The sequence below is a fragment of the Hypanus sabinus genome (assembly GCF_030144855.1).
Source record: "Hypanus sabinus isolate sHypSab1 chromosome 1 unlocalized genomic scaffold, sHypSab1.hap1 SUPER_1_unloc_1, whole genome shotgun sequence".
NCBI lineage: Eukaryota > Metazoa > Chordata > Chondrichthyes > Myliobatiformes > Dasyatidae > Hypanus > Hypanus sabinus.
In genome coordinates this window covers 905,557-1,049,735 of record NW_026778903.1, presented here as the reverse complement: position 1 = coordinate 1,049,735, position 144,179 = coordinate 905,557, and the positions used below count along the sequence as shown (strand labels likewise).

The window sequence follows — 144,179 nt, the reverse complement described above, 5'->3', positions numbered from 1 at the left end:
TCCCAATACTGAGCCCTGTAGCACCCCACTAGTCACCACCTGCCATTCCGAGAAACACCCATTCACCGCTACCCTTTGCTTTCTATCTGCCAACCAGTTTTCTATCCATGTCAATGCCTTCCCCCCGATGCCCTGAGCTTTGATTTTACCCATCAGTCTTCTATGTGGGACCTTATCAAATGCCTTCTGAAAATCGTGGTACACTACATCCACTGGATCTCCCCTGTCTAACTTCCTGGTTACATTTTCGAAAAACTCCAACAGATTAGTCAAGCATGATTTATCCTCGGTAAATCCATCTTGGCTCAGCCCAATCCTATCACTGCTATCTAGATATGCCACTATTTCATCTTTAATAATGGACTCTAGCATCTTTCCCACCACCGATGTCAGGCTGACAGGTCGATAGTTCTCTGTTTTCTCCCTCCCTCCTTTCGTAAAAAGTGGGATAACATTAGCCATTCTCCAATCCTCAGGAACTGATCCTGAATCCAAGGAACATTGGAAAATGATTACCAATGCATCCACAATTTCCAGGGCCACCTCCTTTAGTACCCTAGGGTGCAGACCATCTGGTCCTGGGGATTTGTCAGCCTTCAGTCCCATCAGTCTTCCTTCCGAATGTCAATCTGTTTCATTTCCTCTGTCCTTGGCCCATCCATACATCTGGGAGATTGCTTGTGTCTTCCTTAGTGAAAACAGATCTAAAGTACTCATTAAATTCTTCTGCCATTTCTCCATTTCCCATAACAATTTCACCCAATTCATTCTTCAAGGGCCCAACATTGTTCTTAACTATCTTTTTTCTCTTCACATACTAAAAAGCTTTTGCTATCTTCCTTTATATTCCTGGCTAGCTTGCGTTCGTACTCATTTTTTCTCCCCGTATTGTCTTTTTAGTTAAGTTCTGTTGTTCCTTAAAAACTTCCCAATCATCTGTCCTCTCACTCACCTTATATTTCCTTTTATTTTAATGCTATGCAATCTCTGACTTCCTTTGTCAACTACTGTGGCCCCTTTCCCCCCTTTGAATCCTTCTACAAACAAGTAGAATTGAGTTAAACCGCGGACAGGCTAAACTCACGGCACACTCGTTCCCGTTCCCTGGGCTCGGGACACGGTAACGCTGAACATACCCGCTCCTCCTCCAGTGAACAGCATCGTCTCACTGCCCCGTGGTAGCCGGCAGAGTGGGGAAGATTTCAATCCAAATCCCACTGGTCGGAGGGAAAGGTACGAGGGAGGAGTGAGCTGGAAAGTCGGGAGAAGAACAGTTGCAAGAAGCAGAACCAGTTCTCATCCGCTTCCGAACCCGGAAGTGGCTCGGGTTATGCAGTATTGAGTCACGTGGCCCGTGATGCAAACGACAAAACGGAGCGATTTCGCAGGAGATATCTTGGAATTAAACCCTGCCTTTTCGAGTTCACGGGATCATTCCTTTGGTGAATGTGCTCACTCGGAGTATCAGATCAGATGGAGGACGTGACTACCAAGGGAAGGTATGTAGTGTCCGGGACGGGAATGCATTATGTTGGCGATGGAGGAGTAGCGGTTTCAACCTGAGGAGGAACAGTGACTACCGTTTGGAACGGGGGTCGGTGGCAACTCGGGATCCCAGCGAGGGAAACGTGGGCATATATTGCCTGTTGCGATGCGAAACTGGAGATGGGAAATGGTACAGAGAACAAAACAGGGTTAAAGGGGGCTGAACTAATTAAACCCCCAACTAATTAAATCCCCGCCTGACTAAACCTGTGACTATCCCGGCCGCCTCCCCCCTCACCCCACCTGTTTATTCCTCTTGTTCTCCTAATTCCCTTTTCCCCCTGTTTCTCGAGCTCCCCTGTCTGAGTGTCGGCGCGGCTGGCAGAGAGCGTTTCCTTTGGTTCTCCCGGGCTTCCACGTGACTCTCATATAAACGGCAGCATAAATATACCGGCTTTCCATCCACTCATCACCATTTCGTTGCTTCAGCCAGTGTGACTCCGATTTCTGCGGCTTCTTCTCTATGCGCTTCTTATCTCTGCGGTTTCTTCTCTGTGTGTTTCTTATTTCTGCGGCTCTTTTCCTGTGCCTTTTCCTACACGCCCCCCCCCCCCCCACCCGACAGCTCCTGTGGCTCCTCCCACAGACCCCTGTATAAAGGCGATTGGAGGTACTGAGTCTCCAGGATGTTGCATGTTTGCTGCTGACGGTGCTTTCTTCCAACCAATAAAAGTCTACCTTAGCTCACGTCTACGAGAGTTATTGATGGTGCATCACCCTGTGCCTCTTTTGCCCCTCTTGCTCATCCCCTCTGCCCGCCCCTCCCACCTCTCTCGCTCCCATAAACATAATCAGGGTCCCCTCAGCTTGCACCAACGCGACTTCTCCCTGTAACTCGTGCCCCTGTTCTCCCACGCGATCCACATCGCGAATCCACCCACCCACATTTTTATTCAGGTCATTTGGAGATCCCAGTATTAATCCCTGCAGAACACCTCAAGTCGAAGACCTCCGGAGACAATCAACCACTCCCTGCTCTCTTCTGTGGGGCAACACCATACTGAATCCAAGTGGTAAATTCTTGCATCCTAATCTTCTGGATGACCCTCCCACGAGGGGTTTGCCAAATGGCTTACTGAAATCCAGGTAGAGATCTTACACACTCCAACTTTGTCAATCATCTTCATCGCCTCCTTCAAAAATACAGTAACCTCAGTGAGACTCAATTTCCCCGACACAGTACCAGGCTGACTGTCCCTAATTAGGCCACGGTTACACAGAAACATTTCAGATCAGTGGGAGCATTGGGAGGGATTAGAAAACTGGCTAGACTGGTTCCGAACTCAAACTCTGGGTGCCGTTGACAGTTCCTGTCTGAGGTGGGATCAGATTATCAAAGTTCACTCCTCACCTCAACCTTTCTTCCACCTCAGGTCCATCGCAGTCTGTGTGTGGTTGGTCATGGTCGGAATTGCTGCTGGTAAGTAGGGTAGAGTCACACAGTGTGGAGGGAGATTCTCCTTTTGTCCAGGGTGGAGGGAGCTTTACTGTGTGTACGTTCACTGTCCCATCACACACTTCCAGGGTAGAGGGAGCTCCGCTCTGTGTCTGACCCCGGGAGTGTGTGATGGGACAGTGTGGATGGAGCTCCACTCTGTGTCTGACCCTGGGAGTGTGTGATGGGACAGTTTGGAGGGAGCTTCGCTGTGTGTCTGACCCCGGTGGTGTGTAGAGGGAGCGTCACACTGTATCTAACCCTGGGAGTGTGTGATGGGACACTGCAGAGGGAGATTCACTCTTGTGTCTGACCCTGGGAGTGTGTGGGGGGAGCTTCACTCTGTCTAACCCCAGGGGTACATGATGGGATGCTGTAGAGGGAACTATGTCTAACCCTGGGAATGTCGATGGAGATTCACTCTGTATCTGAGCCTGGAGGTGTGTGAGGGGATGGTGTGTGGGGAGCTTCGCTCTGTGCCTGACCCCGGGAGTGTGTGATGGGACGGTGTGGAGGGAGATTCACTCTATGTCTGACCCTGGGAGCGTGTGATGGACGGTGTAGATGGAGATTCACTCTGTGTCTGACCCCGGGAGTGTGTGATGGGACGGTGTGGAGGGAGATTCGCTCTATGTCTGACCCTGGGAGTGTGTGATGGAACAGTGTCGATGGAGATTCATTCTGTGTCTGAGCCTGGGGGTGTGTGATGGGACGGTGTGGAGGGAGCTTCACTCTATGTCTGACCCTGGGAGTGTGTGATGGAACATGTCGATGGAGATTCATTCTGTGTCTGACCCTGGGAGTGTGTGATGGAACAGTGTCGATGGAGATTCATTCTGTGTCTGAGCCTGGGGGTGTGTGAGGGGACGGTGTGGAGGGAGCTTCACTCTGTGTCTGACCCCGGGAGTGTGTGATGGAACAGTGTCGATGGAGATTCATTCTGTGTCTGACCCTGGGAGTGTGTGATGGAACAGTGTCGATGGAGATTCATTCTGTGTCTGAGCCTGGGGGTGTGTGATGGGACAGTGTGGAGGGAGTTTCACTCTATGTCTGACCCTGGGAGTGTGTGATGGAACAGTGTCGATGGAGATTCATTCTGTGTCTGAGCCTGGGGGTGTGTGATGGGACGGTGTGGAGGGAGCTTCACTCTATGTCTGACCCTGGGAGTGTGTGATGGAACAGTGTCGATGGAGATTCATTCTGTGTCTGACCCTGGGAGTGTGTGATGGAACAGTGTCGATGGAGATTCATTCTGTGTCTGACCCTGGGAGTGTGTGATGGAACAGTGTCGATGGAGATTCATTCTGTGTCTGAGCCTGGGGGTGTGTGAGGGGACGGTGTGGAGGGAGCTTCACTCTGTGTCTGACCCCGGGAGTGTGTGATGGAACAGTGTCGATGGAGATTCATTCTGTGTCTGACCCTGGGAGTGTGTGATGGAACAGTGTCGATGGAGATTCATTCTGTGTCTGAGCCTGGGGGTGTGTGATGGGACAGTGTGGAGGGAGCTTCACTCTATGTCTGACTCTGGGAGTGTGTGATGGAACAGTGTCGATGGAGATTCATTCTGTGTGTGATGGGATGGTGTGGAGGGAGTTTCACTCTTTGTCTGACCCCGGGAGTGTGCGATGGGACAGTGTAGAGGGAGCTTCACTCTGTGTCTGACCCTGGGAGTGTGTGATGGAACAGTGTCGATGGAGATTCATTCTGTGTCTGAGCCTGGGGGTGTGTGAGGGGACGGTGTGGAGGGAGCTTCACTCTGTGTCTGACCCCGGGAGCGTGTGATGGAACAGTGTCGATGGAGATTCATTCTGTGTCTGAGCCTGGGAGTGTGTGATGGGATGGTGTGGAGGGAGTTTCACTCTTTTTCTGACCCCGGGAGTGTGCGATGAGCCAGTGTAGAGGGAGCTTCACTCTATGTCTGACCCTGGGAGTGTGTGATGGAACAGTGTCGATGGAGATTCATTCTGTGTCTGAGCACGGGAGTGTGTGATGGGACGGTGTGGAGGGAGCTTCACTCTATGTCTGACCCTGGGAGTGTGTGATGGAACAGTGTCGATGGAGATTCACTCTGTGTCTGACCCCGGGACTGTGTCATGGGACGGTGTGGAGGGAGATTCACTCTGTGTCTGACCCCGGGAGTGTGTGATGGAACAGTGTCGATGGAGATTCATTCTGTGTCTGAGCCTGGGGGTGTGTGATGGGACAGTGTGGAGGGAGCTTCACTCTATGTCTGACCCTGGGAGTGTGTGATGGAACAGTGTCGATGGAGATTCATTCTGTGTCTGAGCCTGGGGGTGTGTGATGGGACAGTGTGGAGGGAGCTTCACTCTATGTCTGACCCTGGGAGTGTGTGATGGAACAGTGTCGATGGAGATTCATTCTGTGTGTGATGGGATGGTGTGGAGGGAGTTTCACTCTTTGTCTGACCCCGGGAGTGTGCGATGGGACAGTGTAGAGGGAGCTTCACTCTGTGTCTGACCCTGGGAGTGTGTGATGGAACAGTGTCGATGGAGATTCATTCTGTGTCTGAGCCTGGGGGTGTGTGAGGGGACGGTGTGGAGGGAGCTTCACTCTGTGTCTGACCCCGGGAGCGTGTGATGGAACAGTGTCGATGGAGATTCATTCTGTGTCTGAGCCTGGGAGTGTGTGATGGGATGGTGTGGAGGGAGTTTCACTCTTTTTCTGACCCCGGGAGTGTGCGATGGGACAGTGTAGAGGGAGCTTCACTCTATGTCTGACCCTGGGAGTGTGTGATGGAACAGTGTCGATGGAGATTCATTCTGTGTCTGAGCCTGGGAGTGTGTGATGGGACGGTGTGGAGGGAGCTTCACTCTATGTCTGACCCCGGGAGTGTGTGATGGAACAGTGTCGATGGAGATTCATTCTGTGTCTGAGCCTGGGGGTGTGTGAGGGGATGGTGTGGAGGGAGATTCACTCTGTGTCTGACCCCGGGAGTGTGTGATGGGACGGTGTGGAGGGAGCTTCACTCTATGTCTGACCCCGGGAGTGTGTGATGGAACAGTGTCGATGGAGATTCACTCTGTGTCTGACCCCGGGACTGTGTCATGGGACAGTGTGGAGGGAGATTCACTCTGTGTCTGACCCTGGGAGTGTGTGATGGGACGGTGTGGAGGGAGATTCACTCTGTGTCTGACCCCGGGAGTGTGTGATGGAACAGTGTCGATGGAGATTCACTCTGTGTCTGACCCCGGGACTGTGTGATGGAACAGTGTCGATGGAGATTCACTCTGTGTCTGAGCCTGGGAGTGTGTGATGGAACAGTGTCGATGGAGATTCATTCTGTGTCTGAGCCTGGGGGTGTGTGAGGGGATGGTACGGAGGTGAAGGTGGGGAAGTGAGGATGACTCCCCACAACCCCAGTGACCAGGGGCGCTCTTCTACCGACAGGTCAGCGTGGCATCTGCCGTTTCACTCCGGATACCAGCTCTCTCAGCTGCTCCTGCGTCCCGAACGTTGGTCAAAGCCTGCACCTTCACAGCCTCCGAAGACCTATAGACGTTTGCCTCAAAGGCAACGGAGACAGACTGTGCTGTCGGAACAGCAGCCAGGCCTGGGTAGATGCCAGCCATGTTAAACTGATCTACAGCTGGGCTATGAACCACACGGTCTACTGTGAATTTGGCTTCGGCTTCGGCTTGTCAGGTAAGTGGCAGGGAGAGGTGAGTTGTGTCCAGTGAGAACCCAGTACTCTAGGATCCCACCATTCTGAGGATTTTTCATCTGGAAATGTTTCTTTTGCCTCCCACCACATCACGAGAGCCTGTAGTTTCCTGTGCTGCACTCAGACTTGGAACTGTTCGTTAAACACCCAACCACCCCAATCCTTTCTGTCCATATCAGTCCTTTCCCAGCACGTTAATGTGTCTACCTAAGAACTTCCAAAATGGCTCTATGACGTCCATCTCCACCACAACCCTGGCAGCTCATTGCAGGCACACAGCACTTGCCAGTCTTGGATAAACGTGTGCATACAAGTGTTGGACATTTAGATACGGTGGAAGAGACAATGCACCTCTGATCCTCATAAACTCATCAGTTTCTATCTCAGTTGTTCCAGAGAAAACAATCCAAGTTTATCCATTCTTCCTCCCCACGCCCCGCCCCCCAGCAGGTTGAGACTCGCTTCCTTGGTGTGTAGGGGGCTGGGGTTTGACCTTGCAAAGTTCAGTGGAAATTTATTACCAAGGTACACGTGTACCACCAAATACCACTTTGAACTTATTTTCTTACAGGCATTAACAGAAATACAATAGAATCACTGAGAAACTATACACAGATACTGATAAAACAACCAATATACAAAAGACAAACTGCAAGTAGGAAAGAAATACGATGAGTAAATAATTCTGAGCAATTTGCACAAAATGCCGAAGGAACTCAGCTGGCCAGGCAGCGTCTGTGGAAAAGCATGAACAGTGGACATTTCTCCCGGTATACAGAAGGCCACATCAGGAGCACCGGATAGACTCGCAGGGAATGTTTACCCATGTGTGGGTGCACACATTTATGCCACTAGCGCACAAAGGAATCTAAACTGCACACAAGAGGTTGTCACTCTCAACCTCATTGGCAAGTTAATTATGTTTCACAGATCTACACAATTACATTTCCTTTTCCGGTTTCTGTTGCGGACGGCGTTGATGACGTGGAGTTTACGATGGTTTTACTGCAGATTTTTAGAGCTGGCTTATTTGTACTGTTTTTATTGAAATTATTCAGAAGACAAGTGGACAAGGGAGTCACATTTCACTGGAGAGAAAATGCACTTGGTGGTGCTATCCTGTTGGAGATGGCAAATATTGGAGTATTATGTGCTGGATACAGACCCTTGTGGTTGGTGGGGACGAGAAACCCTAACCCTGGTGTGGTGGAGGGAGGGCAGGTGTGCACAATGTGGAAGAGATTTTGGGGAGGGCAGAGTTGATGTCATGAATGGAAGACCCTTTCTTTGAAGGAGGAGGACATCTCACTGTCTTGGAATGAAAAAGCCTCATCCTGAGAACAGATATGGCGGAGTCAGAGGAACTGGGAAAAGTGGACGGCATTTTTTCAAGTGACAGGTTGGGAAGAAGTAGAGTTCCAATAGCTGTGAGAGTCAGTGGGTTTATAAAAGATAGCAGTAGATACAAAGCAGTAGATTCCAAAGATCGGGAACAGGGAGGGAGGTGTCAGAAATGAACCAAGTAAATTTGAGGGCAGAGTGGGAGTTGGAGGCAAAGTTGGTGAAATTGATGAACTCAGCGTGGGTGCAGGAAGCCGCACCGATGCCGTTGTCAGTGCAGGGTAAGAAGAGTGGGGGAGCGATGTCGGCATGGAACATGAATTGTACCACATAACTGACTTCTTGTCGGCTATGGCTGGGATCCGTGTGAGTGCCCCGGCTACACTGTGGGTTTGAAGGAAGGAGCCAAAGCAGAAGTTGTTGAGGGTGAGGACCAGTTCCGCCTGATTGAGGAGTGGTGTTGGAGGGGATCTGCTTGGGTCTGGTGTCCAAGAAGAAATGGAGAATTTAAGGCCCTTCTGATGGGGAGGACAGAAGTGTACAGGGACCGGATATCCACAGAGGAAATGAGACGATCAGGACGAGAGATCTTAAAGTCATTGTAAAGATCGAAACTGTGTGAAGCATTACAGATGTAGGTAGGAAGAGACTGAACCAAGGGGGATAAAACAGAATCGAGGTATGCAGACGTGAGTTCAGACCAGCATTCCTCGTGATGTGTTCAGCAGGTAGATTAAATAAGTAGGGTGACAGTGTTCAGCCTTGTCGTACTCCTTTCCCTGTCTTGAAACAGTCTGTTGTTCCGTGTTCAGTTCTGACTGCCGTGATCTTCGTACAAGTTTCTCATAAGGCAGATCAAGTAGATAACAAACTCTGGCAAGAAGGCATTAGGGGGCACTCTTTCATGACCGCTGATCACAGTACACAGTTCTTTCAATGCCTGCCTGACAATGGCCAACGGTGAAATGTTCATCACCAGGACGATGGTGGAAAACTCCATCGGTAGATAAAATGGACGTCACTTGACTGTTTCATGTTCCAGCTTGTCTGAGCAGGACTGAGACGGAACTGTCATGTCTGTGCAGCACAATGATTTAATCAGGAAATAACACAATCTGACTCCTCTTCCTTTTGGAGACTCCATTGTCCTGTCCTTGCAGTAGACGGTGAAATCCTCGGGAGTCGGCCTCCACTGAAATCACAGGGTGGTCGGTGTTTTGGGGGTATGTGAAAGTGCCTCGGATGTTCCCTCTGAGGTGTGCACGCGCACGCATCATTTGCTACTAGCGCACAGGAATTTCAACTGCGCACAAAAGGTTGTCACCCTCTACCACATTAGCATGTTAAGTATGTTTCACCATTGTATTTCCTTTTCTGGTTTCTGAAGTGGACAGTGTTGACAGTGTGGAGTTTGCGATGATTTGCCTGCAGATTTTACAACTGGCTTATTTATACTGTTTTTATTGAAGAAATTATTCAGTATCCACAAATTGTTGTCACTGGGCAAAAAAGATTGTACAGCATATGATTTTTACACACACTGGTCTTTACGAATTAATGAGGACATTGGGAACTTCCATGTCTTTCTTCAGTCAAAGTGACCATAAGAGCCATTGTTCTCATGAAACCATGTCACACATGTTGCTTGGTTTTGCTTTGCAAGTGTTTCAAATTGTGAGGGGCATAGATAGACTAAATGTCCTCAGTTGTCTTCCCAGCAGTAAGGAATAAACAGCTGGGACAGAAGTCGGGAACCTGCTGAGAGACAGGTCAGGTGTATTCATGTCTGGAGCTCAAGGATGCTACTAGAAGTGCAGATATCATCTCCGGAAAGCCATCTCTTGGGTGAAATGGAGATTCCAGAGTAGACTGGAATCAACGAAGGACACTTAACAGGTGTGGCAAGGTTTGAATACTGTAACCTCCTACAAAGTTAAATCTTGCAACATACAGGACAGAGCTTCGCTTCCAGATGAGCTCAATGCCTTCTGTATTCGCTTTCTCCACGAGAGCAAGGAGGAACCATTGTGCACCCCCATGTCTCCCGATGACCCTTTGCTCTCAGTACCATCGGGAGAGTGCATCCAAGAAAAGCATCCAAGATCTGGACTGAGTACTGAAGGTGCTGGGCCATCTGAAAGCTGAAGAGTTAAAACTTTCCCTCGACGTGCCAGTTCTGAAAGATGTCTGTTAGCTATGTTGAACATGTGCTGTCATGGGATGGAGTAGCTACAGATCTGGCTAAGGTAGAGGTGGTGACCACCTGGCCGTGGCACCGGACCGTGAGCGCTCTGCACTCGTTCCTCGGGTTCTGTGGTTACAATCGGAGGTTTGTGAGGGGCTACATGAAAGTGAGTCACCTGTTGAATCAGCTTCTGTGTGGTTACCCTCCTTTGGGGAAGAAAGGGGGGAGGACACAAGGAGAGGAGTGTAAAGTGTATCTTGGCCCATCAGAGCCTTTTGGACTGAGGTGGGATGTGAAATGTGAGGAGGCCTTTCAGTCTCTGAAGGAGATGCCGATCCAGGCCCCTGTTCTGGCTTTTACAGACCCCTGATTGCGGTATGTACTACAATGGATGTTAGCCAAGAGGGCTTAGGGGGTGTCCTGTATCAGGACCAAGGCACCTGGTTGAGACCTGTTGCATTTGCCAGTTGGAGTCTGTCACCCTCTGAGAAGAACTATTCCACGAATAAGTTGGAGTTTCTGGCGTTGAAGTGGGTGGAGGTGGATAAGCTGAGTGACTACCTCAACAGTAACAAGTTTGAGGTGAGGACGGACATCAATCCCCTAACTTGTATCCTGACCTCGGCAAAACTGGATGCCGTAGGCCGTCGGTGGTTGGCGGCATTACCAACCGGGAAGCCGGAACATTGATGCTGACGCTTTGACCCGATGTGCACAGGAAAGGCTGGGCAGGGACGGAGGGTGGGAGAGTGTTCCTGACCCGGGAGTGAAAGCCGTGTGCCAGTTTGCTATCACAGTGAATGCGGATGAAAAGCAAGGGCAGGATCGAGCGGTAGATCCACTGGGAGCTTCTGATGACTTCATTCCCCAGGTTTACTGTAACCTGACTGCTCTGAAGAAAAATCATCTGCCAGAATTGATTTCTGGGGAAGTGGCTGCTGCTCAGCAAGATGTCCTGGGTGTCAGTGCCATTTGGCAAGCAGTTGAAAAGGGAAACATGACTCAAGCAGAGAAGAGGAAACATTCTGTGGTTCCTCCATTACTGAGAGAATGGCCTTGGTTGGAGTTGAGGAACCAGATCACTCAGTATACTGGGTCACGTCACCTCCAGACCGACCTCGGCATTCCCAGCACTGGTTCTGCCTGAGAAGTTTGGGAGGGTTGTATTACGCTCACTTCATGATGATTCTGGACATTTGGGGGTTGAAAAGACCAATGGATTGTTCAGAGACCAGTTCTGCTGGCCCCGAATGAAGTCGGAGGTCGAAGAATTCTGCAAGTCGTGCATTCGATGCATACGGAGGAAGACGCTGCCTAACGGGCAGCTCCCTTGTCCCACTTGCAGAGTGTGGGGCCCCTGGACCTGGTGTGTATGGATTTCCTGTCAATAGAGTCAGATGTCAGCAATGTGTCATCAGGGATAACTGCACCAGATATGCGAAAGCTTTCCCTACCAAGGAGCAGAGGGTATCCACGGTGGCCAAGGTGTTATGGGAGAAGTATTTCATTTATTATAGTCCCCTGGCGAATACATAGATCAGGGATGAGATTTCAAAAGTGGGCTCATACATGAGTTACTAGCCATGCTTGGAGTTGGAGTTGAGAGGTTGAGGACTATACCAGGTGATCCCCAACACAAGCGGTTCAGTGGGACCTTGTTAGACATGCTCAGAACTTTGGAGATCAGCAGGAAGAACAAGTGGAGTCAACATTTTGGACATCAAAAGAGATGGTGGTTAATTTCAGGAGGGCAGAGAGCGACCACTCCCCGCTGAACATCAACGGCTCCTCGGTAGAGATTGTAAAGAGCACCAAATTTCTTGGTGCTCACCTGGTCCCTCAACACCAGCTCCATAGCAAAGAAAGCCCAGCAGTGTCTCTATTTTCTGCAATGGCTGAGGAAAGTCCATCTCCCACCTCCCATCCTCATCACATTCTACAGGGGTTGTATTGAGAGCATCCTGAGCAGCTGCATCACTGCCTGGTTCGGAAAGTGCACCATCTCGGTTTGCAAGACCCTGCAGCGGATAGTGAGGTCAGCTGAGAAGATCATCGGGGTCTCTCTTCCCGCCATCACGGACACTTACGCTACAAGCTGCATCAGCAAAGGAAACAGCATTTTAAAGGACTCCATGCACCCCCTCATACAATCTCTTCTCTCTCCTGTCGTCTGGGAAAAGGCTCCAAAGCATTTGGGCTCTCACGGCCAGGCTATGTAACAGTTTCTTCTCCCACGCTATCAGACTCCTCAATAGCCAGAGTCTGGACTGACACCTTGCCCTATTGTCCTGTTTATTATTTGTTGCAATGCCTGCACTGTTTTAGTGCAAGTTATGTAGTCCTGTGTAGGACTGTAGTCTAGTGTAGTTTTCTGTGTTTTTTTACGTAGTTCAGTCTAGTTTTTGTACTATGTCATGTAACACCATGGTCCTGAAAAGCGTCTCATTTTTACTTTGTACTGTACCAGCAGTTATGGTCGAAATGACAATAAAAGTGACTTGACTTGATCTGGTCCACTGCTACAACTGTACCCAAAATGAAGCTACCGGGTACTCACCATATTACCTGATGTTTGGTTGAGAGGTTGCCCATTGACCTTTGTTTTGCGACTGACAAAGGTGACTTACCACCAAAGACTTATCTGAAGTATGTGTCTGATATGAGAAGGGAGCTGATGTTATGGCTGCCAAGCAGAATCAAAAAAAAGTAAGAGGATGTATCATCAAAAGGTGAGGTTCTCAAAACTCATGCCAGGAGACCGTGTAAAGAATTTGGAGCTACCTGGAAAGCATAATTTGGCCAACCACTAGACGGCTATGCCCTGTGTGGTGGAGAGTCAGATGCCAAGCATACCAGTTTTCTGGGTGAAACCAGAGGATAGGAATAGGCCTGTCAACATTCTCCATCAGAACCACCTGGGGGACAAGAGGTTCAGGTTGACCCAGAGCCTACAGCTAGTAAGAGGACTCTGAAGCAACGCGGAGCGACTACAGGACCGACTGAAGGAGAGATTAGGCAAGACCCCACCCCTGAGTTGGATACTGATTCAGAGGATGAGGGACTGGGGGTGTGCTATATGCTGCCTTTTGCTAACTCCCCACTGATTGAGGAAGAGACTCCCAACTTTGCTCATGCTGAGTCCAGTGAAATGGTTTCTCTGTAACAGCAGTGTTTCAGTTATGATAAGAGATAACGGGGCCTTTGAAATGGGGTCGGGAGTTGACGATGTCCGGGGAAAATCGATGGAGAATGGACGGGAAAATCATGAGCTCCAACGTGCGCACTAGACTGTTTCATTAAAATGGACCCTTTTCCTTTTTGTTCTCTTTACTAACCCTAAAGTCAAATCACAAATTATAAAGCTCTAATTGCATATGGTGTACTGTTTGTAATTTCATGGTACTGATTTGTAACATCATGCAGCATCCGCACAAATGAGATTTCACAAGTTTGGCGGGCCGGAGAGAGTCTTCCCCTAGAGTAACGCCGTTTGCCGCACCCGAGGGTTCCACTTGTATGTACTCTGATAATAAATTTACTTTGAACTTTGTTTTACAGATGTGGAGTGTTCTGGGCAGGGGACCATGGCAACCCAGATGTCGAACTCGCCACTGATGAATTCTAGGAAGCCAGTCTCCAGCAGAATGGGGGGATGGGATGGAAGGAAGATGCTGAACTCCACGAATGCGGCTGGGCGGTCAGTAGCTCAAGGTGAGGCTTCACTTTCTGTGCAAGGGGATTGAAGTTGAGTTGCCGGCGTCCATTTCAGAGTTGGGGGGGAGGGGTTGAATGGCCCTCAGGAATCTCCCATCTTCCACCCCTGGATCTCAGCCCTTCTCCCACCCCATTCTCCTATAGCTGTACTGTAGGGGGCAGTTTTATCGACTGGGTCACTGATTAGCCCATCAGATCTGCTGCTCTATTCAGTCATGGCTGCTTTTTCCTCAACCCCATTCTCCCGCCTTCCTCCAGTAATCCTTAACATCCTCACAAACCCCTATCAATGTCTGCTTTGAATATTTAAATGTCTTGGCCTCCTCAGGCAATAAATTCAGCTTTGCCACACCCTGGCTTTAGAAATTCCTTCTTGTCTCAGTTCCATAGTGAGTTCCCTTTACCCTGAGGGCGTGCTGTCAGCTCCTGGACTCCTGCAGGAGAGGCTGGAGACATTTCCACTCTACCCAGGCACTATCCAGCAGGTTTCAATGAGATCCAACCACTTTCCACCATCCTCCTGAACTCCATCCTCCCTAATGGCACCCTTCCTTACTGACCAAAACTAACACAGTATTGCAAGCACATGCAAAATCCTGGAGTCACGCACTGCCAAACTCCAAATGCAGCCTCACCAATGCCTTTTTACAAATACAATGCAATGGCCCAGTCTCTATCTCAGTGACCCAGTCGATAAAGGCCAGTGTCGACCACCTTCACCATGCTGTCCAGCTGTGGACGGCGGATCAGGCAGCAGGGGGAGGGATGATTAACACACTGTTCCACAGGCTATATTGTACTGAATGTCTCTGATTATGACATTTCCATTCTCCAGTGACGATGGCAGTTGGTGTTCCTATCGTTCTGTGGTAAGTGACCTCGTCTCTTCCTGGGGATGCCTATTGTGTGCTCTCCCAGCTTCTCAACAGTGGCTTGTCCACACCCCTCCCCATCTTCGTGACATTCTCCATCTCTGTAAACTTGTAAGGTCTCTGCACCACTTCCCATTTATGTGACCCCATACGTCTTCCCCCTCTCCGTGACCCCTTCCAGACCATACACCCCTCCCTGTCTCCCCACAGTGATCAGACTATGAGTGCCCTTCCCCTCCATTCTTCCCAGGTGCTTGTGGGTCGGACGTTTGAAAACTCAAATATTGGCCTGGATGGAGATGCACAGTGAGATCCCACTATCAGCAGTGTTACTGCCTGCTCTGGCAGCACCCCCAAGACTCCAGAGGAATCCAGCCCAGTCTGTGCAATCTCTCCCCAGGACTAACACCCCACCCAGACAAAGTCCTGGTGAATCTCCCCTTCACACAGGGGATCCCTCCCTTGGGTCCACGGACCCCTTGGTTAATGGTATTGGTCCTCTGCATAAAATAAAGTTGAGAACCCCTGTCTTGTTGGTAAACACCTACTTGGGTTTGTCACAATCATTTCTCCCACATTCACATCACATCAGTTGTTATCACATCATGCCTGAAGTACCCTGTGGTTAACCACAAGTCACAGACTTCAATTGGAAAAGCATCCTCCCAGCACTCCCCTCTTTGTCTCCAATCATCTGCCAATTATCCAATTCAACTTGGACACCAAGTGCCTTCTGGACTTGCTCTCCACCAACACCACCCCCTCCCCGCCCACAAACCAATCAAAGACCTTCCCAAAGTGTTTCTGAGTAAAATATACGTCATGGCCCTGGTCAACTTATCCGAGTCACCACCTCATTAAATCTCAGGCAAATTAGGGGGAGAGTGTGATAGGAAATGCTCTGTTACCAACTCTGTTATAAGAATTAACCTTAATTAATAATAATAATAATAATAATAATAATAATGACGAGTTGGGTACAGAAAAACATGTATTTCCTCACAATTAACTTTATTGGTTTGACTAACAAACACATGGGTTGCTAACCCCATTTCCAACCCTCCTGCTCTCGGGGCTGGGTTAGGGATCATCATGGTAGATGTGTTGGCTTTACGACAGTTATTTAGTTTATAATATTTTCGCTTAGTAATTCATTTGTTAGTATTTTCTAGTTAGAATTAGAAGTGTTTAAAGTATATTCATTGCATGTAAAAAATATCGGCATGCGATGACGTCACATCCGGTTTCGCCACGTCTTGTGGGAAAATACCGGTTTGAGATCAACACGAGGGTGGGGGGCTCACCACGAGGCACACCTGAGCAGGGTTGTTTGTATGCATTAGAAATCACAGTGAGAGCAACGCTGTAAGTTAATAGATAATCGATATATTGAACTAAGATGTTAACGCCGATCCTGTTAAAAGTAACGACGGTCGATAATGTTTATGTTTTCGTTAGTTAAAGAGTTGCGGATAGTTTGCATTGAAGTGTATTTAAAGTAGTCAATGGCATAGGTAAACTCTGCCTGTATACTTCACCTTAATGTAATGTAGTTATAGTCACTTTTACAAGTATTTACAATGGAAATGTGATATTAAGAAAGGAACAAATACTGTATCAATCTTGTATTGTTTTATCAACAGTTTTCACCATATGTTAATGTGAAGAGTGAACAGTAAATGGTTAATCTTACTGCAAACTGGTTTTCATTGACTGTGGTTTATCTCGACGTTTAATTCGGCGTTCGTTACACCAGAAGGAGAACGTTACAGGATCATCATGGTAGAGTTACATTCATCTGTTCTATATTTCTGTTCCTGGCCTGGCGTGCAGTAATCCAGAGATCGCTACCTTCAAGGTCCTGGTTTCCAGCCTCTTTCCAAACTCCCTAAGCTCACCGTGTGGATCCTCTTCCCCTCTTTCTCCCGAGATCATTTCCCTGCTCCTCGGGAATATTCTGCAGCCACCCTAAGACGTCCTCGACCCTGGCACCTGGGCAGCAACACCATCCCACTGTCCCTTTCTCAGCCCCAGAATCTCCTGTCCGTCCCCAGTAACTAGTGAGTCTCCTATCCCTGTCTCACTTTGCCCTTCAGATTAACATACAGATAAAGGTTAAAGATTACCTTTATTTGTCATGGGTACATCCAAACAAGCAGTGAAATGCTTCGTTTGCATAAAACGACCAACGTAGCCCAAGGACGTGCTGAGGACAGCCCGTAACTGCCACCGTGCTTCTGGCACCAACACAGCCTGCCGACTCCTCACGGACACCAGCTCATTGGGCTCTGGAATGTGGGAGGAAACTGGTTCCTTGTCCCGACCATCAAGAGCTGCGCCTGGCCGTGAGGTTCCCTGACTTTCTACATCTCGCAGGAGGGTCTCCGTTCTAGTTGGATCCAGTCATATTGTGACCCAGAGGCTCTTCAAAAGTCAACAATGAGGCCACAAGGCCAGAGAACATGAGAGCAGAATTGGACCACTCAGCCCATCGAGTCTTCCCTACCTTTCCATCAAGGGTGATTTATTATCCCACTCAACTCCGCTTTCCTGCCTTATCCCTGTAACCACTGACTAATCAAAAACCTGTCAACCTTTGCTTTTAAACATAACTCGTTACTGTCCCACTATTGAAAACATCCTCTCCACACCCACTCTATGCAGGCCTTTCAATATTCAAAAAGATTCCTCCTTCATTTTAACCTCCAGTGGGTACAGATTCAGAACCATCAAACGCTCCTCATACCTTAACTTTTATTTCCAGGATCATTTTCGTGAACCTCTGGACCTTCTCTTGACTGTAGCAGTTGATTAGATGTCCATAACAAAAATTCGAGCAAAGTATAGAAACAGCTGTACTACAGTTGCTGAAAATTCAATGAACAATTACTCATACAGGTAATTATATACAGTAAGCATTATAAGCAAGTGCAGGAACGTCAAACTACAGGAAAAAGAACAATGTTTCACTCTAACCCGGCACTACCATGTGCCTGTACTGGAACATCGTCTGAGGCTCATCAATAAAATAAAACATTATAAAACTGTTCTTACCCGCACCTTCTCACTGCTCTCACTCCCCACAGCTGGGCCACTTACTCAGCTTCGTCACGCCAAAGCCTCCAGAGCCGAACCTTCAGCTCCCCACTCCTACAATGGCCACTTCCGAACAGCCGGTCTGCTCGACCCAAACTTTTTTCTATTAGCTGTTGTTTCATTACGTTATAACGCAATCACCACTAACAACCAGTTTGCAAATGTGTCTCCTGTATGTTCACTTGAGGTAAAATCCGCCAGCAAGTCCACTTGCTCATCGCACCCTCTTCTCGTTCCTGCCACCATGGAGGAGGTACAGGAGCCTGAGGGTGCACACTCAACATTTTCAGATTGACTTCTTCCATTCCACCATCAGATTTCTAATTTGTACAGTAACCCTATCTCCCAAGTTTGATAGATATATATATATTTTGCTCCATTGGTTTATTTTTATATATTGCTTATTTGTAACTCTCTGTATTCCATTGTACTTCTGATTCAAAATGACAAATTTCATAATATATATATATTTATAATTATTTATAATAAATAATTATATATATATATTTATAATTACTTATAATAAATCTGATTCTGAACTACAAAGATGTCATTATGTTCATTTTGTTGTGAGTTATCTATAGGTCTGTCTGATTTACAAAGATTGTGAGGACCAAAGTAGGTCAGGTTTATTGTTCCTTATATCCATCATCACTTTGAATGAGTGTGCAACATTTACAAAAGTTTGCACCGCTGAAGGTCTATTCTGTTCCAATTGTATTCCTGCACTATTTGCCCACACATCTTCAAAACAGAAAATTAAATCTGTTGGGGCTCACCCTTTTTCTGTTGGCATTTCTTGACCTCCCCAAAATCACAATGCTGACTGGCCTCTGCTAGGATGATCTCTTTGGCTTGTTCTAGCCATTTCTGCACCCAGGGGTTGCCTTCACCCCTCCGTCTTCTCGCAGGACTCAATCTCCATCTATTCCTGGGGTTCCTGTGAATCGTTGTGTGGGAGTGCACCAGGCGATACCATAGGCAGCCAGTAGGAGTCGCTGCGCAGTTCCGGGTAAAGAGTTAATGTTTCAAGTTTGTATTCACCAAATGTGGAACTCGAAAGGTTTCCTAATAGGCTAGGGGTGTCACTAATAATACCCCTAATCTCTGCAGGGGTCCTGGGTTTGAGGATCAGTATCTCTCCTACCATTATTTGGGACACCAGTGTGTGGGTTGGACTATCAGGTAGCTCACTCTCCCTGTGGCAATCGCTAGGTCCTGCTACTAGTTCCCTGGACTGAAATCTCCTGTCCGATAATCGCGTTGGCATCGGTTGTGACTGTTCCCTTTCCACGGGGGCAGAAGGATCCCATGTGCTGGATGGGGAAATCTGTTCATATGAGGGAAGCTGGTTCCCGCAATGGGACTGCGACTTTTGTACTTGTCGTTCCAATTACTGGGCTCCGTGTTGTGCAGCGGTCTTAGCAAACATTACTATTTCCATAACTGTGTTTTCCGGCAGCCCGACATCTAGGATTTTAGAATAGAGTCCCACAGGGGGAGAAAGAGTGGGAGGGGAGGAGGGTTTACTTCCAGTTTTTGTATGTTTGCCTCCTCCATCTTAGGTTTAGGTTTTGGTAGCTGATGCCTTTTGGCCACTTCTCCCCACATCAGTATTGTAAATCCCAGTCTGGGTCCCGTCCCCTCCAATGGTCTCACCTTCCCAGTAACGAATGTTCTTTAAATGAAAAGACCATCAATATGGCCGTTCTCCCAAGCTGCATCTGTCTACATCACTAGAAAAGTAATCACATCCCTCCTATCTCCAGTGACCAGCCATACCTTGTTCACCGAGGAGCCCGGAGCCACTGGGGCTGACCCAGAAGTTGCGTAGTCTTATTCTTCCTTGCCCCTTTCTCAGTACATTTATTCATCAGAGCCTTTGTGGGTGGATCGGCAGGCCTCAAGGCTGTGTCTCTTCTCTTTGGAACAGCGCCGGTGGCTTTGGTGAATTTGCTCTCATTACTATCCATTTCCTGTTAGTTTTTGGTCAACCTGTAATCCAATTTAGTTAGTTGTCTGTCACAGTACAACTCCCCTACCCTTTTCTGGACAGAACTTATCTCAATTTTCAAAGTCCCTGTTGTCCTTTAATTTGATTATTCAGTGACCCCGTGGGTCTCGGACCCTGTTTTTCATCTACTGTCTTGCTCCTCTCCGGGAACTCAGGGATGGTCACTGGCCGGGCGAGCCCTTCATCTGCACCAGTCTTGCCCTACTGGTCTTTTCTGCCCTGGAGACTCACAGCAGCTCATGGTCAAACGGTCCCCATGAATGCTTCCCAAGCGTAACTCGCAATTTAATGGTTTGTTGAACTCAGTATAAAAGGGATCCCATCCTCATCGCCAAATAGTTAGGGAAGTGAATTTGCTAAGTAAATTCAATTAAAGTTGCTAGCCACTATATTGGACACAGATTTCGAAGTGACTAGAGAATACCTTTATTTATGAATAAGGGAAGAATGACTCGTCAAGTCTTCCAAAAAATATATTCACAGCCTTTTTTATACTGTACAATCACACAAAGTCAATTACAACAAAGTTAAGCAAACTCAGCTCTGTGTGTCTTATCAATTCCCATAAAAATGCCAGAGCCTGTCTCTTTCCCGCCCACAACACACTGAGATAAGTTGTCAGAACACCATTGAAACTAGGAGGTTTCAATGTACTGGTGAGTTTTTATTATGGAAAATAGAAGTTCATTAAATCCTTAGATCCAGTAAGTCATTAAATTCCAAAAGTATAATGTATCATGTTTTGTATTTTGTACCAGATGGGTGAAGAGCCAGACATACTTTTTAATTGTCTGAAACATGACAGCCCACATGGTCATCTCAGAGGTGTGTGCTCAGCCCACTGCTCTACTCTCTCTAAACCCATGACTGTGTGGCTAGGCACAGCTCAAAGACCATCTATAAATTTGCTGATAACCCAACCATTGTTGGCAGAATCTCAGATTGAGACGAGAGGGTGTACAGGAGCACGATACACCAGCTCGCTGAGAGGTTTTGCAGCAACAGCCTTGCACTCAATGTCAGTGACATGGAAGAGCTGATTGTGGACTTTGGAAGGGTAGACAAGGGGTCACGAACCAATCCTCATAGAGGGATCAGAAGTGGAGAGAGTGAGCAGTTTCAAGTTCCTGGGCGTCAAGATCCCTGAGGATCTAACCTGGGCCCGACATGTTGATGCAGCTATTAAAAGAAGGCAAGACAGCAGCTATATTTCATTCGGAGTTTGAAGAGCTTTGTCAATTAAAACACTGGAAAACTTCTACAGATGTACGGTGGAGAGCATTCTGACAGGCTGTATCACTCTTCAGTAAGGGACCGAAAGAAGCTGCAATAGGATTAGTCAGCTCTACTTTGGGTACTGGCCTCCGTAGTATGCAAGACATCTCCAAGGAGCGGTGGCTCAGAAAAGTGGCATCTATCTTAATGCCCCCCTCACCCAGGAATTGCCCGGTTCCATCAGGAAGGAGGTCCAGAAGCCTGAAGGCACACACTCAGCGATTCAGGAACAGATTCTCCCCATCTGCTATACAATTCATAAATGGACATTTAACCGAGGAACACCACCTCAGTTTTTAAACATATATGATCTTGCACTATCTTGCGATTCGCTGTTTATCTGTCAGCCCTGTTCGGAAACTCTCGAGAGTTTGAATTAACCCCAAGAGCTAACTCCGTTTAATTCCCCTGTGTTTCCGCTTTTCCATTTATTGCTGCACGTCCAGTGGATAGAACACGGCTCGCAGTGAGATTGTCAGCTGGTAGTTTGGAAGGTATTTTATTTTGAAAGTAATGAACAGGAACTTTGTGTTACTACCGCATTCCTCGCCACACAGGAACTGGTTTCCTCTCTGCCTCTCCAGTGAAAACAGGTAAGTAATACATTTGATTTTTGATTGTGTTGTTCGGGCAAGCCTTTGCCCGTAATTGCTTCACCTTTCAGGATGCCCCCGCCTTTCAGGTCTCCTTCACTCCACCCCACGACCGAGGTGGTCTCAGACACGTCCTCAAGTGTTTTTGACCCAGAGGTGTTGCCTGGCCTGCTGAGTTCCTCCGCATTTTATGTGTGTGTGTAACTTGTATTTCCAGCATCTGCAGATTTTGTCTCGTTCCTTCTGTCGCATACAGATTTACATATGTACCATACATGGCACCTGGTCTAACAGTTAGTTTCTGTAGTATCCGCGTTTTACCTGAACGTCAGCAGAGGAAATTACTTTGTGTTATTACGTCCATTTTGTTCTCTGCCACACCTGGATTGCGTTTCTGCGCTTCCCAGTGAAGACAGGTAAATAACAATCGTTTGCTCGGGGGAGCACTGCTGCTGAAACTGACACATCACACACACACTGTACCGTGTTCTGCTCTTCACTCGGCACACCCGTCTCGCGAGATTCCCCCTCCCCTCATCTTCTGTTCCCCATTCAAGCCTCTTACCTCTTCCCACCTGCCTATCACCTCCCTTGTATTCCTCCTCCTCCTCCTCCTCTTTCTGCAATGGCCCACCCTCCACTCCTATCAGATTCCTCCATCTCCAGCCCTTTACATTTCCCACCCACCTGGGTTCACCTAACACCGTCCGCCTATTTCCCTTCCCCTGCCCCAACTTTTTATTCTGGTGTCTCCCTCCTTCTTTTGCAATCCAGTAAAAGGGTCTCGGCCCGAAACGTCGACTGTCTGTTCATTTCCATGGACGCTGCCTGACCTGCTGAGTTAGAGTCAGATAAAACTACAGTATAGGAACAGACCCTTCGGCCATCCACTCCATGCCGACTCTGATCAACCTGCACTCAACCATCACTCTCCACACCCCTTCCAGCCGTAATCCTGTCCATACTCCTTTCAACATTAAAACCAAAATCACTTGCACCACTTGTGCTGGCGGCTCGTACCCACTCCCAGCACCCTCCAGGTGAAGGAGTTTCTCCTCATGTTCCCCTTAAACATTTCACCTTTCATCCTTAACCCATGACCTCTGGTTGCAGTCCCACCCAACCTCAGTGGAAAAAGCCTGCTTACATTCACCCTATCTATACCCCTCATAATTTAAATTCTTTCAGATCTCCCTTCAATCTATTATGTTCCAGGGAATAAACTTCAAACCTATTCCTTATAACTCAGGTAGTCCAGTCCCAGCAAATCCTTGTAAATTTTCACTCTTATTTACATCTTTACTGTAGCTAGGTGACCAAAAGTGCACACAATACTCCAAATCAATCCTGGCCAACCCCTTGTACGACTTCAACATAACATCTCGACTCCTGTGCTCAGTACTTTGGTCTTTGAAGACCAATGTGCCAAAAGTTTTCTTAATGACACTATCTCCCCGTGCCACCACTTTCAATGAATTCTGGGCCTGTATTCCAAGATGTCTTTGTTCACTGGTTTGTCCTCCCAAAGAACACTTTTCTGCATTAAATTGCATCGGCCATCTTTCTAGTTGGTCCAGACCCCACTGCAAGCTTTGGTAGTCATCCTCACTGTCCAGCACACCCCCAATCTTGGTACCATCCGCAAATTTGCTGAACTAGTTAACCACATTATCATCCAGATCATTGATATCGATGAAGAACAACAACGGACCCAGCACTGACCCTGGCGGCCCTCCTGTAGTCACAGGCCTCCAGTCAGAGAGGCAAACGACTGCTGCAATCCTTTGGCTTCTCCCACAAAGTCAGTTCCTGATATAACTTACTACCTCACCTTGAGTGCCAAGCAACTGAACCTGCTTGACCAATCTTCCATGTGGAACCTTGTCAAATGCTTTGTCCATCTGGACAACAGCCACTGCCTTGCCGTCATCAACTTTCATGGTAACTTCCTGAAACCCTCTTTCAGATGAGTTGGATGTAACCTGCTATGCACAAAGCCATGCTGACTACTCCTAATCAATCCAAATACACATTAATCCAGTCTCTTATGATACCTTCCAATAACTTTTCCATCACTGATGTCACGCTCATCAGCTTATAATTTCCTGGTTTATTCGCAGAGCCTTTCTGAAACAGCAGAACACCATTAGCTATCCTCCAGGTATCTCACCCGTCCGCTAAGGACCCTACTCTTTCATTATTTATTGGGAATCGGCCCTTTGGCCTTTCCTGCCGCTCTGACCGGTAACCCCTGATTTAATCCTAGCCTAATCACAGGAAAATTTACGGTGACCATTAACCTACTAACTGATACAACTTCGAACTGTGGGAGGAAATTTGAGCACCCGGACGAAACCCACGTGGTCCCGGGGGAAAAGTACAAATTTCTTACTGACAGCAGCAGAAATTGAACCTGGATCACTGGTGCTGTGAAGCATTGTGCCAACCCTATGCCACTGTCCTTTCCATGGGGTCTGAGGGAACACTTTGTCAGGCCCTGGGGATTTGCTCCAAAACTGCAAACACCTCCTCCCCTGTCACCCGTGTACGGTTGATGACCTCACTGCTACTTTGCCACAATTCTGTAGACCACGTGACATCTCCTGAGTAAATACAGATGTAAAAAATGTCATTTAGGATCTCCCCCAACACTTAACTCCAGGCAGAGGATTTCCAATCTGAGCTTCCAGAGGACCAATTTTATCATTTTGCTCTTAAAGTATCTGTTGAAGCTCTTCGGGGTCTCCTTCGCCTTGTCTGCTAGAGAAGCCTCATGCCTTGTTTTAGCCCTCCTGATTTCATCTACTCCTCAAGTACCTCATTTGTTCCTACCTGCCAGACACCTCTTTTTTCTTAACCAACCCTCAACCTCTCTTGAAAGACAGGGTCTCCTAAACCTATCACCTTTGCCTTTTATTCTGACGGGCACGTCAAGCTTTGTACTCTCAAACAACACACACAAAATGCTGGAGGAACTCAGCAGGCCAGGCAGCACCTATGGAAAAAAGGTACAATTAACATTTCAGGCCGAGACCCTTCAGCAGGACGGGAGAAAAAAAGAACTGAGGACTAGGTTTAAAAGGTGGGCAGAGGGGAGCGCGAAACACCAGGTGATAGGTGAAATCTGAAGGGGGAGGGATGAAGTTAAGAGCTGGGAAGTTGATCGGTGAAAGAGACACAGGGCTGGGGAAGGTGGGAGTTTGACAGAAGAGAACAGAACGCCATGGAAGAAAGGAAAGGGGGGAGCAACAGGGGGAGGTGATGCGTGGGCAAGGAGATAAGGTGAGAGGGGAAAGGCCTGCCGAGGTCCTCCAGCACTTTGTGTGTTGCTTGGATTTCCAGCATCTGCAGATTTTCTCGTGTTTGTGATTGGACTCTCAGACTTTCACTTTTGAAGGCATCCTACTTGCCAACTACACCTTCTTTCAGCAGTTTCTGTATGCTGCAATGAAAAGTATTCTTCTGAATTTAACAGCGTTGTGGGAACTTGTTGGTGCGTGGGGCTCTCAGCATGTGGGGTGCTTGTGACACAGTGGCATATGTTCTCTAGTCAACATACCGTCTGCAACTACCCCACATGGGCACAGTGCTATTGCCCCATCAGAGACGCCCCCACACACACAGCCGTCTGATAGGTACCTGTGGTCTGCTGCCCAGTCTCGGTTTACTATTTTCACAGATGTACTGAGATACAGTGAAAAGCTTTGCTTTATGTTTCATCAAGACAGATCATTGCACACGTCAGTATGGTGAGGTAGTTTCGAGGTAAAACAAGGATACAAATCGGGATAAAGCGTTAGTTAGAAAGTGCAGTGCAGGTGGACAACAAGGTGCAAGACCACCGCCAGTTTGTCTGATCTTCACTCTAAATCAGACTCGTGTCAGCTGGTGAGAAGTTAACATCTGCCCGATGGGTGGGAGGCGAGTTCAAGCTCAAGTTAAGGTTTAATGGCATCCAACTGTACCGATGTATACCACCAAATGAAACCACATTCCTCCAGACCAGGGTGTACACACATAACACAAAATAATATTACCACAAATATTCAAAGGTAGAATTTAATATCAGGGAAATGTAAACAATATACATCCTGAAATACTGTTTCTTTGCAACCATCCATGAAAACAGAGCAGTGCCCCAAAGAATGAATGGCGGTTAAATGTTAGGACCTCAAAAGTCACCCGAGATCGTGGAACCCCGATAACGGGTCTCATTCCCTGTAGTCCGGTTCTTCAGACAACTGAAAGGGAAAAACAGAGATGTTAAAGATGGAAATAGGACTGTTTCCAAAGATGCAAGCAAAGGAGTCGCCGTTGGGCGCCATCATCCACTTAGCTCCACCTCCAGTTATTTTATTTGATCAAATATGAAAGTATATTCCAGTGGACTGCTACTCTAACTCCTTTCAGGCGGTCCATGCTGTTAGTCAGTTCTAACTGTGTGTAGACGTTCCCTGGGGATCAATCCAGGCCAACATTCTCACCAGTCTCTCACTGTGACGTCACTTCAGGAAGTAAAGCAGAAAGCAAGGTCACAGGGGCAGGGAGTGGCAAGGGGTTGGAGGTGGTCAAAGGGGGGTGTAGGGAATGGAGGGGAGAGTCAGAGACGGGAGAGATATTGGGTCACAGAGATGGGTCTAGGGGCTGGGGTGGGGGGGGGTTACAGAAATGGGAGGAGTCTAGGGGCCAGAGGTTGGGGGGGTTGGTCACAGAGATGTGTTGATGGGGTGTAGGGACCAGAAGAACTCAGATGGGAGGGGTGTAGGGGAAGCCACAGTTGAGGTTCTGGGACAATTGAAAGTTGAGTTTCCCCAGGAAGGAATGAGGTCACTTACCAGCAAATGAGAAAGACAATAACCACAGCAACAAGAACGACTGCCACACCTGAACAGAAATGATATAATTAGAGTGAGTCAACCAGAAACGTACAACATAGTTGTGGGACATCCATTACCCCCGGGGCCTGCTCCACCATCCACACCCATCCCAGATGTACCTTCATCCACACTACAGTCCCATTCACTCTCTATCACCAGTCTTTTGTATTAACAAGCCTATCCATCCCCTTCTTAAATCCCAATAAATTGTTCCCTGAGAGTGGTGATACAGGTAGACAGGATGGTGAAGGTGTTTGGCACATGAGGCTTCGTCATTCGGGGTACTGAGGCCAGGACTTGGGCAGTCACGTTGCAGTTGTACGGGTTGTTAGTGAGCCCAAACTTGGAATATTGTGCTCAGCTTTGGCCAACTTGATATGGGGAAAGTTCCCATGAATTTGGAAAGAGTGCAGGTTGGATCTGAGATGTTGCCGAGGCTCGAGGGACTAAGTTACAGAGTGAGGTTGGGTCTTTATTCTCTGGAGTGTAGGAGACTGAGGAATGACCTTCGAGAGGTGAACAAGATTATGAGGGGCTCAGAGCTGTGGAATTCATTGCCTGCGGACATCGTTACTGGGAAAGCGTACTGAGGGCAGAGATGTGTCTTCTGGTTTAAAACTGCCCCCACAGGAGAGCAATAGGGGAATAGAGTGGAAGAGGGGCTGCAATCCAGTGAGGGAGGAGGGGAGAGGCCACTTACTGTTGGGTGCATTTAACCCCTTCTGAACCAGACACCTTCCAGCCACTCATTTCAAGTCCAAGTTTCAGGATGAGAAACCTCACCTACAGTCCACCCAGCCACACTCTTAGTTGTATTCGGCACTTCTCCTCCGTCCGATTCATTCGTCCAGGCAGTCACTGGCTCCAGAGTCGTCACTTGTGTGTTATGTCTGGGGCATTCAATGTTTTTCCATCTTGATGACATGTTTCCTAGAGCAAGGTGATCAAAACTGAACACAATCGTCCAATGCTTTGTGCAAGGCTCATGTCCCAATCCTTACTCCAAACCCCCTCCACACAATCTTTCTGACATTTATCCCTTTCCCTCACCCTTCACGTTCTCTGGGGCAGAGTATTGATGGTACCGTCTTCTAGTAGAAATGACTGACCTCGATCCTGTAACTCTCTCCCCTCCATTGAAATGATGACAGCCCTACAGTAATCATTACACCACAGAGTTGTCCATTAAGTATCCAATAACCCGCCATGCCCCTCAGCTGGAAGATGAGCTAATCTTCCAGACTTCTGGATGTTATTCTCAACTCTTATTTAGCTTGATTGTTACAAAGTACTAGAACACATTTTCCAGTAAAACAATTTACAGAAATGTAGTCAGAATATTTTTCCCAGAGACTTTACAATGAGTGTTTAAAAAGCTTACGGACCTAAAAGCTTTTTTAAGCATACAAAGAGTAAAAGAGTCAAGGGTCGATATAGCACCATTACAAAATGACTCTGGAGATATTGTGATGAGAGACACAGAGATGGCAGAGGAACTGAATGCATATTTTGCATCAGTCTTCACATTGGAAGAGGTCTGCAGTGTACCAGACATACCGGAAGTTTGTGCAGTGAAAATTACGACTGAGAAGGTGCTCAGGAAGCTTAATGGTCTGAGGGTGGATAAATCTCCTGGACCTGATGGAATGCACCCTTGGGTTCAGAAGGAAGTAGCTGTAGAAATTGGGGAAGCTCTCTTGCAGTGATCTTTCCAGAATCGATAGATTCTGGCATTGTACCGGGTGACTGGAAAATTGCAAATGTTACTCCGCTATTTAAGAAGGGTGGGAGGCAGCAGAAAGGAAACGATAGACCTGTTAGCCTGACATCAGTGGTTGGGAAGTTGTTGGAATCGATTGTTAGGGATGAGATTATGGAGTACCTGGAGGCACATGACAAGATAGGCCAAAGCAAGAATGGCTTCCTGAAAGGAAAATCCTGCCTGACAAACCGACTGCAATTCTTTGAGGAAATTACAAGCCGGGTAGACAAAGGAGATGCAGTAGACGTGGTGTACTTGCACTTTCAGAAGGCCTTTGACAAGGTGCCGCACGTGAGGCTGCTTAGCAAGATAAGAGCCCATGGAATTACAGGAAAGTTACTATAGTGGGTGGAGCATTGGTTGGTCAGCCAAAAACAGAGAGTGGGAATAAAGGGATCCTATTCTGTCTGGCTGCCGGTTACCAGTGGAGTTCCACAGGGGTCGGTGTTGGGACCACTGCTTTTTACAATGAACGTCAATGATTTAGACTATGGTATTAATGGATTTGCAGCTAAATTTGCCGATGATAGAAAGTTAGGTGGAGGAGCAGATAGCATTGAGGAAACAGAGAGCCTGCAGAGAGACCTAGATAGTTTAGGGGAATGGGCAAAGAAGTGGCAAATGAAATACAATATTGGAAAGTGTATGGTCATGCACTTTGGTGGAAGAAATAAATGAGCAGACTATCATTTAGATGGGGAAAGAATTCAAAATGCAGAGATGCAAAGGGACCAGGGAGTCCTTGTGCAAGATACCCTAAAGGTTAACCTGCAGGTTGAGCCGGTTGTGAAGAAGGCAAATGCAATGTTGGCATTCACTTCTAGAGGTATAGAATATAGGAGCAGGGACGTGATATTGAGGCTCTATAAGGCACTCGTGAGACCACACTTGGAGTATTGTGTGCAGTTTTGGGCTCTTTATTTTAGAAAGGATAAACTGACATTGGACGTGGTTCAGAGAAGATTCATGAGAATGATTCCAGGAATGAAAGGGTTACAATGTGAGGAACTCTTGGACTGAATTCCCTGGAGTTCAGGAGAATTGTGGGGTGGGGGGGGAATTTCATAGAAACATTCCGAATGTTAAAAGGCCTGAATAGATAAGGATTGAAGGATGTCCTTTTAGAACAGAGATGTGGAGATATTACTTTAGTCAGAGGGTGGTAAAATCTGTGGAATTTGTTGCCACGAGCGGCTGTGCAGGCCAAGCCATTGGGTGTATTTAAGGCAGAGATAGATAGGTTCTTGATTAGCCAGGGCATCAAAGGGTATGGGGAGAAAGCAGGGGAGTGGGGATGACTGAAAGAATTGGATCAGACCATGATTGAATGGCGGAGCAGGCTCGATGGGCTGAATGGCCTATTTCTGCTCCTATATCTTATGATCTTATGGAGATTTGGTTCTACAAGAAGTTTAATTTGTAGAGACTTGTAATGAAATTACAAATGCTGGTATCTTTTTTTCCTGGGGTTGAAATGTAGAAAGGGTGTGCATTTAAGTTGAGAGGGGTCAAGTTCAAAGGACGCGTGCTGAGCCAGTTCTCTTTACAGGAACGCACCGGAGCAAATTTCCAATCCATGGAGCAGGACCCGGCAAATGAATTAGATTATGACCCATGAGAGTCTCAACTGACCTGCCAGGGCTGCACCTGTCTCCACCAGCACAGGCTCTGAGACAGAAGCATGACTGTTCAGACAACGGAGGGATGGTCACGTGACGTAGGGAGAAGGGGCGATACACATATGAACATACTTAATACGTTTAGTACTGCATATTGGGCTGAAAAGCCTGTTCCTGTGCTGTACTGGTTCATGTTATATTTAGATCAGAACACAGGAAACCATGTGCCCCCAACAAAGGGTGTGTAGGGCATGGGATAAAGTGGGATTCTGGAATATCAAACCCTCATGGTACATGCCTCCCCCCAGAACTTACCTGGGACGGTCTCACAGATCAGAGTGCCAGGAATCTGTGAGGAATTCCTCAGGAAGATGTGGCCATCAACCATACAGGCCTGTCTGATCTTTCCACAGCAGAGTTCATCTCCCTCGCCCCTGATGCAGAAATCCTTGAAGGACCCGCGGGAGTTCTCAAGGTTGTGAAAGTGCACCATCTGGTTCGCAGTCAGGGTGCAGGGGCACCTGTAGGAGCTGTTCTCGAAAAGGCAGGGGTAATGCTGACCTGTAGGGAGAACCGTGTTCCTGTTAATGGGATTGGGGGGGGGGGTCATCACCCTCACTTCCCCACCTTCCCAAGAACGTTCCCAGCATCAGCATCAGTGAATCTCCCTCCACACCGTCCCATCACACACTCCCGGGGTCAGACACAGAGTGAAACTCCCTCCACACCGTCCCATCACACCCTCCCACGGTCAGACACAGAGTGAATCTCCCTCCACACCGTCCCATCACACACTCTCGGGGTCAGACACAGAGTGAATCTCCCTCCACACCGTCCCATCACACACTCCCAGGGTCAGACACAGAGTGAACCTCTCTCCACACCGTCCCCTCACACACTCCCGAGGTCAGACACAGTGTGAGGCTCCCTCCACTCTGTCCCCTCACACACTCCCGGGGTCAGACACAGAGTGAAACTCCCTCCACACCGTCCCATCACACACTCCCGGGGTCAGACACAGAGTGAAACTCCCTCCACACCGTCCCTTCACACAGTCCGAGGGTCAGACACAGAGTGAAGCTCCCTCCACACTGTCCCATCACACATTCCCGGGGTCAGACACAGAGTGAAGCTCCCTCCACACCGTCCCATCACACACTCCCGGGGTCAGACACAGAGTGAAACTCCCTCCACACCGTCCCTTCACACAGTCCGAGGGTCAGACACAGAGTGAAGCTCCCTCCACACTGTCTCATCACACAGTCCCAGGGTCAGACACAGAGTGAAGCTCCCTCCACACCATCCCATCACACACACCTGGGGTCAGACACAGAGTGAAGCTCCCTCTACACCGTCCCATCACACACTCCCGGGGTCAGACACAGAATGAAGCTCCCTCCACTCCATTCTATCATCAACTTCTGGGGACAGACATGAGTCAGGTTCCCTCCACATCTCAACACGTACTTCCAGGGTCAGAGACAGAGTCAATCATTTTCCACACTGTGCCATCACACACACACAGGATCAGACATTGTGTGAAGCTCCCTCTATAACTGGGATGTACTTACCAGGAGCAGATCTGACCATGGATATACACACTCTCATGGACCTGAGGAGGAAGAAAGGTTAATTTGAAGAGTTAACTCAACAGAATCTGACAGCTGGAACTGTGCAACTAGCTGTACGTTCTCCCCCAATGTTTCTGTATGTTCTCCCCCAATGTTTCTGTATGTTCTCCCCCAATGTTTCTGTATGTTCTCTCCCAATGTTTCTCCTGCTCTTCAATATTTCTATGGGATATGATTTATGGGCAGTTTGAAAACAATGACCTCGGTAGAAACAGTCAATCTGGTGTTGTGTCGAACAAACTGTGACCTCTGTTCACCATCATGTACAAGACCATAAGATATAGAAGTAGGCCATTTGGCCCATCAAGTCTGATTCACCATTTCACCATGGCTGGTTCAATTCTCCTCTCAGCCGCAAAATCCTGCCTTCTCCCCGTATCCCTTCATGCCCTGAGCAGTCAAGAACTGATTGTTTAATTGTGTATAACGTACACTCATTTTTGTCTTGCACTGTCAAAACATTTCTTGCAACATACTGATCTGAAAATGTTGCAGATTGATCAAACCAGTCTGGCCGCTCTGCAGGACTCTGTATTGCAGTTAGTTCTGTTCGCCACGAGGTGGGGCTCGTGTCCTGTTCAGCTGAGAGTCCCGGGTGCCTGCGATGTGCTGCCAGGGATCGTGATGGAGGCAGATACGATGGAGGTGTGCACGAGTTAGGCAGACGTCCTCATTGGAGGGTGAGGAAGCTTTAGAGTGGGCGCAGAGGAGGTTTACCAGGCTGCTAGTTGGAATGCGCAGCGCGTCTTATGAGAGAACTCCGGATTTTCTCTTTGGAGGATGAAATGAGAGGTGACAGCTGACTTGATAGAGGAGTACGAGATGATAAGCCAAAGATAGAGACTTTTTCCCTGGGTGGAAACGGGCACAATTTTAAGAGAATTGGAGGAATGTTCGGGTGGGGAACATATCAGAGTGCGGTGGGTGCGAGTTATTCGTTGCCAATGAATAATGGGAGCAGACACAATTTTTTAAACGCTCTTCTTGCTCAGGAGCAGAGCCGTCTGAAAATGTGCCTACTTAACTCCAGGCTGATCACAGAACCGATTACAATGAGAAACTAATCTAGTAACTGGTAGGTCTTTGGACTGTGGGAGGAAGAAACTAAGCCGCACACACTACTTGCAGCCGGCGCCGGGATCGACTCGAACTGTAATGGCGTCGCGCTGACCGCTACGCTACCTAGACCGTGACCAAGACACGCGAATGTTAGAAATTGAAGGAAGGGGTTAGATTGATTTTGGAGTGGGTTAAAATCATCATTGACGGCCGAAACGCCTGTAATGTTCCGCGTTGTATGTTCTATCAATGCGCGGCGAGCGGAGGGTTATGGACGTAGAAGGATTGAAATTTAATTTGACACTTAATTTGTTCGGTGCAACTATCGCGCTAAACTTCTTCTTGTACCGGGCCGCTCTTTGTTTTATCTACTACCGGTCCGCAACGCAACACCTCCCGGTTTTCGATGGCCCGACCTGTCGTCTCCTTAGTGTTCCGCCCCCACCCCCACGTTCAGCGGTGACCATCTCCCTCTGGGTTATAAACCCCGACCAACGCTCCGCTCCTGCAGACTCGACACCCCAAACCTGGCTCCCGCTTCGGGAGCGCTTTCGGGGCACAATCGCATCCATGAGTCCATGGACAGAGGAGCAGATTCGGGCCATTTGCCCCATCGAGTCTGGTCCGCCATTCCATGATGGCTGATTTACTGTCCACCTCAACTCCATTACCCGCTTTCTCCCCGTAACCGTTAACGCGATTACTAATCAAATACCCAAGAACCCTCGCTTTAAATGTATCCCAAAAATGTTCCAAAGTTAGCGGTGGCAATGAATTCCACAGATTCCCTACCCTGTCTACAGAAATACCTCGTTTCTGTTCTATTCGGTGGCTGCGTTCTCTAGTCGTAAACTCCCACACTGCCACCTCTTCTTTCTACCCCTCCACCCTCGTCAACACGATTCATAGCACCGACCTCGTCTGCAACTCCAAACCCCACTAACTTCACCGGTTATCGGTTCCTCTCCCTCTCAGCGGCGGGGCTTCGTAAGTCCCGGGACGGGTACCCGAGTACATACCAGACTAGAACAACTCGGTTCCTCATCTTGAATCGAACAGACAATACGCTTGGAGCACAACGCCCTGTCTCCGCGCACACACACACACACCGCTGACGCGCGTGATTTCTTGTATCTTTGGGCAGGGTGTGGGTTTTACATCACCCTGTCCCCGCACACACACCGCTTATGGGCATGATTTCTTGTATCCGATTGGACAGAAGCAACTGAAGTTCCTTCAGGCCGGCGGCAAAACTCGGGACACATGCACACCTGAGAATATTCTGGATTTCACGAATTCCTTTTGCCCGCGTTTTCTTTTCTGAACAAAGTCAAAGGCAGGCATGCTCACAGCCAGTCAATGTTTAAATATTTACAAATTATACATGTTGCGCTCACAAAATCTACCGTTCACAAATTCTAAAGTTATACACATGTCGCTTGTAAAAATAGTGGGGTTCGCAAATTAAACATGCGATATACTCACATTGTACATCGGTCAAATGAGACCTGTACCTTTCACAAGTTGTGGCGTTCAGAAATATCAATTAATAGCATATAAAGGAAGATTTTACAAATTAGAGCATCCGTGTACCTTTCACAATTAAAACTTTCAGCGCTTGTGGCCTTCACAAAAAAAATCATGTAACTTTCATAAACAGCAACTTCCGTGAAGTATACCTGTAGCTTTTAAAGATTGTTGCGCTCCGCATTTGTAGTATTGTTAAGATGTACACGTAGCTTTCAAAATGTAACTTTATAAACCACAGCATTCACAAATTATACGCGTGGCTTTCAAAAATTACGAACTCAGAAGTAAAAACGTTATATTTTGCATATTTTAGCATTCACCAAGTGCACATCTCATTTTCATTTTCAATCTTTTTTATTGATCTCCCAGTGAAGAAAAAATTACAAATCAGAGAAGTTTTAACAAACAGATAATACAAAAGACGTAGAAACAGCAAAAAAATGTATATATTGTCAAAGTCAATTAAGTATGGTATTACGCTGTTGTATATATTATATACACAAGAAACCACAACTTCTCTTGACAAATCGTAAAAAAAATTGGAAATTTTATTGTGTAAGAAGGAAAAAAACCGCTAAACTAACCTAAAACAAAAAAAAAAGAAAGATTGGGCAGTCCATTTGAGGATAAAATTAGAAGAAAAAAGAAGAAAACATCCTTCCATTCACCTCCGAACCTTCGCGGATAAGGAAAACAGTGGGTGGATTAGAATCTTCCCAGTATAACAAGATAGTTCTCCTAGACAGTAAAGTTGAAAAGGTTGTTACATGTTGAGCAGAAGCAGAAACTCTACCTGCTTCCTCCAGAATAATCCCAAAAATTGCCGTGAGTGAGTTGGGTTGTAAATCCACACCTAGATGCCAGTTTCCCAGGTGCATTTAACCTTATCATTAAGCGACACGCAAGCATTCAATAACGGTTTATAAATAATAGCTATTAATCGTTTTTGAAATGGTTTGAGCTGAAAAATAGCATAAACCAAATTTAATGGCTAAGCCAACAAGGGGTATTTTGGTAAAAAAAATCACGTAAAAAATTCCTAATTTGTAAATATCTTAAAAATGTGTATTAGAGATATCATATTTATCCATTAACTACGAAAAAGACATTAAACAATCCCGTAAAAACAAATCTAAAAACGTTTTTATTCCGTTAGTTTTCCATGTTAAAAAAGCCTTATCCAGAGTTGATGGTTTAAAAAAAATTAGAATAGATATTACTAGAGAATAAATTACTAGAGAGTGGAAAATTATTTGATTCAAAAAATCTACGAAACTGAAACCAGACTTTTAAAGTACGTTTTAACGATAGGATTGAGAATTTGTTTACCTATACTGGAGAATGAAAAAGGAAGGGGAGCTCCTAATAAAGAAGCTAAAGAAAACCCCGCTACCGAATTTTCCTCCAAATGTAACCACGAAGGGCGATCCTGGTTGTCTATATCATGAAAGCAAAAAATAATATGACGAATATTAATTGCCCAATAATAAAATCTAAAGTTTAGTAAGACCAGTCCGCCATCTTTTTTTGATTTTTACAATAAAAGTTTATTCGCTCTAAAGCATTTATTATTCCAAATGTAAGTCAAAATCATAGAATCTATTTTATCAAAAATTATTTTCGGAACAAAGGAAGAAATTGCTTGAAATGTATATAAAAATTTCGGTAAAATACCCATTTTTATAGCATTTATTCGACCAATCAATGACATCGACATAGGCGACCATTTAGAAAGCGCTTGCTGAATATATTCAATTAGAGGGGGGAATTATACTTATATAGGTCTTTAACATTTTTAGTGATTTTAATACCAAGATAAGTGAAATAGTTTTTAGCATTAAAAGGTATTTGATCATAATAATCAAATTATTATATTATGTATAATAATATAATATAATATAATATATTTAATAATCAAATGATCAATTATTAATAGGAAATAGTTCACATTTATGTAACTTAAGTTTATATCCAGAGAAAATACTAAATTCTGTAAATATAGATAACATAAAAGGAATAGATTTCCTTGGGTCTGAAATGTAAAGTAATAAATCATCCACAAATAACGAAACCTTATGTAATTTATCCCCTCTTTTAATACCCTGCACAGAATTAGAATCCTTAAGAGTGAAAGCAAGTGGTTCCAAAACCAAATTAATTAATACAGGACTAAAAGGACAACCCTGATGGGTTCCTCTCTATAATCTAAAATAAGGAGATTTTCGATTATTAATTATAACCACAGCCACCAGGGCATGATAAATCAATTTAATCCAGGAAATAAATCCCAATTCTAGAATACTTATAAAAAGAAAAATCTTTGTCATTAGGGTGCTTATATCTCCAGATATCGACCAGGCCATATGCTAGTAAAAAAGAATTAATACACGCCGCTTCTTTAGTAGGAAGCGACGGATTGGTTGATGACCTGTCAATCGTTGGGTTCAAACAACAATTAAAGTCACCGCCCATGATCAACTTATAGACAATAGACAATAGGTGCAGAAGTAGACCATTCGGTCCTTCGAGCCTGCACCACCATTTTGAGATCATGGCTGATCAACTACTATCAATACCCGGTTCCTGCCTTGTCCCCATATCCCTTGATTCCCCTATCCATAAGATACCTATCTAGCTCCTTCTTGAAAGCATCCAGAGAATTGGCCTCCACTACCTTCCGAGGCAGTGCATTCCAGACCCCCACAACTGTCTGGGAGAAGACGTTTCTCCTTAACTCTGTCCTAAATGACCTACCCCTTATTCTCAAACCATGCCCTCTGGTACTGGACTCTCCCAGCATCTGGAACATATTTCCTGCCTCTATCTTGTCCAATCCCTTAATAATCTTATATGTTTCAATCAGATCCCCTCTCAATCTCCTTAATTCCAGCATGTACAAGCCCAGTCTCACTAACCTCTCTGCGTAAGACAGTCCAGACATCCCAGGAATTAACCTTGTGAATCTACGCTGCACTTCCTCGACAGCCAGGATGTCCTCCCTTAACCCTGGAGACCAAAACTGTACACAATACTCCAGGTGTGGTCTCACCAGGGCTCTGTACAAATGCAAGAGGATTTCCTTGCTCTTGTACTCAATTCCCTTTGTAATAAAGGCCAACATTCCATTAGCCTTCTTCACTGCCTGCTGCACTTGCTCATTCACCTCCAGTGACTGATGAACAAGGACTCCGAGATCTCTTTGTATTTCTCCCTTACCTAACTCTACACCATTCAGATAATAATCTGCCTTCCTGTTCTTACTCCCAAAGTGGATAACCTCACACTTATTCACATTAAACGCCATCTGCCAAGTATCTGCCCACTCACCCAGCCTATCCAAGTCACCCTGAATTCTTCTAACATCCTCATCACATGTCACACTGCCACCCAGCTTAGTATCATCAGCAAATTTGCTGATGTTATTTTCTATGCCTTCATCCAAATTGTTAATGTAAATGGTAAACAGCTGTGGTCCCAATACCGAGCCCTGTGGCACCCCACTAGTCACCACCTGCCATTCCGAGAAACACCCATTCACCGCTACCCTTTGCTTTCTATCTGCCAACCAGTTTTCTATCCATGTCAATGCCTTCCCCCCCCCCAATTCCCTGAGCTTTGATTTTACCCACCAATCTTCTATGTGGGACCTTATCAAATGCCTTCTGAAAATCGAGGTACACTACATCCACTGGATCTCCCCTGTCTAACTTCCTGGTTACATCCTCGAAAAACTCCAACAGATTAGTCAAGCATGATTTACCCTTGGTAAGTCCATGCTGGCTCGGCCCAATCCTATCACTGCTATCTAGATATGCCACTATTTCATCCTTAATAATGGACTCTAGCATCTTCCCCACTACCGATGTCAGGCTGACAGGTCGATAGTTCTCTGTTTTCTCCCTCCCTCCTTTCTTAAAAAGTGGGATAACATTAGCCATTTTCCAATCCTCAGGAACTGATCCTGAATCTAAGGAACATTGGAAAATGATTACCAATGCATCCGCAATTTCCAGGGCCACCTCCTTTAGTACCCTAGGATGCAGAATATCTGGACCTGGGGATTTGTCAGCCTTCAGTCCCATCGTCTTCTCATCACCGTTTCCTTCCGAATGTCAATCTGTTTCATTTCCTCTGTCCTTGGCCCATCCATGCATCTGGGAGATTGCTTGTGTCTTCCATAGTGAAGACAGATCTAAAGTACTCATTAAATTCTTCTGCCATTTCTCTGTTTCCCATAACAATTTCACCCAATTCATTCTTCAAGGGCCCAACATTGTTCTTAACTATCTTCTTTCTCTTCACATACCTAAAAAAGCTTTTGCTATCTTCCTTTATGTTCCTGGCTAGCTTGCATTCGTACCTCATTTTTTCTCCCCGTATTGTCTTTTTAGTTAAGTTCTGTTGTTCCTTAAAAACTTCCCAATCATCTGTCCTCCCACTCACCTTAGCTCTGTCATATTTCCTTTTTCTTAACCAATCTCTGACTCCCTGATGAGGGGGTGGAACAAACGTTCCATGAATACGATGACTCATGAAGGTGACTTGAAGGTGCGTAGGCCGGATGCTGTGATCCAGCGATTAGGATGCCCTCTGCTGTGCATCTGTAGAAACAGAATCAGGTTTCGTATCAACGGCACGTGGCATGAAATTTGTTAACTTTACAGTACAATGCAAAACAAGTATTAGAAAAGAACTCAATTACACTAAGTGTATATATAGGCATTAAACAGTTAAGTTAAATAAATAGTAAAAGAACAAATAAAAAAGGTAGTTAGGTACTGTTTCTGGGTTCAATGTAAATTCACAAATCTGATGGCAGAGGGGAAGAAGCTGTTCCTGAATCACTGAGTGTGTGACTTCAGTCTTCTGGACCTCCTTCCTGATGGTAACAATGAGAAGAGGGCATGTCCTGGGTGGTGGGGATCCTTAACGGTGGACACAAACCTTTTTGAGTCACCGCTGCTTGAAGATGTATTGGATATTACAAAGGCTGGTGTCCATGACTAACTTTACAACTCTCTGCAGCTCACTTCCATCCTGTGCAGTGGCACTCCAGCCCACCCCCCTCCAGACCAGACGCTGATGCAACCAGTCTGAATGCTCTCCACGGAACATCCGTGTATAGTAATCCTTTGTAGTAATCGTAGTAATCCTTTAGTCTTCCAAGCTGAATAAGCTTGGTCTATAATAGAAGGATAAAAAAAGCAATCGGATATAATAGGAATATTGAAAACAAACTGAGTCAACCCAAAAAATTTCCAAAATTGAAACCATATACGTAAAGTATGTTTAACTATCGGGTTGTCGATTCGTTTCGGCAATTTAGAAAGAGCAAAGGGAAGAGAAGCCCTAAAATAGAACCCAATGCAAATTCTTTCCAGGTTCCAGGTTCCAGGTTCTTTAATTTCCAGGTTCACCCAATGAGGGCTAAAAGATCCATCCCAATCCTTTAACCAACATATCAAGTATCAGATATTAACTGCCCAATAATAAAATCTAAAATTAGGCAATGCCAATCCACCTTCCTTCCTTGCCTTCTGTAAATATATTTTACCTAACCTAGGATTTTTATTCTGCCATATATATGAGGAAATTTTTGAATCAACATTAGCAAAAAAAGATTTTGGAATAAAAATTGGGTAAAATAACCATTTTAATAGCATTAATTTTAATAGCATTAATTTTTTAATAGCATTTTAATAGCATTAATTTTAATAGCATTAATTTTTAATAGCATTAATTTTGGAATAAAAATTGGGTAAAATAACCATTTTAATAGCATTAATCCGACCTATCAGAGATAAAGGTAGTGGTGACCACTTAGTAAACAAACATTTAATTTGATCGATTAAGGGTAAAAACTTAACCTTAAATAAGTCTTTATAGCTTTTTGTGATTTTAATCCCTAAGTAAATAAAAGAGTCATTAACTAATTTAAAAGGTAAATTTCCATAAATTGGAACCTGTCTATTTAAAGGAAACAATTCACTCTTATTAAGATTTAATTTATACCCAGAAAAATCACTAAATTGAGCCAACAATGATAAAACTGCAGGAATGGGTTTCTCAGGATCAGAAATAAATAATAATAAATCATCTGCATATGATCATTTATGTATATCTGTCCCACAATTAATGCCAAAAATGTTCTGTGATTCTCTGATAGCAATTGCCAAGGGTTCTAAAGCAATATCAAATAATAATGGACTAAGAGGACAGCCTTGTCTAGTACCCCGAAATAAACGAAAAAAGGGAGATCTTTGATTGTTAGTAAGCATCGAGGCTACTGGAGTATGATATATCAGTTTAATCCAGGAAATAAATGTCGGACTAAAATTCAACTTCTCAAGCTCATTGAATAAGTATGGCCATTCAACTCTATCAAATGCTTTCTCTGCATCTAATGAAATAACACATTCTGAAGTGGTATGCGAAGGAGTATAAACAATATTCAATAATCTCCTAACATTGATAAAAGAGTAGCGATTTTTAATAAAACCGGTTTGATCTTCCGAAATAATTTGGGGTAATACCTTCTCCAGCCTGGATGCCAGTAACTTGGAAAAGATCTTGGAATCTATATTCAATAAGGATATTGGTTATAGGATGCACAGTCAGCAGGGTCTTTATCTTTCTTCAATATTAAAGAAATGGAAGCTCTATAAAAAGATTGTGGCAAATTGCCCAATCTAATTGCTTCTTCAAAAACCCTGCATAACCAAGGAGAAAGAGTAGCGGAAAAACATTTAAAAAATTCTACTGTATACCCATCTGGACCTGGTGCTTTTCCAGAATTCATAGAGGAAATAACCCCTTTAATTTCTGCATCCATAATAGGAGTTTATAATATTGAAAGATCATCTGATGATAATTTTGGAAAATTCAATTTCCCAAGAAAATCACACATGGTATTACAATCATGAGGGAATTCGGAATGATACAGGGAGGTATAAAAATCTTGAAATGATTTATTTATCTCATCGTGGTTAACTGTCAGATCCCTGTTCTGCTGATGGATCTTAGTAATTTGACGTTTAACCGAAGCATTCTTCAATTGATTAGCTAACAGTTTACCCGATTTATCACTATGTATATAAAAATCAGATCTGGTTTTCATTAATTGATTTTCAATCGAAGATGTAAGTAATAAACTATGTTCTGTTTGAAGTTCAACCCTTTGTTTGTAAAGCTCCTTACTAGGAGTAATTGAATATTTCTTGTCACTCTCTTTAATTTTATCAACCAATGAAAGAGTTTCCACCTTAATGCGTTTTCTCAGACCAGTAGAGTAGGAGATAATCTGTCCACATATATATGCTTTAAAAGTGTCCCAAAGTGTTCCGCAAGAAATATCATCCATGGAATTAGTTGAAAAGAAGAAATCGATCTGTTCCTTCATAAATTTAATAAAATCCGGATCTTGCAGTAAGGTAGAATCAAATTGCCATTGTCTAGCACTAGAAGCTGTATCTGTAAATGTAATAGAAAGTTTTAATGGAGCATGGTCAGAGATGGCTATAATATCATAATTACAACCAATTACCGATGGAATAAAACAAGAGTCAATAAAAAAATAATCAATTCTCGAGTAGGAATGATAAACATGTGAGAAAAATGAAAACTCTTTGTCCTTAGAATGCCAAAATCTTCAAATATCAATAATTCCATTATCAGTCAAATCCATCAGTCAATTCCATTATCTGGGTTTCCTTAGTTTCCGTTCTGGCTGCTGATTCTCTTTCAGTTGGTAGATTTCAGAAAACCTGAAAAACTAAGGGGGGGGGAGAGAGGGAGAGGGAGAGGGAGAGGGAGAGGGAGAGGGAGAGAGAGAGAGAGAGAGAGAGAGAGAGAGAGAGAGAGAGAGAGAGAGAGAGAGAGAGAGAGAGAGAACAGGGTTTTAAGCTTTCAGTAGATAAACCACTAATTGTATGTTTTACTAAGAGGATGAATAGACGAGCACACAATTTAAAATGTTTGCTGTGCCACAAGCTCAGGCTTTAAGACTGTGTTGTGGTTACAGTAAAGTCATTTCCTGTTTCAGCTTCACTGGTTGAAATGGGACAATTACCCTTACAGTTGCGGAGTTTGTAATTATTGTTATCACAGTGGGTTAAATTGAGGGGGCAGAGTCATAATAATCCTGTTAAAAGTGTGTTGGAAGACTGTTGGGAACATGAAGGGTATTTTTAGTTTTCAGTGGTTGGATTCTCATCATGCTGGGTCTATGGGTTTGCTGGGTCATGCAGTATGTCCCATGGTAACTTTTTGGTAACCCCACCATGTTTTTTCCCAATGCCTATAGTTGATTTTTGGTTGCAAGATTTAATGGTCCAAGGATCCTGATATGCCCAAAAGACATTTGGTTCATCAATATGTTAAGGAAAATTATTGTGATATGTTAACTATTTGTACTGATGGGTCCAAAGATAGATTAACTGGGAATGTCTGGATTACAGGAACAATACACAAACAGCTCACTGATCATCTATCAGTGTATACAGCAGAATTAGTTGCCATCATTTTAGGTTTACAGTTAGAACCATAGAACCATAGAATATTACAGCACAGAAACAGGCCTTTTGGCCCTTCTTGGCTGTGCTGAAACTTTTTATTTGCCTAGTCCCACTGACCTGCATCTGGACCATATCCCTCCAAATCCCTTTCATCCGTGTCTTTCTTAAATGTTAAAAATGAGCCCACATTTACCACTTTATCTAGCAGCTCATTCCACACTCCCACCATTCTCTCTGTGAAGAAGCCGCCCAATATTCCCTTTAAACTTAACCCCCTTCACCCTTAACCCCTCCATGTTCCCTTTAAACTTAACCCCCTTCACCCTTAACCCACGTCCTCTTTTTTTTTTCTCCCCAAGCCTCAGTGGAAAAATCCTGCTTGCATTCACTCTAGCTATACTCAACATAATTTTATATACCTCTATCAAATCTCCCCTCATTCTCCTACACTCCAGGGAATAAAGTCCTAACCTATTCAACCTTTCTCTGTAACTCAGTTTCTCAAGTCCCAGCAACATCCTTGTAAACCTTCTTTCAACCTTATTACTATCCTTACTGTAATTTGGTGACCAAAACTGCACACAATACTACAAATTCGGCCTCACCAATGCCTTATACAACCTCACCATAACATTTCAACTCTTATACTCAATACTTTGATTTACAAAGCCCAATGTACCAAAAGCTCTCTTTCTGACCCTATCCACCTGTGATGCCACTTTTAGGGAATTTTGTATCTGTATCCCAGATCCCTCTGTTCTACTGCACTCCTCAGTGTCCTACCATTTACCTTGTATGTTCTACCTTGGTTTGACCTTCCGAAGTGCAATACCTCACACTTGTCTGTATTAAACTCCATCTGCCATTTTTCAGCCCATTCCTCCAACTGGTCCAGATCCCTCTGCAAGCTTTGAAAACCTTCCTCACTGTCCACTACACCTCCAATCTTTGTATCATCAACAAATTTACTGATCCAATTTGCCACATTGTCATCCAGATCATTGATATAGATGACAAATAACAATGGACCCAGCACTGATCCCTGTGGCACACACACCACTAGTCACAGGCCTCCACTCAGAGAATCAATCCTCCACTATCACCTCTGACTTCTCCCATTCAGCCAATGTCTAATTGGTGAAAGAAATTTGTCCTTGTAAAGTTGTAATTTGTTCAGATTATTTTTTGGCCTTGACTAGTCTTAAAAAAGGTCATTCTAGCAGTCGGTCAGATTTATTGCAGGAAGTTCCTCAAACTTCACTTCATATTCAAAGTATTGCTCTACATGTCTCTTCTTATGGGTCCCTGCACACAGAGGTGTTGAGGAGAATGCCCAGGTTGCTTGTCTGGCCAAAATAGCTGTTAAAAGTTCCTACCATTTACCTTGTATGAAACATTTGTATGCATTCTTTTACAACGTAAACCATGTAAGGTTGAAAGAAAGCAAATGCAGGCTGCACTACTAGCTTTGGGAGGTGATGGTTTTCATTTAAACACTTTACCAAATTATGGAAGTGGCTTTAATTTCATTCACAATGTTGTCTTACATTTCTTACCTTTTACAGGGCTTTATGGGGTAATTTAGTCTTCATCTGATAAAAGGAGCAGGTATTTATTTCCCAACTCTCTACAACACACTGCAGTCCAGTTGGTGGTGGTAATGCACCATTAGGTTGGGCTGCAACCGCCAGTAAAATCGGAAGAAGAGGTTCAGTTGGAGGTTCGAGGCTTGGCTGGGAGGTGTGGTGGCTGGTGTTGCTGGGAGATAGTGTGGGTTCAGGTCGGGGCGAGAATCTGGGCAGGGAACTGCAAATGGAGGATTCGAGTGAACGTGGGTTGGTGGAAGGAGGTTGGAATGAAGTTGAATCTAATCTGGAAAACGAAGAAAGGAACATAATATTGGAATATATTTGAAGCGATTGAGAGCAAGGGCGGGGTATATTGAAAAAAATACGGGAAGAAAGCTTCAAAATATTGTTTAAACTTGACCCGGAACGGCCTTCTTCGATCAACTACAGAGTTAAAATCGCCCATCGGGAATACAGATCATGCTCGTGCTTTAGGAGGAAGCGATGTGTTCATCATTTGTAGTGAGAAGGCATTCCGTCTGAAGACATTACTTGCAAAAGGTAGTATCTATGTTGCATAATGAAAATAGAGACATTAGGAGAGTTATCCTGGAGTTCTGGTGGAGATTTCGACAGAAGAGGTTCAATCTCATTTCTCGGGAGGAAAAGAGATTGCAAGTTGTCTGAACTGGGGAAAGGATGGGTAGTTTATCTGTACTGATTTATTTTGATGAGGTGAAGCTCCCTGATAAAGTTAGTTTGGGGTACGTCAGTTATAATGTACGAGTGTGTCCCACTTCCTCTTAAATGTTACAAATGTCACAGGCTCGGGAATGTTGCGGCAGTGTGTCGTGGGAAACTAAGATGCAGTAAGTGTGGCGGCAAAGATAAATATGAAGATTGTGAACGTGTAATGTTAATTGTTATAATTGCAGAGGGGAACATAGTGCAGCTATATCCTCTCTAGTGTGGCCCTTTATTGCTTCATAACATGATGAATGATATTTTCTCTGAGATGGGTGGCTAAATCACTTTTTGCAGATGATGGAGCTATGTGGATTAGAGGTAGAAGTTTAATTGTAACAGTATATGGAATGCAATTAGTGATTAATAAGGTCGAACAGTGTGCAAGTAGATGGGCTGTGAAGATTTTGGTAGCTAAAACACAAGTTATGTGTTTTACAGAGGATCAATATTGGGACCTGCACTTGGTTTGAAATTTGTCAAACTCTGGAAGTGTCAGTGATCAGATTATTTGGAATGTGGCTGTAGAATAACCTGAAGCACCATATCAGTAAAATAATTGATAACTGTAAAGGGGCATTAAATATCCTTGGGTCTATGTGGTAACTCCTGGGGTGCTACACAAAAATCTCTGTGGATCATTTATATCTGTTTAAATTGGTACTTGATTATGGCTGTGTGACTTATGGATCAGCTTCATCTTCAAATTAAAAATGATTGGATGTGATACCAGCTCGGGCTTTAAAACTGTGTTAGACCATAAGACCATAGAAATAGGAGCAGCAGTAGGCCATTCAGCCCATCGAGTCTGCTCCACCATTTAATCATGGGCTGATCCACTTCATCCTGTCATCCCCACTCCCCTGCTTTCAGTCCTTCTCCATTGATGCCCTGGCTAATCAAGAACCTATCTATCTCTGCCTTAAATACATCAATGACTTGGCCTCCACAGCCGCTCGTGGCAACAAATTCCACAGATTTACCACCCTCTGACTAAAGTAATCTCTCCACATCTCTGTTCTAAAAGGACATCCTTCAATCCTGAAGTCGTGCCCTCTTGTCCTAGAATCCCCGACCATGGGAAATAACTTCCCGATATCTAATTTGTTCAGGCCTTTTAACATTTGGAATATTTCTATAAAATTCCCCCTTCATTCTCATGAACTCCAGGGAATACAGCCCAAGACCATTCCTCATGCAGTAACCCTTTCATTCCTGGAATCATTCTCATGAATCTTCTCTGAACACTCTCAAATGTCAGTATATCCTTTCTAAAATAAGGAGCCCAAAACTGCACACAATACTCCTAGCGTGGCCTCACGAGTGCCTTATAGAGCTTCATCATCCCATCCCAGCTCTTATATTCCAACCGCCAGAAATGAATGGCATTCGCCTTCTTCGCAACCGACTCAACTTGCAGGTTAATCTTTAGGGTATCCTGCACAGGGACTCCCAAATCTCTTTTCATCTCTGCATTTTGAATTCTGTCCCAATCGAAATAATAGTCTGCCCATTTATTTCTTCCACCGAAGTGCATGACCATACACTTTCCAATATTGTATTTCATTTGTCACTTCTTTGCCCATTCCCTTAAACTATCCAAGTCTCTCTGTTTCCTCAACGTTATCGCTCCTCCACCTATCTTTCTATCATCGGCAAATTTTGCCACAAATCCATTAATACCATGGTCCATATCATTGACATACATTGTAAAAAGTAACGTTCCTAACACCGACACCTATTGGTATCCAGCAGTCAGCCAGAATAGGACCCCTTTATCCCCACTCTTTTTTCTGCCGACCAACAATGCTCCACCCCTGCTAGTAACTTCCCTGTAATTCCATGGGCTCTTACCTTGCTACGCAGCTGCATGTGCAGCACCTTGACAAAGGCCGTCTGAAAATCCAAGTGCACCACGTCTACTGCATCTCCTTTGCTTGTAATTTCAGTAGGTTTATCAAGCAGGATCTTTCTTTCAAAAAGCCATGCTGGCTTTGGCCTATGTGCCATAATCTCAAGCCTAACAATCGCTTCCAACAACTTCCCAACCACTGATGTCAGGCTAACAGGTCTATAGTTTCCTTTCTGCTGCTTCCCATCCTTCTTAAATAGCGGAGTAACATCTGCAATTTTCCAGTCACCCGGTACAATCTATCGATTCTGGAAAGATCACTGCAAGAGAGCTTCCGCAATTTCTGCAGCTACTTCCTTCTGAACCCAAGGGTGCATTCCATCAGGTCCAGGAGATTTATCCACCCTCAGCCCATTAAGCTTCCTGAGCACCTTCTCAGTTGTAATTTTCACTGCACAAACTTCACTTCCCTGACGCTCTTAAATCTCTGGTATATTGAAGACATCTTCAAATGTGAAGACTGATGCAAAATACGCATTCAGTTCCTCTGCCATCTTTGCATCCAGCGTCATTTTGTATTAGTTCTATATCTAACCTCGACCCTCATTTACCCTTTATATACTTAAAAAAAACTTTTAATACCTTCTTTGATATTAGTTGCCAGCTTCCTCTCATAATTCATCTTTTCCTTCCAAATGACCTTAGTTTCCATCTGCAAGTTTTTAAAAGCTCCCCACTGGCTTCCCACTGGCTATCTTTCCCACTGGCTCTGGCTTCCTTGAATGTCTTCTCTTCTGCTTCTACTTTGGCTCTGACTTCACTTGTCAGCAATGGTAGTCTCCTTCTTCCATTCAAAAATTTCTTCTTATTCGAAATATATCTGTCTTGCTCTTCCCTCATTTTTTGCAGAAACTCCAGCCATTGCTGCTCTGCTGTCCTTCCTAGTGTCCCTTTCCAGTCAACTTTGGCCAGTTCCCCTCATGCCATTGTAATTTCATTTATTCCACTGAAATACCAACACATTAGATTTTATTTTTTCCTTCTCAAATTTCAAAGGGAACTCGATCACACTGTGATCACTGTTCCCTAAAGGTTCCTTAAGCTTAAACTCTCTTGTCACTTCCCAACCATTGCACAACACCCAATCCAGCACAGTCGATCCCCTAGTGTTCTAAAAAGCTATCCCTTAGACATTCTACAAATTCTCTCCCTTGAGTTCCAGTACTAGCCTGGTTTTCCCAATCCACCTTTATGTTAAAATCCCTAACGATTATCATGGCATTGCCTTTCTGACATGCCTCTTCTATCTCCTGCTGTAATTTGTAATCCACATCCCGGTTGCTGTTTGGAGACCTGTATACAACTGCCATTAGGGTTCTTTTATGCTTGCCATTTCTTAATCAACCCACAGAGACCTTCTAATCTTATGTCATCTCCTTCCAGTGATTTAATATTATTTCTTATACTCAGAGCCACACCACCCCCTCTGCCAACTAACCTGTCTTTCCGATACACCGTATAGTCTTGGAGGGTCTGCTCCCAATGGCAGCCATCCTTTCGCCAAGTTTCAGAGATGGCCACAACATCATACTTGCCAATCTGTAGCAGAATTTCAAGATCGTCCATTTTATTTCTCATTCTGCGTGCATTCAAATATAACACTTTCAGTCCAGTACTTGTTGCTTTCTGTTTTAACTGCACCATGTCTCTGTTACCCTGTAATACATCCCACTGGCTGTGATTAAGCCTCAGCATCTGCCAAATTAGTTTAAACCCTCCCTTACAGCTCCATTAAATTTGCCCGCAACAATATTGGACCCCTTTGGGTTCAGGTGTAACCCGTCCTTTTTGAACAGGTTGTACCCCCCCCCCCCCCCACCCAGAAGTGTTGTGGTGCAGTGAGGTCATCTCCTGTTTCAGCTTTACTGGTTGAAATGGGACCATAACCCTTACAGTTGTGGAGGTCGCAGTTAGTGTTAACATACTGGGTTAACTTGGTGGGGCAGAGGAATGATCACCCAGTTGTTGGAAGACTGTTGGGAACATCACAAGAAGAGTGTTTTCAGTTTTGGGTGGCTGGGATCTCATCTCACTAGGAATATGGGTTTGCTGGATTTTGCAATATGCCCCACTGTCACTTTTTTGGTAACCCCACCCTGGTTTTTCCCCAATCACTTCAGTTGATATTAGGTTGCTTGTTTTAATGAAGTCCAAGGATCCTTGTATGTCTGAGAGTCTGTTGGTTAAGGGAAATTATTGTGATATGTTAATTACTTTTACTGATGGATAAAAATATAATTAAGCTGGGACTGTTTGTGTGGTTATTTTTTGTGCTAGAATTACAGGTAGCCATAAAGAAATGTCTTACTAATCATTTATCAGTATGTACAGCAGAACTGGTTGCCATCATTTTGGGCTTACAATGGATTGAAGAAATTTTTCTTTGCAAAATTGTAACTCTCTACGCCACATTGCAGTTCTGTCAGTGGTGTTAATGCACCTTTGACTTTGCAGTTAAAAGTCAGAAGAAGAAAGATGTTCAGTTGTTCAGACCAAACATCAGAATGGGGAGGGAATGTGATTTAACTGAATCTAGTCGAGGAATGATTGTTGGTGCCAGACGGGCTGGTTTGATTATCTCAAACTGCCGATATCCTGGATTTTCATGCACAAGTCTCTAGAGTTTAAAGAGAAATGTCTGAAAAGCAAAACTACACCTAGTGAGTGACAGTTATATCAGGAGGTTATAACAGGCAGCCTTCATAAATTGTCACAGTCTGTGATTGTACGTGTACCTTTCCCAATGTGTAGACTCCAGAAACCATACATCATTAATTGTAACTTTCAGAAATGATGCCAGTAGTTTTCAAATCGCGGCGATCAGAAATCGTAGCATTCTCCAGCAATCCTCCTCCTCCTCCACCACCCACCCCCCGGCATCTTTTTAGTCTGTCATTTTCCCCTTCCTTTTCAGTCCTGAACAAGGGTCTCGGCCCGAAATGTTGACTGTTCGTTCACTTCCAGATGTTGCCTGACCTGCAGAGTTCCTTCAGCATTTTGTATGTGTTGCTTTGGATTTCCAGCATCTGCAGAATTTCTTGTGTTCAGATTGTACCGGTAAGTTTCACAAATTGCAGTCTCTACGAGTGATACATGCAGCTTTCCAAAATTATAAAGTTCACGTTATATATGTAACTTCTCTGAACTGTAGCATCACAAATTGCTGATGTAGCTGTCAGAAATTCTAATATTCATGAAGAATATATATACTGTTTGGAAAATCGTAAACTCAAGGGATTTGTAGAAATGATAGTGGGATAGGTGGCAGGAGCAATGGCAAAGTCTCAGGAATGCAGGTCACTGGAGGAAAAACTGAAATTAACCGGCTCTGTTGCGAAGCGGGAAACAGAACAGAGAACTGAACAACACTGGGACTGGTTTTGGCAAACTTATTAACCTGTGCCCACCAGATAGACACGATCAAAATTTTCAAAACTTCAAAATTGTTTAACATCATTTCCAGTACACAATTGTAAAGGAGAACAAAATAATTGTTACTCTGGATCCGATGCGGCACAGAAAAACAAACAAAAAGTGAACACAATAATACTAAAAAAGCACACACAATACATATAAATGCATAAACAGCTTATAGACTTAGACTGAATGTGACATTAGGCTGTACATAATGTGACTGAAGGCAATAATAAAGTAGTGGTGGTATTAGTGGACATGCTGAAATAATTATCATTGCCCATAACAAAATCATATAAGTACAGTAACTGGGCCCAGAACACTCGGACTCAAGCATTTTATTAATTTTACTTGTAGACAAGGAGTACAACCTAGCCCCTGTCAGTATTCTGAACTCTGAATATTCAAATTGACTTATTAGCTCTGGATATTGATCATTATAAGTTGTATATATGTGAATTCCTTATTTACAAGATCATTCGCCATTCACAATAGACGTGTTAAACCCAACCGAAACTTCAAATGGACAGCCGATGATATTTAAAAAGTCAGTGAGGACAATAGAGCCTTTGTTGTTGGAGATGCTTAACGTCTTTCTGTTATATTGTCACTAGTTTGGATTGAGACTCCGAAAGTGACACTTGTCTACAGCTGCCCTGGGCTAGCATTCTCTTTAACCCTTGCCTTACTGCAACTTCCAGAGGTGAAGACATTGATCAGCCTTACTTCTTGGGGAATGTAACTATTTTTGAGTCTGGCGGTCCTGGCGTGGTTTGTGTTGCCTCCTCCCTGATGGGGGTGGGACAAACAGTCCATGAGCATGGTGAGTCAGAACCTTCATGATGTTATTGGCCCACCTGAGGGTGGGTAGGCCGGATGCTGTGATCCAGCGATTAGGATGCCCTCTGCTGTGCATCTGTAGAAACAGAATCAGGTTTCGTATCAACGGCACGTGGCATGAAATTTGTTAACTTTACAGTACAATGCAAAACAAGTATTAGAAAAGAACTCAATTACACTAAGTGTATATATAGGCATTAAACAGTTAAGTTAAATAAATAGTAAAAGAACAAATAAAAAAGGTAGTTAGGTACTGTTTCTGGGTTCAATGTAAATTCACAAATCTGATGGCAGAGGGGAAGAAGCTGTTCCTGAATCACTGAGTGTGTGACTTCAGTCTTCTGGACCTCCTTCCTGATGGTAACAATGAGAAGAGGGCATGTCCTGGGTGGTGGGGATCCTTAACGGTGGACACAAACCTTTTTGAGTCACTGCTGCTTGAAGATGTATTGGATATTACAAAGGCTGGTGTCCATGACTAACATTACAACTCTCTGCAGCTCACTTCCATCCTGTGCAGTGGCACTCCAGCCCACCCCCCTCCAGACCAGACGCTGATGCAACCAGTCTGAATGCTCTCCACGGAACATCCGTAGGCATTTGCGAGTGCTTTAGGTGACAGACCAAATCTCCTTAAACTCTGAATGAAATACAGACACTGTCTTGCCTTCTTTACAGTTCAATCGATATGTTGGCACCCGGTTATTCCTCAGAGGATATCACTCAGGAACCTGAAATTGCTCACTCTCTCCACTTCTGATCCCACTGAGAATCTCTCGGCCATGTTCCCTCGTCTTATCCTTTCAAATCCGCTCTTTCATCTTGCTGACATTGAGTGCATCACTCAACTAACTCCTGTACGCCCTCTCGTCACCACCTGAGATTTTGTCAACAGTAGTTGGATCATCAGCAAATTTATAGATGGTATCTGAGCTGTGCCGAGCCTCACATCATGGGTGTAGAGAGAGTAGAGCAGTGGGCTAAGCACCCATCCCTGTGGTACATCAGCATTGATTATCAGTGAGGTGGAGATACTGTTTCCAATCTGAACAGATTGTAGTCTTCCCGTTTGGAAGTCGAGGATCCAGTTGCAGAGGGAGGTACAGAGGCCCAGGTTCTGTAGCTTTTCAGTCAGAACTGTAGAGATGATGGTGTTAAACACTGAGCTATAGTCATTAAACAACACCCTGGCTTAGATACTGTATTATCCAGGTGATCCAAGGCCATGTGGAGAGCCAATAAGGCTATGTCTGCCGTAGACCTATTGTGGCAAGAGGCATATTGCAGTGGGTCCAGATCCTGGCTGAAGCAGGAATTGATTCCAGTCATAACCAACATGTCCAAGCACATCGTAGATGTAAATGCTACTGGATGATAGTCACTGAGACATCTCACACTGCTCTTCTTGGGCACTGGTAGAACGGTTGCACTGTTGACGCAGACATGAGTGTAAATGAGCAAGGCTGGGGCACACCAGAAGCCAGTTTCCGTACCACGCATTGATACAACTTTTAGGATGCCCTGTACTGCACATCTCTGGAATAATGTACGTGTAAATATGCAAGACTATTCTTCAATGAGAGTTTGAGATTTGGTAAAGTCACTAAATGCTCTAGCAATGAAGAACAATCTGACTGGTTACATCAGCACCTGGTGTGGAAGCCCCAATGCATGGGATCGCAAGAGGCTGCAGAGGGTCATAGACACAGTCAGATTCATCATGGACACAACCCTCCCCCACCGTCACGGACACAACCCTCCCCACCATCACCGACACAACCCTCCACTCCGTCACGGAGACAGCTCTCCCCTCCATCATTGACACAACCCTTCCCACCATCACCGACACAACCCTCCCCACCGTCATGGACACAACCCCCCCACACCATCACGGACACAACCCTCTCCACCATCACGGACACAACCCTCCCCACCGTCACCGACACAACCCTCCCCACCGTCACTGACACAACCCTCTCCACCATCACGGACACAACCCTCCCCACCATCACCGACACAACCCTCCCCTCCGTCACGGAGACAGCTCTCCCCTCCGTCACTGACACAACCCTTCCCACCGTCACTGACACAACCCTCCCCACCATCACCGACACAACCCTCCCCTCCGTCACGGAGACAGCTCTCCCCTCCGTCGCGGACACAAACCTTCCCACCGTCACCGACACAACCCTCTCCACCGTCATGGACACAACCCCCCCCACACCGTCACGGACACAGACACAACCCTCCCCACCATCACCGACACAACCCTCTCCACCGTCATGGACATAACCCTCCCCACCGTCACGGACACAACCCTCCCCTCCGTCGCGGACACAAACCTCCCCACCGTCACCGACACAACCCTCTCCACCGTCATGGACACAACCCTCCCCTCCGTCGCGGACACAACCCTCCCCCACCGTCACTGACACGGACACAACCCGCCCCACCATCACCGACAACACAACCCTCTCCACCTTCACGGACACAACCCTCCCCACCATCAACGACACAACCCTCCCCACCGTCACTGACACAACCCTCCCCACCATCACAGACACAACCCTCCCCACCATCACCGACACAACCCTCCCCACCATCACCGACACAACCCCCCCCCCCACCATCATGGACACGGACACAACCCTCCCCACCATCACCGACACAACCCCCCCCCACCATCACGGACACGGACACAACCCTCCCCACCATCACCGACACAACCCTCTCCACCTTCACGGACACAACCCTCCCCACCATCACCGACACAACCCTCCCCTCCGTCACGGAGACAGCTCTCCCCTCCATCATTGACACAACCCTCCCCAACATCACCGACACAACCCTCCCCTCCGTCACGGAGACAGCTCTCCCCTCCATCATTGACACAACCCTTCCCACCGTCACCGACACAACCCTCTCCACCGTCATGGACACAACCCCCCCACACCATCACGGACACAGACACAACCCTCCCCACCATCACGGACACAACCCTCTCCACCATCATGGACACAACCCTCCCCACCGTCACGGACACAACCCCCCGCTCCATCATGGACACAACCCTCCCCACCGTCATGGACACCACCCTCCCCTCCATCATTGACACAACCCTCCCCTCCATTCAAGAAGGCAGCATCCATTCTCACTCACCATTCGGGACATACCGTCTTCTCATTACTGGCATCTGGAAGCTCACACACAACCTCTTCCCCTCTGACATCAGATTTCTGAACGGTCCATGAACACGGCCCTCATCAACCGTGGGATTGAGTTTAAGAGCGTCTATACAGGACCCTGGTCAGACCCCACTTGGAGTACTCTGCTCGGTTCTGGTCAGCTCACTACAGGAAGGATGTGGGAAGTATAGAAAGGGTGCAGAGGAGATTACAAGGTTGATGCCTGGATTGGGGAGCATGCCTTATGAGAGTAGGTTGAGTGAACTTGGCCTTTTCTCCTTGGAACGTTGCAGGATGAGAGGTGGTCTGCTGGAGGTGTATAAGATGATGAGAGGCAATAATCGTGGATCGTCAGATTCCTTTTCCCAGGGCTGAAATGACTATCATGAGAGGCCACAGTTTCAAGATGCTTGAAAGTCGGTACAGAGGAGATGTCAGTTTTTTACGCAGACAGTGGTGAGTGCGTGGAATGAGCTGCTGGCAATGGTGGTGGAGGTGGATACGATAGGGTCTCTTAAGAGACTCCTGGACAGGTAAATGGAGCTTAGAAAAATAGAGAGCTATGGTAACTTTAGTTAATTTCTAAAGAAAGTGCATGTTTGGCACAACATTGTGGGCCAAAAGCCTGTATTGTGCTCTAGTTTTTTCTATGTTCCATGTATTCTCTACAAATTGATGTGTGTCTGCCTAAGAGCATCTGAACGGCCTGTATTGTATCTGCCTCCACCAACTCCCTTGGCAGCACACTCTAGGCAGCCACTGCTCTCCACAATTTCCAATATGGTTACCCCTCAATATACCAATTTATGTGGAAAGTGTGCCCTCTAGTGTTAGACTGGGGGAAGGACACTGGCTGTCTGCTCTCTCTGCCTCATCATCTCATCACTGGGTTGAGATGTCTGCGGGGATGGACGGAGGTAAGGTGCTGGACACCACTACGAGTGCAATCTACAGTCGGTAATTCCAGGTGAGGCTTCCCATTCCCTACCTGGAGGCTGAAGAGAGCTTCTGGAGGATGTAGGAGCAGAAGGAGGCCATTTGGCCCATTGACTCTACTGCTCCAATCAGTCAGGAGTTATATTTCTCAATCCCATCCTCCCAGCTCCTCCTCGAGAAGAAAGAGTGGATATCTGTCTGCTGGAATATGATACTGGACGTCTCCAGTTGATGTCATGATGGGAGATTTTGTTTTCCCATATATCAATTGGCATCTCCCTAGAGTGAGGGGTTTAGATGGGGTGGAGTTTGTTAGGTGTGTTCAGGAAGGTTTCTTGACAGAATATGTAGATAAGCCTACAAGAGGACTTGATTCGATATTGGGAAATGAACCTGGTCAGGTGTCAGATCTCTCAGTGAGAGGGCATTTTCGAGATAGTGATCATAATTCTATCCCCTTTACAACAGCACAGGAGAGGGATAGGAACAGACAGGTTAGAAAAGTGTTTCATTGGAGTAAGGGGAATTATGAGGCTACCAGGCAGGACACTGGAAGCTTCAATTAGGAACAGATGTTCTCAGGGAAAAGTACAGAAGAAATGTGGCAAATGTTCAGGGGATATTTGTGTGGAGTTCTGCGTAGCTATGTTCCAGTGAGACAAGGAAGTTTTGGTTGGGAACAGCAACCGTGGTGTACAAAGGCTGTATTAAATCTAGTCAAGAAGAAAAGCTTATAAAAGATTCAAAGAGCTGAGTAATGTTAGCGATCTAGAAGATTCTAAGGCTAACAGGAAGGAGCTTGTGAAGGAAATTAGGAGAGACAGAAGGGGCCATGACAAGGCCTTGGCAGACAGGATTAAGGAAAACCCCAAGGCATTCTACAAGTATGAGAAGAGCGAGAGGATAAGACATGAAAGAATAGGACCAATCAGGTGGGAAAGTGTGTATGGAACTGTTTTCTCCCAGTAGGGAGTAGTTTTTAGTTCCAAGTGCTCCTGTCACGTTTTGTCACCCTGTAACCTTATCCTTCAATCTCTCTGAATTATGGAGGATAGCATGTGTATAAATGTCTCTCTCCAGCAGACCTCATCACATTCATCAGGACTCCAGTATTTCTACTATTTTTTTACTGTTTCTTAATTGTACATATGATTTTTTTATGTTCTATCGCTGAGCAGCGTGAACCGTCTGACTGGCCTATCAGATTTCTCTTTGGGAACGAGTCGACTTCATCAGCATTTGTGATCTGGCTATTGTTCACGATTGCACATAATTAAAAGTTGGAGGAAATAGCAGAGGTACTTAATGAATACTTTACTTCAATATTCACGATGGAAAAGGATCTTGGTGATTGTAGTGATGACTTGCAGCAGACTGAAAAGCTTGAGCATGGAGATATTAAGAAAGAGGATGTGCTGGAGCTTTTGGAAAGCATCAAGTTGGATAAGTCACCGGGACCAGGTGAGATGTTCCCCAGGCTACTGTGGGAGGCGAGAGAGGAGATTGCTGAGCCTCTGGCAATGATCTTTGCATCATCAATGATAGGAGAGTTCCGGAGGATTGGAGGGTTGCGGATGTTGTTCCTTTATTCAAGAAAGAGAGTAGAGATAGCCCAGGAAATTATAGTCCAGTGAGCCTTATCTCAGTGGTTGGTAAGTCAATGGAGAAGATCCTGAGAGGCAGGATTTATGAACATTTGGAGAGGTATATTATGATTGGGAATAGTCAGCATGGCTTTTTCAGCAGGTTGTGCCTTACGAGCCTGATTGAATTTTTTGAGGATGTGACTGAACACATTGAGTAAGGTAGAGCAGTAGATGTAGTGTATATGGATTTCAGCAAGACATTTGATAAGGTACCCCGTGCAAGGCTTGTTGAGAAAGTAAGGAGGCATGGGATCCAAGGGGACATTGCTTTGTGGATCCAGAACTGGCTTATCCACAGAAGGCAAAGAGTGGTTGTATTCTGCATGCAGGTCAGTGACCAGTGGTGTGCCTCAGGGATCTGTTCTGGGACCCTTAATCTTCATGATTTTTATAAATGACCTGGAAGAGGAAGTTGAAGGATGAGTTAGTAAGTTTGCTGATGGAGGTGTTGTGGATAGTGTGGTGGACTGTCAGAGGTTACAACGGGACATTGATAGGATGCAAAACTGGGCTGAGAAGTGGCAGGTGGAGTTCAACCCAGATAATTGTGAAGTGGTTCATTTTAGTAGATGGCAGAGTATAGTATTAACGGTAAGACTCTTGGTAGTGTGGAGGATCTTGGGGTCCGAGTCCATAGGACACATAAAGCAGCTGCTCAGGTTGATGCTGTGGTTAAGAAGGCGTAATTGAATTCAGGAGGTGTGAGGTAATGTTGCAGCTGGTCAGGACCCTGGTCAGACCCCACTTGGAGGACTGTGCTCAGTTCTGGTCGTCTCACTACAGGAAGGATGTGGAAACCACAGAAAGGGTGCAGAGGAGATTTACAACGATGTTGCCTGGATCGGGGTGCATGCCTTATGAGAATAGGTTGAGTGAACTCGGTCTTTTCTCCTTGGAGCGATGGAGGATGAGAGGTGACCTGACAGAGGAGTATGAGATGATGAGAGGCATTGATCGTGAGGATAGTCAAAGGCTTTTTCCCAGGGCTGAAATGGCTGCCACATGAGGGCCCAGGTTTAAGGTGTTTCAGAGTAGGTACAGAGGAGATGTCGGGGTAAGTTTTTGACCAGAGAGTGGTGAGTTCGTGGAATGGGCTGCTGGCAAAGGTGGTGGAGGCGGATACGATAGTCTTTTAAGAGACTTTTGGATAGGTACATAGAGCTTAGAAAAATAGAGGGCTATGGGTAACCTTAGTAATTACTAAGGTAGGGACATGTTCGACACAACTTTGTGGGCCAAAGTGCCTGTATTGTGTTGTAGGTTTTCTATTTTTCTATCTAAAACATAGTATCAAATTAAAAGCTAATTTGTACAAACTCACATAGAGTAGTGGGAGACTGGAGAATTGGGAAAACTTTAAAAAGCAACAGAAACAACAAAACAAGAAATAAGGAAAGGGAAGAAAGAATATGAAAGTAAATTAGCACAAAATATAAAAACAGATAGCACAAGTTTTTTATAAATTATAAAGCTGAAGAGAGTGGCTAAAGTCAACGTAGGTCCCTTGGAAGTCAAGAAGGGAAAATTGATATTGGGTGATAAGGAAATGGCTGAGGCATTGAACGACTATTTTGTGTTGGTCTTCACGGTGGTGGACACGTCTAATATGCCAAAGAAAGATGTTATGGACGAAATGGGAGGTGAGGACCTCGATAAAATCACTGTCACTACAGAGATAGTGATGAGCAAACTAGAGGGTATCCTAGGGTGCCGAAGGAATTGGCAGAGGTTATAGTAGACACGTTGGTAATCATTTATCAAAATTCTCTGGACTCTGGGCAGGTCCCAGCAGAACGGAAGACTGCAAATTTTTATACCTCAATCACTAGAGCACGATTTGCTGACCTCTTCCGCGGCACTCTTGACCCTGTAGAGAAATCCTTGCGAGATGCCAATCTTGACAAGGCTCAAATCCATGATATTGTGCTGGTTGGTGGATCCACCCGCATTCCCAAAATCCAGAAGTTGTTGCAAGATTTCTTCAATGGCAAGGAATTGAACAAGAGCATCAATCCTGACGAGGCTGTTGCATATGGTGCAGGTAATCACCAAATTGACATTGTTTTGTAGTACAATCTTAATAACTTGTTTAACTTGTAAGTAAACTCTTTTAATGTTCTCTTAGCTGTCCAGGCGGCTATCTTGGCTGGTGACAAGTCTGAGGCTGTGCAAGATCTGCTGCTGTTGGATGTTACTCCTCTGTCCCTGGGCATCGAGACAGCTGGCGGTGTCATGACAACATTAATTAAGCGTAACACCAGCATTCCAACAAAACAAACACAAACCTTTACTACCTATTCTGATAACCAGCCTGGTGTGCTGATCCAGGTAAATGCCAATGTTACATATATCTAAATTAGCTGCTTGATTCTCTGATGCCATTTGTGTTAAATTTACTGTCTAGCATTTCCTGAATCTCTTGACTCGGTGTCTTACCTAATTAGTTTGTTTTCCTGACAATGCCAAATATTGTTTCGAATTTAGGTGTTTGAGGGTGAGAGAGCAATGACGAAAGATAACAACTTGCTGGGCAAGTTTGAGCTGACTAGAATTCCACCTGCTCCCAGGGGTGTGCCTCAAATTGAGGTGCCTTTTGATATTGATGCCAAGGGTATCTTGAATGTGTCTGCAGTGGACAAGAGCACCGGAAAAGAAAACAAGATCACCATCACAAATGACAAAGGTAAGAAGCTTTAGAAGTCAGATGAATATGGTTTCTGCTATGATGAAGAATTCCAAAGTCATTCGTAGTTTCCACCAGAAATAGAGATGTTGGCAAAGAACCTTCCTTGGATGTCTGAGCGGTTGACATAAACAAGTTGTTAGTTGGTTAACCAGGGAGCAATACTACAGTTTTTTAAAATTAAGCGTACAGTGACAATATGATACAAAGAAAGAGAATTTTAAAAAAAGCACCTAAATTGAAGACAAGTAAACTCAGTATCCTCCCCCAACCCCAAAACACAATAAAAAAAACTCCAGACCAACCACAACACAATATAGAGAATATAAATCAGGACAATCAAACTCCCAGACTGTGAATACACTCAGTAACAGAGGATAATAATGCCTACTACCAGAAAAAAAAAGGGAGCTGAAAGTAAGGGACCGAAAAAAAGAAAAAAGAACCCTAGTCAAGAGGAAGGTTATGAAAGTACTCGATTAAAGGTCCCCAGACCTTATGGAACTTTAAACCCGAATTAAGAACTGAATAATGGATTTTTTCGAGGTCCAAGCAGGCCATAATGTCGTTAAGCCATTGAGCATGAGTGGGCAGGGCAGCATCTCTCCATCTGAGGAGGATCAAGCGTCTAGCCAGGAGAGAGGCAAAGGATAATATTCGGCATTTGGTCGGACCCAGACATAAATCTGTCTTGCCCCAGAAACCGAACAAAGCAATTAAGGGGTTTGGTTCTAGGTGTTGATTCAGAATATATGATAACATAGTGAAGACATCTTTCCAAAATTTCTCCAAGCTAGGACAGAACCAGTACATATGAATAAGAGAGGCCTCACCCCTCTTGCATTTATCACAGAGCGGACTAATGTCAGGGTAGAATCGAGATTGTTTAGATTTAGACATATGTGCTCTATGAACCATCTTAAACTGTAAAAGGCAATGGCGAGCACAAAGAGAGGTTGAGTTAACCGATTTGAGAATCGAGTCCCAACTCTCATCAGATAAGGAGATATTTAAATCCTGCTCCCATGCCATTTTAATTTTACCCACAGGGGCCCGTCGTAAGGTTGCTAACTTATCTTGAATAATTGATATTAAACCTTTACCTAGTGGATTAATGAAAAGAAATAAGTCCATAGCATTTTTCGCAGGCATTTCAGGGAAGTTAGGAATTAAAGGAGCAATAAAGTGTCGGATTTGGAGATATCTGAAAAAATGAGCATTGGGCAGATTGAACTTAACAGAGAGCTGCTGAAAAGAAGCGAAGCGATTATCAATGAAAAGATCTTCAAAATGTCTAATGCCCTTCCTATACCAAACCTGGAATGCTGAATCGTATGTAGTAGGTAGAAAAAGGTGATTATGTACGACAGGGCTGGAAACGGAAAAACCATGGAAACCATAGCATTTCCTAAACTGAGCCCATATACGCAAAGTGTGTCTAACAAGAGGATTAGCTATTGATCTGGACAGACTACTAGGGAGTGCAGAGCCAAGAAGTGCAGAGATAGATAGTTCTTTAGTGGAGCTCAACTCCATTGCCACCCACTTAGGGCACTCGGGTTGGCCATGGAAAAAAGACCAAAAGGTAGCACAACGTATATTAGCTGCCCAATAATATAAATAAAAGTTAGGTAAAGCCATGCCACCCTCTTTTTTAGGTTTTTGGAGATGGATTTTACTAATTCTAGAGCACTTATTCTTCCACAGAATGACAAAATAATAAGAGTCTAAGAAGTCAAAAAAAGATTTAGGAATAAAAATTGAAATAAGATAGAAAAGATAGAATAAGATAGATTGAAATAAGTATAAAAATTTGGGGAGAACATACATTTTAACAACATTAATACAACCTACCAAAGACATAGATAGAGGTGACCATTGTACCAGACTCTGTTTTATAGACCATGAAAGATTGGCAAAGTTTTCAAGAAAGAGATCTTTAAGCTTCCTTGTGACTGTAATTCCAAGATAAGTAAATTGATTATGGACTACTTTAAAAGGGAGATCATGAAATGTTAATTCTTGTGCTTCTTTACTAATTGGGAAAAGTTCACTCTTATGTAAACTAAGTTTATAGCCAGAGATCTGGCTAAACTGGTCAAGAAGTGAAAACATTGGAGGTAAGGATGTAGACGGATTTGAGAGAAAAAGTAGTAAGTCATCAGCATAAAGAGAAACTTTATGCTCAACACCCCCTCTCCAAATCCCGGTCAATTCAGGACAATTTCGAAATGCTATCGCCAAAGGTTCTACAGCCAAATCAAAGAGAAAGGGAGGGACTTAAGGGGCATCCCGGACAGGTGCCACGTTTGAGATTAAATACCTGGGATTTCTGAAAATTAGTTAAAACAGAAGCAGTAGGACACAGGTACAGCAATTTGGTCCGAGAGATGAAACTTTGGCCGAGGTCAAATTTTTCTAAGACTGTAAGAAGGTAGTCCCACTCTATACGATCAAATGCTTTCTCCGCATCGAGGGAAATAACACATTCAGAGATCCCAGTTGGGGGTGAATATAAAATATTAAATAAACGCTGAATGTTAAAAAAAGGGAGACGGTTTTTAATGAAACCTGATTGGTCATCAGAGATAATAGAGGGAATAACGGTTTCTAATCTATAAGCCAAAACTTTAGCTAAGATCTTTACATCAACATTGAGTAAAGAAATCAGCCTATACGAGGAACACTCTGTTGGGTCTTTACTCTTTTTTAATAGGAGAATAATAGATGCCTCATTAAAAGAGGGTGGCAGTTTGCCGTAATTAAATGAGTCAGATAATACTGAAAGTAACTGAGGAGAAAGAAGTGAAGAGAATGATTTATAAAGTTCTACAGAGAACCCATCAGGTCCAGGAGATTTCCCTGAGGACAGTGCAGAAATTGCAAAAGATATTTCTTCTGATGATATAGGCGCATTAAGTTTGGCTTTAAAATCAGATGAAAGTGAAGGAATATTCAGATTATTTAAAAATTGATCAACAGAGATATTGTCATTCAAAGATTCAGAGGAATAAAGCTGAGAATAAAAATTTTTAAGTGCATCATTAATTTCCAAATGATCTGATGTAAAGTCTCTGTTCTCCTTCCGGATCTTTGTAATATGTTGTTTGGCTTTGGAACGCCTCAGCTGATTGGCTAGAAATTTACCAGACTTATCCCCATGAATGCAAAAGCGACTCTTTCTTTCGAGAAGTTGGCGTTCAACAGGTTGAGTAGACAGAAGATTAAATTTAGTTTGGAGTTCTACACGCTTCTTGTATAGTTCAGGGTTCTTAGTTTGAGCATACAGTTGATCCAATTCTTTAGTCTGGTTAATGAGGTCTAATTGGTTTGCACAGGATCTTCTGTTGAAATTTGCTGTGTAAGAGATTATTTGACCCCTCAGATATGCTTTCATGGCATCCCAGACAATCTGGGATGACACTTCAGGTGATGTATTAGTGTTAAAATAAAAGGTTATCTGATCCTTAATGAATTTTAGAAAATCATCATCTGATAATAAAGTTGAATCAAACTGCCAGTGTTTATTCCTCTGAGGGAGACCAGGAAAGTTCAGCGAGAGAGTAATTGGGGCATGGTCAGAAATCAGTACACTCTGATATTCACAAGAGTGGGCAAATGGAATAAGTTGGTTATCGAGTAAGAAATAGTCAATTCTAGTGAAGGTATGGTGAACATGTGAAAAAAAAGAATAATCTCTCTCCGTAGGATGAAGGAAACGCCATATATCAGAGATACCAAAATTAGAGAGAAACGATTGGATAGCTAAGGCAGATTTAGTAGGTGATCTGGTAACAGAGGATGATCGATCCAAATTAGGATCTAACCAACAGTTGAAGTCGCCACCCAGTATAAGAGAGTATGAGTTTAAGTCTGGTAGTGAGGAAAAAAAATGTTCAAAAAAGTTAACATCATCAAAGTTGGGGGCATACAGGTTTGCTAGTGCAACTTTAGTGTTATATAGTTTGCCAGAAACAATAATAAAACGACCATTTGTATCAGATATTTTATTATGGAGTTCAAACGGAATATTTGAGTTAATAAGAATGGAGACACCCCTAGCTTTAGCTGCAAAGGATGAATGAAAGTACTGACCCGCCCACTTTGACAGAAGCCGGGAGTTATCAAAACAACGAATATGAGTTTCTTGAAGGAAAGCAATGTCAGCTTTGAGTTGTTTAATATGTGAGAATACCTTCCTCCTTTTAACAGAGTGATTCAATCCCTTTACATTCCAGCTCACAAATTTAAGTGCACTAGCCATTATCAATTACTAATGCATAAAAGGCAGCAGGCATATAAAAAATCAAGCAATACAATAGCAGTCTGGGAGCAGAAATATAAACATAGATTTGTAAAATCAAAACATAAACATGTCCTGAGCAATAAAGAAAAACAATAAATACAGTGAATGATGTTGGAACTGGAAAACGCACCCCACCCACACAACCCAAAACTAGATGGCTACCAAAAAGAGCAGCTAGCTCTACCAAAAAAATTAACCCAAATATAACTTCCAGATCTGTGTCATTAACAGCAGTTCCATATAAATATTATAGCAAATAGTAACTAGTTTATGCACTAGAAAACATAACTACAAATTGGAACATTTTCTGTAGAAACATAAAACTTAATACAGAGAAAATCGGAAGAAAACCAAAACTAACCGACCCGCGAAAAATTATGGAAGAATAAAGGAAGAAAAAGGGGGAAAAAAGGGAAGAAAAAAGAAGAGGGAGGAAGGGGAAAATTATAGATTCAGGAAGAGTACTTATCAACCATTTACAGAGAGGAAAAAAAATCAAAAATTAAGAAATAGTGGAAAAAAATAATAAATAAAAAAAGAATAATAAAAAAATAATCAGCAGTTAAACTGTGAACCAACAAACAGGGAGACCTTCAATAAAGACTTCAAACCTCCAAAACAAGTTAGAGTCAACTGTAGAACTCTATAGATAAAGTTATACAAGAATAAGATAGATTACACAAGTACTGTTTAACGTCCATAGGGAAACATTAAGCACAGAATGTCTATTTAAAAATAAGACACACCAAATCCAGGGAGAGATTGCCAACAACCCTTAGAGTTTCAGTGGGGGGGGGATATGTTTGTGGAGTTCTGCACAGGTACATTTCAATGAAACAGGGAAGATTTGGTTGGGTACAGGAACCGTGGTGTACAAAGGCTGTATTAAATCTAGTCAAGAAGAAAAGCTTACAAAAGGTTCAGAGAGCTGGTTAATGTTAGCCATCTAGAAGATTACAAGGCTAACAGGAAGGAGCTTGTGAAGGAAATTAGGAGAGCCAGAAGGGGCCATGACAAGGCCTTGGCGGACAGGATTAAGGAAAACCCCAAGGCATTCTACAAGTATGAGAACAGCAAGAGGAGAAGACATGAAAGAATAGGACCAATCAGGTGGGAAAGTGTGTATGGAACTGTTTTCTCCCAGTAGGGAGTAGTTTTTAGTTCCAAGTGCTCCTGTCACGTTTTGTCACCCTGTAACCTTATCCTTCAATCTCTCTGAATTATGGAGGATAGCATGTGTATAAATGTCTCTCTCCAGCAGACCTCATCACATTCATCAGGACTCCAGTATTTCTACTATTTTTTACTGTTTCTTAATTGTACATATGATGTTTTTATGTTCTATCGCTGAGCAGCGTGAACCGTCTGACTGGCCTATCAGAGTTCTCTTTGGGAACGAGTCGACTTCATCAGCATTTCTGATCTGGCTATTGTTCATGATTGCACATAATTAAAAAAATTGGAGGAAATAACAGAGGTACTTAATGAATACTTTACTTCAATATTCACGATGGTAAAGGATCTTGGTGATTGTAGGGATGACTTGCAGCAGACTGAAAAGCTTGAGCATGTAGATATTAAGAAAGAGGATGTGCTGGAGCTTTTGGAAAGCATCAAGTTGGATAAGTCGCCGTGACCGGATGAGATGTACCCCAGGCTACTGTGGGAAGTGAGGGAGGAGATTGCTGAGCCTCTGGCGATGATCTTTGCATCATCAATGGGGACAGGAGAGTTCCGGAGGATTGGAGGGTTGCGGATGTTGTTCCTTTATTCAAGAAAGGGAGTAAAGATAGCCCAGGAAATTATAGACCAGTGAGTCTTACCTCAGTGGTTGGTAAGTTGATGGAGAAGATCCTCAGAGGCAGGATTTATGAACATTTGGAGAGGTATAATGTGATTGGGAATAGTCAGCATGGCTTTTTCAAGGGCAGGTTGTGCCTTATGAGCCTGATTGAATTTTTTGAGGATGTGACTAAACAAATTGATGAAGGTAGAGTAGTAAATGTAGTATATATGGATTTCAGCAAGGCATTTGATAAGGTACCCCATGCAAGGCTTATTGAGAAACTAAGGAGACATAGGATCCAAGGGGTCATTGCTTTGTGGATCCAGAACTGGCCTGCCCACAGAAGGCAAAGAGTGGTTGTAGATGGGTCATATTCAGCATGGAGGTTGGTGACCAGTGGAGTACCTCAGGGATCTGTTCTGGGACCCTTACTCTTTGTGATTTTTATAAATGACCTGGAAGAGGAAGTGGAGGGATGGGTTAGTAAGGTTGCTGAAGACACAAAGGTTGGAGGTGTTGTGGATAGTGTGGTGGGCTGTCAGAGGTTACAGCATGACATTGATAGGATGCAAAACTGGGCTGAGAAGTGGCAGATTGAGTTCAACCCAGATAATTGTAAAATGGTTCATTTTAGTAGATGGCAGAATATAGTATTAGTGGAAAGACTCTTGCCAGTGTGGAGGATCAGAGAGATTTTGGGGTCCGAGTCCATAGGACACTCAAAGCAGCTGCGCAGGTTGACTCTGTGGTTAAGAAGGTGTACGGTGTATTTGCCTTCATCAATCGTGGAATTGAATTTAGGAGCTGAGAGGTAATGTTGCAGCTATATCGGACCCTGGTCAGACCCCACTAGGACTTCTGTGCTCAGTTCTGGTCACCACACTACAGGAAGGATGTGGAAACCATCGAAAGGGTGCAGAGGAGATGAACTCTCGGTCTTTTCTCCCTGGAGCGATAGAGGATGAGAGGTGACCTGACAGAGGAGTATGAGATGATGAGAGGCATTGAACGTGTGGATAGTCAAAGGCTTTTGCTGAAGGCTGAAATAGCTGCCACATGAAGGCACAGGTTTAAGGTGTTTCAGAGTAGGTACAGAGGAGATGGCTGGGTTAAGTTTTTTTTACCAGAGAGTGGTGAGTTCGTGGAATGGGCTGCTGGTAACGGGGGTGGAGGTGGATACAATAGGGTCTTTTAAGAGTCTTTTAGATAGGTACACGGAGCTTAGAAAAATAGAGGGCTATGGGTAAGCCTAGTAATTTCTAAAGTAGGGACATGTTCGACTCAACTTTGTGGGCCGAAGTGCCTGTATTGTGTTGTAGGTTTTCAATGTTTTTATCTAAAAGATAGTATCCAATTAAAAGTTAATGTGTACAAAGTCACAAAGCGTAGTGGGAGACTGGAGAATTGGGAAAACCTTAAAAAGAAACAGAGAACAACTGAACAAGAAAGAAGGAAAGGGAAGATAGAGTATGAAAGTAAATTAGCACAAAATATAAAAAGATAGCAAAGGCTTTTATAAAGATAGAAAGTGGAAGAGGGTGGCTAAAGTCAACATAGTTCCTTGGAGGTCAAGAAGGGGAAATTGATATTGGGTGATAAGGAAATGGCTGAGGCATTGAACGACTATCTTTTGTCGCTCTTCATGGTGGAGGACACGTCTGGACGAAATGGGAGGTGAGGACCTTGATAAAATCACTGTCACTAAAGAGATAGTGATGAGCAGGCTAGAGGGCCTGAAGGCTGATAATTCCCTGGTCCTGATGGGATGCATCCCAGTGTGCTGAAGGAATTGGCGGAGGTTACAGTAGACACGTGGGTAATCATTTATCAAAATTCTCTAGACTCCGGGCAGGTCCCAGCAGATCGGAAGACAGCAAATGTCACGCCACTTATTAAAAAAGGATATAGGCTAAAGACGGGCAACTATAGGCCAGTTATCTTAACATCTGTAGTCAGGAAAATGCTTGAAGCTGTCATTAACAAAGAAATAGTGGAACACTTAGAAAGGAGTGGTTGCATTAGAGAGACGCAGCATGGATTCAGAAAGGGCAGGTCCTGTTTGACAAAGTTACTGGAGTTCTTTGAGGACATAATGAGTGCAGTGGATAGAGGGGAACAGGTGGATGTCGTATACTTGAATTTCCAGAAGGTGTTCAATAACCTGTCACACAAGAGACTTTTCTATAAGATACGGATGCATGAAGTTGGCGGAAGTGTATTGGCATAGATAGTGGATTGGTTAACCAATGGAAACAGTGAGTTGGTATAAATGGGTGTTTCTCCGGTTGGCAGTCAGTGGTGAGTGGGGTGCTGCAGGGGTCGGTGCTGGGCCCGCAGCTGTTTACCATTTACATTGATGATTTGGAAGAGCGGACTGAGTGTAGCATCGCAAAATTTGCTGATGCCACTAAACTGAGTGGAAAAGCAAATTGTACAGAGGGTGTAGAGAGTCTACAGAGGGACATAGATAGGTTATGTGAGTGGGCCAAGGTCTGGCACCTGGAATACAACGTTGGTAAATGCGAGATGATGCACTTTGGAAGGAATAATAGAAGAGTAGATTATTACTTAAATGGTGAAAGATTTCAGTATGCTGTTGTGCAGATGGACTTGGGAGTGCTTGTTCATGAATTGCAAAATGTTGTCTTGCAGGTACGACAGGTTATTAAGAAGGAAAATGGAATGTCGGCCTTTATTGCTAGAGGGATTGAATTCAAGAGCAGGGAGGTCATGCTGCAACTGTACAGGGTACTGGTGAGGCCGCACCTGGGGTACTGTCTGCAGTTCTGGTCTCCAGACTTGAGGAAGGATATACTGGCTTTGGAGGCAGTGCAGAGGAGGTTCACCAGGTTGATTCCGGGGATGAAGGGGTTAACCTATGAGGAGAGATTGAGTCACCTGGGACTATATTCTCTGGAGTTCAGAAGAATGAGGGGGGGGATCTTATAGAAACATATAAAATTTTGAAAGGGATAGATAAGATAGAAGTAGGAAAGTTGTTTCCATTGGTAGGTGAGACTAGAAGCAGTGGACATTGCCTCAAGATTCAGGGGAGAAGATTTAGGACGGAGATGAGGAGAAACTGTTTTTCTCAGAGAGTGGCGAATCTGTGGGATTCTCTGCCCAGGGAAGCAGTTAAGGTTTCTTCACTAAATATATTTAAGCGACAGCTAAATAGGTTTTTCCTTAGTAAAGGAATGAAAGGTTATTGGGGGAAACGCAGGTAGATAGAGCTGTTTAGGGACAGATCAGCCATGATCTGATTGAATGGCGGAGCAGGCTCGATGGGCCAGACTCCTGCTCCTATTTATGTTGATTATGTTTATGTTCTTTATTGTCACCTTTCTGTCGGCGTAAACCAGTTGGCATTCTCCTCCGGTCTCCCTCATTAACAAGGCATTTTCACCCAAAGAACTGCCGCTCACTGCAAGCAGTTTGTTGGTAGTTTTTCAGCATCATCCTCCATCAGAGACTGCTGTGCTTGAAAATCCCAGGAGATCAACATATCCTGAGATACTCAAACCACCCCATCTGGCACCAACAATCACTCCACAGTCAAAGTCACTTTGATCACATTTCCTCCCCTTTCTAATGATTGGTCTGAACAGCAACTGAACCTCTTGACCATGCCCGCATGCTTTGCTGCATTGAGTTGCTGCCACATGATTGGCTGATTAAATATTTGCATATATGAGCAGATTTACAGGTGTACCGAACACAAGGTCCCTGAGTATATTTGAGCCAGAGGCTGATAGGTTCAAGGTAAGTACGGGGTTAAGAGTTGCCTCAAAGATGGTGTGACACAGGAGCAGAATTAGGACATTCGGACGATCAAGTCTACTCTGTCACTCCATCAAGGCGGATGTACTGTCCTTCTCAACTCCGTTCTTCTGCCTTCTCCCACAACTTTTGATGCCCATACTAATTGACAGACAGACAGACAGACATACTTTATTGATCCCGAGGGAAATTGTGTTTCATTACAGCCGCACCAATAATAGTGAAGAAATATAGCAATATAAAACCATAAATAATTAAATTATAATAAGTTAATCATGCCAAGTGGAAATAAGTCCAGGACCAGCCTATTGGCTCAGGGTGTCTGACACTCCGAGGGAGGAGTTGTAAAGTTTGATGGCCACATGTAGGAATGACTTCCTATGACGCTCAGTGTTGCATCTCAGTGGAATGAGTCTCTGGCTGAAGGTACTCCTGTGCCTAACCAGTACATTATGGAGTGGATGGGAGTCATTGTCCAAGATGGCTGCAATTTGGACAGCATCCTCTGTTCAGATACCATCATCAGAGAGTCCAGTTCCACCCCCACAACATCACTGGCCTTACGAATGAGTTTGTTGATTCTGTTGGTGTCTGCTACCCTCAGCCTGCTGCCCCAGCACACAACAGCAAACATGATAGCACTGGCCACCACAGACTCGTAGAACATCCTCAGCATCATCTGGCGGATGTTAAAGGACCTCAGTCTCCTCAGGAAATAGAGACGGCTCTGACACTTCTTGTAGACAGCCTCAGTGTTCTTTGACCAGTCCAGTTTATTGTTGATTCATATCCTCAGGTATTTGTAATCCTCCACCATGTCCACACTGACCTCTCGGATGGAAACAGGTCACCGGTGCTTTAACCCTCCTCAGGTCCACCACCAGCTCCTTACACATTAAGCTGCAGATGATTCTGCTCGCACCATGTGACAAAGTTTCCCACCGTAGCCCTGTACTCAGCCTCATCTCCCTTGCTGATGCATCCAACTATGGCAGAGTCATCAGAAAACTTCTGAAGATGGCAAGACTCTGTGCAGTAGTTGAAGTCCGAGGTGTAGATGGTGAAGAGAAAGGGAGACAGGACAGTCCCCTGTGGAACCCCAGTGCTGCTGACCACTCTGTCTGACACACAGTGTTGCAAGCGCACGTACTGAGGTCTGCCAGTCAGGTAATCAATAATCCATGACACCAGGGAAGCATCCACCTGCATCACTGTCAGCTTCTCACCCAGCAGAGCAGGGCGGATGGTGTTGAACGCACTGGAGAAGTCAAAAAACATGACCCTCACAGTGCTCGCCAGCTTGTCCAGGTGGGCGTAGACATTGTTCAGCAGGTAGATATGGCATCCTCAACTCCTAGTCGGGGCTGATAGGCGAACTGGAGGGGGTCTAAGTGTGGCCTAACCATAGGCCGGAGCTGCTCTAGAACAAGTCTCTCCAGGGTCTTCATGATGTGGGAGGTCAATGCCACCAGTCCGTAGTCATTGGAGCCACTGGGGGTGCGGCGTCTTCGGTACAGGAACGAGAATCAACAACCTATCAGACTCCTTTAAGTATACCCAATGATTTTGCTTCCACAGCCATCTCAGCAATTCATCACCTTCTTGCTAATGATTCTGAGGTTGTGCCTTCTGGTCCTAGACGTCCGCACCATCGGTAACATCCTCTCCACATCCACTCTATCGCAGCTATTCAATATTCAATAGGATTCACTGGGATCTCCCCTCATTCTTCTAAACTCCAGCGAGTACAGGCCCAGAGCATTTGCTCCTCATACATTAATCCTTTCATTCACAGAACCTCCTCTGGGCCCTCTCAGATGCCAGCACAACTTTTCTTAGATAAGAGGCCCAAAACTGCCCATAATACTCTGTGCAATCTGTCCAATCACTTTTAAAGTCTCACCATTGCTGAGTTCTTGTCCCTTCAAAACAAGTGCTAACATTATATTTGCCTTCCTTACCACTGACTCAAATTCCTTTAGGGCAGAATGTCCCAACCTGGGGTCCGCAGACACCTCGGTTAATCGTAGCGGTGGGGATCCCCTGCTTTTGAGAATCCTACACAAGGACTCCCAAGTCCCTTTGCACCTCTTTCCCCATTTAGAAAACAGTCCGTACCTTTGTTCCTTCTACCAAAGTGCATGTCCATACGCTTCCCAAGATTGTATTCTCTCTGCCACTTCTTTGAGGAAAGAGAAGCAGAATAAAGGGTGTAAAGGTGGTAAGGTAGAAGGGCTAAAGTGTGTGTACTTCAATGCAAGAAGCATCAGGAACAAAGGTGATGAACTGAGAGCTTGGATACGTACATGGAATTATGATGTAGTGGCCATTACGGAGACTCGGCTGGCACCAGGGCAGGAATGGATTCTGAATATTCCTGGATTTCAGTGCTTTAAAAGGGACAGAGAGGGGGGTAAAAGAGGAGAAGGGGTGACATTACTGGTCAGGGATACTATTACAGCTGCAGAAAGGGTGGGTAATGTAGCAGGATCCTCTTTTGAGTCAGTATGGGTGGAGTCAGGAACTGGACGGGAGCAGTTACTCTACTGGGGGTACTCTGTAGGCCCCCTGGTGGCAGCAGAGATACCGAGGAGCAGATTGGGAGGCAGAATTTGGAAAGGTGCAAAAATAACAGGGTTGCTATCATGGGTGACTTTAACTTCCCTAGTATTGATTGGCACTTGATTAGTTCCAAGGGTTCAGATGGGGCAGAATTTGTTAAGTGTGTCCAGGATGGATTCCTGTCACAGTATGTGGACAGGCCGACTAGGGGGAATAAGAACATAAGAGATAGGAGCAGGAGTAGGCCAATCGGCCCCTCAAGCCTGCTCCGCCATTCAACAAGATCATGACTGATCCAATCTTAACTCTAGTTATCACCGAATCCCACAAGGCAACAGTGCCAACCAACAGGGCACCATGCCGCCCATTTTATTTTATTATTCATCCCGCCCAAACCCATGAGATCACCCGGGGAAAAAAAAACAATTTGCCAATTGAGGAGAAAAAATCTGGAAAATTCCTCTCCGACCCATCCAGGCTATCGAAAACTGGTCCAGGAGATCACATGGCTGATCTAAACCTAGCCTCATGTCCACTTACCTGCTCGCTCATCGTATCCCCTAATGCCATTTTTATCCAGGAAAATGTCTATCTCCGTTTTGAATTTATTGAGTGTAGTAGCTTCCACAGCTCTCTGGGGCAGTAAATTCCACAGCCCCACTACCCTCTGAGTGAAGAAATTTCTCCTCATCTCAGTCCTGGAACGGCATCCCCTTATTTTAAGATTATGCCCCCTAGTCCTAGTTCCACCCATCATTGGGAACATTCTCCCCGCATTCACCCAATCAAGCCCCTTCACAGTCTTATATGTTTCAATAAGATCGCCTCTCATTCTTCGGAACTCCAATGAGTAGAGTCCCAATCTACTCAACCTCTCATCATACATCAACCCACCCATCCCCGGAATTAACCTAGTGAACCTTCTCTGCACTGCCTCGAGAGCCAGTACGTCCTTTCTTAAATATGGGCACCAGAACTGCACGCAATACTCCAGGTGTGGTCTCCCCAATACCCGGTACAACTGCAGTAAGACCTCCCTGTTCTTATACTCCGTCCCCCTAGCAATAAAAGCCAGCATTCCATTGGCCTTCTTGACCACCTGCTGCACTTGCATACTAACTTTTTGTGTTTCCTGCACCAGGACCCCCAGATCCCTTTGCACAGAAGCACTTTCCAGTTTCTCTCCATTTAGATAATAACTTGCTCTATTACTTTTCCTGCCAAAGTGCAAGACCTCACACTTGTCAGTATTATATTTCATCTGCCAAATGTCCGCCCAATCACTCAGCCTATCTATGTCCCCCTGCAGGGTTTCAATGTCCTCCGCACTCATTACACTCCCTCCCACCTTTGTGTCATCAGCAAACTTCGATACATTGCACTTAGTCCCTTTCTCCAAATCATTAATATAGATTGTAAAGAGTTGGGGTCCCAACACTGACCCCTGCGGAATGCCATACTAGATCCAGTATTAGGTAATGAAACGGGTCAGGTCACAGATCCCTCAGTGGGTGAGCATCTGGGGGACAGTGATCACTGCTACCTGGTCTTTAGCATTATCATGGAAAAGGATAGAATCAGAGACGACAGGAAAATTTTTAATCGGGGAATGGCAAATTATGAGGCTATAAGGCTAGAACTTGCGGGTGTGAATTGGGATGATGTTTTTGCAGGGAAATGTACTATGGACATGTGGTCGATGTTTAAGGATCTCTTGCAGGATGTTAGGGATAAATTTGTTCCAGTGAGGAAGATACAGAATGGTAGGGTGAAGGAACCATGGGTGACAAGTGAAGTGGAAAATCTAGTCAGGTGGAAGAAGGCAGCATACATGAGGTTTAGGAAACAAGGATCAGATGGGTCTATTGAGGAATATAGAGTAGCAAGAAAGGAGCTTAAGAAGGGGCTAAGAAGAGCAAGAAGGGGGCATGAGAAGGCCTTGGTGAGTAGGGTAAAGGAAAACCCCAAGGCATTCTTCAATTATGTGAAGAACAAAAGGATAACAGGAGTGAAGGTAGGACCGATTAGAGATAAAAGTGGGAAGATGTGCCTGGAGGCTGTGGAAGTGAGTGAGGTCCTCAATGAATACTTCTCTTCGGTATTCACCACTGAGAGGGAACTTGATGATGGTGAGGACAATATGAGTGAGGATGATGTTCCGGAGCATGTTAATATTAAGGGAGGGGAGGTGTTGGGAGTTGTTAAAATACATTAGGACGGATAAGTCCCCGGGGCCTGATGGAATATTCCCCAGGCTGCTCCACGAGTCGAGGGAAGAGATTGCTGAACCTCTGGCTAGGATCTTTATATGCTCGTTGTCCATGGGAATGGTACCGGAAGATTGGAGGCAGGTGAATGTTGTCCCCTTGTTCAAGAAAGTTAGTAGGGATAGTCCAGGTAATTATAGACCAGTGAGCCTTATGACTGTGGTGGGAAAGCTGTTGGAAAAGATTCTTAGAGATAGGATCTATGGGCACTTAGAGAATCATGGTCTGATCAGGGACAGCCAGCATGGCTTTGTGAAGAGCAGATCGTGTCTAACAAGCCTGATAGAAGTTCTTTAAGGATGTGACCAGGCATACAGATGAGGGTTTTGCAGTGGATGTGATCTACATGGATTTTAGTAAGGCTTTTGACAAGGTTCCACATGGTAGGCTTATTCAAAAAGTCAGAAGGCATGGGATCCAGGGACGTTTGGCCAAGTGGATTCAGAATTGGCTTGCCAGCAGAAGGCAGAGGGTTGTGGTGGAGGGAGTACATTCATATTGGAGGATTGTGACCAGTGGTGTCCCAGAAGGATCTGTTCTGGGACCTATACTTTTCATGATTTTTATTAATGATCTGGATGTGGGGGTAGAAGGGTGGGTTGGCAAGTTTACTGACGATACAAAGGTTGGTGGTGTTGTAGATAGTGCAGAGGATTGTCGAAGATTGCAGAGAGACATTGACAGGATGCAGAAGTGGGCTGAGAGGTGGCAGATGGAGTTCAACCCGGAGAAGTGTGAGGTGGTACACTTTGGAAGGACAAACTCCAAGGCAGAGTACAAAGTAAATGTCAGGACACTTGGTAGTGTGGAGGAGCAGAGGGATCTCGGGGTACATGTCCACAGATCCCTGAAAGTTGCCTCAGAGATAGATAGGGTAGTTAAGAAAGCTTATGGGATGTTAGCTTTCAGAAGTCGAAGGATAGAATTTAAGAGTCGCGATGAAATGATGCAGCTCTATAAAACTCCGGTTAGGCCACACTTGATGTACTGTGTCCATTTCTGGTCACTTCACTACAGGAAATATGTGTAAACTATAGAAGAGGTGCAGAGGACATTTACAAGGATGTTGCCTGGATTGGGGAGCATGCCTTATGAGAATAGGTTGAGTAAACCTGGCTTTTTCTCCTTGGAGCGACGGAGAATGAGAGGTGGCCTGCTGGAGGTGTATAAGATGATGAGAGGCATTGATCGTGTGGACCGTCAGAGGCTTTTTCCCGGGGATGGACGGAGATAAGGTGCTGGACACCACTACGAGTACAATGTACAGACGGTAATTCCAGGTGAGGCTTCCCATTCCCTACCTAGAGGTTGAAGAGAGCTTCTGGAGGATGTAGGAGCAGAAGGAGGCCATTTGGCCCATTGACACTACTGCCCCATTCAGTCAGGCGTGATATTTCTCAATCCCATCCTCCCAGCTCTTCCTCGAGAAGAAAGAGTGGATATCTGTCTGCTGGAATATGATACTGGACGTCTCCAGTTGATGTCATGATGGGAGATTTTAATTTCCCAAATATCAATTGGCTTTTCCCTAGAGTGAGGGCTTTAGATGGGGTGGAGTTTGTTAGATGTGTTCTGAAGGTTTCTTGACACTATATGCAGATAAGCTGATAAGAGGAGAGGCTGTACTTGATCTGGTGTTGGGAAATGAACCTGGTCAGATGTCAGATCTCTCAGTGAGAGGGCATTTTGGAGATAGTGATCATAATTCTATCTCCTTTACAACAGCACTGGAGAGGGATAGGAACAGACAGGTTAGAAAAGCATTTCATTGGGTTAAGGGGAATTATGAGGCGATCAGGCAGGACACTGGAAGCTTCCATTAGAAACAGATGTTCTCAGGGAAAAGTACAGAAGAAATGTGGCAAATGTTCAGGGGATATTTGTGTGGAGTTCTGCGTAGCTATGCTCCAGACAAGGAAGTTTTGGTTGGGAACAGCAACCGTGGTGTACAAAGGCTGTATTAAATCTAGTCAAGAAGAAAAGCTTATAAAAGATTCAAAGAGCTGAGTAATGTTAGCGATCTAGAAGATTATAAGGCTAACAGGAAGGAGCTTGTGAAGGAAATTAGGAGAGACAGAAGGGGCCATGACAAGGCCTTGGCAGACAGGATTAAGGAAAACCCCAAGGCATTCTACAAGTATGAGAAGAGCGAGAGGATAAGACATGAAAGAATAGGACCAATCAGGGGGGAAAGTGTGTATGGAACTGTTTTCTCCCAGTAGGGAGTAGTTTTTAGTTCCAAGTGCGCCTGTCACGTTTTGTCACCCTGTAACTTTATCCTTCAATCTCTCTGAATTATGGAGGATAGCATGTGTATAAATGTCTCTCTCCAGCAGACCTCATCACATTCATCAGGACTCCAGTATTTCTACTATTTTTTTACTGTTTCTTAATTGTACATATGATGTTTTTATGTTCTATCGCTGAGCAGCGTGAACCGTCTGACTGGCCTATCAGATTCCTCTTTGGGAACGAGTCCACTTCATCAGCATTTGTGATCTGGCTATTGTTCACAATTGCACATAATTAAAAAGGAGGAAATAACAGAGGTACTTAATGAATACTTTACTTCAATATTCACGATGGAAAAGGATCTTGGTGATTGTAGTGATGACTTGCAGCAGACTGAAAAGCTTGAGCATGTAGATATTAAGAAAGAGGATGTGCTGGAGCTTTTGGAAAGCATCAAGTTGGATAAGTCGCTGGGAGTGGGTGAGATGTACCCCAGGCTACTGTGTGGGTGAGGGAGGAGATTCCTGAGCCTCTGGTGATAATCTTTGCATCATCAATGGCGACAGGAGAGGTTCCGGAGGATTGGAGGGTTGCAGATGTTGTTCCTTTGTTCAAGAAAGGAAGTAGAGATAGCGCAGTAAATTATAGACCAGTGAGTCTTACCTCAGTGGTTGGTAAGTCGATGGAGAAGATCCTGAGAGGCAGGATTTATGAACATTTAGAGAGGTAAAATATGATTAGGAATAGTCAGCATTGCTTTTTCAAGGGTAGGTTGTGCCTTACGAGCCTGATTGTATTTTTGGAGGATGTGACTGAACACATTGATGAAGGAAGAGCAGTAGATGTGTATATGGATTTCAGCAAAGCATTTGATAAAGTACCCCATGCAAGGCTTTTTGAGAAAGTAAGGAGGCATGGGATACCTTATCAAACATAGAAAACCCACCAACACAATACAGGCACTTTGGCCCACAAAGCTGAGTCGAACATGTCCCTACCTTAGTAATTACTATGGTTACCCATAGCCCTCTAGTTTTCTAAGCCCCATGTACCTATCCAAAAGTCTCTTAAAAGACCCTATCGTATCCGCCTCCACCACCATTGCCAGCAGCCCATTCCACGCACTCACCACTCTCTGGTAAAAAAACATTGCTTTGTGGATCCCGAACTGGCTTGCCCACAGAAGGCAAAGAGTGGTTGTATTCTGCATGCATGACATATTCTGCATACAGGTCGGTGACCAGTGGTGTGCCTCAGGGATCTGTTCTGGGACCCTTAATCTTCATGATTTTTATAAATGACCTGGAAAAGGAAGTGGAGGGATGAGTTAGAAAGTTTGCTGATGACACAAAGGTTGGAGGTGTTGTGGATAGTGTGGTGGGCTGTCAGAAGTTACAGCAGGACATTTATAGTCTGCAAAACTGGGATGAGAAGTGGCAGGTGGAGTTCAACCCAGATAATTGTGAAGTGTTCATTTTAGTAGATGGCAGAATATAGTATTAACGGTAAGACTCTTGGTAGTGTGGAGGATCGGAGGGATCTTGGGATCTGAGTCCATAGGACACACAAAGCAGCTGCTCAGGTTGATGCTGTGGTTAAGAAGGCGTACGGTGTATTAGCCTTCATCAATGGTGGAATTGAATTCAGGAGGTGTGAGGTAATGTTGCAGCTGGTCAGGACCCTGGTCAGACCCCACTTGGAATACTGTGCTCAGTTCTGGTCGTCTCACTGCAGGAAGGATGTGGAAACCATAGAAAGGGTGCAGAGGAGATTTACAAGGATGTTGCCTGGATTGGGAGGCATGCTAACTTATGAGAATAGGTTGAGTGAACTCGGTCTTTTCTCCTTGGAGCGATGGAGGATGAGAGGTGACCTGACAGAGGTCTATGAGATGATGAGAGGCATTGATCGTGTGGATAGTCAAAGGCTTTTTCCCAGGGCAGAAATGGCTGCCACATGAGGGCCCAGGTTTAAGGTGTTTCAGAGTAGGTACAGAGGAGATGTCGGGGTAAGTTTTTGACCAGAGAGTGGTGAGTTCGTGGAATGGGCTGCTGGCAAAGCTGGTGGAGGCGGATACGATAGGGTCTTTTAAGAGACTTTTGGATAGGTACATAGAGCTTAGAAAAATAGAGGGCTATGGGTAACCTTAGTAATTACTAAGGTAGGGACATGTTCGACACAACTTTGTGGGCCAAAGTGCCTGTATTTTGTTGTAGGTTTTCTATGTTTCTATCTAAAACATAGTATCAAATTAAAAGCTAATTTGTACAAACTCACATAGAGTAGTGGGAGACTGGAGAATTGGGAAAACTTTAAAAAGCAACAGAAACAACTAAACAAGAAATAAGGAAAGGGAAGATAGAGTATGAAAGTAAATTAGCACAAAATATAAAAACAGATAGCACAAGTTTTTATAAATTATAAAGCTTTAGAGGGTGGCTAAAGTCAACCTAGGTCCCTTGGAGGTCAAGAAGGGGAAATTGATATTGGGTGATACGGAAATGGCTGAGGCAGTGAACGACTATTTGGTCTTCACGGTGGAGGGCACGTCTAATATGCCAAAGAAGATGTTATGGATGAAATGGGAGGTGAGGACCTCGATAAAATCACTGTCACTAAAGAGACAGTGATGAGCAAACTAGAGGGTTTGAAGGTAGATAAGTCCCCTGGTCCTGATGGGATGTATCCTAGGGTGCCGAAGGAATTGGCAGAGGTTATAGTAGATGCGTGGGTAATCATTTATCAAAATCCTCTGGACTCTGGGCAGGTCCCGGTGGATCAGAAGACAGCAAATGTCATGCCACTTTTTAAAAAAGGATGTAGGCAAAAGACGGGCAACTATAGGCCAGTTATCTTAACATCTGTAGTCAGGAAAATGCTTGAAGCTGTCATTCACAAAGAAATAGTGGAACATTTAGAAAGGAGTGGTTGCATCAGAGAGACGCAGCATGGATTCAGAAAGGGCAGGTCCTGTTTGACAAAGTTACTGGAGTTCTTTGAGGACATAATGAGTGCAGTGGATAGAGGGGAACAGGTGGATGTTGTACACTTGGATTTCCAGAAGGTGTTCGATAAGCTGTCACACAAGAGACTTGTATATAAGATACGGATGCATGGAGTCGGCGGAAGTGTATTGGCATAGATAGTGGATTGGTTAACCAATGGAAACAGTGAGTTGGTATAAATGGGTGTTTCTCCGGTTGGCAGTCTGTGGTGAGTGGGGTGCCGTAGTGGTTTGTGCTGTTTACCATCTACATCGATGATTTGGAAAAGGGGACTGAGTGTAGCGTAGAAAAATTTGCTGATGACACTAAACTAAGTGGAAAAGCAAATTGTACAGAGGATGTGGAGAGTCTACAGAGGGATATAGATAGGTTAAGTGAGTGGGCCAAGGTCTGGCACCTGGAGTACAATGTTGGTAAATGCGAGATCTGGCACTTTGGAAGGAATAATAGAAGAGCAGATGATCATCGAAATGGTGAAATATTACAGCATGCTGTTGTGCAGATGGACTTGGGAGTGGTTGTGCATGAATCGCAAAACGTTGGCTTGAAGATACAACAGGTTATTAAGAAGGCAAACGGAATGTTGGCCTTCATTGCTAGAGGGATTGAATTCAAGAACATGGAGGTACTGCAACCATACAGGGTACTGGTGAGGCCGCACCTGGGGTACTATCTGCAGTTCTGGTCTCCAGACTTGAGGAAAGATATACTGGCTTTGGAGGCAGTGCAGAGGAGGTTCACCAGCTTGATTCCAGAGACGAAGGGGTTAACCTATGAGGAGCGATTGAGTTGCCTGGGACTATACTCTATAATTAAGGGTTATTGGGGGAAAGGCAGATAGATGGAGCTGAGTTTGGGGACAGATCAGTCATGATCTTATTGAATGGTGGGACAGGCTCGATGGGCCGGATGGCCTACTCCTGCTCCTATTTCTTATGTTCTTATATTCTCATAGATTTAAGGTGCCAGGAGGTATGTACAGAGGAGATATCAGGGGTACGTTAATTGCCAGAGTGGTGAGTGCGTGGAATGGGCTGCTGTCAATGGTGGTGGAGGTGGATACGATAGGGTCTTTTAAAAGACTCCTGGACAGGTACATGGAGCTTAGAAAAATAGAGGGCTATGGGTAACCCTAGGTAATTTCTAAAGTGAGTCCATGTTCCGCACAGCATTGTGGGCCAAAGGGCCTGTATTGTGCTGTTGTTTTTCTCTGTTCAATATATTCTCCAGAAATTGATGTGTGTCTGTCTAAGAGCATCTGAACGGCCTGTATTGAATCTGCCTCCACCAACTCCCTTGGCAGCACACTCTCGGCAGCCACTGCTCTCTGCAATTTCCAATATCGTTATCGTTCAATATACTAATTTATGTATAAATCACATAAATATAATTATACATAATTATTTACCGGCCCAGATGGCATCCCAGAACGGGATCTCTGGGCCTGTGCAAGCGAGCAAGCTGGAGTGTTTGCTGAAATCTTCAACTGCTCCCTGCTTCAGTCTAAGATCCCCTCGTGTTTTAACAAGGCAATGATAATCCCGGTGCCAAAGACAAGCAAGGTGGCATGCCTGAATGACGACCGACCTGTGGCTCTAACATCAATTGCTATGAAGTGCTTCGAGTGATTGGTTATGGCACACATCAACCATAACCTAACAGTCAGCCTCGATGCTTTGCAATTCGCCTACCGGAGCAACAGGTCAATGGCAGATGCCATCTCTCTGGCACTACATTCCTCCTTAGAACACCTGGAGAATAAAGACTCATATGTCAGGTTCCTTTTCACCGACTACAGCTCTGCCTTTAATACCATCGTTCCAAATAAACTGATTCCTAAACTCCTGAACCTGGGTCTCAGCACTCAGATCTGCAGCTGGATCTTCAACTTCCTCACAGACAGGACCCAGGCTGTAAAAATAAGGGACAGGCTCTCCTCTACAATCACTCTGAGCACTGGTGCCCCACAAGGCTGTTTACTCAGCCCCGTGCTGTACTCACTGTACACCCACGATTGTGTAGCCAAGTTTTCATCAGACTCAATATATAAGTTTGCTAATGACACCACAATTGTAGGCCGTATCTTGGGTAATGATGAGTCTGAGTACAGAGAGGAAATTAAGAACCTGGTGGCATGGTGCGAAGACAATAACCTATCCCTCAATGTCAGGAATTGGTTGTTGACTTCAGGAGTAGCGGACTGCACGACCGCATCTACATCGGTGGTGCACAGGTGGAACAGGTCAAAAGCTTGTTCCTCGGGGTGAATATCACAAATGACATGACTTGGTCTAACCAAGCAGAGTCCACTGCCAAGAAGGCCCACTGGTGCCTTTACTTCCTGAGAAAGCTGAAGAAATTTGGCCTGTCCCCTAAAACCCTCACTAATTTTTATAGGTGCACCGTAGAAAGCATTCTTCTAGGGTGCATCACAACCTGGTATGGAAGTTGTCCTGTCCAAGACCGGAAGAAGCTGCAGAAGATTGTGAACATAGCCCAGCACATCACACAAACCAATCTTCCACCCTTGGACTCACTTTACACCGCACGCTGTTGGAGCAGTGCTGCCAGGATAATCAAGGACACGACCCACCCAGCCAACACACTTTTTGTCCCTCTTCCCTCTGGGAGAAGGTTCAGGAGCTTGAAGATTCGTACGGCCAGATTTGGGAACAGCTTCTTTCCAACTGTGATAAGACTGCTGAACGGATCCTGACCCGGATCTGGGCCGTACCTTCCAAATATCCGGACCTAACTTGCACTACCTCACTTTCCCTTTTCTATTTTCTAATTATGATTTATAATTCAAATTTTTATTATATTTACTTGGATTTGTACATCAGGGAGCACAAAGCGCAGAATTAAATATTGCTGTGATGATTGTACTCTCTTGTATCGATTGTTTGGTGACAATAAAGTATGGGCAAAGTGTGCCCTCTAGTGTTAGACTGGGGAAGGACACCGGCTGTCTGCTCTCTCAGCCTCTCATCATCTCATCACTATCAGGTCTCCCGTCAGATTCCGCAGCTCCAGAGAAAACAAATCCAGTTTGTCCAACCTCTCCTTCTCGTCCAATCGAGACAGCAGGTTGGAACGTTGTTCATTGGAGTTTATGGGGCTGAGGGGTGACCTTACAGAGGGGTATAAAATCATGAAGGGGATGGATGGGGTGAATGCACAGTCTTTCACCCGAGGTGATGGAATGCAGTACCAGAGGCAACGGGCTTGAGGTGAGAGGTTTAATGGGAACCTGAGGGGCAACATTTTCAATGAGAGGGTGGTCCGTACATGGAATGAGCAGACTGAAGCAGGTACGGTAACAATATGTAAACGCCTCTCGGAGAGGTACATGGATAGGAAAGGTTTTGGGATAAATGCATGCAAGTGGAACTGGCTCTGTTGAGCATCTGGGCTGACAGGGACCAGATGGGCCGAAGGGCCTGTCTCTGTGAAGTGTGACTCTGTGTCACCGATCCTGGGAGACAAGCCGTGTGGGATAGACGTTCTTCCTGCTCCCGTTGTCCTGAGTTCACAAACCCTCCCCAGGAGACCCGTCCAACCACCGGAGAACGTGGATCTACAGAGAGCAGCTCACCCCTGAGACAGACCGGCCGTGTTTTACAGCTGTGGTGTGGCCCCATCCAGACAGGGGAATGTGGGAGACGGGTTGTCTACCCACCTCAGGCGATGTCTCGGAAGCCCGTGTCTGCTGGGATGGACGGAGGTAAGGTGTGGGACATCACTACGAGTGCTGATGTACAGACGGTAATTCCAGGTGAGGCTTCCCATTCTCCACCTGGAGGTTGAAGGGAACTTCTGGACGATGCAGGAGCAGAATGAGACCATTCGGCCCATTGAGACTACTGCTCCATTCAGTCAGGAGTGATATTTCTCAATCCCATCCTCCCACCCTCTCCTCTGGAGGCAAGAGTGGATATCGGACTGCTGGAATATGATACTGGAGAGGTAATAATGGAGGGGGGAGGGGGGGGTGATTGTTGGGTGAAGTCGAAGTATTTTGCATCTGTCTTCACTGTGGAAGACAGCAGCAGTTTGTCAGAACTCCGAGAGTGTCAGGGCAGAAGTGAGTGTTATTACTATTACACAGAAGGTGCTTGGGTAGCTGAAGGTAGATAAGTCACCTGCACCATGTGGACACTTAGGGTCCTGAAAGAGGTGGCTCAATGGATTATGGAGGGACAAGTAGTGATCACTCAGTTAGTCTGACCTCAATGATTCAGATGATATTGGAGGAACAGGTTTATTGACGATAATGTTTTGGAGTGCTGACAGCCACATGATAAATAGACCATAGTCAACATGGTTTCCTTCGGGAGATATCTTTCCTGACAAATCTGATGGGATTTGATAAGGAAATGACAGACAGGACAGACAAGGATGAGTCATGGATGTTGCTTATTTGGATTTCCAGAAGGTCTTTGACAAGGTCCCACTCATGAGGCTGCTTAACCGGATAGGAACCCGTGGTTTTACAGGAAAGGTACTAGCATGGATGGAAGATTGGCTGACTGGCAGAAGGTAAAGAGTGGACTTTGCTGTGAGAGTCTGCAGACGGACGCATAGATATAGATTAAGTGAGTGGGCAAGGGTCTGGCCGATGGAGTACAATGTTGGTAAATGTGAGGTCATCCACTTTGGAGGAAAAACGAAAGAGCAAATTGCAGCATGCTGCTGCGCTGTGCTTGTGCATGAATCACAAAAGGTTGGTTTGCAGGTACAGCCGGCCATCAAGAAGGCAAATGGGATGCTGGCCTTCATTGCTAGAGGGATTGAATTCAAGAACATGGAGGTCATGCTGCAACTATACAGGGTACAGGTGAGGCTGTACCTGGAGTACTGTGTGCAGTTCTGGTCTCCAGACTTGAGGAAGGATATGTTGGCTTTGGAAGCGGTGCAGAGGAGGTTCATCAGGTTGATTCCAGACATGAGAGGGTTAGACTATGAGGAGAGATTGAGTTGCCTGAGACTGTACTCACTGGAATTCAGAAGATTGAGAGATCTTATAGAAGCATATAAAATTATGAAAGGGATTGATAAGACAGAGGCAAGGAAGTTGTTTCCACTGGTAGCTGAGATTAGAACTAGTGGACATAGCCTCAAGATTCAGGGAGTATATTTTGGACGCAGACGAGGAGGAACTGCTTTTCTCAAAGAGTGGTGAATCTGTGTGATCCTCTGCCCAATGAAGCAGTGGAGGCTTCCTCAGTGAATATATTTACGATAAGGTTGGATGGGTTTTTTCATAGTGGGGGGAATTAAGGGTTGTAGAGAAAAGGTGGGTAGGAGGAGATGAGTCCATGATCAGATCGCCATGATCTGATTGAATGGCGGAGCAGGCTCGACAGGACAGATGGACTACTCCTGCTCCTATTTCTCATGTTCATTAAGTTTATGTTCTTTATTGTCACATTTCTGTCAGCGTAAGCCACTCTGGTATTCTCTTCCGGTCTCCCTCATTAACAAGACATTTTCACCCAAAGAACTGCCACTCAATGGAAGCATTTTGTTGGTTATTTTTCTGCATCATCCTCCATAAGAGACTGTTGTGCTTGAAAATCCCAGGAGATCAGCATATTCTGAGATACTCAAACCACCCCATCTGGCACCAACAATCACTCCACAGTCAAAGTCACTTTGATCACATTTCCTCCCCTTTCTAATGATTGGTCTGAACAGTAACTGAACCTCTTGACCATGCCTGCATGCTTTGCTGTATTGAGTTGCTGCCACATGATAGACTGATTAGATATTTTCATTATTGAGCAGATTTACAGGTGTACCGAGCATGAGGCCACTGGATGTATTTGAGGCAGAGGCTGATAGGTTCAAGATAAGTAAGGATCTCTTGCAGGATGTTAGGGATAAATTTGTCCCAGTGAGGAAGATAAAGAATGGTAGGGTGAAGGAACCATGGGTGACAAGGGAGGTGGAAAATCTAGTCAGGTGGAAGAAGGCAGCATACATGAGGTTTAGGAAGCAAGGATCTGATGGGTCTATTGAGGAATATAGGGTAGCAAGAAAGAAGAAGGGGCTGAGAAGAGCAAGAAGGGGCCATGAGAAGGCCTTGGTGAGTAGGGTAAAGGAAAACTCCTGGGCATTCTTCAATTATGTGAAGAACAAAAGGATGACAGGAGGGAAGGTCGGACCGATTAGAGATAAAAGTGGGAAGATGTGCCTGGAGGCTGTGGAAGTGAGCGAGGTCCTCAATGAATACTTCTCTTCGGTATTCACCACTGAGAGGGAACTTGATGACGGTGAGGACAATATGAGTGAGGTTGATGTTCTGGAGCATGTTCATATGAAGGGAGAGGAGGTGTTAGAGTTGATGAAATAGATTAGGAAGGACAAGTCCCCGGGGCCTGACGGAATATTCCCCAGGCTGCTCCACGAGGCGAGGGAAGAGATTGCTGAGCCTCTGGCTAGGATCTTTATATCCTCGTTGTCCACAGGAATGGTACCAGAGGATTGGAGGGAGGCGAATGTTGTCCTCTTGTTCAAAAAAGGTAGTAGGGATAGTCCTGGTAATTATAGAACAGTGAACCTTACATCTGTGGTGGGAATGCTGTTGGAAAAGATTGTTAGACATAAGATCTATGGGCATTTAGAGAATCATGGTCTGATCAGGGACAGCCAGTACGGCTTTGTGAAGAGAAGATTGTGTCTAACAAACCTGATAGAGTTCTTTGAGGAGGTGACCAGGTATATCGATGAGGGTAGTGCAGTGGATGTGATCTACATGGATTTTAGTAAGGCTTTTGACAAGGTTCCACATGGTAGGCTTATTCAGAAAGTCAGAAGGCATGGGATCCAGGGAACTTTGGCCAGGTGGATTCAGAATTGGCTTGCCTGCAGAAGGCAGAGGGTCGTGGTGGAGGGAGTACATTTGGATTGGAGGGTTGTGACTACTGGTGTCCCACAAGGATCTGTTCTGGGACCTCTACTTTTCATGATTTTTATTAACGACCTGGATGTGGAGGTAGAAGGCTGGGTTGGCAAGTTTGCAGATGACACAAAAGTTGGTGGTGTTGTAGATAGTGTAGAGGATTCTCGAAGATTGCAGAGAGACATTGATAGGATGCAGAAGTGGGCTGAGAAGTGGCAAATGGAGTTCAACCCGGAGAAGTGTGAGGTGGTACACTTTGGAAGGACAAACTCCAAGGCAGAGTACAAAGTAAATGGCAGGATACTTGGTAGTGTGGAGGAGCAGAGGGATCTGGGGGTACATGTCCACAGATCCCTGAAAGTTGCCTCACAGGTAGATGGGGTAGTTAAGAAAGCTTATGGGGTGTTAGCTTTCTTAAGTCAAGGGATAGAGTTTAAGAGACACAATGTAATGATGCAGCTCTATAAAACTCTATTTAGGCCACACTTGGAGTACTGAGTGCAGTTCTGGTCACCTCACTATAGGAAGGATGTGGAAACATTGGAAAGGGTACAGAGGAGATTTACCAGGATGCTGCCTGGTTTAGAGAGTATGGATTATGATCAGAGAGCAAGGGAGCTAGGGCTTTTCTCTTTGGAGAGAAGGAGGATGAGAGGAGACATGATAGAGGTGTACAAGATATTAAGAGGAATAGACAGAGTGGACAGCCAGTGCCTCTTCCCCAGGGCACCACTGCTCAGTACAAGAGGACATGGCTTTACGGTAAAGGGCGGGAAGTTCAAGGGGGATATTAGAGGAAGGTTTTTCACTCAGAGCGTGGTAGGTTCATGGAATGCACGGCCTGAGTCAGTGGTGGAGGTAGATACACTAGGGCCTGTAATGTGCTGTACTATTCTATGTGTCTGTGTTCTTTGCCCATTCTCCTAATTTGTTCTTCTGCAGACTCCCAGCTTCCTCAACACTACTCGCCCCTCAACCTATCTTTGTATCATTCTTAAACTTGGCCAGAAAACTATCAATTCTGCCACGCAAATCATTGGCCTATGCTGTGAAAAGAAGTGGTCCCAACGCCGGCCCCTGTGGAACACCACTAGTCCCTGGCAGCCAACCAGACAATGCTCTCCTTCAATCCCACTCTTCACCTTCTGCCAGTCAACCAATCTTCTGTCCATGTTAGTACCGTTCCTGTAATGAACTCCATCTGCCCTCTCTCGGAACAACTTTCCATGTGATCTGTATCCATGACAACCTTCCTTTCTCTCCACAACACCACCAACTTGTGTTAGTCACAAACCCACCAGTCATATCTCCAACATTCACAACTCAGGTTTAACACTTTACACATTAGGTACCCTGTAGTGAACCACAGGCCAATGTTCAAAGTAAACTTTAATATCATAGTGCATATATGTCACTATACACAACCCTGAGATTCACTTTCTTGTGGTCACACGCTCGGAATAACCATAACAGAATGAATGAAAATCCACCCACTGGGGCTGTCAGCCTGAGTGCAGAAGACAACACACTGTGCAAATACAAAATTAAGAATTAATAATAATAAATAAATAAGCAAAAATATCAAGAACATGAAATGAAGGGTCCTTGAAAATCTCATCGGTTGTAGGAACATTTCCATGATGGGACAAGGAAAATGATCACATTTGGTTCAACAACCTGATGGCTGAGGGGTAATAACTGTTCCTGAACCATGGGTGTGAGTCTTAAGGTTTCTGTTCCTAATTCCTGATGGCAGCACCGAGAGGAGAGCATGTCCTGGGTGATGGGGTGGTCCCTGATGAAGGATGCTGCTTTCCTGCGACAACATTTCATGTCAATGTGCACAACAGTTGGGGTTGCTGACCCATGGTGGACTGGGCCATATCCACTACTTTTTGTAGCATTTTCCATTCGAGGGCATTGGTGTTTCCATACCAGGCTGTGAAGCAGCTGGTCAATATACTCTCCACCGCTCATCTATAGAAGTTTGTCAAAGTTTTAGAGGTCATGCTGAATCTTGCTGCCATGCTTTCTTCATAATTGCATTTATTTGTTAACCCAGGACAGGTCATTTGAAATACTAACACCTCGGAATTTAAAGTTGCTGACCCTCTCCACCTCTGACCTTCCGATGAGGACTGGCTCATGACCCTCTGGTTTCCCTCCGACAAGGTCAGTAACACCGGACAACAAAGAATTGCTTCCTGAATACTTTTGGTGTACTTTATGGATTTTGGGCTGCTGATCAAGCAAAATCACCATGAAATCTCCCTATCACTCACCATTTTTCAAAAATCACCTATATTTGTTATTTCAATTCATTATTCAAATCAATTAAAATGTTGCCCGCAATGTAAAGTGAAAAGATCTCCATCGTGTCCAGGTATTCCTGGGCTTGCTTAGGCAGGGTGGATGCTACAAGGCAGGACAGGTTTTCGAAAGGGAATAAAGCATCACACACACACCATTCTATGCATTGTGTTTACATGATATTGGTTTGCAATCACATTGATGTTCATCTACTGTATTCATTATAATAAAGTATTTTCAGGAGTATTTGTGATTGCAGAATGTCTTGCCAATGTTGCAACAACTACGACTCTCTGTCACATTTCTGACGAGTATACACTAAGATCTCAAAGAAGGAAATTGACTCCTCTTATTGAGAAAGCCTTTACTGTTCTTTGGGTGGAAAATTGGCGATTCAGACAAAGCCTGGGCTCCTCACGTTGTTGCACAACATGCACTGTCCATCGTAAAGCTTGGCTCGGAGGTGCTCGGAAGTCAATTCTGCGCTGTCCTGATGATATGGCGGGAGCAGAAGGATCATGTGACAGACTGCTACATCCGTCTGACCAGCGTGTCTGGTGTCTCGGCTAAAAACAAGAAATCCATTGAGTGCCCCGATCTCCCTTCTTCAACCTGCAGTCACCCTCACACAAACACACAACCAAAACACACCCTCACACACAACCCATAACTTGTTGCCACAGATGGCTGTGTTGGTCAAGTCACTGGGTATATTTAAGGCAGAGATTGATGGATTGGTCAGGGATGAAGGGATATGGGAGAAGGCAGGAGTTTGGGGCGGAGAGGGAAAAATGGTTCAGCTATGTTGGAATGCTAGAGTAGACTTGATGGGCCAAATGTCCTAATTCTGTTCTTATATTTCATGGTCTATGTCAGCAAAGCCAAGAGCTGATTACAGACTATAGGAGGAAACCGGAGGTACATGAGCCAGTCCTCACTTGGGCAGAGGGAGTCAGTACGGTAAAAATTCCTTGGCATCATCACATCAGGGGATCTATTCTGGGACCGGCACGTAAGCGTCATCACAAAGGCTCAACCGCACCTCTACTTTCTTACTTGTGTAGATTCACATGTCAACAAAAACTGACAAAGTTCTAATGACGTGGAGTGGAGAACATTCCAGCTGGTTGCATCGCAGCCTGGTGTGGAAACTCCAATGCCCAAGGACGGAAAATGCTGAAGAAAGTGGTGGATACAGTCCAGTCCATCACAGGCATTCCCAGGAATGGGCACATTTACAAGGAACACTGCCACAAGGAAACAGCGTTCATCATCAAAGACCCTCGCGGTCCTGACAACACCCTCATCTCACTGATACAATCAGGCAGAAGGGTCAGAAGCCTTTGGTCCCACACCACCAGCTTCAGGAACAGGTATTACCTTTCAACTATCAGACTCCTGTACCGGCGTGGATAACTTCACCCTGAACTGATTCTACGACCTACAGGCTCACGTTCAAGGACTCTTTGCAACTCAAGATCTGAGTATTACTGTTTACCTTATTCATTTTCCTTTGAAAACTTTCATTCAACTCTTACATAGCTCCTCAGGTTAATAAACCCTTTCAGCGTTTGAGGGGCTTCCACACCTGACTCAGCCACTCCGTGTGCAGGAGCAGAAGGAGCCCAGGCCATGAGCAGCACTGGACGGGGGAAGGATCATCCATTTGGTGGGGGTGGCACGTCTGAGCTGGAGGAAGTGACCGGTTTCAAGGGAGCTAGAAGGAAGTACCTCAGGGCCAATGAGGGAGCACCTCTGAGCCAAAAAGGGAGTGGCTGTGGGCTGGGTACAGCAACAGGTAGGCAGCAGGGCCATGAATGGTGGAGACCTCATTTAGATCCCTCCAGATAAAATGTATGTTCTCCCCAAATTTTTATACCTATTTCAATCTATCCCAATTTTTATTCCTAAATCTTTTTTTGATTCCTTAGATTCTATTATTTTGTCATATCTGTGGCAGAATAAGCGCTCTAGAATTGGTAAGGTCCATCTCCAAAAATCTAAAAAGGAGGGCGGCATGGCTTTACCTAGCTTTCGTTTATATTATTGGGCGGCCAATATACGTTGTGCTACCTTCTGGTCTTTCTTCCATGGCCAACCTGAGTGCCCTAACTGGGTGGCGATGGAGCTGAGCTCCACCAAAGAATTATCTATCTCTGCACTCCCTAGTAGTCTGCCCAGATCAATAGCTAATCCTCTTGTTAGCACACTTTGCGTATATGGGCTCAGATCAGGAAATCCTATGGTTTCCAGGGGTTTTCCGTTTCCAGCCCTGTCGTACATAATCACCTATTTCTACCTACTACATACGATTCAGCATTCCAGGTTTGGTATAGGAAGGGCATTAGACATTTTGAAGATCTTTTCATTGATAATCGCTTTGCTTCTTTTCAGCAGCTCTCTGTTAAGTTCAATCTGCCCAATGCTCATTTTTTCAGATATATCCAAATCCGACACTTTATTGCTCCTTTAATTCCTAACTTCCCTGAAATGCCTGCGAAAAATACTATGGACCTATTTCTTTCCATGAATCCACTAGGTAAAGGCTTAATATCAATCATCCGAGATAAACTAGCGGCCTTACGACGGACCCCCATGGATAAAATCAAAATGGCCTGGGAGCAGGATTTAAATATCTCTTTATCTGAGGAGAGCTGGGATTCAGTTCTCAAATCGGTTAACTCAACCTCTCTTTGTGCTCGCCACTGCCTTTTACAGCTTAAGATTGTTCATAGAGCCCATATGTCTAAATCTAAACAATCTCGATTCTACCCTGACATTAGTCCGCTCTGTGATAAATGCAAGAGGGGTGAGGCCTCTTTTATTCATATGTACTGGTTCTGTCCTAGCTTGGAGAAATTTTGGAAAGATGTCTTCACTATGTTATCATATATTCTGAATCAACACCTAGAACCAAACCCCTTAATTGCTTTGTTCGGTTTCTGGGGCGAGACAGATTTATGTCTGGGTCCGACCAAATGCCGAATATTATCCTTTGCCTCTCTCCTGGCTAGACGCTTGATCCTCCTCAGATGGAGAGATGCTGCCCCGCCCACTCATGCTCAATGGCTTAACGACATCGTGGCCTGTTTGGACCTCGAAAAAATTCATTATTCAGTTCTCAATTCGGATCTAAAGTTCCATAAGGTCTGGGGACCTTTTATCGAGTACTTTCATAACCTTCCTCTTGACTAGGTTTTTTTTTTCTCTTCGGTCCCTTGCTTTCAGCTCCTTTTTTCTTCTGGTAGAAGGCATTATTATCCTCTGTTGCTGAGTGTATTCACAGTCTGGGAGCTTGGCTGTCCTCTCTATATTGTGTTGTGGTTGGCCTGGAGTTGCTGTTGTTTTTTCTTGTGTTGTGGGGCTTGGGGAGGACACTAAGCTTACTTGTCTTTAATTTAGGTGCTTTTTTTTTGCTAAATTCTCTTCCTTTGTAACATATTGTTATTGTATGCAGGGCCAATGAGGGAGCATCGGGGGAGGGAGCACCTCTGAGCCAAAGAGTGGGTGACTGTGGGCTGGGTACAGCAACAGGTAGGCAGCAGGGCCACGAATGGTGGAGACCTCATTTAGATCCCTCCAGACCATTACTTCACATAAGCCATTGGGTGGGTGAGATACACGGTGGGGACAAGCTGTGGCCAAGAGGATTGACATGGCAAGGCAGATGTTGTCTATGGGGTCTTTGAAAAGATGTCATGTTGTAGCTAGTCTGGAAGGTGAGAACACGTAGGATCGAGGGTGAGATAAGGAAATGGACACAATATTGGCCTTGGTAGTTAAGAGTTGCGATGGGAATGGAGTTCCTCTAAAGTGGGGGCCTGTGACCAATGGTGTACCGAAGGGATTGTGCAGTGTCCCTCTTCAAATAAGTTTACCCGATCAACAAAGTTGGTGAGGTAGTGCACAGTGAAGAGGGTTATCTCGGAATACACGGAATTCCAGATGACCTGGGGAACAGGGCCAAGGAATGGCAGCTGGAGTTAAACTCGAAAACTTTGCATCTAGTGATCATTATGTCATTAGCTTGGACTGACACCTTGCCCTATTGTCCAGCTTATGATTTATTGTAAAGCCTGCACTATTTTTGTGCTCTTTACGCAGTCATGTGTACGTCTGCAGTCTAGTGTAGCTTTCTCTGTTTTTTTTATTACGTACTTCAGTCTAGTTTTTTGTACTGTGTCATGTAAACCATGGTCCTGAAAAACGTTGTCTCATTTTTACTATGCACTGTACCAGCAGTAATGGTCGAAATGACAATAAAAGTTGACTTGACTTGAATTTCAAGGCAATGCAAGAGAACACTTAAAGAAACAAGGAAGGCTAAAAGAAGGCATTAAGTTGCTCCAACAGACCAAGTAGCAGGAGAATCCTAAGGGCTTCTACAGACACAGTATGTTAAGAGCAAAAGGATTGCAAAGGACAAAATTGGTCCACTGCAAGATCACAATGGTAATCTAGGCTTGAAGCCAAAAGAAACGGGGAGATCTTAAATTGATTTTACGCATCTGTATCAACTTGGGAGATGGACACAGAGTCAAAAGAAGTGAGGCCAAGCAGCAGTGAGGACCTGGAGCCTGTACAGATTACAGAGGAGGTGCTCACTCCTCACAAGGTATTTCCTCGGACCCTGTGGAATGCAAGTGCTGAAACTGCAGGGGTCCTAGTTAAATCATCCTTCATGACAGGTGAGGTACGAGATGAGTGAAGAATAGCTGATGCTGTTCTGCTGCTTACGAAAGGCTCTAGGAATGAACCAGGAAATTATAGGCCGCTGAGTCTGACATCAGTAGTGAGAAAGTTATCGGACGGTATTCTTAAATATGAGTATTTAATAGACGGGATTGATTAGGGATAGTCAGGATGGCTTTGTGTGTGGTAGGTCGTGTCTAACCAATCTTATAGAGTTTTTCGAGGAAGTTACCAGGAAAGTTGATAAAGGCAAGGGAGTGGATGTTATCTATGTGGATTTCAGCAAGGCCTTTGACAAAGTCCCACATGGGACATTGGTCAATACGATCAAGGCAGTGGATGTTATCTACGTGGACTTCAGCAAGGCCTTTGACAAAGTCCCACATGGGACATTGGTCAATACGATCAAGGCAGTGGATGTTATCTACGTGGACTTCAGCAAGGCCTTTGACAAAGTCCCACATGGGAAATTGGTCAATACGGTCAAGGCAGTGCATGTTATCTACGTGGACTTCAGTAAGGCCTTTGACAAAGTCCCGCATGGGACATTGGTCAAGACGATTCCATTACTTGACATTGAAGATGAGGTAGTAAATTGGATTATGGAAGAAGCCAGAGATCGGTAACAGATAGTTTCCTCTGTGACTAGTGGACTGCTGTAGGGGTCGGTGATGTGTCTGTTGTTGTTTGTCATCTGTATCAACATTCTGGATGATAATGTGGTAAACTGGATCAGTAAATTTGCAGATGATGCCAAGATTTGTGTTGTAGTGGACAGTGAGGAAGATGATCATAGCCTACAGTGGGATCCATACCAGCTGGAAAAATGGGATGAAAAATGGCAGATGGAATTTCATGCAGACAAGTACGAGGTGTTGAATTTCAGTAGGACCAACCAGGGTACGTCTTACATTGAATGGTCGGGCACTGAGGAGTGTGGTGGAACAAAGGGGCCTGGGAATGCACAACCATAATTCATTGAAAATGTGTGTTGCAGGTAGCTAGGGTCTTAAAGAAAGTATTTGGCATATTGGCCTTCATCGATCAAAATAGTGAGCACAGGAGATGGGTTGCTATGTTCAAGTTGTATGATGTTGGTGAGGCCTAATTTGGAGAACTGGGTGCAGTTTTGGTCACCTACCTACAGGAAAGATGCAAATAAGATTGAAAGTTTGCAGAGAAAATTTACAGGATGTTGCCAGGACTGGAGACATGAGGAACAAGAAAAGATTGAGTCGGTTATAACTTTATTCCCTGGAACATAGAAGACTGAGGGGAGATTTGATAGAGGTATACAACATTATGAAGGGTATAGATAGGGTAAATACAAGCAGACTTTTTCCACTGAGATTGGGTGACACGACAACTGGAGGTCATGGGTTAAGGGTGAAAGTGAAATGTTTAAGGGGATCATGAGGGGAAACCACTTCACCGAGGTGGGGGGGGGGGAAAGAGTGTGGAACAAGCTGCTGGCAAAAGTGGTGGATGTGATTTTGATTTCTATGTTAAAGGGCCTGTTTCTATGCTTTAGCTTTCTATGATTCCATGATGCTAAGTGTGAGGTGTTGATTTTGGGAAGATATCCCAGGGCAGGGTGCAGACAAAAATGTCAGGGAAATGGAATTGGTAGATCCGACAGACTTATACATAACACACAACAAAATAAACACTGACATTTGAACAAGTTCAGAATCAGATCAGGTTCATTATCACTGAGATACACATGACAGTTTTTTCTGTTGAAGCACCAACGCAGTGGAATACATAAAAAAGTAGAATAAGAAATGTGTAAAAAGTAGATTATGCAGAAAGGGAGATGATAGTGAGCTGGTGTTCATGGGTTCACGGACCATTCAGACATCTGATGAACATTAGGAAGCTGTTCTAAAACTGGTCTTTAATTTGTAGAGAAATAAACCACAGTAACAGGGTCTTCCAACCCGATGAACCTGTTCTGCTAAATCACACCCATCTGACCAATTAACCCATTCATCTGGGTGTCTTTGGAAGCTGGGAGTAAACCAGAAACCTGAGCACCCTTCGGATCCCGTGCGGTGACGGGAAGAACATACATCTCTTTACAGATGGTGGTGGGAATCGAACCAGTGTCCCTGGCTCTGTAATAGTGACCTGCTACCCGTTATGCTACTGTTCTGTCCATGATGAGTGTCCGTCCTCAGGCTCTGCTACCTCCTCCCTCACAGCAGTAATGAGGAGAGGGGGTGGTGAGCAAGGCGACTTAGACCAAAAGACAGAGGAACAAATTAGGCCATTCGGTTCTTCAAATCAACTCCACCGTTTGATCATGACTGATCCATTTCCCTCTCGACTCCATTCGCTTGCCTTCCTCCCGTAATCTTTCACGCCCTGACTTATCAAGAACCTATGAATCTCTGCCTTAAATACACCCAGTGACCTGGCCTCCACAGACCCCTGTGGCAATGAATTCCACAGATTCACCACCTTCTGGCTGAAGAAATTCCTCCCGATCTCTGTTATAAATGGACAACCCTGAGGTTGTGCCCTCTCGTCCTAGGCTCCCTCACTATAGGAAACATCCTCTCCACACCCACTCCATCTTGGCCTTCCAACATTCAATAGGATTCAGTGAGATCCTCCCCCACCTTCTATTTCCCTAAATTCCAGCAAGTGCAGGCTCAGAGCCAAACTTCCCTCATTTGAGAAGCCTTACATTGCTGGGATCAATTTCCTGAACCCCCTTTGAACCCTCCCAATATCAGCACATCCTTTCTTAGATAAGGAGCACAAAACTGCTCACAATAATCCGAATCAGGCCTCACCAGAGCCTTACAAAGCCTCAGCATTACATCGCTGCTTTACTAGTCTAGTCCTCTCGAAATGAATGCTAAAATTGCATTTGCCTTCCTTCCCACCGATTCCATCTGCAAGTTAACCTTGGGAATCCTGCACAAGGACTAGCATGTCCTTTTGCACCTCATGATTTTTACATATTCTCTCCATTTGGAAAATTGTCATTTCTTTGCCTATTCTCAGAATCAATCCAAGTCCTTCTGCACCCTCTCTCCTTCCACAATTCTACCTGCCCCTCCATCTATCTCTGTATCATCCACAATCTTGGCCACAAAGCCAGAGATCCTGTCAGCCAAATCACTGATATACAATGTACAGAGAAGTAGTCCCAAAACTGACCCCTGAGGAACGGCAGCCAATCAGAAAAGGACCTCTTAGTTCCCACTCTTTGCCCCCTTCCAATAGCCAAAGCTCTATCCATGCTCGTATTTCTCCTGAAATGCCATGCACTCTTGCTAAACTCGCTTACCTTCATACTTCAACTTTTCCTTCCTTGTGGCTGTTGTCGTTGCCCTCTGTTGTTTTTTCGAACGTTTTCCCGTCCCACTTGGTGGTAAGTTTCACCTCACTAGGACCTTCAAGGAGACACATTTGCAAATTGATAGTCGACAGTGATTGGGTAATCAGGTAATGAACAGCAGCTACTAGAAAGAAGTTGGGGTCAAGCAGGCTGGAGACTTTGGAGTTGGGAGTGAGAGGCTCTGGCGTGAAGAGGGTGAGTAAGTGACCCAGGTGTGGGGAGGGGGAGCAGGTAAGACCTTCCTTAAGGTGTTTTATTTTGCTGTTGACCTTTGACATTGTTTCAGTGCAGACAGGAAGGTAGTGTTGGATTAGAGTAACATTGTTCTTGTTCTTCCAGTTTGCTAATAATGCTTATATAATCACCTGTATGAGTAATTGTTCATTGAGTTTTCAGTAACAGTAGTACAGGTGATTCTGTACTTTTCCAGAAGCTCCTTTGCAGTGTGTGTCATACAATTGAACCTGACCAGTTGATAGGTTATTCTGTATCACTGGAAACTCTGTTTTTATCCGAATGTTTCTCCACTTTGTAATAAATGCAACTCTGCTGATGCCTCTTTAATTCATGTTTTGGTTTTGCCCTAAAATTGAAAAGTTTTGGCGGGAAGTATTCCATACCTTCTCACAACTTTTTAGGGTCCAATTTGACCCAAATCCCCTTACCATCTTGTTTGCTATTATTGCAAATGAAGATACAACTTTAAATACTCCTAACTTACAGGTTTTAGTTTTTACCTCTCTTTTAGCAAGGAGAGCAATCTTACTTAAATGGAAGGAGTCTACCCCTCCTACACATCTTCAATGGCTACGTGATATTATGTTTTATTTAAACTTAGAGAAGATCCGCTGCTCAGTCTTAAATTTGAAACAATCTTTTTATGATATCTGGGGACCTTTCCTAAATTACTTTTCCAATTTATAAAGCATAACAGAGCACAGACTTTTATGTATATTTCTATCTTCTTAAGCGAATATGGTTTTTTTTCTAATTATCCATTATCATCCATCAGCTTTTTTCTTTGGTAGTTGGTAGGGGGTTGACTTTTTTTTTATATAAAAAATTTCTTTTATGATGTATGACCTACCTTTAAATTTTTGATTACTGAGTGGTATACCTTTATGTATAACATTTTGATCAATTTTATTACAATATATGAATGTACACAATTTATGTCGATATGTATCTATGTGTTGCACTCTGTAAATCTTGTTTTTTCTTCGGAATAAAAATATTGTGAAAAGAAAAGGACCAGCAGGAGAAAACTGTGAGCTCCAACTTGTGCCCACTTGACTGTTTCATTAAAATTGGCCCTTTTCTTTTTGTTTTACTTTACTAATCCTTTAGTCAGATGGAGAATTAAAGAGTTAAATCATTTAATTGTACTTGCTGTTATTTCGTGGTACTGATTTGTAACGGGGGAACAGATCACACAGCATCCACACAAACAAGAGGTTTTCCACCTCAGGTTTCTCTAGACCAACACTGCCAGCCGATCTTTCAGCACTCTGAAGATTAAAATAAATGATGCCCACAAAGCAGGAGAATGCTATAAGATAGCAAAGCGTTTTCAGGTAGCCGTTTCCTTAGTTCGTGATGTAATTAAGAAATGGCAGTTAACAGGAATGGTGGAGGTCAAGTTGAGGTCTGGAAGACCAAGAAAACCTTCCAAGCAAAACTGCATGGAGGATTGCTAGAAAGGCAACTCAAAACCCCTGTTTGACCGCAAAAAGACCTTCAGGAAGATTTAGCAGACTCTGGAGTGGTGGTGCACTGTTCTACTGGGCTGTGACACCTGCACAAATATGACCTTCATGGAAGAATCAGCAGAAGAAAACCTTTCCTGCATCCTCACCACAAAATTCAGTGTCAGAAGTTTGCAAAGGAACATCTAAACAAACCTGATGCATTCTAGAAACAAGTCCTGTGGACTGATGAAGTTAAAATAGAAATTTTTGACCACAATGAGCAAAGGTATGTTTGGGGGGAGAAAAGTGTAGAATTTCATGAAAAGAACACCTCTCCAACTGCCCCCTCCTCTTCCCCCCCCCCCCCCCCCGGGCTTGTGTTGCAGCCAGTGAACAGTGAACGGGGAACATTTCACTGGTAGAGGGAAGAATGAATTCAATTAAATACTAGCAAATTCTGGCTACAGAAAGTGTTTACGATCTGTGATACTTGCCAAAGGGGGTGTTACTAAGTACTGACCATACAGGATGCCCAAACTTTCCTTCGGGCTCTTTTCATTTTTTTGTTGTTTTGAAACTGTGAAAGATGGAAATAAAAAAGTAATCTTGCTTAAAATATTAAGGAAATGTGTCATCTTTAACTTCATGCCTTTTGGAAATCAGGTCATCTTTTACTCACTTAGCTATTCACAGTAACAGAAATTTTGACCGGGGTGCCCAAACTTTTGCATGCCACTGTATAGGGATTTCACCAGGACATTTGAGAAGGTTCCCCATGCAAGGCTCATTCAGAAAGTAAGGAGGCATGGGATACAAAGAGACCTTGCTTTGTGGATGCAGAATTGGCTTGCCCACAGAAGGCAAAGTTTGGTTATAGATAGCTCGTACTCCTGCGTGGAGTTCGGTGACCAGCGGTGTGCTTCAGGGATCTGTTCTGGGACCCCTGCTTCTTGTGAATTTTATAAGTGACCTGGATGAGGAAGTGGAGGGATGGGTTAGTACATTTGCTGATGGCACAAAAGTTGGGGGTGTTGTAGACAGTGTGGAGGGCTGAATGATGGGAGCTGTGAGAAGATTGCATGGCCCAAAAGTGGGGATCTTTGATGATGGTTGTTGCCTTCTCAAGGCAGCTCCTCCTGTAGATACTCCCAATGATGGAACGGGAATGTGTGTGTGAGTGGGAGAGACGTACAGATCCTATGTCCAGGGAGCGGTAGCGGATCTTGTGTCAGATCTGGAAGAAGGGACCGAGTGTAGTGTATCTAAGTTTGCTGATGATGCTAAATTGAGTGTAAAAGCAAATTGTGCCAAAGATACATAGAGTCCGCAGACGGATATAGATAGGTTAAGTGAGAGGGCAAGGGTCTCACTGACGGAATACAATGTTGGTAAATGTGTAAATGCTTGGGAAGGAAAAATGGAAGAGCAGATTATTAGTTAAATGGGGAAAAATTACAGCATGGTACTGTGCACAGGGACCAGGGAGTGATTGTGCATGAATCACAAAAGGTTGGTTTGCAGGTGCAGCAGGCTATCGAGAAGGCAAATGGGATGTTGGCCTTCATTGCTAGAGAGATTGGATTTAAGAGCAACGAGGCTATGCTGCAACTGTACAGGGTACTGGTGAGGCCGCACCTGGAGAACTGCATGCAGTTCTGGTCTCCCAACTTGAGGAAGGATGGACTGGCTTTGGAGGTGGTGCTCACCAGGCTGATTCTAGAGATGAGGGGATTGGACTATGAGGACAGATTGAGTCGCTTGGGAATGTACTGACTGGAATTCAGAAGAAGCAGAAGACATAAAACAATCATCCATGAATAAATCATGAAAACATGTTATTCCTTTTGGTTTCCTCAAAACAAAAGCTTGGTCAATTGTAGACGGTTGGAAAAAAAAGTTACAATAGCAATTGACAGGATAAATTTATTCAATCCAAAATATTTATGAAATTGAAACCATATTTGTATTGTATGTTGGATTAATCATTTCTTTATTCAATTTAGTAACTGCAAAGGGAAGCACAGCTCCTAGACTAGAAGCCAATGAAAACCCCTGAAGAGAATCCCACTCAAGGTTCAACCATCTTAGGGATTGAGTTTCATCCAGCACGTGTCCAAAACATTATATAACGAATATAAATTGCCCAATAATAAAATCTAAGATTTGGCAAAGCCAAACTGCCTTCCTTTTTTGATTTCTGTAAATATTTCTTTCTTAAGCTGGGATTTCTATACTGCAATATATATGAAGAAATTTTAGAATCAATAATATCAAAAAAAGATTTGGGAATAAAAATTGATACCTCCTGAAATAGTTACAGAAATGTAGGTAAAATAAACATCTTAATCGCATTAATTCTACCAATCAAAGATAAGGACATTGGGGACTATTTAGTAAACAGTTGTTTAACATGATCAATTAAAAGGTAAAAAAAAATTAACTTTTAGTAGATCCTTATACTTAGCAATTTTAACCCCCAAGTAAAATAATCAGTAACCAATCTAAATGGTGATTGTCTGTAAATTGGAATTTGCATACTTAATGGGAAAAGCACACTCTTATCAAGACTCAATTTGTAACCAGAAAAGCTACTAAACTGGGCAAGTAGTGTTAGAAATCCATTCCTGCAGTTATGAGTTAGAAATATATAACAGGTCATCTACATATAGTGATATTTTATGCGTCCTATTCCCCTGCATAATGCCAAATATCAGGTAAATCATGAATAACAATTGCCAAGGGCTCCAAGGATATCAAATAGTAAAGGGCTAAAAGGACAGCCCTGTCTGGTACCTTGAAAAAGCCCAAAAGAAAGGGGATCTCTGATTATTGGTTAATACAGCAGCCAAGGGTATAACAGTCGAATCCAAGATGAACTAAAATTAAATTTCTCGAGTATATTAAATAATCCCATTCATGTCTATCAAACGCCTCAGCGTCAAGCAAAATAAAACATTTTGAAGTATTAGATGACGTAGTGTACACAATGTTCATCAACCTCCTAATGTTAAAATGTGAGTAACGATTTTTAATAAATCCTGTCTGATCCTCAGAAATAATTTGAGGCAATATCTTCTCTAATCTAATTGCTAATATTTTGGAAAAGATCTTAGAATCCACATTCAACAAAGATATGGGCTGGTATGACGCACATTCAGTGAGGTCTTTAGGAATTAAAGAAATAGATGCTTCATAAAAGGATTGTGGTAATTTACCTACTAATAAAGCATCTTTAAACATTCTGCATAACCAGGGAGAGAGTAAATCTCAAGAAGTTTTTTTTTTTAATTTCAGCTGTATATCCATCTGGGCCAGATGCTTTACCAGAATTTATTGAAAAAATTGCCTTCTTCAGTAATGGGTGCATCTAATGCAAAATATTCATGAACTGGTAATTTCAGAATATTTAATTTCCTTAAAAAAATCATGCATTATATTAGGATCAACCAGAAATTCAGATTGGTATAAATTAGTATAAAATTCTTGAAAAGATTTATTAATTTCATCATGGTTAACCGACAAAGTACTGTCCCGTCTAAGAACTTTATTAATCTATTAATCTGTCGTTCCGCCAAAGCAGCTTTCAATTGATTAGCCAATAATTTATTTGATTTATCACCACGTATATAAAATTGACTCCTAGATTTAAGTAATTGGTTTTCAATCAGCGATGTTAATAACAAGCTATGTTGTATCTGAAGTTCAACTCTCTCTGTAAAGCTCCAAATTGGGAGCAATAGAATATTATTTATCAACTGCTTTAATCTTATCAACCAATGTATGTATCTCACTATTAATTCATTTTTTCCAATCCCGCAGAATATGAAATAATTTGTCCATGGATAAATGCTTTGGAGGTATCCCATAATATCCCACCGGAAATTTCTTCCGTTGAATTAGATGAAAGGAAAAATTCAATCTGTTCTTTAATGAAATTAACAAAATTTGAATCTTGAAGCAAGATAGAATTGAACCACCATTGTCTAGTACTAAAAGTCACATCATTAAATTTAATTGATCATTTCAAAGGGCATGATTGGAAATGGCGATTGCATCATACTCACAGGTAGTAACAGATGAAACTAAATGAGAATCAATAAAGAAATAATCAATTCCAGAGTAATTATGACAAATGTGAGAAAAGAAAGAACTCTTTCATTAGGATGTAAAAACCCTCCAAATTTCTAAAATTCCTGAGTCAACTAAAAAGGAATTAATAAAGGTAGCAGATTTGTTTGGAAGTACCTGATTGGGTGCAGACATAACCAACATAGGATTCAAACAGCAATTAAAATCTCCGCCCATTATTAACCTATATTCATTTAATTTAGGAAGAGATATAAATAGCTGCTTAAAGAATTCAGGGTAGTCTGTATTTGCTGCATAAACATTAACCAAAACTACTTTTTGGTTATAGAGTAAACCAGTCATTAACCATAAGGATCTGAGATTATGTCATGACGAACAAGTGAGATTGAAGGGTCTATAAAAATGGAAACACCTTTCACTTTGGTTGATGAGTTTGAGTGAAACTGTTGCCCTATCCAAAACCTAAAATAAAAGCTAATTATCCTCCTTCCTCATGAGTCTGCTGCGCAAAAATAATCTGAGCATTCAAACTATGAAAAATTTTGAAAAACTTCTTTCGTTTAATTGGATGATTCAAACCATTCGTGTTCCATGAAACAAAGTTAATAATATTATCCATTTTCCTTAAATAAGCCATATATTATGTAAAGGGTTAACCAAGTTGCATAGGAAACTCATGAACAAGGAAGAGGAAAAAAGTTTAAACAGGAACCGAAAGTTACAACAATACAGATAGTTTTGTAATTTCAAGGCAGCCCAAAAGAAAACAAAATACTCTGCAGATGCTGGAGTCAAAACAACACATACAACACATTGGAGGAACTCAGCAGGTCAGGCAGCATCCGTGGAAACGAATAGTCAATGTTTCGGGCCGAGACCCTCATCAGGACTGAAGATGGAGGGGGCAGGGGCCCTATAACGAAGGTGGGGGGTGGGGGGAAGAGAAGGAGAAGGCTGGTAGGTGCCAGGTGAAAAACCAATCAGAGGAAAGATCAAGGGATGGGGGGGGGAAGCAGGGAGGGGATAGGCAGGAAAGATGAAGAAGGAATGTAAGGGGACAGTGCTGTGTAGTAGAAGGCGGCAGAATCATGAGAGAGTTGATAGGCAGTAGGAGGAGGAGGACGAGTGGAAATGGGATGGGGGAAGGGAGAGGGAGGGAATTACCAGAGGTTGGAGAATTTGATGTTCATGCCAAGGGGCTGAAGACTGCCCAGACGGTATATGAGGTGTTGTTCCTCCAATCCAAGTCTGGCCTCATCATGGCAGTAGAGGAGGCCATGTATGGACATAACCAAATGGGAATGTGAAGCAGAGTTGAAGTGGGTGGCAACCGGGAGATCCTGTCTGTTGTGGCGGATGGAGCGGAGGTGTTTGACGAAGCGGTCCCCCAATCTGCGTCGGGTCTCGCCGATGTAGAGGAGGCTGCACCGGGAGCACTGGATGCAACAGATGACCCCAACAGACTCACAAGTGAAGTGATGCCACACCTGGACGGCTTGTTTGGGGCATTGAATGGTGGTAAGGGAGGAGGTGTAGGGACAGGTGTAGTACTTACACTTGCAGGGTTAAGTGCCAGGTGGGAGATCTGTGGGGAGGGACGTGTGGACCAGGCAGTCATGGAGGGAACGATCCCTGCAAAAAGCTGATAGGGGTAGAGAGGGAAAGATGTGCTTGGTGGTGGGGTCCTGTTGAAGGTGGCGGAAGTTGCGGAGGATAATATGTTGGATCCAGAGGCTGGTGGGGTAGTAGGTGAGGACAAGGGGGACAGTCCCTGTTGTGGTGACGGGAGGACGGGGTGAGGGCCAAAGTGTGGGAAATGGAGGAGATGCAGGTGAGGGCATCATTCATGATGGCAGAAGGGACACCACGACCTTTAAAGAATTTAGACATTTGAGATGTCCTGGAATGGAAAGCCTCACCTGGGAGCAGAGAGACAATAGACAATAGGTGCAGAAGTAGACCATTCGGCCCTTCGAGCCTGCACCACCATTTTGAGATCATGGCTGATCAATTCCTATCAATACCCGGTTCCTGCCTTGTCCCCATATCCCTTGATTCCCCTATCCATAAGATACCTATCTAGCTCCTTCTTGAAAGCATCCAGAGAATTAGCCTCCACTACCTTCCGAGGCAGTGCATTCCAGACCCCCACAACTGTCTGGGAGAAGAAATTTCTCCTTAACTCTGTCCTAAATGACCTACCCCTTATTCTCAAACCATGCCCTCTGGTACTGGACTCTCCCAGCATCTGGAACATATTTCCTGCCTCTATCTTGTCCAATCCCTTAATAATCTTATATGTTTCAATCAGATCCCCTCTCAATCTCCTTAATTCCAGCATGTACAAGCCCAGTCTCTCTAACCTCTCTGGTTAAGACAGTCCAGACATCCCAGGAATTAACCTCATGAATCTACGCTGCACTTCCTCTACAGCCAGGATGTCCTTCCTTAACCCTGGAGACCAAAACCGTACACAATACTCCAGGTGTGGTCTCACCAGGGCTCTGTACAAATGCAAGAGGATTTCCTTGCTCTTGTACTCAATTCCCTTTGTAATAAAGGCCAACATTCCATTAGCCTTCTTCACTGCCTGCTGCATTTGCTCATTCACCTTCAGTGACTGATGAACAAGGACTCCTAGATCTCTTTGTATTTCTCCCTTACCCAACTCTACACCGTTCAGATAATAATCTGCCTTCCTGTTCTTACTCCCAAAGTGGATAACCTCACACTTATTCACATTAAACGCCATCTGCCAAGTATCTGCCCACTCACCCAGCCTATCCAAGTCACCCTGAATTCTTCTAACATCCTCATCACATGTCACACTGCCACCCAGCTTAGTATCATCAGCAAATTTGCTGATGTTATTTTCTATGCCTTCATCCAAATCATTAACGTAAATGGTAAACAGCTGTGGTCCCAATACTGAGCCCTGTGGCACCCCACTAGTCACCACCTGCCATTCCAAGAAACACCCATTCACCGCTACCCTTTGCTTTCTATCTGCCAACCAGTTTTCTATCCATGTCAATGCCTTCCCCCCGATGCCCTGAGCTTTGATTTTACCCACCAATCTTCTATGTGGGACCTTATCAAATGCCTTCTGAAAATCGAGGTACACTACATCCACTGGATCTCCCCTGTCTAACTTCCTGGTTACATTTTCAAAAAACTCCAACAGATTAGTCAAGCATGATTTATCCTCGGTAAATCCATCTTGGCTCAGCCCAATCCTATCACTGCTATCTAGATATGCCACTATTTCATCTTTAATAATGGACTCTAGCATCTTTCCCACCACCGATGTCAGGCTGACAGGTCGATAGTTCTCTGTTTTCTCCCTCCCTTCTTTCGTAAAAAGTGGGATAACATTAGCCATTCTCCAATCCTCAGGAACTGATCCTGAATCCAAGGAACATTGGAAAATGATTACCAATGCATCCACAATTTCCAGGGCCACCTCCTTTAGTACCCTAGGGTGCAGACCATCTGGTCCTGGGGATTTGTCAGCCTTCAGTCCCATCAGTCTTCCTTCCGAATGTCAATCTGTTTCATTTCCTCTGTCCTTGGCCCATCCATACATCTGGGAGATTGCTTGTGTCTTCCTTAGTGAAAACAGATCTAAAGTACTCATTAAATTCTTCTGCCATTTCTCCATTTCCCATAACAATTTCACCCAATTCATTCTTCAAGGGCCCAACATTGTTCTTAACTATCTTTTTTCTCTTCACATACTAAAAAGCTTTTGCTATCTTCCTTTATATTCCTGGCTAGCTTGCGTTCGTACCTCATTTTTTCTCCCCGTATTGTCTTTTTAGTTAAGTTCTGTTGTTCCTTAAAAACTTCCCAATCATCTGTCCTCTCACTCACCTTATATTTCCTTTTATTTTAATGCTATGCAATCTCTGACTTCCTTTGTCAACTACTGTGGCCCCTTTCCCCCCTTTGAATCCTTCTACAAACAAGTAGAATTGAGTTAAACCGCGGAGAGGCTAAATTCACGGCACACTCGTTCCCGTTCCCTGGGCTCGGGACACGGTAACGCTGAACATACCCGCTCCTCCTCCAGTGAACAGCATCGTCTCACTGCCCCGTGGTAGCCGGCAGAGTGGGGAAGATTTCAATCCAAATCCCACTGGTCGGAGGGAAAGGTACGAGGGAGGAGTGAGCTGGAAAGTCGGGAGAAGAACAGTTGCAAGAAGCAGAACCAGTTCTCATCCGCTTCCGAACCCGGAAGTGGCTCGGGTTATGCAGTATTGAGTCACGTGGCCCGTGATGCAAACGACAAAACGGAGCGATTTCGCAGGAGATACCTTGGAATTAAACCCTGCCTTTTCGAGTTCACGGGATCATTCCTTTGGTGAATGTGCTCACACGGAGTATCAGATCAGATGGAGGACGTGACTACCAAGGGAAGGTATGTAGTGTCCGGGACGGGAATGCATTATGTTGGCGATGGAGGAGTAGCGGTTTCAACCTGAGGAGGTACAGTGACTACCGTTTGGAACGGGGGTCGGTGGCAACTCGGGATCCCAGCGAGGGAAACGTGGGCATATATTGCCTGTTGCGATGCGAAACTGGAGATGGGAAATGGTACAGAGAACAAAACAGGGTTAAAGGGGGCTGAACTAATTAAACCCCCAACTAATTAAATCCCCGCCTGACTAAACCTGTGACTATCCCGGCCGCCTCCCCCCTCACCCCACCTGTTTATTCCTCTTGTTCTCCTAATTCCCTTTTCCCCCTGTTTCTCGAGCTCCCCTGTCTGAGTGTCGGCGCGGCGGGCAGAGAGCGTTTCCTTTGGTTCTCCCGGGCTTCCACGTGACTCTCATATAAACGGCAGCATAAATATACCGGCTTTCCATCCACTCATCACCATTTCGTTGCTTCAGCCAGTGTGACTCCGATTTCTGCGGCTTCTTCTCTATGTGCTTCTTATCTCTGCGGTTTCTTCTCTGTGTGTTTCTTATTTCTGCGGCTCTTTTCCTGTGCCTTTTCCTACACGCCCCCCCCCACCCGACAGCTCCTGTGGCTCCTCCCACAGACCCCTGTATAAAGGCGATTGGAGGTACTGAGTCTCCAGGATGTTGCATGTTTGCTGCTGACGGTGCTTTCTTCCAACCAATAAAAGTCTACCTTAGCTCACGTCTACGAGAGTTATTGATGGTGCATCACCCTGTGCCTCTTTTGCCCCTCTTGCTCATCCCCTCTGCCCGCCCCTCCCACCTCTCTCGCTCCCATAAACATAATCAGGGTCCCCTCAGCTTGCACCAACGCGACTTCTCCCTGTAACTCGTGCCCCTGTTCTCCCACGCGATCCACATCGCGAATCCACCCACCCACATTTTTATTCAGGTCATTTGGAGATCCCAGTATTAATCCCTGCAGAACACCTCAAGTCGAAGACCTCCGGAGACAATCAACCACTCCCTGCTCTCTTCTGTGGGGCAACACCATACTGAATCCAAGTGGTAAATTCTTGCATCCTAATCTTCTGGATGACCCTCCCACGAGGGGTTTGCCAAATGGCTTACTGAAATCCAGGTAGAGATCTTACACACTCCAACTTTGTCAATCATCTTCATCGCCTCCTTCAAAAATACAGTAACCTCAGTGAGACTCAATTTCCCCGACACAGTACCAGGCTGACTGTCCCTAATTAGGCCACGGTTACACAGAAACATTTCAGATCAGTGGGAGCATTGGGAGGGATTAGAAAACTGGCTAGACTGGTTCCGAACTCAAACTCTGGGTGCCGTTGACAGTTCCTGTCTGAGGTGGGATCAGATTATCAAAGTTCACTCCTCACCTCAACCTTTCTTCCACCTCAGGTCCATCGCAGTCTGTGTGTGGTTGGTCATGGTCGGAATTGCTGCTGGTAAGTAGGGTAGAGTCACACAGTGTGGAGGGAGATTCTCCTTTTGTCCAGGGTGGAGGGAGCTTTACTGTGTGTACGTTCACTGTCCCATCACACACTTCCAGGGTAGAGGGAGCTCCGCTCTGTGTCTGACCCCGGGAGTGTGTGATGGGACAGTGTGGATGGAGCTCCACTCTGTGTCTGACCCTGGGAGTGTGTGATGGGACAGTTTGGAGGGAGCTTCGCTGTGTGTCTGACCCCGGTGGTGTGTAGAGGGAGCGTCACACTGTATCTAACCCTGGGAGTGTGTGATGGGACACTGCAGAGGGAGATTCACTCTTGTGTCTGACCCTGGGAGTGTGTGGGGGGAGCTTCACTCTGTCTAACCCCAGGGGTACATGATGGGATGCTGTAGAGGGAACTATGTCTAACCCTGGGAATGTCGATGGAGATTCACTCTGTATCTGAGCCTGGAGGTGTGTGAGGGGATGGTGTGTGGGGAGCTTCGCTCTGTGCCTGACCCCGGGAGTGTGTGATGGGACGGTGTGGAGGGAGATTCACTCTATGTCTGACCCTGGGAGCGTGTGATGGACGGTGTAGATGGAGATTCACTCTGTGTCTGACCCCGGGAGTGTGTGATGGGACGGTGTGGAGGGAGATTCGCTCTATGTCTGACCCTGGGAGTGTGTGATGGAACAGTGTCGATGGAGATTCATTCTGTGTCTGAGCCTGGGGGTGTGTGATGGGACGGTGTGGAGGGAGCTTCACTCTATGTCTGACCCTGGGAGTGTGTGATGGAACATGTCGATGGAGATTCATTCTGTGTCTGACCCTGGGAGTGTGTGATGGAACAGTGTCGATGGAGATTCATTCTGTGTCTGAGCCTGGGGGTGTGTGAGGGGACGGTGTGGAGGGAGCTTCACTCTGTGTCTGACCCCGGGAGTGTGTGATGGAACAGTGTCGATGGAGATTCATTCTGTGTCTGACCCTGGGAGTGTGTGATGGAACAGTGTCGATGGAGATTCATTCTGTGTCTGAGCCTGGGGGTGTGTGATGGGACAGTGTGGAGGGAGTTTCACTCTATGTCTGACCCTGGGAGTGTGTGATGGAACAGTGTCGATGGAGATTCATTCTGTGTCTGAGCCTGGGGGTGTGTGATGGGACGGTGTGGAGGGAGCTTCACTCTATGTCTGACCCTGGGAGTGTGTGATGGAACAGTGTCGATGGAGATTCATTCTGTGTCTGACCCTGGGAGTGTGTGATGGAACAGTGTCGATGGAGATTCATTCTGTGTCTGACCCTGGGAGTGTGTGATGGAACAGTGTCGATGGAGATTCATTCTGTGTCTGAGCCTGGGGGTGTGTGAGGGGACGGTGTGGAGGGAGCTTCACTCTGTGTCTGACCCCGGGAGTGTGTGATGGAACAGTGTCGATGGAGATTCATTCTGTGTCTGACCCTGGGAGTGTGTGATGGAACAGTGTCGATGGAGATTCATTCTGTGTCTGAGCCTGGGGGTGTGTGATGGGACAGTGTGGAGGGAGCTTCACTCTATGTCTGACTCTGGGAGTGTGTGATGGAACAGTGTCGATGGAGATTCATTCTGTGTGTGATGGGATGGTGTGGAGGGAGTTTCACTCTTTGTCTGACCCCGGGAGTGTGCGATGGGACAGTGTAGAGGGAGCTTCACTCTGTGTCTGACCCTGGGAGTGTGTGATGGAACAGTGTCGATGGAGATTCATTCTGTGTCTGAGCCTGGGGGTGTGTGAGGGGACGGTGTGGAGGGAGCTTCACTCTGTGTCTGACCCCGGGAGCGTGTGATGGAACAGTGTCGATGGAGATTCATTCTGTGTCTGAGCCTGGGAGTGTGTGATGGGATGGTGTGGAGGGAGTTTCACTCTTTTTCTGACCCCGGGAGTGTGCGATGAGACAGTGTAGAGGGAGCTTCACTCTATGTCTGACCCTGGGAGTGTGTGATGGAACAGTGTCGATGGAGATTCATTCTGTGTCTGAGCACGGGAGTGTGTGATGGGACGGTGTGGAGGGAGCTTCACTCTATGTCTGACCCCGGGAGTGTGTGATGGAACAGTGTCGATGGAGATTCACTCTGTGTCTGACCCCGGGACTGTGTCATGGGACGGTGTGGAGGGAGATTCACTCTGTGTCTGACCCCGGGAGTGTGTGATGGAACAGTGTCGATGGAGATTCATTCTGTGTCTGAGCCTGGGGGTGTGTGATGGGACAGTGTGGAGGGAGCTTCACTCTATGTCTGACCCTGGGAGTGTGTGATGGAACAGTGTCGATGGAGATTCATTCTGTGTCTGAGCCTGGGGGTGTGTGATGGGACAGTGTGGAGGGAGCTTCACTCTATGTCTGACCCTGGGAGTGTGTGATGGAACAGTGTCGATGGAGATTCATTCTGTGTGTGATGGGATGGTGTGGAGGGAGTTTCACTCTTTGTCTGACCCCGGGAGTGTGCGATGGGACAGTGTAGAGGGAGCTTCACTCTGTGTCTGACCCTGGGAGTGTGTGATGGAACAGTGTCGATGGAGATTCATTCTGTGTCTGAGCCTGGGGGTGTGTGAGGGGACGGTGTGGAGGGAGCTTCACTCTGTGTCTGACCCCGGGAGCGTGTGATGGAACAGTGTCGATGGAGATTCATTCTGTGTCTGAGCCTGGGAGTGTGTGATGGGATGGTGTGGAGGGAGTTTCACTCTTTTTCTGACCCCGGGAGTGTGCGATGGGACAGTGTAGAGGGAGCTTCACTCTATGTCTGACCCTGGGAGTGTGTGATGGAACAGTGTCGATGGAGATTCATTCTGTGTCTGAGCCTGGGAGTGTGTGATGGGACGGTGTGGAGGGAGCTTCACTCTATGTCTGACCCCGTGAGTGTGTGATGGAACAGTGTCGATGGAGATTCATTCTGTGTCTGAGCCTGGGGGTGTGTGAGGGGATGGTGTGGAGGGAGATTCACTCTGTGTCTGACCCCGGGAGTGTGTGATGGGACGGTGTGGAGGGAGCTTCACTCTATGTCTGACCCCGGGAGTGTGTGATGGAACAGTGTCGATGGAGATTCACTCTGTGTCTGACCCCGGGACTGTGTCATGGGACAGTGTGGAGGGAGATTCACTCTGTGTCTGACCCTGGGAGTGTGTGATGGGATGGTGTGGAGGGAGATTCACTCTGTGTCTGACTCCGGGAGTGTGTGATGGGACGGTGGGGAGGGAGATTCACTCTGTGTCTGACCCCGGGAGTGTGTGATGGGACGGTGTGGAGGGAGATTCACTCTGTGTCTGACCCCGGGAGTGTGTGATGGGACGGTGTGGAGGGAGATTCACTCAGTGTCTGACCCCGGGAGTGTGTGATGGAACAGTGTCGATGGAGATTCACTCTGTGTCTGACCCCGGGACTGTGTGATGGAACAGTGTCGATGGAGATTCACTCTGTGTCTGACCCCGGGAGTGTGTGATGGAACAGTGTCGATGGAGATTCATTCTGTGTCTGAGCCTGGGAGTGTGTGAGGGGACGGTGTGGAGGGAGATTCACTCTGTGTCTGACCCCGGGAGTGTGTGATGGAACAGTGTCGATGGAGATTCATTCTGTGTCTGAGCCTGGGGGTGTGTGAGGGGATGGTACGGAGGTGAAGGTGGGGAAGTGAGGATGACTCCCCACAACCCCAGTGACCAGGGGCGCTCTTCTACCGACAGGTCAGCGTGGCATCTGCCGTTTCACTCCGGATACCAGCTCTCTCAGCTGCTCCTGCGTCCCGAACGTTGGTCAAAGCCTGCACCTTCACAGCCTCCGAAGACCTATAGACGTTTGCCTCAAAGGCAACGGAGACAGACTGTGCTGTCGGAACAGCAGCCAGGCCTGGGTAGATGTCAGCCATGTTAAACTGATCTACAGCTGGGCTATGAACCACACTGTCTACTGTGAATTTGGCTTCGGCTTCGGCTTGTCAGGTAAGTGGCAGGGAGAGGTGAGTTGTGTCCAGTGAGAACCCAGTACTCTAGGATCCCACCATTCTGAGGATTTTTCATCTGGAAATGTTTCTTTTGCCTCCCACCACATCACGAGAGCCTGTAGTTTCCTGTGCTGCACTCAGACTTGGAACTGTTCGTTAAACACCCAACCACCCCAATCCTTTCTGTCCATATCAGTCCTTTCCCAGCACGTTAATGTGTCTACCTAAGAACTTCCAAAATGGCTCTATGACGTCCATCTCCACCACAACCCTGGCAGCTCATTGCAGGCACACAGCACTTGCCAGGCTTGGATAAACGTGTGCATACAAGTGTTGGACATTTAGATACGGTGGAAGAGACAATGCACCTCTGATCCTCATAAACTCATCAGTTTCTATCTCAGTTGTTCCAGAGAAAACAATCCAAGTTTATCCATTCTTCCTCCCCACGCCCCGCCCCCCAGCAGGTTGAGACTCGCTTCCTTGGTGTGTAGGGGGCTGGGGTTTGACCTTGCAAAGTTCAGTGGAAATTTATTACCAAGGTACACGTGTACCACCAAATACCACTTTGAACTTATTTTCTTACAGGCATTAACAGAAATACAATAGAATCACTGAGAAACTATACACAGATACTGATAAAACAACCAATATACAAAAGACAAACTGCAAGTAGGAAAGAAATACGATGAGTAAATAATTCTGAGCAATTTGCACAAAATGCCGAAGGAACTCAGCTGGCCAGGCAGCGTCTGTGGAAAAGCATGAACAGTGGACATTTCTCCCGGTATACAGAAGGCCACATCAGGAGCACCGGATAGACTCGCAGGGAATGTTTACCCATGTGTGGGTGCACACATTTATGCCACTAGCGCACAAAGGAATCTAAACTGCACACAAGAGGTTGTCACTCTCAACCTCATTGGCAAGTTAATTATGTTTCACAGATCTACACAATTACATTTCCTTTTCCGGTTTCTGTTGCGGACGGCGTTGATGACGTGGAGTTTACGATGGTTTTACTGCAGATTTTTAGAGCTGGCTTATTTGTACTGTTTTTATTGAAATTATTCAGAAGACAAGTGGACAAGGGAGTCACATTTCACTGGAGAGAAAATGCACTTGGTGGTGCTATCCTGTTGGAGATGGCAAATATTGGAGTATTATGTGCTGGATACAGACCCTTGTGGTTGGTGGGGACGAGAAACCCTAACCCTGGTGTGGTGGAGGGAGGGCAGGTGTGCACAATGTGGAAGAGATTTTGGGGAGGGCAGAGTTGATGTCATGAATGGAAGACCCTTTCTTTGAAGGAGGAGGACATCTCACTGTCTTGGAATGAAAAAGCCTCATCCTGAGAACAGATATGGCGGAGTCAGAGGAACTGGGAAAAGTGGACGGCATTTTTTCAAGTGACAGGTTGGGAAGAAGAGCAGTTCCAATAGCTGTGAGAGTCAGTGGGTTTATAAAAGATAGCAGTAGATACAAAGCAGTAGATTCCAAAGATCGGGAACAGGGAGGGAGGTGTCAGAAATGAACCAAGTAAATTTGAGGGCAGAGTGGGAGTTGGAGGCAAAGTTGGTGAAATTGATGAACTCAGCGTGGGTGCAGGAAGCCGCACCGATGCCGTTGTCAGTGCAGGGTAAGAAGAGTGGGGGAGCGATGTCGGCACGGAACATGAATTGTACCACATAACTGACTTCTTGTCGGCTATGGCTGGGATCCGTGTGAGTGCCCCGGCTACACTGTGGGTTTGAAGGAAGGAGCCAAAGCAGAAGTTGTTGAGGGTGAGGACCAGTTCCGCCTGATTGAGGAGTGGTGTTGGAGGGGATCTGCTTGGGTCTGGTGTCCAAGAAGAAATGGAGAATTTAAGGCCCTTCTGATGGGGAGGACAGAAGTGTACAGGGACCGGATATCCACAGAGGAAATGAGACGATCAGGACGAGAGATCTTAAAGTCATTGTAAAGATCGAAACTGTGTGAAGCATTACAGATGTAGGTAGGAAGAGACTGAACCAAGGGGGATAAAACAGAATCGAGGTATGCAGACGTGAGTTCAGACCAGCATTCCTCGTGATGTGTTCAGCAGGTAGATTAAATAAGTAGGGTGACAGTGTTCAGCCTTGTCGTACTCCTTTCCCTGTCTTGAAACAGTCTGTTGTTCCGTGTTCAGTTCTGACTGCCGTGATCTTCGTACAAGTTTCTCATAAGGCAGATCAAGTAGATAACAAACTCTGGCAAGAAGGCATTAGGGGGCACTCTTTCATGACCGCTGATCACAGTACACAGTTCTTTCAATGCCTGCCTGACAATGGCCAACGGTGAAATGTTCATCACCAGGACGATGGTGGAAAACTCCATCGGTAGATAAAATGGACGTCACTTGACTGTTTCATGTTCCAGCTTGTCTGAGCAGGACTGAGACGGAACTGTCATGTCTGTGCAGCACAATGATTTAATCAGGAAATAACACAATCTGACTCCTCTTCCTTTTGGAGACTCCATTGTCCTGTCCTTGCAGTAGACGGTGAAATCCTCGGGAGTCGGCCTCCACTGAAATCACAGGGTGGTCGGTGTTTTGGGGGTATGTGAAAGTGCCTCGGATGTTCCCTCTGAGGTGTGCACGCGCACGCATCATTTGCTACTAGCGCACAGGAATTTCAACTGCGCACAAAAGGTTGTCACCCTCTACCACATTAGCATGTTAAGTATGTTTCACCATTGTATTTCCTTTTCTGGTTTCTGAAGTGGACAGTGTTGACAGTGTGGAGTTTGCGATGATTTGCCTGCAGATTTTACAACTGGCTTATTTATACTGTTTTTATTGAAGAAATTATTCAGTATCCACAAATTGTTGTCACTGGGCAAAAAAGATTGTACAGCATATGATTTTTACACACACTGGTCTTTACGAATTAATGAGGACATTGGGAACTTCCATGTCTTTCTTCAGTCAAAGTGACCATAAGAGCCATTGTTCTCATGAAACCATGTCACACATGTTGCTTGGTTTTGCTTTGCAAGTGTTTCAAATTGTGAGGGGCATAGATAGACTAAATGTCCTCAGTTGTCTTCCCAGCAGTAAGGAATAAACAGCTGGGACAGAAGTCGGGAACCTGCTGAGAGACAGGTCAGGTGTATTCATGTCTGGAGCTCAAGGATGCTACTAGAAGTGCAGATATCATCTCCGGAAAGCCATCTCTTGGGTGAAATGGAGATTCCAGAGTAGACTGGAATCAACGAAGGACACTTAACAGGTGTGGCAAGGTTTGAATACTGTAACCTCCTACAAAGTTAAATCTTGCAACATACAGGACAGAGCTTCGCTTCCAGATGAGCTCAATGCCTTCTGTATTCGCTTTCTCCACGAGAGCAAGGAGGAACCATTGTGCACCCCCATGTCTCCCGATGACCCTTTGCTCTCAGTACCATCGGGAGAGTGCATCCAAGAAAAGCATCCAAGATCTGGACTGAGTACTGAAGGTGCTGGGCCATCTGAAAGCTGAAGAGTTAAAACTTTCCCTCGACGTGCCAGTTCTGAAAGATGTCTGTTAGCTATGTTGAACATGTGCTGTCATGGGATGGAGTAGCTACAGATCTGGCTAAGGTAGAGGTGGTGACCACCTGGCCGTGGCACCGAACCGTGAGCGCTCTGCACTCGTTCCTCGGGTTCTGTGGTTACAATCGGAGGTTTGTGAGGGGCTACATGAAAGTGAGTCACCTGTTGAATCAGCTTCTGTGTGGTTACCCTCCTTTGGGGAAGAAAGGGGGGAGGACACAAGGAGAGGAGTGTAAAGTGTATCTTGGCCCATCAGAGCCTTTTGGACTGAGGTGGGATGTGAAATGTGAGGAGGCCTTTCAGTCTCTGAAGGAGATGCCGATCCAGGCCCCTGTTCTGGCTTTTACAGACCCCTGATTGCGGTATGTACTACAATGGATGTTAGCCAAGAGGGCTTAGGGGGTGTCCTGTATCAGGACCAAGGCACCTGGTTGAGACCTGTTGCATTTGCCAGTTGGAGTCTGTCACCCTCTGAGAAGAACTATTCCACGAATAAGTTGGAGTTTCTGGCGTTGAAGTGGGTGGAGGTGGATAAGCTGAGTGACTACCTCAACAGTAACAAGTTTGAGGTGAGGACGGACATCAATCCCCTAACTTGTATCCTGACCTCGGCGAAACTGGATGCCGTAGGCCGTCGGTGGTTGGCGGCATTACCAACCGGGAAGCCGGAACATTGATGCTGACGCTTTGACCCGATGTGCACAGGAAAGGCTGGGCAGGGACGGAGGGTGGGAGAGTGTTCCTGACCCGGGAGTGAAAGCCGTGTGCCAGTTTGCTATCACAGTGAATGCGGATGAAAAGCAAGGGCAGGATCGAGCGGTAGATCCACTGGGAGCTTCTGATGACTTCATTCCCCAGGTTTACTGTAACCTGACTGCTCTGAAGAAAAATCATCTGCCAGAATTGATTTCTGGGGAAGTGGCTGCTGCTCAGCAAGATGTCCTGGGTGTCAGTGCCATTTGGCAAGCAGTTGAAAAGGGAAACATGACTCAAGCAGAGAAGAGGAAACATTCTGTGGTTCCTCCATTACTGAGAGAATGGCCTTGGTTGGAGTTGAGGAACCAGATCACTCAGTATACTGGGTCACGTCACCTCCAGACCGACCTCGGCATTCCCAGCACTGGTTCTGCCTGAGAAGTTTGGGAGGGTTGTATTACGCTCACTTCATGATGATTCTGGACATTTGGGGGTTGAAAAGACCAATGGATTGTTCAGAGACCAGTTCTGCTGGCCCCGAATGAAGTCGGAGGTCGAAGAATTCTGCAAGTCGTGCATTCGATGCATACGGAGGAAGACGCTGCCTAACGGGCAGCTCCCTTGTCCCACTTGCAGAGTGTGGGGCCCCTGGACCTGGTGTGTATGGATTTCCTGTCAATAGAGTCAGATGTCAGCAATGTGTCATCAGGGATAACTGCACCAGATATGCGAAAGCTTTCCCTACCAAGGAGCAGAGGGTATCCACGGTGGCCAAGGTGTTATGGGAGAAGTATTTCATTTATTATAGTCCCCTGGCGAATACATAGATCAGGGATGAGATTTCAAAAGTGGGCTCATACATGAGTTACTAGCCATGCTTGGAGTTGGAGTTGAGAGGTTGAGGACTATACCAGGTGATCCCCAACACAAGCGGTTCAGTGGGACCTTGTTAGACATGCTCAGAACTTTGGAGATCAGCAGGAAGAACAAGTGGAGTCAACATTTTGGACATCAAAAGAGATGGTGGTTAATTTCAGGAGGGCAGAGAGCGACCACTCCCCGCTGAACATCAACGGCTCCTCGGTAGAGATTGTAAAGAGCACCAAATTTCTTGGTGCTCACCTGGTCCCTCAACACCAGCTCCATAGCAAAGAAAGCCCAGCAGTGTCTCTATTTTCTGCAATGGCTGAGGAAAGTCCATCTCCCACCTCCCATCCTCATCACATTCTACAGGGGTTGTATTGAGAGCATCCTGAGCAGCTGCATCACTGCCTGGTTCGGAAAGTGCACCATCTCGGTTTGCAAGACCCTGCAGCGGATAGTGAGGTCAGCTGAGAAGATCATCGGGGTCTCTCTTCCCGCCATCACGGACACTTACGCTACAAGCTGCATCAGCAAAGGAAACAGCATTTTAAAGGACTCCATGCACCCCCTCATACAATCTCTTCTCTCTCCTGTCGTCTGGGAAAAGGCTCCAAAGCATTTGGGCTCTCACGGCCAGGCTATGTAACAGTTTCTTCTCCCACGCTATCAGACTCCTCAATAGCCAGAGTCTGGACTGACACCTTGCCCTATTGTCCTGTTTATTATTTGTTGCAATGCCTGCACTGTTTTAGTGCAAGTTATGTAGTCCTGTGTAGGACTGTAGTCTAGTGTAGTTTTCTGTGTTTTTTTACGTAGTTCAGTCTAGTTTTTGTACTATGTCATGTAACACCATGGTCCTGAAAAGCGTCTCATTTTTACTTTGTACTGTACCAGCAGTTATGGTCGAAATGACAATAAAAGTGACTTGACTTGATCTGGTCCACTGCTACAACTGTACCCAAAATGAAGCTACCGGGTACTCACCATATTACCTGATGTTTGGTTGAGAGGTTGCCCATTGACCTTTGTTTTGCGACTGACAAAGGTGACTTACCACCAAAGACTTATCTGAAGTATGTGTCTGATATGAGAAGGGAGCTGATGTTATGGCTGCCAAGCAGAATCAAAAAAAAGTAAGAGGATGTATCATCAAAAGGTGAGGTTCTCAAAACTCATGCCAGGAGACCGTGTAAAGAATTTGGAGCTACCTGGAAAGCATAATTTGGCCAACCACTAGACGGCTATGCCCTGTGTGGTGGAGAGTCAGATGCCAAGCATACCAGTTTTCTGGGTGAAACCAGAGGATAGGAATAGGCCTGTCAACATTCTCCATCAGAACCACCTGGGGGACAAGAGGTTCAGGTTGACCCAGAGCCTACAGCTAGTAAGAGGACTCTGAAGCAACGCGGAGCGACTACAGGACCGACTGAAGGAGAGATTAGGCAAGACCCCACCCCTGAGTTGGATACTGATTCAGAGGATGAGGGACTGGGGGTGTGCTATATGCTGCCTTTTGCTAACTCCCCACTGATTGAGGAAGAGACTCCCAACTTTGCTCATGCTGAGTCCAGTGAAATGGTTTCTCTGTAACAGCAGTGTTTCAGTTATGATAAGAGATAACGGGGCCTTTGAAATGGGGTCGGGAGTTGACGATGTCCGGGGAAAATCGATGGAGAATGGACGGGAAAATCATGAGCTCCAACGTGCGCACTAGACTGTTTCATTAAAATGGACCCTTTTCCTTTTTGTTCTCTTTACTAACCCTAAAGTCAAATCACAAATTATAAAGCTCTAATTGCATATGGTGTACTGTTTGTAATTTCATGGTACTGATTTGTAACATCATGCAGCATCCGCACAAATGAGATTTCACAAGTTTGGCGGGCCGGAGAGAGTCTTCCCCTAGAGTAACGCCGTTTGCCGCACCCGAGGGTTCCACTTGTATGTACTCTGATAATAAATTTACTTTGAACTTTGTTTTACAGATGTGGAGTGTTCTGGGCAGGGGACCATGGCAACCCAGATGTCGAACTCGCCACTGATGAATTCTAGGAAGCCAGTCTCCAGCAGAATGGGGGGATGGGATGGAAGGAAGATGCTGAACTCCACGAATGCGGCTGGGCGGTCAGTAGCTCAAGGTGAGGCTTCACTTTCTGTGCAAGGGGATTGAAGTTGAGTTGCCGGCGTCCATTTCAGAGTTGGGGGGGAGGGGTTGAATGGCCCTCAGGAATCTCCCATCTTCCACCCCTGGATCTCAGCCCTTCTCCCACCCCATTCTCCTATAGCTGTACTGTAGGGGGCAGTTTTATCGACTGGGTCACTGATTAGCCCATCAGATCTGCTGCTCTATTCAGTCATGGCTGCTTTTTCCTCAACCCCATTCTCCCGCCTTCCTCCAGTAATCCTTAACATCCTCACAAACCCCTATCAATGTCTGCTTTGAATATTTAAATGTCTTGGCCTCCTCAGGCAATAAATTCAGCTTTGCCACACCCTGGCTTTAGAAATTCCTTCTTGTCTCAGTTCCATAGTGAGTTCCCTTTACCCTGAGGGCGTGCTGTCAGCTCCTGGACTCCTGCAGGAGAGGCTGGAGACATTTCCACTCTACCCAGGCACTATCCAGCAGGTTTCAATGAGATCCAACCACTTTCCACCATCCTCCTGAACTCCATCCTCCCTAATGGCACCCTTCCTTACTGACCAAAACTAACACAGTATTGCAAGCACATGCAAAATCCTGGAGTCACGCACTGCCAAACTCCAAATGCAGCCTCACCAATGCCTTTTTACAAATACAATGCAATGGCCCAGTCTCTATCTCAGTGACCCAGTCGATAAAGGCCAGTGTCGACCACCTTCACCATGCTGTCCAGCTGTGGACGGCGGATCAGGCAGCAGGGGGAGGGATGATTAACACACTGTTCCACAGGCTATATTGTACTGAATGTCTCTGATTATGACATTTCCATTCTCCAGTGACGATGGCAGTTGGTGTTCCTATCGTTCTGTGGTAAGTGACCTCGTCTCTTCCTGGGGATGCCTATTGTGTGCTCTCCCAGCTTCTCAACAGTGGCTTGTCCACACCCCTCCCCATCTTCGTGACATTCTCCATCTCTGTAAACTTGTAAGGTCTCTGCACCACTTCCCATTTATGTGACCCCATACGTCTTCCCCCTCTCCGTGACCCCTTCCAGACCATACACCCCTCCCTGTCTCCCCACAGTGATCAGACTATGAGTGCCCTTCCCCTCCATTCTTCCCAGGTGCTTGTGGGTCGGACGTTTGAAAACTCAAATATTGGCCTGGATGGAGATGCACAGTGAGATCCCACTATCAGCAGTGTTACTGCCTGCTCTGGCAGCACCCCCAAGACTCCAGAGGAATCCAGCCCAGTCTGTGCAATCTCTCCCCAGGACTAACACCCCACCCAGACAAAGTCCTGGTGAATCTCCCCTTCACACAGGGGATCCCTCCCTTGGGTCCACGGACCCCTTGGTTAATGGTATTGGTCCTCTGCATAAAATAAAGTTGAGAACCCCTGTCTTGTTGGTAAACACCTACTTGGGTTTGTCACAATCATTTCTCCCACATTCACATCACATCAGTTGTTATCACATCATGCCTGAAGTACCCTGTGGTTAACCACAAGTCACAGACTTCAATTGGAAAAGCATCCTCCCAGCACTCCCCTCTTTGTCTCCAATCATCTGCCAATTATCCAATTCAACTTGGACACCAAGTGCCTTCTGGACTTGCTCTCCACCAACACCACCCCCTCCCCGCCCACAAACCAATCAAAGACCTTCCCAAAGTGTTTCTGAGTAAAATATACGTCATGGCCCTGGTCAACTTATCCGAGTCACCACCTCATTAAATCTCAGGCAAATTAGGGGGAGAGTGTGATAGGAAATGCTCTGTTACCAACTCTGTTATAAGAATTAACCTTAATTAATAATAATAATAATAATAATAATGACGAGTTGGGTACAGAAAAACATGTATTTCCTCACAATTAACTTTATTGGTTTGACTAACAAACACATGGGTTGCTAACCCCATTTCCAACCCTCCTGCTCTCGGGGCTGGGTTAGGGATCATCATGGTAGATGTGTTGGCTTTACGACAGTTATTTAGTTTATAATATTTTCGCTTAGTAATTCATTTGTTAGTATTTTCTAGTTAGAATTAGAAGTGTTTAAAGTATATTCATTGCATGTAAAAAATATCGGCATGCGATGACGTCACATCCGGTTTCGCCACGTCTTGTGGGAAAATACCGGTTTGAGATCAACACGAGGGTGGGGGGCTCACCACGAGGCACACCTGAGCAGGGTTGTTTGTATGCATTAGAAATCACAGTGAGAGCAACGCTGTAAGTTAATAGATAATCGATATATTGAACTAAGATGTTAACGCCGATCCTGTTAAAAGTAACGACGGTCGATAATGTTTATGTTTTCGTTAGTTAAAGAGTTGCGGATAGTTTGCATTGAAGTGTATTTAAAGTAGTCAATGGCATAGGTAAACTCTGCCTGTATACTTCACCTTAATGTAATGTAGTTATAGTCACTTTTACAAGTATTTACAATGGAAATGTGATATTAAGAAAGGAACAAATACTGTATCAATCTTGTATTGTTTTATCAACAGTTTTCACCATATGTTAATGTGAAGAGTGAACAGTAAATGGTTAATCTTACTGCAAACTGGTTTTCATTGACTGTGGTTTATCTCGACGTTTAATTCGGCGTTCGTTACACCAGAAGGAGAACGTTACAGGATCATCATGGTAGAGTTACATTCATCTGTTCTATATTTCTGTTCCTGGCCTGGCGTGCAGTAATCCAGAGATCGCTACCTTCAAGGTCCTGGTTTCCAGCCTCTTTCCAAACTCCCTAAGCTCACCGTGTGGATCCTCTTCCCCTCTTTCTCCCGAGATCATTTCCCTGCTCCTCGGGAATATTCTGCAGCCACCCTAAGACGTCCTCGACCCTGGCACCTGGGCAGCAACACCATCCCACTGTCCCTTTCTCAGCCCCAGAATCTCCTGTCCGTCCCCAGTAACTAGTGAGTCTCCTATCCCTGTCTCACTTTGCCCTTCAGATTAACATACAGATAAAGGTTAAAGATTACCTTTATTTGTCATGGGTACATCCAAACAAGCAGTGAAATGCTTCGTTTGCATAAAACGACCAACGTAGCCCAAGGACGTGCTGAGGACAGCCCGTAACTGCCACCGTGCTTCTGGCACCAACACAGCCTGCCGACTCCTCACGGACACCAGCTCATTGGGCTCTGGAATGTGGGAGGAAACTGGTTCCTTGTCCCGACCATCAAGAGCTGCGCCTGGCCGTGAGGTTCCCTGACTTTCTACATCTCGCAGGAGGGTCTCCGTTCTAGTTGGATCCAGTCATATTGTGACCCAGAGGCTCTTCAAAAGTCAACAATGAGGCCACAAGGCCAGAGAACATGAGAGCAGAATTGGACCACTCAGCCCATCGAGTCTTCCCTACCTTTCCATCAAGGGTGATTTATTATCCCACTCAACTCCGCTTTCCTGCCTTATCCCTGTAACCACTGACTAATCAAAAACCTGTCAACCTTTGCTTTTAAACATAACTCGTTACTGTCCCACTATTGAAAACATCCTCTCCACACCCACTCTATGCAGGCCTTTCAATATTCAAAAAGATTCCTCCTTCATTTTAACCTCCAGTGGGTACAGATTCAGAACCATCAAACGCTCCTCATACCTTAACTTTTATTTCCAGGATCATTTTCGTGAACCTCTGGACCTTCTCTTGACTGTAGCAGTTGATTAGATGTCCATAACAAAAATTCGAGCAAAGTATAGAAACAGCTGTACTACAGTTGCTGAAAATTCAATGAACAATTACTCATACAGGTAATTATATACAGTAAGCATTATAAGCAAGTGCAGGAACGTCAAACTACAGGAAAAAGAACAATGTTTCACTCTAACCCGGCACTACCATGTGCCTGTACTGGAACATCGTCTGAGGCTCATCAATAAAATAAAACATTATAAAACTGTTCTTACCCGCACCTTCTCACTGCTCTCACTCCCCACAGCTGGGCCACTTACTCAGCTTCGTCACGCCAAAGCCTCCAGAGCCGAAACTTCAGCTCCCCACTCCTACAATGGCCACTTCCGAACAGCCGGTCTGCTCGACCCAAACTTTTTTCTATTAGCTATTGTTTCATTACGTTATAACGCAATCACCACTAACAACCAGTTTGCAAATGTGTCTCCTGTATGTTCACTTGAGGTAAAATCCGCCAGCATGTCCACTTGCTCATCGCACCCTCTTCTCGTTCCTGCCACCATGGAGGAGGTACAGGAGCCTGAGGGTGCACACTCAACATTTTCAGATTGACTTCTTCCATTCCACCATCAGATTTCTAATTTGTACAGTAACCCTATCTCCCAAGTTTGATAGATATATATATATTTTGCTCCATTGGTTTATTTTTATATATTGCTTATTTGTAACTCTCTGTATTCCATTGTACTTCTGATTCAAAATGACAAATTTCATAATATATATATATTTATAATTATTTATAATAAATAATTATATATATATATTTATAATTACTTATAATAAATCTGATTCTGAACTACAAAGATGTCATTATGTTCATTTTGTTGTGAGTTATCTATAGGTCTGTCTGATTTACAAAGATTGTGAGGACCAAAGTAGGTCAGGTTTATTGTTCCTTATATCCATCATCACTTTGAATGAGTGTGCAACATTTACAAATGTTTGCACCGCTGAAGGTCTATTCTGTTCCAATTGTATTCCTGCACTATTTGCCCACACATCTTCAAAACAGAAAATTAAATCTGTTGGGGCTCACCCTTTTTCTGTTGGCATTTCTTGACCTCCCCAAAATCACAATGCTGACTGGCCTCTGCTAGGATGATCTCTTTGGCTTGTTCTAGCCATTTCTGCACCCAGGGGTTGCCTTCACCCCTCCGTCTTCTCGCAGGACTCAATCTCCATCTATTCCTGGGGTTCCTGTGAATCGTTGTGTGGGAGTGCACCAGGCGCTACCATAGGCAGCCAGTAGGAGTCGCTGCGCAGTTCCGGGTAAAGAGTTAATGTTTCAAGTTTGTATTCACCAAATGTGGAACTCGAAAGGTTTCCTAATAGGCTAGGGGTGTCACTAATAATACCCCTAATCTCTGCAGGGGTCCTGGGTTTGAGGATCAGTATCTCTCCTACCATTATTTGGGACACCAGTGTGTGGGTTGGACTATCAGGTAGCTCACTCTCCCTGTGGCAATCGCTAGGTCCTGCTACTAGTTCCCTGGACTGAAATCTCCTGTCCGATAATCGCGTTGGCATCGGTTGTGACTGTTCCCTTTCCACGGGGGCAGAAGGATCCCATGTGCTGGATGGGGAAATCTGTTCATATGAGGGAAGCTGGTTCCCGCAATGGGACTGCGACTTTTGTACTTGTCGTTCCAATTACTGGGCTCCGTGTTGTGCAGCGGTCTTAGCAAACATTACTATTTCCATAACTGTGTTTTCCGGCAGCCCGACATCTAGGATTTTAGAATAGAGTCCCACAGGGGGAGAAAGAGTGGGAGGGGAGGAGGGTTTACTTCCAGTTTTTGTATGTTTGCCTCCTCCATCTTAGGTTTAGGTTTTGGTAGCTGATGCCTTTTGGCCACTTCTCCCCACATCAGTATTGTAAATCCCAGTCTGGGTCCCGTCCCCTCCAATGGTCTCACCTTCCCAGTAACGAATGTTCTTTAAATGAAAAGACCATCAATATGGCCGTTCTCCCAAGCTGCATCTGTCTACATCACTAGAAAAGTAATCACATCCCTCCTATCTCCAGTGACCAGCCATACCTTGTTCACCGAGGAGCCCGGAGCCACTGGGGCTGACCCAGAAGTTGCGTAGTCTTATTCTTCCTTGCCCCTTTCTCAGTACATTTATTCATCAGAGCCTTTGTGGGTGGATCGGCAGGCCTCAAGGCTGTGTCTCTTCTCTTTGGAACAGCGCCGGTGGCTTTGGTGAATTTGCTCTCATTACTATCCATTTCCTGTTAGTTTTTGGTCAACCTGTAATCCAATTTAGTTAGTTGTCTGTCACAGTACAACTCCCCTACCCTTTTCTGGACAGAACTTATCTCAATTTTCAAAGTCCCTGTTGTCCTTTAATTTGATTATTCAGTGACCCCGTGGGTCTCGGACCCTGTTTTTCATCTACTGTCTTGCTCCTCTCCGGGAACTCAGGGATGGTCACTGGCCGGGCGAGCCCTTCATCTGCACCAGTCTTGCCCTACTGGTCTTTTCTGCCCTGGAGACTCACAGCAGCTCATGGTCAAACGGTCCCCATGAATGCTTCCCAAGCGTAACTCGCAATTTAATGGTTTGTTGAACTCAGTATAAAAGGGATCCCATCCTCATCGCCAAATAGTTAGGGAAGTGAATTTGCTAAGTAAATTCAATTAAAGTTGCTAGCCACTATATTGGACACAGATTTCGAAGTGACTAGAGAATACCTTTATTTATGAATAAGGGAAGAATGATTCGTCAAGTCTTCCAAAAAATATATTCACAGCCTTTTTTATACTGTACAATCACACAAAGTCAATTACAACAAAGTTAAGCAAACTCAGCTCTGTGTGTCTTATCAATTCCCATAAAAATGCCAGAGCCTGTCTCTTTCCCGCCCACAACACACTGAGATAAGTTGTCAGAACACCATTGAAACTAGGAGGTTTCAATGTACTGGTGAGTTTTTATTATGGAAAATAGAAGTTCATTAAATCCTTAGATCCAGTAAGTCATTAAATTCCAAAAGTATAATGTATCATGTTTTGTATTTTGTACCAGATGGGTGAAGAGCCAGACATACTTTTTAATTGTCTGAAACATGACAGCCCACATGGTCATCTCAGAGGTGTGTGCTCAGCCCACTGCTCTACTCTCTCTAAACCCATGACTGTGTGGCTAGGCACAGCTCAAAGACCATCTATAAATTTGCTGATAACCCAACCATTGTTGGCAGAATCTCAGATTGAGACGAGAGGGTGTACAGGAGCACGATACACCAGCTCGCTGAGAGGTTTTGCAGCAACAGCCTTGCACTCAATGTCAGTGACATGGAAGAGCTGATTGTGGACTTTGGAAGGGTAGACAAGGGGTCACGAACCAATCCTCATAGAGGGATCAGAAGTGGAGAGAGTGAGCAGTTTCAAGTTCCTGGGCGTCAAGATCCCTGAGGATCTAACCTGGGCCCGACATGTTGATGCAGCTATTAAAAGAAGGCAAGACAGCAGCTATATTTCATTCGGAGTTTGAAGAGCTTTGTCAATTAAAACACTGGAAAACTTCTACAGATGTACGGTGGAGAGCATTCTGACAGGCTGTATCACTCTTCAGTAAGGGACCGAAAGAAGCTGCAATAGGATTAGTCAGCTCTACTTTGGGTACTGGCCTCCGTAGTATGCAAGACATCTCCAAGGAGCGGTGGCTCAGAAAAGTGGCATCTATCTTAATGCCCCCCTCACCCAGGAATTGCCCGGTTCCATCAGGAAGGAGGTCCAGAAGCCTGAAGGCACACACTCAGCGATTCAGGAACAGATTCTCCCCATCTGCTATACAATTCATAAATGGACATTTAACCGAGGAACACCACCTCAGTTTTTAAACATATATGATCTTGCACTATCTTGCGATTCGCTGTTTATCTGTCAGCCCTGTTCGGAAACTCTCGAGAGTTTGAATTAACCCCAAGAGCTAACTCCGTTTAATTCCCCTGTGTTTCCGCTTTTCCATTTATTGCTGCACGTCCAGTGGATAGAACACGGCTCGCAGTGAGATTGTCAGCTGGTAGTTTGGAAGGTATTTTATTTTGAAAGTAATGAACAGGAACTTTGTGTTACTACCGCATTCCTCGCCACACAGGAACTGGTTTCCTCTCTGCCTCTCCAGTGAAAACAGGTAAGTAATACATTTGATTTTTGATTGTGTTGTTCGGGCAAGCCTTTGCCCGTAATTGCTTCACCTTTCAGGATGCCCCCGCCTTTCAGGTCTCCTTCACTCCACCCCACGACCGAGGTGGTCTCAGACACGTCCTCAAGTGTTTTTGACCCAGAGGTGTTGCCTGGCCTGCTGAGTTCCTCCGCATTTTATGTGTGTGTGTAACTTGTATTTCCAGCATCTGCAGATTTTGTCTCGTTCCTTCTGTCGCATACAGATTTACATATGTACCATACATGGCACCTGGTCTAACAGTTAGTTTCTGTAGTATCCGCGTTTTACCTGAACGTCAGCAGAGGAAATTACTTTGTGTTATTACGTCCATTTTGTTCTCTGCCACACCTGGATTGCGTTTCTGCGCTTCCCAGTGAAGACAGGTAAATAACAATCGTTTGCTCGGGGGAGCACTGCTGCTGAAACTGACACATCACACACACACTGTACCGTGTTCTGCTCTTCACTCGGCACACCCGTCTCGCGAGATTCCCCCTCCCCTCATCTTCTGTTCCCCATTCAAGCCTCTTACCTCTTCCCACCTGCCTATCACCTCCCTTGTATTCCTCCTCCTCCTCCTCCTCTTTCTGCAATGGCCCACCCTCCACTCCTATCAGATTCCTCCATCTCCAGCCCTTTACATTTCCCACCCACCTGGGTTCACCTAACACCGTCCGCCTATTTCCCTTCCCCTGCCCCAACTTTTTATTCTGGTGTCTCCCTCCTTCTTTTGCAATCCAGTAAAAGGGTCTCGGCCCGAAACGTCGACTGTCTGTTCATTTCCATGGACGCTGCCTGACCTGCTGAGTTAGAGTCAGATAAAACTACAGTATAGGAACAGACCCTTCGGCCATCCACTCCATGCCGACTCTGATCAACCTGCACTCAACCATCACTCTCCACACCCCTTCCAGCCGTAATCCTGTCCATACTCCTTTCAACATTAAAACCAAAATCACTTGCACCACTTGTGCTGGCGGCTCGTACCCACTCCCAGCACCCTCCAGGTGAAGGAGTTTCTCCTCATGTTCCCCTTAAACATTTCACCTTTCATCCTTAACCCATGACCTCTGGTTGCAGTCCCACCCAACCTCAGTGGAAAAAGCCTGCTTACATTCACCCTATCTATACCCCTCATAATTTAAATTCTTTCAGATCTCCCTTCAATCTATTATGTTCCAGGGAATAAACTTCAAACCTATTCCTTATAACTCAGGTAGTCCAGTCCCAGCAAATCCTTGTAAATTTTCACTCTTATTTACATCTTTACTGTAGCTAGGTGACCAAAAGTGCACACAATACTCCAAATCAATCCTGGCCAACCCCTTGTACGACTTCAACATAACATCTCGACTCCTGTGCTCAGTACTTTGGTCTTTGAAGACCAATGTGCCAAAAGTTTTCTTAATGACACTATCTCCCCGTGCCACCACTTTCAATGAATTCTGGGCCTGTATTCCAAGATGTCTTTGTTCACTGGTTTGTCCTCCCAAAGAACACTTTTCTGCATTAAATTGCATCGGCCATCTTTCTAGTTGGTCCAGACCCCACTGCAAGCTTTGGTAGTCATCCTCACTGTCCAGCACACCCCCAATCTTGGTACCATCCGCAAATTTGCTGAACTAGTTAACCACATTATCATCCAGATCATTGATATCGATGAAGAACAACAACGGACCCAGCACTGACCCTGGCGGCCCTCCTGTAGTCACAGGCCTCCAGTCAGAGAGGCAAACGACTGCTGCAATCCTTTGGCTTCTCCCACAAAGTCAGTTCCTGATATAACTTACTACCTCACCTTGAGTGCCAAGCAACTGAACCTGCTTGACCAATCTTCCATGTGGAACCTTGTCAAATGCTTTGTCCATCTGGACAACAGCCACTGCCTTGCCGTCATCAACTTTCATGGTAACTTCCTGAAACCCTCTTTCAGATGAGTTGGATGTAACCTGCTATGCACAAAGCCATGCTGACTACTCCTAATCAATCCAAATACACATTAATCCAGTCTCTTATGATACCTTCCAATAACTTTTCCATCACTGATGTCACGCTCATCAGCTTATAATTTCCTGGTTTATTCGCAGAGCCTTTCTGAAACAGCAGAACACCATTAGCTATCCTCCAGGTATCTCACCCGTCCGCTAAGGACCCTACTCTTTCATTATTTATTGGGAATCGGCCCTTTGGCCTTTCCTGCCGCTCTGACCGGTAACCCCCGATTTAATCCTAGCCTAATCACAGGAAAATTTACGGTGACCATTAACCTACTAACTGATACAACTTCGAACTGTGGGAGGAAATTTGAGCACCCGGACGAAACCCACGTGGTCCCGGGGGAAAAGTACAAATTTCTTACTGACAGCAGCAGAAATTGAACCTGGATCACTGGTGCTGTGAAGCATTGTGCCAACCCTATGCCACTGTCCTTTCCATGGGGTCTGAGGGAACACTTTGTCAGGCCCTGGGGATTTGCTCCAAAACTGCAAACACCTCCTCCCCTGTCACCTGTGTACGGTTGATGACCTCACTGCTACTTTGCCACAATTCTGTAGACCACGTGACATCTCCTGAGTAAATACAGATGTAAAAAATGTCATTTAGGATCTCCCCCGACACTTAACTCCAGGCAGAGGATTTCCAATCTGAGCTTCCAGAGGACCAATTTTATCATTTTGCTCTTAAAGTATCCGTTGAAGCTCTTCGGGGTCTCCTTCGCCTTGTCTGCTAGAGAAGCCTCATGCCTTGTTTTAGCCCTCCTGATTTCATCTACTCCTCAAGTACCTCATTTGTTCCTACCTGCCAGACACCTCTTTTTTCTTAACCAACCCTCAACCTCTCTTGAAAGACAGGGTCTCCTAAACCTATCATCTTTGCCTTTTATTCTGACGGGCACATCAAGCTTTGTACTCTCAAACAACACACACAAAATGCTGGAGGAACTCAGCAGGCCAGGCAGCACCTATGGAAAAAAGGTACAATCAACATTTCAGGCCGAGACCCTTCAGCAGGACGGGAGAAAAAAAGAACTGAGGACTAGGTTTGAAAGGTGGGCAGAGGGGAGCGAGAAACACCAGGTGATAGGTGAAACCTGAAGGGGGAGGGATGAAGTTAAGAGCTGGGAAGTTGATCGGTGAAAGAGACACAGGGCTGGGGAAGGTGGGAGTTTGACAGAAGAGAACAGAACGCCATGGAAGAAAGGAAAGGGGGGAGCAACAGGGGGAGGTGATGCGTGGGCAAGGAGATAAGGTGAGAGGGGAAAGGCCTGCCAAGGTCCTCCAGCACTTTGTGTGTTGCTTGGATTTCCAGCATCTGCAGATTTTCTCGTGTTTGTGATTGGACTCTCAGACTTTCACTTTTGAAGGCATCCTACTTGCCAACTACACCTTCTTTCAGCAGTTTCTGTATGCTGCAATGAAAAGTATTCTTCTGAATTTAACAGCGTTGTGGGAACTTGTTGGTGCGTGGGGCTCTCAGCATGTGGGGTGCTTGTGACACAGTGGCATATGTTCTCTAGTCAACATACCGTCTGCAACTACCCCACATGGGCACAGTGCTATTGCCCCATCAGAGACGCCCCCACACACACAGCCGTCTGATAGGTACCTGTGGTCTGCTGCCCAGTCTCGGTTTACTATTTTCACAGATGTACTGAGATACAGTGAAAAGCTTTGCTTTATGTTTCATCAAGACAGATCATTGCACACGTCAGTATGGTGAGGTAGTTTCGAGGTAAAACAAGGATACAAATCGGGATAAAGCGTTAGTTAGAAAGTGCAGTGCAGGTGGACAACAAGGTGCAAGACCACCGCCAGTTTGTCTGATCTTCACTCTAAATCAGACTCGTGTCAGCTGGTGAGAAGTTAACATCTGCCCGATGGGTGGGAGGCGAGTTCAAGCTCAAGTTAAGGTTTAATGGCATCCAACTGTACCGATGTATACCACCAAATGAAACCACATTCCTCCAGACCAGGGTGTACACACATAACACAAAATAATATTACCACAAATATTCAAAGGTAGAATTTAATATCAGGGAAATGTAAACAATATACATCCTGAAATACTGTTTCTTTGCAACCATCCATGAAAACAGAGCAGTGCCCCAAAGAATGAATGGCGGTTAAATGTTAGGACCTCAAAAGTCACCCGAGATCGTGGAACCCCGATAACGGGTCTCATTCCCTGTAGTCCGGTTCTTCAGACAACTGAAAGGGAAAAACAGAGATGTTAAAGATGGAAATAGGACTGTTTCCAAAGATGCAAGCAAAGGAGTCGCCGTTGGGCGCCATCATCCACTTAGCTCCACCTCCAGTTATTTTATTTGATCAAATATGAAAGTATATTCCAGTGGACTGCTACTCTAACTCCTTTCAGGCGGTCCATGCTGTTAGTCAGTTCTAACTGTGTGTAGACGTTCCCTGGGGATCAATCCAGGCCAACATTCTCACCAGTCTCTCACTGTGACGTCACTTCAGGAAGTAAAGCAGAAAGCAAGGTCACAGGGGCAGGGAGTGGCAAGGGGTTGGAGGTGGTCAAAGGGGGGTGTAGGGAATGGAGGGGAGAGTCAGAGACGGGAGAGATATTGGGTCACAGAGATGGGTCTAGGGGCTGGGGTGGGGGGGGTTACAGAAATGGGAGGAGTCTAGGGGCCAGAGGTTGGGGGGGTTGGTCACAGAGATGTGTTGATGGGGTGTAGGGACCAGAAGAACTCAGATGGGAGGGGTGTAGGGGAAGCCACAGTTGAGGTTCTGGGACAATTGAAAGTTGAGTTTCCCCAGGAAGGAATGAGGTCACTTACCAGCAAATGAGAAAGACAATAACCACAGCAACAAGAACGACTGCCACACCTGAACAGAAATGATATAATTAGAGTGAGTCAACCAAAAACGTACAACATAGTTGTGGGACATCCATTACCCCCGGGGCCTGCTCCACCATCCACACCCATCCCAGATGTACCTTCATCCACACTACAGTCCCATTCACTCTCTATCACCAGTCTTTTGTATTAACAAGCCTATCCATCCCCTTCTTAAATCCCAATAAATTGTTCCCTGAGAGTGGTGATACAGGTAGACAGGATGGTGAAGGTGTTTGGCACATGAGGCTTCGTCATTCGGGGTACTGAGGCCAGGACTTGGGCAGTCACGTTGCAGTTGTACGGGTTGTTAGTGAGCCCAAACTTGGAATATTGTGCTCAGCTTTGGCCAACTTGATATGGGGAAAGTTCCCATGAATTTGGAAAGAGTGCAGGTTGGATCTGAGATGTTGCCGAGGTTCGAGGGACTAAGTTACAGAGTGAGGTTGGGTCTTTATTCTCTGGAGTGTAGGAGACTGAGGAATGACCTTCGAGAGGTGAACAAGATTATGAGGGGCTCAGAGCTGTGGAATTCATTGCCTGCGGACATCGTTACTGGGAAAGCGTACTGAGGGCAGAGATGTGTCTTCTGGTTTAAAACTGCCCCCACAGGAGAGCAATAGGGGAATAGAGTGGAAGAGGGGCTGCAATCCAGTGAGGGAGGAGGAGAGAGGCCACTTACTGTTGGGTGCATTTAACCCCTTCTGAACCAGACACCTTCCAGCCACTCATTTCAAGTCCAAGTTTCAGGATGAGAAACCTCACCTACAGTCCACCCAGCCACACTCTTAGTTGTATTCGGCACTTCTCCTCCGTCCGATTCATTCGTCCAGGCAGTCACTGGCTCCAGAGTCGTCACTTGTGTGTTATGTCTGGGGCATTCAATGTTTTTCCATCTTGATGACATGTTTCCTAGAGCAAGGTGATCAAAGCTGAACACAATCGTCCAATGCTTTGTGCAAGGCTCATGTCCCAATCCTTACTCCAAACCCCCTCCACACAATCTTTCTGACATTTATCCCTTTCCCTCACCCTTCACATTCTCTGGGGCAGAGTATTGACGGTACCGTCTTCTAGTAGAAATGACTGACCTCGATCCTGTAACTCTCTCCCCTCCATTGAAATGATGACAGCCCTACAGTAATCATTACACCACAGAGTTGTCCATTAAGTATCCAATAACCCGCCATGCCCCTCAGCTGGAAGATGAGCTAATCTTCCAGACTTCTGGATGTTATTCTCAACTCTTATTTAGCTTGATTGTTACAAAGTACTAGAACACATTTTCCAGTAAAACAATTTACAGAAATGTAGTCAGAATATTTTTCCCAGAGACTTTACAATGAGTGTTTAAAAAGCTTACGGACCTAAAAGCTTTTTTAAGCATACAAAGAGTAAAAGAGTCAAGGGTCGATATAGCACCATTACAAAATGACTCTGGAGATATTGTGATGAGAGACACAGAGATGGCAGAGGAACTGAATGCATATTTTGCATCAGTCTTCACATTGGAAGAGGTCTGCAGTGTACCAGACATACCGGAAGTTTGTGCAGTGAAAATTACAACTGAGAAGGTGCTCAGGAAGCTTAATGGTCTGAGGGTGGATAAATCTCCTGGACCTGATGGAATGCACCCTCGGGTTCAGAAGGAAGTAGCTGCAGAAATTGGGGAAGCTCTCTTGCAGTGATCTTTCCAGAATCGATAGATTCTGGCATTGTACCGGGTGACTGGAAAATTGCAAATGTTACTCCGCTATTTAAGAAGGGTGGGAGGCAGCAGAAAGGAAACGATAGACCTGTTAGCCTGACATCAGTGGTTGGGAAGTTGTTGGAATCGATTGTTAGGGATGAGATTATGGAGTACCTGGAGGCACATGACAAGATAGGCCAAAGCAAGAATGGCTTCCTGAAAGGAAAATCCTGCCTGACAAACCGACTGCAATTCTTTGAGGAAATTACAAGCCGGGTAGACAAAGGAGATGCAGTAGACGTGGTGTACTTGCACTTTCAGAAGGCCTTTGACAAGGTGCCGCACGTGAGGCTGCTTAGCAAGATAAGAGCCCATGGAATTACAGGAAAGTTACTATAGTGGGTGGAGCATTGGTTGGTCAGCCAAAAACAGAGAGTGGGAATAAAGGGATCCTATTCTGTCTGGCTGCCGGTTACCAGTGGAGTTCCACAGGGGTCGGTGTTGGGACCACTGCTTTTTACAATGAACGTCAATGATTTAGACTATGGTATTAATGGATTTGCAGCTAAATTTGCCGATGATAGAAAGTTAGGTGGAGGAGCAGATAGCATTGAGGAAACAGAGAGCCTGCAGAGAGACCTAGATAGTTTAGGGGAATGGGCAAAGAAGTGGCAAATGAAATACAATATTGGAAAGTGTATGGTCATGCACTTTGGTGGAAGAAATAAATGAGCAGACTATCATTTAGATGGGGAAAGAATTCAAAATGCAGAGATGCAAAGGGACCAGGGAGTCCTTGTGCAAGATACCCTAAAGGTTAACCTGCAGGTTGAGCCGGTTGTGAAGAAGGCAAATGCAATGTTGGCATTCACTTCTAGAGGTATAGAATATAGGAGCAGGGACGTGATATTGAGGCTCTATAAGGCACTCGTGAGACCACACTTGGAGTATTGTGTGCAGTTTTGGGCTCTTTATTTTAGAAAGGATAAACTGACATTGGACGTGGTTCAGAGAAGATTCATGAGAATGATTCCAGGAATAAAAGGGTTACAATGTGAGGAACTCTTGGACTGAATTCCCTGGAGTTCAGGAGAATTGTGGGGTGGGGGGGGAATTTCATAGAAACATTCCGAATGTTAAAAGGCCTGAATAGATAAGGATTGAAGGATGTCCTTTTAGAACAGAGATGTGGAGATATTACTTTAGTCAGAGGGTGGTAAAATCTGTGGAATTTGTTGCCACGAGCGGCTGTGCAGGCCAAGCCATTGGGTGTATTTAAGGCAGAGATAGATAGGTTCTTGATTAGCCAGGGCATCAAAGGGTATGGGGAGAAAGCAGGGGAGTGGGGATGACTGAAAGAATTGGATCAGACCATGATTGAATGGCGGAGCAGGCTCGATGGGCTGAATGGCCTATTTCTGCTCCTATATCTTATGATCTTATGGAGATTTGGTTCTACAAGAAGTTTAATTTGTAGAGACTTGTAATGAAATTACAAATGCTGGTATCTTTTTTTCCTGGGGTTGAAATGTAGAAAGGGTGTGCATTTAAGTTGAGAGGGGTCAAGTTCAAAGGACGCGTGCTGAGCCAGTTCTCTTTACAGGAACGCACCGGAGCAAATTTCCAATCCATGGAGCAGGACCCGGCAAATGAATTAGATTATGACCCATGAGAGTCTCAACTGACCTGCCAGGGCTGCACCTGTCTCCACCAGCACAGGCTCTGAGACAGAAGCATGACTGTTCAGACAACGGAGGGATGGTCACGTGACGTAGGGAGAAGGGGCGATACACATATGAACATACTTAATACGTTTAGTACTGCATATTGGGCTGAAAAGCCTGTTCCTGTGCTGTACTGGTTCATGTTATATTTAGATCAGAACACAGGAAACCATGTGCCCCCAACAAAGGGTGTGTAGGGCATGGGATAAAGTGGGATTCTGGAATATCAAACCCTCATGGTACATGCCTCCCCCCAGAACTTACCTGGGACGGTCTCACAGATCAGAGTGCCAGGAATCTGTGAGGAATTCCTCAGGAAGATGTGGCCATCAACCATACAGGCCTGTCTGATCTTTCCACAGCAGAGTTCATCTCCCTCGCCCCTGATGCAGAAATCCTTGAAGGACCCGCGGGAGTTCTCAAGGTTGTGAAAGTGCACCATCTGGTTCGCAGTCAGGGTGCAGGGGCACCTGTAGGAGCTGTTCTCGAAAAGGCAGGGGTAATGCTGACCTGTAGGGAGAACCGTGTTCCTGTTAATGGGATTGGGGGGGGGGGTCATCACCCTCACTTCCCCACCTTCCCAAGAACGTTCCCAGCATCAGCATCAGTGAATCTCCCTCCACACCGTCCCATCACACACTCCCGGGGTCAGACACAGAGTGAAACTCCCTCCACACCGTCCCATCACACCCTCCCACGGTCAGACACAGAGTGAATCTCCCTCCACACCGTCCCATCACACACTCTCGGGGTCAGACACAGAGTGAATCTCCCTCCACACCGTCCCATCACACACTCCCAGGGTCAGACACAGAGTGAACCTCTCTCCACACCGTCCCCTCACACACTCCCGAGGTCAGACACAGTGTGAGGCTCCCTCCACTCTGTCCCCTCACACACTCCCGGGGTCAGACACAGAGTGAAACTCCCTCCACACCGTCCCATCACACACTCCCGGGGTCAGACACAGAGTGAAACTCCCTCCACACCGTCCCTTCACACAGTCCGAGGGTCAGACACAGAGTGAAGCTCCCTCCACACTGTCTCATCACACAGTCCCAGGGTCAGACACAGAGTGAAGCTCCCTCCACACCATCCCATCACACACACCTGGGGTCAGACACAGAGTGAAGCTCCCTCTACACCGTCCCATCACACACTCCCGGGGTCAGACACAGAATGAAGCTCCCTCCACTCCATTCTATCATCAACTTCTGGGGACAGACATGAGTCAGGTTCCCTCCACATCTCAACACGTACTTCCAGGGTCAGAGACAGAGTCAATCATTTTCCACACTGTGCCATCACACACACACAGGATCAGACATTGTGTGAAGCTCCCTCTATAACTGGGATGTACTTACCAGGAGCAGATCTGACCATGGATATACACACTCTCATGGACCTGAGGAGGAAGAAAGGTTAATTTGAAGAGTTAACTCAACAGAATCTGACAGCTGGAACTGTGCAACTAGCTGTACGTTCTCCCCCAATGTTTCTGTATGTTCTCTCCCAATGTTTCTCCTGCTCTTCAATATTTCTATGGGATATGATTTATGGGCAGTTTGAAAACAATGACCTCGGTAGAAACAGTCAATCTGGTGTTGTGTCGAACAAACTGTGACCTCTGTTCACCATCATGTACAAGACCATAAGATATAGAAGTAGGCCATTTGGCCCATCAAGTCTGATTCACCATTTCACCATGGCTGGTTCAATTCTCCTCTCAGCCGCAAAATCCTGCCTTCTCCCCGTATCCCTTCATGCCCTGAGCAGTCAAGAACTGATTGTTTAATTGTGTATAACGTACACTCATTTTTGTCTTGCACTGTCAAAACATTTCTTGCAACATACTGATCTGAAAATGTTGCAGATTGATCAAACCAGTCCGGCCGCTCGGCAGGACTCTGTATTGCAGTTAGTTCTGTTCGCCACGAGGTGGGGCTCGTGTCCTGTTCAGCTGAGAGTCCCGGGTGCCTGCGATGTGCTGCCAGGGATCGTGATGGAGGCAGATACGATGGAGGTGTGCACGAGTTAGGCAGACGTCCTCATTGGAGGGTGAGGAAGCTTTAGAGTGGGCGCAGAGGAGGTTTACCAGGCTGCTAGTTGGAATGCGCAGCGCGTCTTATGAGAGAACTCCGGATTTTCTCTTTGGAGGATGAAATGAGAGGTGACAGCTGACTTGATAGAGGAGTACGAGATGATAAGCCAAAGATAGAGACTTTTTCCCTGGGTGGAAACGGGCACAATTTTAAGAGAATTGGAGGAATGTTCGGGTGGGGAACATATCAGAGTGCGGTGGGTGCGAGTTATTCGTTGCCAATGAATAATGGGAGCAGACACAATTTTTTAAACGCTCTTCTTGCTCAGGAGCAGAGCCGTCTGAAAATGTGCCTACTTAACTCCAGGCTGATCACAGAACCGATTACAATGAGAAACTAATCTAGTAACTGGTAGGTCTTTGGACTGTGGGAGGAAGAAACTAAGCCGCACACACTACTTGCAGCCGGCGCCGGGATCGACTCGAACTGTAATGGCGTCGCGCTGACCGCTACGCTACCTAGACCGTGACCAAGACACGCGAATGTTAGAAATTGAAGGAAGGGGTTAGATTGATTTTGGAGTGGGTTAAAATCATCATTGACGGCCGAAACGCCTGTAATGTTCCGCGTTGTATGTTCTATCAATGCGCGGCGAGCGGAGGGTTATGGACGTAGAAGGATTGAAATTTAATTTGACACTTAATTTGTTCGGTGCAACTATCGCGCTAAACTTCTTCTTGTACCGGGCCGCTCTTTGTTTTATCTACTACCGGTCCGCAACGCAACACCTCCCGGTTTTCGATGGCCCGACCTGTCGTCTCCTTAGTGTTCCGCCCCCACCCCCACGTTCAGCGGTGACCATCTCCCTCTGGGTTATAAACCCCGACCAACGCTCCGCTCCTGCAGACTCGACACCCCAAACCTGGCTCCCGCTTCGGGAGCGCTTTCGGGGCACAATCGCATCCATGAGTCCATGGACAGAGGAGCAGATTCGGGCCATTTGCCCCATCGAGTCTGGTCCGCCATTCCATGATGGCTGATTTACTGTCCACCTCAATTCCATTACCCGCTTTCTCCCCGTAACCGTTAACGCGATTACTAATCAAATACCCAAGAACCCTCGCTTTAAATGTATCCCAAAAATGTTCCAAAGTTAGCGGTGGCAATGAATTCCACAGATTCCCTACCCTGTCTACAGAAATACCTCGTTTCTGTTCTATTCGGTGGCTGCGTTCTCTAGTCGTAAACTCCCACACTGCCACCTCTTCTTTCTACCCCTCCACCCTCGTCAACGCGATTCATAGCACCGACCTCGTCTGCAACTCCAAACCCCGCTAACTTCACCGGTTATCGGTTCCTCTCCCTCTCAGCGGCGGGGCTTCGTAAGTCCCGGGACGGGTACCCGAGTACATACCAGACTAGAACAACTCGGTTCCTCATCTTGAATCGAACAGACAATACGCTTGGAGCACAACGCCCTGTCTCCGCGCACACACACACACACCGCTGACGCGCGTGATTTCTTGTATCTTTGGGCAGGGTGTGGGTTTTACATCACCCTGTCCCCGCACACACACCGCTTATGGGCATGATTTCTTGTATCCGATTGGACAGAAGCAACTGAAGTTCCTTCAGGCCGGCGGCAAAACTCGGGACACATGCACACCTGAGAATATTCTGGATTTCACGAATTCCTTTTGCCCGCGTTTTCTTTTCTGAACAAAGTCAAAGGCAGGCATGCTCACAGCCAGTCAATGTTTAAATATTTACAAATTATACATGTTGCGCTCACAAAATCTACCGTTCACAAATTCTAAAGTTATACACATGTCGCTTGTAAAAATAGTGGGGTTCGCAAATTAAACATGCGATATACTCACATTGTACATCGGTCAAATGAGACCTGTACCTTTCACAAGTTGTGGCGTTCAGAAATATCGTGTATATACGTGTGTTACAATTAATAGCATATAAAGGAAGATTTTACAAATTAGAGCATCCGTGTACCTTTCACAATTAAAACTTTCAGCGCTTGTGGCCTTCACAAAAAAAATCATGTAACTTTCATAAACAGCAACTTCCGTGAAGTATACCTGTAGCTTTTAAAGATTGTTGCGCTCCGCATTTGTAGTATTGTTAAGATGTACACGTAGCTTTCAAAATGTAACTTTATAAACCACAGCATTCACAAATTATACGCGTGGCTTTCAAAAATTACGAACTCAGAAGTAAAAACGTTATATTTTGCATATTTTAGCATTCACCAAGTGCACATCTCATTTTCATTTTCAATCTTTTTTATTGATCTCCCAGTGAAGAAAAAATTACAAATCAGAGAAGTTTTAACAAACAGATAATACAAAAGACGTAGAAACAGCAAAAAAATGTATATATTGTCAAAGTCAATTAAGTATGGTATTACGCTGTTGTATATATTATATACACAAGAAACCACAACTTCTCTTGACAAATCGTAAAAAAAATTGGAAATTTTATTGTGTAAGAAGGAAAAAAACCGCTAAACTAACCTAAAACAAAAAAAAAAGAAAGATTGGGCAGTCCATTTGAGGATAAAATTAGAAGAAAAAAGAAGAAAACATCCTTCCATTCACCTCCGAACCTTCGCGGATAAGGAAAACAGTGGGTGGATTAGAATCTTCCCAGTATAACAAGATAGTTCTCCTAGACAGTAAAGTTGAAAAGGTTGTTACATGTTGAGCAGAAGCAGAAACTCTACCTGCTTCCTCCAGAATAATCCCAAAAATTGCCGTGAGTGAGTTGGGTTGTAAATCCACACCTAGATGCCAGTTTCCCAGGTGCATTTAACCTTATCATTAAGCGACACGCGAGCATTCAATAACGGTTTATAAATAATAGCTATTAATCGTTTTTGAAATGGTTTGAGCTGAAAAATAGCATAAACCAAATTTAATGGCTAAGCCAACAAGGGGTATTTTGGTAAAAAAAATCACGTAAAAAATTCCTAATTTGTAAATATCTTAAAAATGTGTATTAGAGATATCATATTTATCCATTAACTACGAAAAAGTCATTAAACAATCCCGTAAAAACAAATCTAAAAACGTTTTTATTCCGTTAGTTTTCCATGTTAAAAAAGCCTTATCCAGAGTTGATGGTTTAAAAAAAATTAGAATAGATATTACTAGAGAATAAATTACTAGAGAGTGGAAAATTATTTGATTCAAAAAATCTACGAAACTGAAACCAGACTTTTAAAGTACGTTTTAACGATAGGATTGAGAATTTGTTTACCTATACTGGAGAATGAAAAAGGAAGGGGAGCTCCTAATAAAGAAGCTAAAGAAAACCCCGCTACCGAATTTTCCTCCAAATGTAACCACGAAGGGCGATCCTGGTTGTCTATAACATGAAAGCAAAAAATAATATGACGAATATTAATTGCCCAATAATAAAATCTAAAGTTTAGTAAGACCAGTCCGCCATCTTTTTTTGATTTTTACAATAAAAGTTTATTCGCTCTAAAGCATTTATTATTCCAAATGTAAGTCAAAATCATAGAATCTATTTTATCAAAAATTATTTTCGGAACAAAGGAAGAAATTGCTTGAAATGTATATAAAAATTTCGGTAAAATACCCATTTTTATAGCATTTATTCGACCAATCAATGACATCGACATTTAGGCGACCATTTAGAAAGCGCTTGCTGAATATATTCAATTAGAGGGGGGAATTATACTTATATAGGTCTTTAACATTTTTAGTGATTTTAATACCAAGATAAGTGAAATAGTTTTTAGCATTAAAAGGTATTTGATCATAATAATCAAATTATTATATTATGTATAATAATATAATATAATATAATATATTTAATAATCAAATGATCAATTATTAATAGGAAATAGTTCACATTTATGTAACTTAAGTTTATATCCAGAGAAAATACTAAATTCTGTAAATATAGATAACATAAAAGGAATAGATTTCCTTGGGTCTGAAATGTAAAGTAATAAATCATCCACAAATAACGAAACCTTATGTAATTTATCCCCTCTTTTAATACCCTGCACAGAATTAGAATCCTTAAGAGTGAAAGCAAGTGGTTCCAAAACCAAATTAATTAATACAGGACTAAAAGGACAACCCTGATGGGTTCCTCTCTATAATCTAAAATAAGGAGATTTTCGATTATTAATTATAACCACAGCCACCAGGGCATGATAAATCAATTTAATCCAGGAAATAAATCCCAATTCTAGAATACTTATAAAAAGAAAAATCTTTGTCATTAGGGTGCTTATATCTCCAGATATCGACCAGGCCATATGCTAGTAAAAAAGAATTAATACACGCCGCCTCTTTAGTAGGAAGCGACGGATTGGTTGATGACCTGTCAATCGTTGGGTTCAAACAACAATTAAAGTCACCGCCCATGATCAACTTATAGACAATAGACAATAGGTGCAGAAGTAGACCATTCGGTCCTTCGAGCCTGCACCACCATTTTGAGATCATGGCTGATCAACTACTATCAATACCCGGTTCCTGCCTTGTCCCCATATCCCTTGATTCCCCTATCCATAAGATACCTATCTAGCTCCTTCTTGAAAGCATCCAGAGAATTGGCCTCCACTACCTTCCGAGGCAGTGCATTCCAGACCCCCACAACTGTCTGGGAGAAGACGTTTCTCCTTAACTCTGTCCTAAATGACCTACCCCTTATTCTCAAACCATGCCCTCTGGTACTGGACTCTCCCAGCATCTGGAACATATTTCCTGCCTCTATCTTGTCCAATCCCTTAATAATCTTATATGTTTCAATCAGATCCCCTCTCAATCTCCTTAATTCCAGCATCTACAAGCCCAGTCTCACTAACCTCTCTGCGTAAGACAGTCCAGACATCCCAGGAATTAACCTTGTGAATCTACGCTGCACTTCCTCGACAGCCAGGATGTCCTCCCTTAACCCTGGAGACCAAAACTGTACACAATACTCCAGGTGTGGTCTCACCAGGGCTCTGTACAAATGCAAGAGGATTTCCTTGCTCTTGTACTCAATTCCCTTTGTAATAAAGGCCAACATTCCATTAGGCTTCTTCACTGCCTGCTGCACTTGCTCATTCACCTCCAGTGACTGATGAACAAGGACTCCGAGATCTCTTTGTATTTCTCCCTTACCTAACTCTACACCGTTCAGATAATAATCTGCCTTCCTGTTCTTACTCCCAAAAGTGGATAACCTCACACTTATTCACATTAAACGCCATCTGCCAAGTATATGCCCACTCACTCAGCCTATCCAAGTCACCCTGAATTCTCCTAACATCCTCATCACATGTCACACTGCCACCCAGCTTAGTATCATCAGCAAATTTGCTGATGTTATTTTCTATGCCTTCATCCAAATTGTTAATGTAAATGGTAAACAGCTGTGGTCCCAATACTGAGCCCTGTGGCACCCCACTAGTCACCACCTGCCATTCCGAGAAACACCCATTCACCGCTACCCTTTGCTTTCTATCTGCCAACCAGTTTTCTATCCATGTCAATGCCTTCCCCCCCCCCAATTCCCTGAGCTATGATTTTACCCACCAATCTTCTATGTGGGACCTTATCAAATGCCTTCTGAAAATCGAGGTACACTACATCCACTGGATCTCCCCTGTCTAACTTCCTGGTTACATCCTCGAAAAACTCCAACAGATTAGTCAAGCATGATTTACCCTTGGTAAGTCCATGCTGGCTCGGCCCAATCCTATCACTGCTATCTAGATATGCCACTATTTCATCCTTAATAATGGACTCTAGCATCTTCCCCACTACCGATGTCAGGCTGACAGGTCGATAGTTCTCTGTTTTCTCCCTCCCTCCTTTCTTAAAAAGTGGGATAACATTAGCCATTTTCCAATCCTCAGGAACTGATCCTGAATCTAAGGAACATTGGAAAATGATTACCAATGCATCCGCAATTTCCAGGGCCACCTCCTTTAGTACCCTAGGATGCAGAATATCTGGACCTGGGGATTTGTCAGCCTTCAGTCCCATCGTCTTCTCATCACCGTTTCCTTCCGAATGTCAATCTGTTTCATTTCCTCTGTCCTTGGCCCATCCATGCATCTGGGAGATTGCTTGTGTCTTCCATAGTGAAGACAGATCTAAAGTACTCATTAAATTCTTCTGCCATTTCTCTGTTTCCCATAACAATTTCACCCAATTCATTCTTCAAGGGCCCAACATTGTTCTTAACTATCTTCTTTCTCTTCACATACCTAAAAAAGC

The 144,179-nt window shown here is 45.1% G+C and overlaps 3 protein-coding genes, 1 long non-coding RNA gene and 1 other non-coding gene across 7 annotated transcripts; 4 read left to right on the top strand and 1 right to left on the bottom strand.

Annotated features, from left to right (window-relative positions):
• The first annotated feature begins 1,365 nt into the window (after positions 1–1,365).
• On the top strand, positions 1,366–16,466 carry LOC132385351 (uncharacterized). Of its 2 annotated transcripts, none has more exons than XM_059957391.1 (5): positions 1,366–1,499; positions 2,919–2,965; positions 13,747–13,899; positions 14,738–14,771; positions 16,418–16,466. In XM_059957391.1, the coding sequence occupies exons 1-5, from the start codon at positions 1,447–1,449 to the stop codon at positions 16,437–16,439; spliced, it is 309 nt and encodes a 102-aa protein (XP_059813374.1). In that variant the 5' UTR covers positions 1,366–1,446; the 3' UTR covers positions 16,440–16,466. The 2 variants fall into 2 exon arrangements, with proteins under 2 accessions (XP_059813374.1, XP_059813373.1); XM_059957390.1 differs by having other exon boundaries at positions 15,025–16,466.
• Positions 16,467–38,754: 22,288 nt separating this feature from the next.
• Positions 38,755–83,337, top strand: LOC132385358 (heat shock cognate 71 kDa protein-like). Its single transcript, XM_059957397.1, has 5 exons — positions 38,755–38,778; positions 58,771–59,029; positions 59,114–59,316; positions 59,473–59,671; positions 83,156–83,337. The coding sequence occupies exons 1-5, from the start codon at positions 38,755–38,757 to the stop codon at positions 83,335–83,337; spliced, it is 867 nt and encodes a 288-aa protein (XP_059813380.1).
• LOC132385369 (small nucleolar RNA SNORD14) lies at positions 59,706–59,793 on the top strand. The gene has a single exon (XR_009509168.1). It is a non-coding gene; the product is annotated as a small nucleolar RNA SNORD14 (small nucleolar RNA).
• Positions 83,338–88,049: 4,712 nt separating the features above from the next.
• LOC132385348 (uncharacterized) lies at positions 88,050–106,869 on the bottom strand. The gene is made up of 3 exons (XR_009509161.1): positions 106,702–106,869; positions 96,817–96,922; positions 88,050–89,389 (listed from the first exon to the last, which is right to left on the bottom strand). It is a non-coding gene; the product is annotated as an uncharacterized LOC132385348 (long non-coding RNA).
• Positions 106,870–108,288: 1,419 nt separating this feature from the next.
• On the top strand, positions 108,289–122,280 carry LOC132385363 (uncharacterized). 2 transcript variants are annotated; one of them, XM_059957403.1, is made up of 4 exons: positions 108,289–108,525; positions 119,567–119,719; positions 120,558–120,591; positions 120,845–122,280. In XM_059957403.1, the coding sequence occupies exons 1-4, from the start codon at positions 108,507–108,509 to the stop codon at positions 121,221–121,223; spliced, it is 585 nt and encodes a 194-aa protein (XP_059813386.1). In that variant the 5' UTR covers positions 108,289–108,506; the 3' UTR covers positions 121,224–122,280. The 2 variants fall into 2 exon arrangements, with proteins under 2 accessions (XP_059813386.1, XP_059813387.1); XM_059957404.1 differs by lacking the exon at positions 108,289–108,525 and adding an exon at positions 112,390–112,463 and having other exon boundaries at positions 122,232–122,280.
• The last annotated feature ends 21,899 nt before the right edge of the window (positions 122,281–144,179 follow it).

Bases quoted from the DNA above. Each gene is read 5' to 3' on its own strand.
- LOC132385351 (XM_059957390.1), top strand. From the start codon at position 1,447: ATGTGCTCACTCGGAGTATCAGATCAGATGGAGGACGTGACTACCAAG. The intron at 13,900-14,737 runs GTGAGGCTTCAC...TCCATTCTCCAG, and splicing joins TGGGCGGTCAGTAGCTCAAG to TGACGATGGCAGTTGGTGTT. The intron at 14,772-15,024 runs GTAAGTGACCTC...CATTCTTCCCAG, and splicing joins GGTGTTCCTATCGTTCTGTG to GTGCTTGTGGGTCGGACGTT.
- LOC132385358 (XM_059957397.1), top strand. From the start codon at position 38,755: ATGACTCATGAAGGTGACTTGAAG. The intron at 38,779-58,770 runs GTGCGTAGGCCG...GACTCTGGGCAG, and splicing joins CTCATGAAGGTGACTTGAAG to GTCCCAGCAGAACGGAAGAC. The intron at 59,317-59,472 runs GTAAATGCCAAT...TTTCGAATTTAG, and splicing joins AGCCTGGTGTGCTGATCCAG to GTGTTTGAGGGTGAGAGAGC.
- LOC132385363 (XM_059957403.1), top strand. The intron at 119,720-120,557 runs GTGAGGCTTCAC...TCCATTCTCCAG, and splicing joins TGGGCGGTCAGTAGCTCAAG to TGACGATGGCAGTTGGTGTT. The intron at 120,592-120,844 runs GTAAGTGACCTC...CATTCTTCCCAG, and splicing joins GGTGTTCCTATCGTTCTGTG to GTGCTTGTGGGTCGGACGTT.